Source organism: Pseudopodoces humilis, chromosome 22, assembly GCF_049639895.1.
Source record: "Pseudopodoces humilis isolate 2021_Gansu_Grassland_sample_001 chromosome 22, ASM4963989v1, whole genome shotgun sequence".
In the NCBI taxonomy this organism is placed as follows: domain Eukaryota; kingdom Metazoa; phylum Chordata; class Aves; order Passeriformes; family Paridae; genus Pseudopodoces; species Pseudopodoces humilis.
The window spans coordinates 9,776,592-9,901,943 of NC_142221.1; the positions used below are offsets into that span (position 1 = coordinate 9,776,592).

The 125,352-nt window shown below is 50.1% G+C and overlaps 1 protein-coding gene across 19 annotated transcripts; it reads left to right on the plus strand.

Annotated features, from left to right (window-relative positions):
• The first annotated feature begins 469 nt into the window (after nt 1-469).
• ZNF618 (zinc finger protein 618) lies at nt 470-118,269 on the plus strand. 19 transcript variants are annotated; one of them, XM_088065724.1, is made up of 18 exons: nt 470-567; nt 50,210-50,253; nt 63,231-63,487; nt 67,490-67,585; nt 70,600-70,677; nt 75,597-75,635; nt 82,704-82,787; nt 86,758-86,847; nt 88,149-88,184; nt 88,926-89,003; nt 89,990-90,079; nt 90,964-91,179; nt 93,061-93,144; nt 94,197-94,253; nt 100,001-100,045; nt 103,571-103,648; nt 108,783-108,884; nt 109,609-118,269. In XM_088065724.1, the coding sequence occupies exons 1-18, from the start codon at nt 526-528 to the stop codon at nt 111,120-111,122; spliced, it is 3,030 nt and encodes a 1,009-aa protein (XP_087921850.1). In that variant the 5' UTR covers nt 470-525; the 3' UTR covers nt 111,123-118,269. The 19 variants fall into 19 exon arrangements, with proteins under 19 accessions (XP_087921850.1, XP_087921851.1, XP_087921852.1 ...); XM_088065725.1 differs by having other exon boundaries at nt 93,064-93,144; XM_088065726.1 differs by having other exon boundaries at nt 90,991-91,179.
• The last annotated feature ends 7,083 nt before the right edge of the window (nt 118,270-125,352 follow it).

A 125,352-nucleotide genomic window follows, 5' to 3' on the forward strand; every position in this document is an offset into this window, starting at 1 on the left:
CCCGGACACCGCGGGGCCGGCCCCCGGGGGCGCCGCTCCGCGGAGCGGCCCCGGGGCCCCGAGCGCCCCGCGCCCGCCGGGCCGGGCCGGGCTGAGCGGTGCCGGCCGCGGGGGCGGAGGGCAGCGCGGGGCCGGCCGGGCTGGCGGCGGGGCTCCCGCGCCGGGCCAGACTCAGCCCCTTTCTCCCGGCGCCGCCGGCTGCGAGCGCGCTGCGGCTGGAGCTGCCCCCAGAGCGGCTCGTGATGGCGGCGGCGCGGGCTCGGCAGCGGGAGGCGCCCGCCCAGCCCTGCGCGCCGCGCCGCTAGGGGCAGCGCCCGTGCCCGCGGCGCCCGCCCCGGCCCATGCCCCGGGGGGAAGGGGGGCTGCAGCAGCCCGGCGAGCCGCCCACCCGCGCAGCGGGGGCATCGCCCCCACTCGCCGCTCCTGGGAGGGCGGAAAGGAGGCAGCGGCGGCGGCGGCGCCGGCTTTGTGCGCGGCGGGCGGATCGCAGGCCGCGGCGGCGCGGGGCTCGCCGGCCCCAGCCCCATGAACCAGCCGGACGGCTCCGCTCCGGCGGCGGCAGCGCAGGTACGGCCGGCCGGGCGGCGTGTCCCCGGGGGGAGGCGGAGGGAGCGGGGAGGAAGGGAACGGAAGAAGGGAAGGGAAGGGAAGGGAAGGAGGGAGGGCGGCAGCCGCAGCCGCCCCGTCGCGGAGCCCCGGCGGCGCTTTGGCGCAGTGCGCGGGGGCAGCGCCGGCGGCGGCTCCCGGAGCCCGCGGGGCCGGAGCCCGCTCGGAGCGGGCGGAAAACAAAGCGGAGCTCAGCAGCCATGTCGGGATCGAGCCGCCCCTCGGCCCGGCCCGGCCCCGCACCCCGGCCCGGCCCCGCCGCGCTCCGCGCCCCGCGCCCTTTCCCGAGCCTTTTCCTTTTTCTTTTCCTTATTTTTCATTTTTTTTTTTTTTAATTTTTTTTTTTTTCCTCCTTCTCTTAATTTTTCCTCCGGAACGCTCTTTTTTTTTTTTTTTTTTTTTTTTTTCCTCTCTCCCCCCCCATTTTTTTCCATTAAAACGACGCCACCTAGAGGAGACTATTTCGTAAATAAAAAAAAAAAAAAAAAAGAAAAAAAATTAAAATTGAAAAAAAGAAAAAAAGAAGGAAATCTTCTGCTATTTCTAATTTTTTTTTCCTAGAAAGTTGGGGCCGGATCCCCCTTGTTGGGGTTCCTCCGGCAGCTCCCGCAGCGCCCCGCAAATTTCGTGTGTGTCCCTTTGGAGCCAAAGCTCAGCTCATGGAAATGAAAATTAAACAGGAATTTGAATGAATTCAGGTTTTTCTCCCCTCCACCCCCATTTTCTGGAGAAAAACGGAGCCTGGGAGCAGCAGAGTGCTGGGAAAGGAAAGTGAGTCAAGTTTTTGGTGGGCCCCCCCGGGTGAGCCGCAGGGAGGGATTAGTTTGGGAAAGTGGGAGAATTGCTGTTCCGGAGCAATTAGGAATTGGGCTTCATTGTAATTTTGAACTTGTGCAGCAAGCTCTGCCAAAACTCAGGCTTTATTTCTTTCCCTTTTTGCTGCAGTGCTTAAAGTTATTTGGTTTGAAATGAGGAGTTTTGCAGGAAAATGAAGAACCCAGAAAATTTGCTGTGGACACACCCAAATTTTTTTTTTTTTTTTTTTTTTTGTGATTTTGGATTTCATGCAGAACTGCTGTTAAACAATGAGGTTCTAAACGCAGTCCAAGAAAACACGAGGACAAGCAAAATTAAGAGTCGAATGTCAGTTTTATTTTAGAATTTCTTGGCTTTTTGGATGGTTTCTCCTGGCATAATTAAAACAGTTTCCAGCATTTAATTTCCTACTTCTTTTGTAAAGAAGAAAATTTCCATACTATGGTTTTTAGGTGTTTTTTCTCTTTCTTTTTCTTAAACACACTGTAATAACTCCAGGTTCTATGGCTCACATAAATCTAATATTTACACAGGTTCATTATAAGGTCCGCCATGATATTATGAATATGCATAATTAACAATATTGTGAAAAAACAATTGCAGATTTAGTGATTTTCATTTTTTTTTTTTTTCAAACTGAAGTGCCTTTAAAGGGCTGAGCCATGATATTTTTCACAATTTCAAAATCTTTTTTCTCCTTGACTGTTAAAGCCTTGCTGGAGTTTGAATTGAAATTTTTTTTTTTTTTGATAATTATTTTTGGTGGGTTTTAAATTTATTTTTTTTGTTTGTTTGTTTTAAATGCTGTCCTGTCTCTATTATTTTGCTGTTACAGAGTGCCTGTGAGTTCTGGACTGTGCACACACTGGTTTATTATTGTAGGGTTGCCCTTGAATACTGGGGTCTTGGTATTGATCTTTTTAAAAATAAATAACAAAAGAGCACTGAAACATGCATTGTTTCAAGAAAAAAGCAATCTAGGAGAGCTACATGGCCTTTCCACCCAAAAGTGGGGGAGGGAGAGGAAGGGAAAGATTAGGTCAACATTGAGTTTTACCAACCTTGACACAGTATCCTCTCTAAAATGGGGACAAAATAGCAAGATGGCTGGCTCCACAGCTGCAGCACTTGGGATTTTTGATTTTTATTTTTTTATTTTTTTTTCTTTTTTGGAAAAAAAAAGCATTTTTAAATTTTAAACTCCAAATTGAGTTTCTGGAGCTGCCGGGCACCCACCAGCAAATGCTGAAATCTGGGCGCTGCACAAAATAAAATTAAATTTCAAACCAGAATGAATTTTTAATTTGGAATCTCAAAGCCCTGAAAAGTTTTTTTTTTTTTTTATTTTAAATTTTTTCGTGGTTTTTTTTTTTTATTTTCCTTTTGGTTTTGATTTTCCGTTCTCTGTAACTTGATATTTGCTGGAAATCAGAAAGGAGTGGCTGCTGAATTCAGGGTTTGGGGGCTGTTTTCACTTTTCTCCCCTTTATTTGTTTCATGTTTTGAGTTTTTCAAAGGGGGGGGAAATGGAAGAAATTTGCAAAGCAGGATAACTCTTGGGTGGAGGAAGAAATACTCTGAAATGTCAAGTCTGTATTTTTATTTTTGCACTTATTTGCCCCCAGCCCCCCCGAAAGGGACCCACCCTCTTCCTGAATCCCTTTTTTAGCAAATAATGGAGCGGGAGGCCGGCAGTGGTGCAGTTAGAGCACATCTGGGGAAAAATCACACACAATGCTCCAAATTGGATTAAACAATCCTGGAGAATATTTTATTCATGCTTTCATCCAGGAAGCTGTAACGTGCTGCCTTTTCCATATTCTTCCCCTCCAAGAATTCCCTTCCCTGAGTTGCACCCCAGAACTTTTACAATGACGTGGTTACACCCCAAGAAACTGTTTACATGTCATTTTTGGAATATTTTTTTAAGGTTTCATGGATTTTTTTCTGGTGTGAATCAGACCTTTTGATGCCCTGCCAGACACCCGGAGATCCGGGGAGCAACCGCGCTGATTTGGGATTTGGGATTTGGGATTTGGGGCTGGGGGGACACACGGACGGGTGCTGTGTTTTAATTGGGATTAATGACCAAGCCTCGTTTCTCGGTCACGTTTGGCGGTGATGCTGTTCAAGTTTCTCCTGAGCTGGAGGAGTTGAGGCTGGGGAGGGGGAGCTGGAGCTGTTCTGGGGACCCTGGGGGCTCTGGGGTGCTGTGCTCGGGATGCTCCGGGAGCTGGGACCTTTCCCATCCTCAACTCCCTGGGGAGCAGCAGCTTCCCAGCAGCGGCTCCTGCTGCTGGGGGCTGCAGTGGGTCTGGATCTCACCTTCCTGCCTGTCCTTCCCGCACAAACCTGCTCCTGCCTGGAAAAGATTTCATCATTTTTCATTGCAGTTCTGCCTTCAGGGGCATTTTCTTTTTTTTTCTTTTTTTTTTTCTTTTTTTTTTTTTTTTTTCTTTTTTCTCTTCTGGAAAGTTGATCAATATTTTATCCTTTTCAAAATTGCTGTTGGCAGCCTGGAAGGGGAAGGGGAGGGAGGGAGCTCAGCTGAGTGATACCAACAGATTTCTTGTGACATAACTGAAATGTATTTTTTAAAAACGAAAAATTTCCAGGACCTCATTTTCAGTGACATATTTTCATCCCAGAATGAAAACAGACATAATATTATTAAAGTAGTAGATAATATTTATACAAATGTCATATAAAACCTTGAGAGGTTATTGCATGACTCCAGGATAATTTAAATATATATCACTGCCATAATGCAACGCTGGGAATAGTTCAGTTCACGGGTGCTGTCACGTGGCCCCGGTGATGCACAGTCAAGTTTGCAATTATGCAAGTGCAGGAGTGAAATTAGAGTGGAATTAGTGTTCTAAAAATTAGATTAACTTAATTTTAATTTTTTTGGAAGGGGGGAGGGGAGAGGGTTGAAACCTGCTCTAAGGATTATGCTGATACAGGTTCAGGATTTCTGCCCACTGGGCCAGGCCAGGCTCAGGCTGCACATCAGGGCAAGGTTCTTCCCCCAGAGGCTGCTGGCACTGCCCAGGCTCCCCAGGGAATGGGCACGGCCCCGAGGCTGCCAGAGCTCCAGGGATGCCCAGGGTGGGATGTTGGGGGGTCTGGGCAGGGCTGGGAGCTGGGCTGGGTGATCCTGGGGGTCATTTCCAGCTTGGGATGTTCTGTGGATCAATAATTCCTTGGATGCTGTGCCTGCTCAAGGATTTTGACCTTCCCACCGTGGCATGGCAGGACTCGGTACGAGGTCCTGGGTGCTGCTCCTGTGGTGCCCTTGGCACAGCCCCGTGGCACAGCCCAGCCCCATGGCACAGCACAGCCCCATGGCACAGCCCCATGGCACAGCCCCATGGCACAGCCCAGCCCCATGGCACAGCCCAGCCCCATGGCACAGCCCCATGGCACAGCACAGCCCCATGGCACAGCACAGCCCCATGGCACAGCCCAGCCCCATGGCACAGCCCCATGGCACAGCACAGCCCCATGGCACAGCCCCATGGCACAGCACAGCCCCATGGCACAGCCCCATGGCACAGCCCCATGGCACAGCACAGCCCCATGGCACAGCACAGCCCCATGGCAAAGCACAGCCCCATGGCACAGCACAGCCCCATGGCACAGCACAGCCCCATGGCACAGCACAGCCCCATGGCAAAGCACAGCCCCATGGCACAGCACAGCCCCATGGCACAGCCCCATGGCACAGCCCCATGGCACAGCACAGCCCCATGGCACAGCCCCATGGCACAGCCCCATGGCACAGCCCAGCCCCATGGCACAGCCCAGCCCCATGGCACAGCACAGCCCCATGGCACAGCACAGCCCCATGGCACAGGTCCTGCAGGGCCACACTGACTCAGGGTGGGTGGCAGTGTTGGGTCCCTGGCACTGCCCACGGAGCCTCTGGTGGCCCCAAGTTCAGCATCCTGAGCTTGAGCAGCTCCCCTTGGCTCAGGTTTGGGGATGTGCCAGCCCAGGGCTGCTGGGGGTGCGGGTGTGCAGGAGGTGTGGCACACCCAGGGCTTTGCTGTGTCCCCACGGGTGCCACGCTGGGCTCTGTGCTCGCTCCTCCACGCCTGGATCCCTGCAGGAGATTCTTTATGTGTTGGGAGCTGTAAGACAAGACAAGGACAGGGGTGGTCCTGCAGACCTGGGGGGCCACCCCAAACTGGGAGCTGTGTCCGAGGTTTGCCAGGTCAGGCGCTGTTTGTACATAATGTACCACGTGGGGCCTGGGCAGGGGCTGCCAGTGCTGCTGGAGGCTGGTTTTGGTGAGGGACGTGGGGAAATGGCCCCAGGAAATATTTATTTTTGACATTTCTGAGCATCCAGCATTGTGCATATTTGGAATTTCACATTTACGGATTCCGTTTGGCCGTACCGTGTTTTCTGGGGAAGAAGTTTCTAATTTTTAAAGGTCTTTTATGGATTAATTGCTAGTCATCTGCCTCCTTTTTGCTTTTGTTTGGTTCCTTGAATGTCTCTTGATTATTTTGTACTATGTGATGCCAATTTAGTGGTTAACTAGTATGCAAACTACATCTGGACGTGTTGACTTTGCATTAACAATCATTGATTTGTCTGGAGCAAGGGAATAGAAATGAATGCTGCTGTTTGCCATGGATAGTATATGAAAAATAACCATTTGCAATGTGCCTTTCATCAGGGACACGGGGCTCTGGTGCAGCTTGGCACAGTGGCACAGTGGCTCTGCCTCCCGTGTGAGGGCTGAATGTTATTCCCAGGGGTGGGAAAAGGTGCAGGAGCAGCTCCTGGTGACCTTGGTTAGCTCAGCTCTGGTGACAGGGGGGTAAAGTTGTCACAGAAAGGGACATATGCTATAATATGTCATATTATATGTTATTTTATATGTTATAATACAGAATATGTAACATACAGTCTACACCACAAGCTTTTTGCTTGGGAACAGAACAGGGAGGATGCAGAATTTAATAATCAAAAGTAGCAAGCAGAAGGTTGGAGTTACAGCCAGAGTGGTCCTTTGGTGGAGGTTTGACATTCAGACCTTGAGTCCATTGGATCCACTCCTCCCTGGAGCTTTTCTGCTGCCTCCTGCCGAGGGCTGTCACTGCTGGCAGTGGGGCTGTGCTGGGCTGTGATGCTCTGTGGCAGTGTTGGGCATCCTTTGGGCTGCAGTCAGCAGTGAGGGTTCTTCCTACACGTGCCATGGTGCTGGAACATCTGTGTCAGACCCCAAATGATGGGCACAGGTCATCTCCTGAAATGTAGAGTTTGTTCTCCAGCACTGCTGAGTGTGTAAATGCACAGGGAGGTGCTGGGCAAGCTGCATGGTGGCTCTCTGAGTTACTTGGCTTTCACTTCTTGGATTCTCCCAAGGCGAGCAGTGGCAGAATAAAGAGATGAAATAAAGAAAATTCTCCCCTGTGTTCTTTGGAAGTGCAAAGGAGCTTCATATTCTGGGTGGGGCATTTGGGGGAGGATGCGGCACGGAGGGCACGAGCAGTGTGGCAGTGCTGAGAGATGAGGATCCATCCCCTCAGTTAAAGCTGTCTGCACCCACGGAGAGGAGTTCTCGTGCCGTGTGTTCTCCAGTTTTTTGGCAGCTGGCTGGCAGTTAGCTCTGGTTCACTGCAGGGGCTGCAGGGGTTTGTGCCAGCACGCTGGGAGCTCTCACTCCAGCTGGGATGGAGCTGCCTGGGGCAGCCCGGGGAGCAGAGGCAGGGTGGGGAACACAGGGCATGTTCTGCCTCCCCCTGATGGGGTCAGACCTGCTGCACCCCCTGCCTGTGTCCCTCTGGGTGTCCCTGTGTCCCCTGGGTGTCCCTGTGCCCTCTGGGTGTCCCTGTGTCCCTCTGGGTGTCCCTGTGTCCTCTGGGTGTCCCTGTGCCCCTCTGGGTGTCCCTGTGCCCTCTGGGTGTCCCTGTGCCCCTCTGGGTGTCCCTGTGTCCCTCTGGGTGTCCCTGTGCCCCTCTGGGTGTCCCTGTGCCCTCTGGGTGTCCCTGTGCCCCCCTCGGTGTGCCTGTGTTCCTCTGGGTGTGCCTGTGTCCCTCTGGGTGTCCCTGTGTCCTCTGGGTGTGCCTGTGTCCCCTGAGTGTCCCTGTGTGCTCTGGGTGTGCCTGTGCCCCTCTGGGTGTCCCTGTGTCCCTCTGGGTGTGTCTGTGCCCCTCTGGGTGTCCCTGTGCCCCTCTGGGTGTGTCTGTGCCCCTCTGGGTGTCCCTGTGCCCCTCTGGGTGTGTCAGTGCCCCTCTGGGTGTCCCTGTGTCCTCTGGGTGTCCCTGTGCCCCTCTGGGTGTCCCTGTGTCCCTCTGGGTGTCCCTGTGTCCCTCTGGGTGTGCCTGTGTCCCTCTGGGTGTCCCTGTGCCCCTCTGGGTGTGTCAGTGCCCCTCTGGGTGTCCCTGTGCCCCTCTGGGTGTGCCTGTGCCCCTCTGGGTGTCCCTGTGCCCCTCTGGGTGTCCCTGTGCCTGGCACGGGGCTGTCCCCATGGGAAGGGCTGGGGGTGGCCAGGCCTTGTGCTTTTGGGTGCTGGGAGCAGTGTCACCAATCCCTCTAGAACAGCTTTCCTTGGGAGTCCCTCCCTTTATTTCCCTCACCTGTATTTCCAAGTGTGTGTGCTTGGGAAGGTTTTGCTGCTTTGCTGTACCTGCAAAGATTTAATTATATAGACAAGGCTCTCCTTGCTTGTGATTCCCAACACTCCTGCTTGTTTCACATCTATATTTGGCTGGTGTAATGTGGAAAATAAGGCTGGAAGTGGAGAAGTAGATACTGGAGAATTTGCCTGCACTGATAAGGGGCTGAGAAAGGGAAACATGAATGTCAGAGTGTGGAGCAGAGAGGAGCTGCTGGAGCCTTGAGGAGCTGCCACAGGGATTTGAGGGATGTGGATCTGGATGTGCCTGAGACACTCCTGGATGCTGGATTCTCTTGTGTCCCTCCTGTGCTTGGGCTGGGAACACAGGAGCTCTGTGCTGTTTCCTGCCCTGGTTTACAAATCAGGGACGTTCTCACACAAGGTTTGATCCCTCAGCAAGTGATGGAAGTGAGAGCAGCCGGGTTTCTCACCCCTTCCCACTGGAGGGGCCAAATGTGCTCACATGGTGTCCTGGTGGCACCACGGTGTCTCCAGGCTCTTCAGGGTTTAATATTTGTTGTGATTTCATTTTACTAGGTACACACAGGCGGCAGGAATTTTCTGGAAGTTAATTTTTTGCTCTGTGTGGGTGTAGGTATCCTTTCCTGCCTGGAAATAGCAGCAGAAGTCAGTTTGCAGAAGTTGGGTGTGCTTGCGTTGAAGGACCGTCATTTACTGCTTCCAGTGTGTTGAGAACAATTTTAGTGCAAGTATTTAATTGCTTTAGACCTATTTTTAGAAGTATTAAACCTCAGTTTTCAAAACTGCAACCAAAGCCAGCAGCTCTGCTGGTGTGGGAGAGCCAGGAGGGGAACCTGGAGGAAAACCTGTGGGCTGGCCCCAGTGGGAGCAGGGCAGGGCTAGGGGTGCTGCAGAGCCTTTGGGGTGCACACCTGACGTTGAGTTGTCTGTATTTTGGTGAGATTTTGGGTTTTTTGTTACTATTCTATTTACTCGGCTACACGAGGAGAGAAAGAATGAATGAATGAAAGGCAGATTTGTACAATTCCTGGTGCTGAGGCTGATGGATGCAGTTTGGAGCCGAGCTGGGAGCGTCCCAGGGAACATCCCTACCGTGCAGGCAGCCTCGGTGGGGCTCAACACCCACAAACAGCTCCTGCTTCTCTGGCTGCAAATCTGACACACATGTGCCTTACTCTGTGGGCTGCAGATCCTGAGCTTTCACTGGCCTTTGTGAGAGATTTCTGATTTTGAGGGCGGGAAGAGAGAGTTGGAAGAGCACAGGGTAATTATTGGCTGGGAATAAAGTACCTTTTGGAATTTGTGCATGCATTTTGGAAACATCTGTAGGAGAGATGGCTGGATTGGGATCAGGCTGCTGGCAGAGGGGATGGGGTTAGTGGGATTTCTCTTTGCAGTCAGGGGATGCTGCTGAAGGTGCAGTGACACCAGGGGACAGGCTGGGACCTGGCGCTTGGTGGCCCTGGGGTTGCTGTGGGGGCTGTAGGAGCTGGACTCCACCAGGGAAGGAATTAATGAATGACCACCAGGAAGGTTGCCCTGGGGTGTGTTTTGACTTGGCTTCAGGACATCTCTGTTTATCATTAATACTACTGGGGTCACTGGGTATTAACTCCAAGGGAGGGATATTTTTACCTTCTTATTTGTCTTTATTTTAGAGGCCTTCACATTTGGCTGCTTGGTGATAAGAGCAGTTGGAATTGGCGTTTCTGCTCGCTGGGGTTTGTTGGGATGTGCCAGAGACAGAGCCTGGGAGGGCTCTGGGAGAGGAATAAAGGATGTGAACATATCCAGAGTGTCCTGGTGCAGATCCATCCCTGGATCCACATTGTATTCCCCATTGAGCTCTGGCAGATGCCAGAGGGATGGAGGAGACTCCATTGGAACATTGACTGCAGCTCAGGGCAAGGTTCTTCCCCCAGAGGCTGCTGGCACTGCCCAGGCTCCCCAGGGAATGGGCACGGCCCCGAGGCTGCCAGAGCTCCAGGGATGCCCAGGCTGGGATGTTGGGGGGTCTGGGCAGGGCTGGCTGATCCTGGGGATTTCTTCCACATGTGGATATTCTCTGTGATCCCCATGGAGGGAATAGCAGTGCCCTTTGTAAATGGGAAAAAACCTCAAAACCGAGGTCCCTTTCCCTGAAATCTTGCATTTATTTAACTTTGGGGGCTTTGATTTTTTTGGGTTTGGGTTTTTCGGTTTTTGGTTGTTTTTTTTTCCCTATGTAATCTGATTTGGTTCAGCTGCCAGAAAGTAGATTTGCTGAGAGTGCTGCTTTGGGTTCCTGATAAGGTGGAGGAGATAAATCCCACGTTGTGGCTGTTTGTTTGTGTGAGTGAATATTTGTTTGTGCTTCCTTCCTTTGACAGGGAGCTCCTTGGCCATCCTCCTGCAGCATAAACACTGCTGCTGATTGGAGTTCATTAGGTGAGATTTAAAATGTATAAAATGAAATGTTCCTGTCTGCTTTAAGCAGACATATGTCTACAGTTTGCAAATTAACCTAATTAAATATATATGTAGAAATTTATGATATTCAGCTCCTAGCACAAGGTATGCAATTAGCATCCTTGCCAGCAAGGAATTTTCCATTTCTGCCTTGACTTTCCCTCATAGGAGATGTGGTTTGGGGCTTTTTATTCTTATTTTTTTTATTTTTAATCTTCAATCTTTAATTTTTGTTCTGCTTTGGAATTCACTTAGGGACGAGTCCTGTGGAGATTTAGGTTTGTGGTTAAATTTCCCTACGAGCAGCTTTGACTGAAGTCAGTGAAACATTCCCTAATTCCTGGGGTCCAGCCTGTCCCTTGGCCTCTGCAGGACAGGAGTTTGTTTTGTTAGGAGAATATAATGAGTAAAATAGCGTTCTGGAGGAAAAATTGCATTTGAATATTTACATTTTTCAAGGCTCTTCCTTCCTCCCACCCAAAAATAGCAAAAAAAAAACCAAAAAAAAGATCTGTCTCCTTTTGATTGATGTAATTTTCAGGTGTTTGGCCAATGTTGTTTCCAAAACACCCCAAACTGTCCCTGGGGCAGGAGGGCCCTCACCCAGAACAACAAATCCATTAAAACAACCTCTCATTTAGCAATATTCAGGCATCAGGAATACTACTTTTAGTTCCTTTTCTGCCAAAGTGTTGGGTTGGGTTATTTTTTAATGTTTAAAGTTTGATCACATTAGAATAGTTTTTTATATAAATAATCATTTGGTCTATTTTGCATATCAATAGCTGACTCCATTTTCTTCACAAAAAGCCTTTTTTCCCCATAAACATCCCCCCTGTTCCAGCCCAGAAGGTACTCTTTATTAGCCAAACCAAGCAAGTCATGACGTTCCCAGCTCAGCTATTTTAATGATCCCACAAACCCAAAAAAGCAGGAGGAAATTTTTCAGAAGCAAACTGCAGAAACTTTTCTTTTCTTTTTTTTTTTTTTTTTTTTGGGACATCATAAGTTTTCAACTTTTTTTAACCAGTTTTTTTTGTTACATTTTTCCAAGCTTCAGGGTGCAAATGCAAAGGATTTGTGACTGTTCTTTCTTCCTGGAGATTATTTAGGGGTGTCAGAGGTGACCCAGCACTGGGTGGAGGAGCTGAGGGCTCAGCAAACATGGCTAATTCCCAATTTCTGTGCAAGAACTATTGATAATTCTGCATGGGCAAGGTGAGCTGTTGGATCAGAACCACCTTCCCCCCTTGGGCAGCTCTACAAGTCTGTCCTTCTGGATTTTCCTCTGACTTTGCTGCTGTTCCCCATCTCTGTTTCAGGGCAGAGGGAATTCTGCTCTCAGCTCTGTCCCTTTGCAGGGGCTCTCTGCTCTCCCAGGCTGAGGTCCTGGGTGTCTCCTGCCCTCCCTGGGTGTTTCTGTGCCCTCTCCTCCACAGGGGATGCCTTTTCAAAGTCCATCAGCAGCTCTGATGCCCAGTTCCCCATCACCAGCTGTTGTGGGGTGACCAGCTCCATGAATGAGAAGGAAATGCTGATGCAGGCTGGCTTTGTGCTTTTCCTTGTGAGCCTGCAGCCTTGCCAGCTGTCCCATGCCTGTGTCCTGTGTAGCTGCAGCTGTGGGATGTGTGATTCACTGTCAGAGCTCTATTTTCCACTGCTTCAGGTGTTTCTTTCTCACCTCAGTGCTGCGCCCACCCCTCGGAGGCTCCTCCAGTCTTGTCCCGGGATGTGCTGCAGCCCTTTGGGATGTGGATTTTCTGTAGGCTGGCATTACCCACCGCCAAGGCAATCATTTGGATAATTGCAGCATCTGCAATTTATTTAGGCAAATAGGGGACTGAAAAATATTTGCTTTCGCTCGCTCGTGGGGTTTATTTTTAGGGTTTAGCTCTGGGCTTTGGGAAGCAAAGTGGAGCCATCCTGTGTGTCCCTTCTCCCTGAGGTGCTGCTCTTTGGGGCTGTTCCCTGTCCATGGCACGGGAGGTTTCCTGCCTGGATCACCCTTCTTGCTGCCTCGTTTTGTTTTGCAGCCTCTCTGCAGGTGGATCCCCGGGGCTGGGGCTGCAGCTTTATGCACATTTGTGTCTCCTCTGGTCCATCAGAGGCTGGAGAGGTGTCCCTGTGTCTCCTGCCTTGCCTTGCTGGATGCTGCTGCCTCGTTCAGGCACCTCCATGTGGTTCAGGGGCTGCTTTCCCCACGGTTCCCATCCCCAAAGCCCTCCTGGAGCAGATGTCTGCGGGACCCCACTGTGATAACGAACCATTCCTGCCCTTTATTTTCCGTCTCTTAATCAGTGGTTAATCAATGAGGTGACTTCTTACTTCATCCTGTGCATATGAAAGTGCTGGGAGTGCACTTGCCACAAGAGCCTTGGCACAGACAACTCTTTTGGAAGCTTTTGGCAGTGTGGGTGCACCATGCCCTGCTGTACCTGCAGCTGGTCCCTGCCAGCTCACAACCCAGTCACTTATGGCAGCAGAATTCCCCCTGCTGTTCCTTTTTAATCCGTGGGAGCACTGACTTCTAATTGATCTGAGCTTTTTTTTAAAAAAAAAATCAGTAATTTTTTAAACTAGTAATTTTTCTGCCACAAAAAATGAAATTCTGTAGCTCCTTGCAGCCCTTTGAGATGTTCAGTGTTTGCTGGTTCACAGGTGGATAGCAGTGGTTTTTGGGGGGTGATTTTAATAGCTTAATGCCTTTCAGACTTTTGGGTGGATACTGTTGGGCCCTGGAGATTTTTAGGTTTTTTACTGTTAATTTTGCTGTAATTTTGCTAGGCAGGAGTGCAGCTTTTCCTGGTGACCCCACAGTTTGAGGCAGGTGCTCAGCTCATTCCTCAGGAAGTGCTGAGCCCCATCACAAATGAGTGCAAAGAAGTTGAATTTTTATCCTATAGTTTTATCTTCCTTCAGTGCTTGATTTATACCAGAATCTGGCAGATTTATGGTGCTTTCTTCTTTGATTATTAAGTTTTTTTTCCTTCAGTGACCTGTTTCTCAAAATCTTTTTCTGGATTGACTTTTTTATGGCTTAAAGTGTGGCTTCCTTGAGTTCACATTCTCCTAATTTGGATTTCTGCCTGGGACAGTGGGAGGTGTCCCTGCCATGGCTGGGGGGCACTGGGTGGGATTTAAGGTCTTTTCCACCCCAAACCAGTCTGGGAATCCCTGCTGTGCCGTGTCTGGGGACACAGTGTGGGGACAGGAGTTCTGTGGGGGACCTTGAGCATCATTTCTGCATCAAACTGCCTTTCACATCTGCAAGTCTCTGTTGGAATTATCTGAATTCTCCTCTGAAATTGTGTTTCCTGCCTTGACAGAGACCTGCAGCCTCTCTGGTATTCCTTGGAAGTTTGGGCATCCCTCTGTGCTCTGCCTTTCTGGGATGGGCTCCCAGTGCAGCAGAGTTCTCTGCTACCTCCTGTAGTAATAATAATAATAATAATAATAATAATAATAATAATCTTTTTTCATTTATTGGGCTGCATTTATTGTTTCTCTGTCAGCACAGCTCCATCATTCCTATGTAATTTGGGGATGGATTGCAATGCCTTCAGTCTTTTGTCTCCTACCTGAAATTTTATGAAGCTCTTCAGTACATTTATGACCTCATCAATAGAAAATGCATCACTTACTCTGGATGTTTCTGTAACTTTGATTTTCTCAGGCTGCAGTTTGAATAGGTTTTATATGCTGGCATCTGTTTTCACTTTGGTTTTGCCAGTGGCTGGCTTTCTCAGAGGGGTGCAGTGCTCCCACCCTGCAGCCTGGGTACAGCTGGGGCGGGTGGGATTTCACAAAAAGGTTCTGAGTTTCACTTTTTAAACCTCTGCTGTCCTCTGTGCCGTTTGCAGGCACTTTTGAGCAAAGTGTGGTCTCAGCTATGAAGTGAGAGGCAGAGTTTGGGGTTAGAACTGGTCTCCATGTGGGGTGCAGCTGGTGTAGGGCAGGACCCTGAGCCCCCCTCTCCTGCAGGCTGAGCTCCTGTGAGCAGGGTAGCACCGTGCTGGTGAGAGTTAAAACAGAATAAAAGGAAAAAAAGGGAATATTAAGAGGAAGAGATGACAGTTATCCTTGAGTTAGGAGTTATCAAGTGCAGAAAATGGATAAAGGAAGTTAAAAACAGAAGGGGAAAAAAAACCTGTGACTGTCAATGCAAGGAACAGTAAAAAGTATTTGTATTAGGAACAAAAGAAATTCTAATAATGGTTTGTGTAGACTTATCACAGCTGAGGAGAGGTAAAATGCATAATAAAGCAGAAAAACTAGACATGTTTAATAAATATTGCTGTTCCCTATTTGTAGGGAAGAGGAATGATCCGCTCTCAGCCCATGTGCACAGGAGCTGCCAGGGCCAGCCTCAGCCAGAGCAGGGCAGGGCTTTCAGCTCATCCTTGGGCTGATGTTCCCTGCTGGCTCTGCCCCTTGGGCTTCTGCCTGTCTGCCTGTCTGCCTGTCTGTCTGCCTGTCTGTCTGCCTGTCTGTCTGTCTGTCTTTCCTGCTGGCAGATTCAGACAAGAGAACATTCTGGGGATTTGCTGGGTGCTGCTGTACTGCCTTAGCCTGGGCAGCGTGGGGAGGAGCTGGAATGCCAGACTGGGTTTGTTCTCCAGCAGAAGGGATGAGGGAGCGTGTCCTGTGCTGGCAAAACTCCTCATTTTGTGTCAGCCCCCAAAATCCCTGTGGCAGCACGAGCTGCTGTGAGCCAGGCTGGAACAGTGCCCAGAGTGACCACAGGAATTGGCTCTGGGGAGGGCAGGAGAGGAGGGACTGCACACACGGATTTGGGTCATGGAGCTGTCTCCATCGGTGGACTTGGATATGGATCCTGGGATTGTGCACCTGGAGGGATGGAGCTGCACCTGGAGGGATGGGAGTGCACCTGGAGGGATGGAACTGCACCTGGGGGGATGGAACTGCACCTGGAGGGATGGAACTGCACCTGGGGGGATGGGAGTGCACCTGGAGGGATGGAGCTGTACCTGGGGGGATGGGAGTGCACCTGGGGGGATGGAGCTGCACCTGGAGGGATGGGAGTGCACCTGGAGGGATGGAGCTGCACCTGGAGGGATGGAGCTGCACCTGGGGGGATGGAGCTGTACCTGGGGGGATGGAGCTGTACCTGGGGGGATGGAGCTGCACCTGGAGGGATGGAACTGCACCTGGAGGGATGGAACTGCACCTGGGGGGATGGAGCTGCACCTGGGGGGATGGGAGTGCACCTGGAGGGATGGAACTGCACCTGGAGGGATGGGAGTGCACCTGGGGGGATGGGAGTGCACCTGGGGGGATGGAGCTGTACCTGGAGGGATGGAGCTGTACCTGGTGGGATGGAGCTGCACCTGGAGGGATGGAGCTGCACCTGGAGGGATGGAACTGCACCTGGAGGGATGGGAGTGCACCTGGGGGGATGGAGCTGCACCTGGAGGGATGGGAGTGCACATGGAGGGATGGAGCTGCACCTGGGGGGATGGAACTGCACCTGGTTTGGTATGGGGAGCCCAGAGAGGAGCAGAAATGCCAAATCAGGGTTTGGGGTGGGAAAGGGACATTGAAATGCTGCAGGGTGAGCAGTGACACTGAGTCTGGGAGTTGTGCAGAGCCAGAAGCTGTGGGAGAACAGCTCTTCTGTTGCCTGTGCTTTAATCCATTATCCCCATTTTCACTTCCCTCATTTCCTCAAGAGATGTTGAGAAGTTGGAGAAGACACAGAACATGTGAGCGAAGCAGTTTGAGGAGTCAAAGGAAAAGCTCATTAATGTTCGTTCTTAAGCATTTGGGGTTGTATTTTGGGAAACTCTCTGCCAAAAAATCCTCACTTGTTGATTTTTATCTTCATGGAGCCAGTTCTCCATGGGTTTAAAAAGCAGAAAATTAAAAAAGCAGGTAGCAGAGCCCTTGGCTTTAGCAAAGTGCATTAAACAATACCTGGAAGCGGGACCCAAACACTGAGATGGCAAAATGAAGACGCAAAAAATATTTTTAAAAGTAGGAGGTGGAAATTTTGAGCAGCAGGGCAGATTGGCTGTTAGAACAAGCTACCAAGGGGAGCTGTGGGTGCAGAGTGCTGGGTGCTGCTGCTTGTTCTCTGTGTGTGGAGTGCTCCAGGGCTCAGAGCTGTGAGCTGCTGGAAAGAATGGCCATTCTGTGGCTTCACAAAAGATCTCACTTTCTGTCTCTGCTTTGGTGTCCTGTTTCCCAGTGTCTGAGAGCAGATGGTTGGGGAAGGATTATAAGGAACAGAGGAAATATTGAGTCAGCTTCCCTTTAATTTACTCTAGCTTCCACCTAATGGACCCGAAATTATTTTCACTTCCAAACCCTACAGGATGCTCCAAACCCTCCAGACCATCACCCACACCCTGGTGCAAGCCCTTGCTTAAAGTCAAAATACTTCCAGGTGGCTTTTTCCCCACTAGGAGAGATGTAACTAAAGAAATTCATATATAATCTCCTGTAACATTGAGCACAAAAGGATATTTGTTTATTTTTTGAGGCAGGAAATGATAATGAATAAGGTAGTTAGGGAACACATGGGACTCAGTCATTAAATAATCTGCTTTATATTCCTAATGCAAAAGCAATGGGCTGAGCAGCAGAGAGAAGAGTGCTTAGAGCAATAGAGAAGAATGTGGATTTTTATGGAAGCACTTGTGGTCTAGAGGAGACTCCATTCCCTCTCCCAAGAGGAAACCTGTTGTGGAAAAGGGAACCTATTGTAGAAAACCTCTTGTAGACAAAATGGGAGGTATTTACAAACTGCTGCAGAGATCAGAGAGGAAATTTCCCCTGGTTGACTCTGAAATCAGGCAAAAAAAGCAGCAACTGAGCTGAGGTGGCTGAGTGAAGATGTAAACAGTATTAGGAGCAGTAAGCAGTAGGCTTTTAAAAAGTATAAACAGTCTGGTAAGGAGGAGGATAGGAAGATCTATTAAAATAAGCAGAAGGCAGTTAAAAGGATAATTAGGAAGGCAAAAAGAAATAGAGAAGATCTAATTGCTAAGAATATTTTGACTTCAAAGAGTTCTTTAGATATATTGAGAGCAGACAGAAGCTGGCAGAGGAAAGTTGCCCGCTGAAGACGATGCCAGGGGTTGGGGCAGAGCTGGGAAGAGCTTTGTCAGTGAGCTGTTGGATACCTGTGGCTCCAGTGGGTGCAGGGCCCAGCTCGTGTCCTGTGCTGGGAGCTCTGAACAGCAAAGGCAGCTGCAGAACACTTGGGCTGTTTCTGGGGATGCTGGATTTAAACCAAGCTTTGTGCGGTTTGCTGGGACCTTGAAGTCTTCGTGTTGCATGGCAAAAATGCCTCGTTGCTTCACTCACCTGTGAACGTGGGGGTGACCCTGAGCCACAGCCAGGCCTGAAGCTTTTTCTGATGGCCTTTATGGCTGTCAGGTTGGAGAAGAGCTCTCACATGAAGGTACCTTTTCCAGAAGAAAACTTTTGACCAGTCACCACTTTTTCAACCAGAGCAGAGCTCTGGGTGCCCCGTCCAGTCATTTCTGGAACACCTCCAGGGGTGGGGACTCTACCACTTGCCTGGGCTGCCCATTCCTGCTTGACAGCCCTTTCCATGAGGAAATTTGTCCTGCTGTCCACCCTGAGCCTCCCTTGGCCCAGCCTGAGGCCGTTCCCTCTCCTCCTGTCCCTGTTCCTGGGAGCAGAGCCTGATCCCGGCTGTCCCCTCCTGCCAGGGACTTGTGCAGAGCCAGAAATTCCCCCTGAGCCTCCTTTTCTCCAGGCTGAGCCCCTTCCCAGCTCCCTCAGCCTCTCCTGGGGCTCCAGCCCTTTCCCAGCTCTCTTCCCTTCCCTGGAATTGCTCCAGCCCCTCAAGGTCCTTGATGTGAGGAACCCAGAACTGGGAACTGGACTCGTGGTGTGGCCTCACAAGTGCAGAACACAGAGGGACAAATCCCTTTCCAAGTTCAGCAGGCGCTAAATCAGAAGGAAAGATAATGCCACAACTAAAACACATTCTGGCTGGAAGTTCTTGTGCATAAAATCCTGGGGACAATTTATGCAGTTTCTCACTAAGCTCACCCAATTTAGATTTTCCTGCTTTGATCAGAGTTGCTTTTCTCAGCAAGCTGCCCTTGCAGAGAGCTGGAGTGTTACGGACTCCTTTGTATGTGTAATTAAAAACAGTCTTGTATCTTGATATCCCACTGTGGTTTGCATTTCCTTTGGAAAAATGGGTTGACTTTACCAGGCTGGGAAAACTGGGGATTCTTCTGGTGGTTGATGCAGGGGCAGATGGGCTCCTGTCCACCTGCTTACCCTGGTTTGGAGAGAAGGATCAGCAATGCCAGGAGATCTTGTTTTGTTCTGGTTTTTGTGTTTGTAAGGATGGATTCCGTGTGTTCCCACGCTAGATCAGTTGTCACAGCCCGGGGCAGGAACACTTCCTCTTGGTTCCACCTTGGTGGCTCCTTGGTGGCTGCTCACTGACATCTCTGGAGTTTGAATCCGTGCTCTTCACCCAGCTGCCAGCACAGTGTGGATTTCCACAAGTTAGGGAGGAAATGAGCAGTGGAGCAGTGTCCCTGTTTGTGTGGCTGTGCAGGGATGACATGGACAGTGTCCCTGTTTGTGTGGCTGTGCAGGGATGACATGGACAGTGTCCCTGTTTGTGTGGCTGTGCAGGGATGACATGGACAGTGTCCCTGTTTGTGTGGCTGTGCAGGGATGACATGGACAGTGTCCCCAGAGTGTCCCTGTGCAGGGATGACATGGACAGTGTCCCCAGAGTGTCCCTGTGCAGGGATGACATGGACAGTGTCCCCAGAGTGTCCCTGTGCAGGGATGACATGGACAGTGTCCCTGTGCAGGGATGACATGGACAGTGTCCCCAGAGTGTCCCTGTGCAGGGATGACATGGACAGTGTCCCTGTTGTGTCCCTGTGCAGGGATGACATGGACAGTGTCCCTGTTGTGTCCCTGTGCAGGGATGACATGGACAGTGTCCCTGTTGTGTCCCTGTGCAGGGATGACATGGACAGTGTCCCTGTTGTGTCCCTGTGCAGGGATGACATGGACAGTGTCCCTGTTTGTGTGGCTGTGCAGGGATGACATGGACAGTGTCCCTGTTGTGTCCCTGTGCAGGGATGACATGGACAGTGTCCCTGTTGTGTCCCTGTGCAGGGATGACATGGACAGTGTCCCCAGAGTGTCCCTGTGCAGGGATGACATGGACAGTGTCCCTGTTGTGTCCCTGTGCAGGGATGACATGGACAGTGTCCCTGTTGTGTCCCTGTGCAGGGATGACATGGACAGTGTCCCCAGAGTGTCCCTGTGCAGGGATGACATGGACAGTGTCCCCAGAGTGTCCCTGTGCAGGGTTGCTCCCGGGGAGCTGTGGTTGCAGGGGCAGCACCTTGCCCATGGAGCCCGTGGTTTCCGTGTCAGCGAGCGCCGTGTGCCTGGTGGCACATCCTCACTGGAGGCCTGGCTGGGAATGTGACCAGCTCCATTGTTCCCAGATTAGGGCTTGTCCCTTGAAGCATCACAGCAGTCACACGGGGTGTTTCAGCCCCACAGCCCTGCCAGCTCCGTCGGCCTGAGCGAAGTGTCCGGCTGTGCCCAGCACTCTCTGCACAGCCCCACACTCCCTGCCCTTACCCCAGAGGGGCCCTCCTGGCTGTTCCTGCACAGCCCTTGCTTTCCCTGCAGGCAGCGAAGCAGCAAAACCCTTCCTTGGCAGGGATGAGATCGTGGGGTGGGAGAGCAGCAGCCCCTGGATTCACACCTTGGGGCTCAGTGGAACTCAGACCTCGTTAACCTGTTCCATGATGGCAGCAGGATGGTCTTCTTTAAGCTGTGACGTTTCTGATGGAGTGGAGAAATGTCTTAATTATTGAATACTTAAGTTTTCAAATGGGATTTGAGAGGTTTCATACTGAATATTATTAGCCCAGATAAGGAGTTACAGTCTTAGGAGTGAAAAAGCTCCTTGCATAAAGAAAGATCTTGGGAGTGATATGGGGCAAGTTCCAGCAGGTCCAGGTGGATGTTTTCCATGTGCCCATGCTGTTTTAATATTAAACCTCTCTATTTTCACCTGCATTAAGTGCTAATGAGAGCAGGGTGTCTGCGGGACTGAATGGGAAATAAAGCGAGATGAGCACACCACGTCTGTTGTTGTGCTCTGCTTTTCTCTCCCCTCAAATCTGGTGTCCTCCAACTTTATATTTCATCCAACCAAACTGTGATCAGAGGAAGATGGCAACTTGATTCACGGGGAGAAAAGTTAAATTAAAGTTCAAAACCAATATGTGGGGGATATTTGTGCAAAGGTAATGTAGATCTTGAGAAGAAGCTTTTGTCCATCAGGAGATTGAACTGGCAGCAAAAGAAGTTGCTGAAAAAGAGGTCTATGGAGTCCTGGACAAAGAGGAGATCAAAGCAAGAAGTGCTGGTGGAGGGAAGGGTTTGCTGATGAGATGGAGCTGCTCTCAGCTCCCAGCTTCTCTGTCCCCACAGGCTGTGGTTGGGTGGCTTCAGCCCAAATGTCAGTGAAGGGAGAAGGAAAAGGGTGGCTGAACGGAGCTCAATGAGCCTTTGGGAGCATGGCAGGTGGGAATGGGATGCAGGACACTGTCAGGACTCATTGCACTCAGGACTCAGGAGTTCCATTGCTCTGGAAGATGTGTCCCTGGAGCTCAGGTCCTGGCGGAGAGGTGCTTGTGTAGACCTGGTGCCTGTAGAAGTGGTTGTGGATGAGATTAAGATGTTTCCCAAGGTGCCTTCCATGAATTGTTCTGTCACTCCTGTTTTTTTGGAGAGAGATTTTCCAGCAGTCCTGTCCTTCAGATTTAGTTTGTGGTGCTGCTGGTTTTGATCTGTCTCAGTTGTGGGATTATAGTGAAACGTTATTTCCAAAAATAAATTCTGTCCTTTGAACTTTGAGAAATTCATCCTTTTTCTTCACTGGTTCTTCCTTGAAAGGATAGTTTGGAGCCTTTAAAGGCTGTGTAAATGCATTTTTCAGCAAAATTCTCACTCCGGTGAGCCTTCACTGGTTGATGTGGTCGCATCAGCTCTGCCGAGAGCAGGCGCGGGACCCACGGCCGCGCTCAGGTGCGCTGCTGGACGTGACGTGTGCCTGGCAGGGAGTGCTGGCCACCACCAGCAGCTGCTGCATCCCCTCACACCCTCCTGCCGTGCTCCTGGCCACGCTCTTGTGTCTCTTGGCACCCAGCGGCAGCACCGTGGCTTTGGCCGGCGCTGCAGCCTCGTTCCCCACTTGGCCGGAGCGCTGCAGATGCGGTGTCAGACTCCCAGATCCAGCCCAGCGACTCCTTGGCTGGGCGTCCTCTGTGGCTGCCTGCACGTTCAGAGGCATCCAGGATTTCCTTCAAAAATAGCTGTGTGCTTTTTATGAGGAGGATTTTCCGAGCGCAGTCTGGAGGCAGAGCAGCACGTTACAGTCTGGAGTTTGCCGGCAGTGTTACTGGAAAGCTGGAGGTGTGAACTCCCTCAGCCCTCGTTTGTTGGATGTTAACGACACTGAGAGGCATCCCGGGGAAGGGAGGAGTGGGTGGCAAGCAGAGCCTGAAGGATGGGAAAGGGAGCCTGGCCAAGAACACGCTGCTGCCAGAAGACCAAAGTGCTGGTCCTCTGCCTTCTGTCTGTGGTCATGCTGCTGATCTCACGGGCTCGTGTTTGCTGGAGCCTTCTGGGGGTTGATTGATGTCCCTAACCTTGGAAAAGCACATGAAAAAAAAAGGAAAAAAGCAGGGCTTTGTGCCAGGCTGGTGAGAAACTCGGTTTGTGGAGGGGAGCAGCGAGTGGGGAGCAGGAAAGAGGAAGAGGAGCAGGATGGGTATGAGCAGGGAGGCAGCACATGGTGCCATCAGACCACTGCAGCCACTCAGGGGCTCACCTCTCCTGGGCTGTGAGATGTGCTCTCCCACAGGGGAGAAAGGGGCTCTTCTGATCTCAGCCCCAGCAAAGGGAATGATGCTTTCCTGCAGGCCAGCACTGCATGTCTGACTGCAGCCAGGAGCAGAGCTCAGCGTGTGGAGCCACCCAGAGCCCTCCTGAGCCCCTGGGGTCCCAGCTCTGAGCCTGGGGGGATGCTGCTGGCACTCTCCTGGTGGCAACCAGAAACCATCCTCAGTCAGTGCCTGCACTTTGTGTGCATCCTTTAGCCATCAACATGCACAGGGATAGTTCCCATCTCTTCCTTGTGCTCAGGGATGAGAAATGAGAAGCTGGAAAAAGAAATGGGTCTGGTTGACAAAGTGGAGATCAATCAAAGGTTGGATTTGATCTCGGAGATCTTTTCCAGCCGAAATGGTTCTGTGGTCCAGGTGAGGGTGTGGTGGCTGTCCATGGGACCTGGCCTGGGCAGCAGCTGAGCAGTGGGGCAGGGAATGCAGGCAGGGAATGCAGGCAGGGAATTCAGGCAGGGAATTCAGGCAGGGAATTCAGGCAGGGAATGCAGGCAGGGAATGCAGGCAGGGAATGCAGGCAGGGAATGCAGGCAGGGAATGCAGGCAGGACAGGAGGAATCCAGCCCCAAGCAGCTGCTGTTTATTTGGGAAAGGAAATCCTCCAGCTCGGGTTGTGCTCTCTAGGAGCGTGTCCTGTATGGCTGAAGGAAACTGAGGGAGAGCTTGGGCTTTTGGGAACGGTGCCGTGAGTGGTTTGAAGCTGCACTTGAAGTTTTATTTGACTGGAAAGCATTTAGGAAGTGATTTTGAATCCATTTGGTTGATTCACTGCTATTCCTGCAGTAGGATGCAGAGCAGTGATTCTGTAATTAATTTAATTACATGCTTATTCAATCTTTCCTAAACTAGTAAAATTTCAGAATGTTTTTGAATTCAATGAAATGTGATTTTTCAGGGCCAGGAGGAAGGGAAGGCGGGGAAATTTCAAGTTCTGTTTTCTCCCTTGGTTGGTGTTCCAGCACTGTCTCCCCACCACTGCAGCGCTGGTGAACTCCCAGCCTTATTTTGGTTATTTACCAAATCCCTGCTCTGCTCAGTGCTTTCCTGCTGAAATGGAACCTTTGAAAGAAGCTTCACGAATAAAATCATAAAAAGCCTTTTCTTGTTCTTTCCCCCACCTCCTCCATCTTTGCTGGTACCTAATGTTCATTTCTCTTGCTGCTTTTATTGCCTTTGAATTTGGCCAAAACAATTTATTATGTAATTGGGCTAATGAGTTCCAACCCACTCTCCATCTTTCCCTCACAGCACAGCGAGCAGCTAATCTCTTCCCAGTTTACCTTTCTCCCCTTTTGGCTTGTTAATTTAAAAGTGTCATTTCCAAATCTGCCACTCCTCCTCGCTAAGGCTCATTTTTATTTATTTTTAAACTCTGTAGAAGGCCTTGAATGAGTAACCGAATATCTCCTGGGCTCTGGAATTTAACAGTCTTTGCCCTTTGTTCAGCTGGGTCAATGCATGAATTCACAAGTTACTAAATTAAAAAGGAGAAAAAAAAAAAGGCAAATGTCTGATTGTGGATTGGATTTAGATATTTTTCCCTGAAGAAATGAAATACAAAGAGGAACTAGTGTTTGCAAATAGTTTACAAAGTAGCAATTTATTTTAAAATCTTGTACCAAGGCCAATTTTTAAGACGGCACCAAGCACTGAACTGTTCTTTTTCTGAAGGGAAAGTGGTCAAATGCAACTTTCTGTGTTTAACTCAAAAATGTCAATCTCCTTACAGCATAAACACAGGTAGAGTAGACAGAGGTTTGGTGGGCAGAGGTTATAGTTGGAGCACAGAATTACCACAGTGTCAAGATGGTTTCCTGAATTTTTCGTGCCTGAAGAAGAAGATCCTGTCAGGCTGCCGTGTAAGATTTGGTGTGAGGCAGCAGAGCCTGGCTGCACACAGGTCCTGTTTGTGACAGCCCCCTCCTGCCTGAACAGACCTCCTTTACATTTTTTCTCACTGTGTCTTTATAAAAAAATGTTTTAAAAGAGTGAAGTTTCCATTCCAGAAAGAATGGGGGGCAGCAGTGCTGGCTGGGGGAACGGGGCTGGGTTAGAGCAGCTGAGGGCTGGAGCTTTATCCCTGCCTTGGGAACCATTCCCTGGTAATCCGGGCAGGATTGGGATTGCTCGGGCTCCTCGCTGCTCCTTACAAACCTTGGAATGCTTTTCCATGCCTGGGGATGCTGAGCTGAGCTTCCCTGGGAGGCAGGGAAGGAGCCCAGGCCTCCCGTAGGGCCCTGCCACGGTGGGCTCAGCAGTGCTGGGAATTCTCCAGTTCCAAAAACCAGCACTCCCAATTTCTCCAGTTCCCACTTCCAAAAACCAGCACTCCCAATTTCTCCAGTTCCCAGTTCCAAAAACCAGCATTCCCAATTTCTCCAGTTCCAAAAACCAGCACTCCCAATTTCTCCAGTTCCAAAAACCAGCACTCCCAATTTCTCCAGTTCCAAAAACCAGCACTCCCAATTTCTCCAGTTCCAAAAACCAGCATTCCCAATTTCTCCAGTTCCAAAAACCAGCATTCCCAATTTCTCCAGTTCCCACTTCCAAAAACCAGCATTCCCAATTTCTCCAGTTCCCAGTTCCAAAAACCAGCACTCCCAGTTCAGCGAGAGCTCACAGGCTTTGTGGTTTTGGGGCTTTTCTCTGGTTGTGCTGTGGCAGTGCTGGGTGGCTGAGCTCTGGGTGGGAGCCCCAGCAGGGCTGGTTCCTGCTCTGCAGCTTGGCAATCTCTTCCAAATTCGTGGGAGACACTTCAGCCTCCTCCCCCTGACCTCTGAGTCAGTTCTGAAACATTGCTTCCTCTGCTCTGGCCGCTTCAGGAGGTGACTTCCATCCTTCCTCCTCCTCCTCCTCCTCCTCCTCCTCGTCTCTCCGTGTTCTGGAGCTCTGAGAGGAGGATTTCCAGGGTGTCAGCTCCCTGGTGACCCTGGTGGCCCGATGAGCCCAGATGAACCCAGTATGACTTGAGGACAGATGGATTTGCCATGAGAGATGGTTCCACCCCAAATTTTAGCTTCTTTCTGCCCTCTGGAGCAATGGCAGTTGGTATTTGGCAGTATGTGGCAAGAAGACTTAAAATCTGGATTCTTTATAAACTGAAATGCATTTTAGTGTATTAAAATTGGCAGCTGTTCCAAAATTGGGTGACTTTGGCCATTGTCTCCCTCAGCTTTGCCTTTGATAACTTTTTTGCATTCTAAATGATAAATGCAACTGGAGACCTTAAATGACCTTAATTTCCCCAAATTGGATGCGTCGTGCCCAGTGTGACAGACTCAGAGTTAAAATTAATATAAATTTTGTAAATCAGTAGACTGACCTTTTGGTGAACTGGAAAGAAATGTCAAATTTCTGTTTCCTCCCCCCTCCTCCTGTAATCAGCAGTCTGTAATGAATGAATTATTCCTAATTTCAAGATTGTAGCTCAAAAGGGCACTCAAATGGCTGAAATCCCATAAGAAAGACTGACCTTTTGGTTGTCTCTGATGAAAATTCAAGATTTTCCCTGAATTTAGCAGTCTGTAATGGACTGCATGAGATGTTACTGCAGCTTGCAGGAGCAGCTCCTCATTTATTTTCTTAATATATTTCTATTAACACTGCATGATCCCCCAGAGCACCTTCAGTGCCTCACAGGAGCATTCAAGGTGTAGTTAAGATGCGGTGCCAAGACTTCTCTACAGGTACAAAGCAACTGTGAAATAAATGATTCCCCTCCTGCTCCAGGAGGAATTGATTATTTGTCATCCCCTGCATTTCCCTGGCTGCTCTGAGTCTCTGCTGCAGTTTTGGTGATGCTGGGACGTGCAGGAAGCTCCACAGGACTTGGAGGTGTACAAGGAGCAATAAATCTGTGTTCCCCACAAGATATTGCCAATGATTGTGGGTCTGAATTTGCTCAGGAGCTGCTGGACAGAGTTCTGGGTTTGGAAAAGGTGTTTATCCAATGTGGATTAGCACAGGGCCAGCACATGAGGGTTTAAATGCTTCTTGCAATGGGATTTTTTCATGGAATCATAGAATTATTCTGCCTCCAGCTCTGGGGTCCTCAGCACAAGGCCTGGAGCTGCTGGAGCGAGTCCAGAGGAGGCCACGGAGCTGCTCCAAGGGCTGGAGCCAGGCTGGGAGAACAGTCTGGGAATAGTCTCTGGAAGTCTCTGAAGGTTTGGTTCAGGAGCATTGCTCAGCTCACCTTCCCAGGCATCCCAAGGATTTGGGTGCCACAAAGCTTTGGGTTTGTTTTTCAGAATACTCTCCCCTCTCACAGGGTAACCCCCAGAACTGAGGAATCCCCCAGCAGTGCAGAGAGGCAGCAGAGCTTCAGCCTTTGGAATGGGTTTGGTGGGATTGCTTCATGTGAGAGCCTGGTCTTATGTTTTATGTTTATGGAACAGTAAAAAAGCAGCAATGATAAATTCATGAAAGACATTTCTGCCAACAGCAGCCAAGCACAAAGACAGCCCCTCTCTGCTGTGCAGCCCCTCAGTGGCTCAGCGGAGGATGGAGATGATTCTGGAGATGTTGCACTTCGGCTTTTCCTGGTTTTATTCACTCCTCTAACTCTCCTATGGAGCCAAGGTCTGAGCCTGCTCAGCTTTCCTCGTGTAGGCTCTCTCAGACAGGAGTGGATCAGCTGCTTTCCATTTTTCCAAGGGCTGGGTCCTGCATGAAGCCAAGTGATAAACACAGGATGCAGGAGCCAGAGCGTTTCACACTCGGTGTGTGAGGACTGATGGGTCTGGAGCCAGGCCAGGACTGCTGCCAGACACCCTGAACCTTCTACCTGTGCCACGGAGCAGTGATGGTGCTCTCTGTTCTGAGAAAGGGCTCTTTTCTTCCAGGAGCTGCTGGAGCAGTCAGAGGGGTGTTTTCCATTCCAGTGTGGCTGTGCAGCTCCCCTGGCTCTGCTCACAGCCTCTGGAGAGCAGTGCTGGGCTTGGGATGAGCCCACACCTCCCTCTGTACCCAGGAGGGTGTGACAGGGGCTGGTGCTGTGTCCACAGCTGGACCCAGCAGCTTCCACTCTGTACAGGGCGTCTCCAGTCACCTCAGTCATGGGAGGAAGGTTGGTTACAAATTCACTCATAAAATCCTAGATGGGTTTGGGTTGGAAGAGACCTTAAAGCTCATCTCAGTCCGTTCCTCTGCCATGGGCAGGGACATCTTTCATTATCCCAGGTGATCTTACAGGTCCAACCTCACTGATTGTGTTCAATATTCTAACTTAAATACATAAAAATGCAGCTTGGAGTAAGTGTTTGTGTCTGAAAATAAGTTTGTGGGTAAGATGTTGAAGAGTGAAGGTCTTAGGGCATTTTTAGTTGTCCTTCAAATCAGTTTATTCTGTTTGGTGTGTTCTGCACTTCATTAAAAAGCAGGTTAATGCTCATTCAGAGTCTTCAGCAGTGTCCATTTAGCTCAAAGCTGTGGAGGATGGCCAGAGAAAAAGGAATCATGTATCCACCAAGCACAGGGGCATTGAGACTTAAGCTGTGCCCAGATTTTATGTTTCCCCCACACTGCTGGGAACTGCAGCATTCCTGGTTATTTGCTGCAGTCACACGAGTGTCATTCTGTATAAACACTCCCTGGGTAGTGGGAGCTGCCACCTGCATCCCTCCATCCTGGAATAACCTTCCCAGCTTTGCAAAGCAATCAAATGACCCTGTTTTCCTTTAATCATAATTGCAGTGGCAGTAAGTGGTTTGGAGAGCCCTTAACATTGTTCCTTTCAGTGGCCAGGTTGTCTCTATCTGCTTTTTGATGTTTTGACTATCCAGAAGAGCCTGGGGGTGACCCTTGGCACTTAGATATCCTCTCCAAAACAAAGGAATGACTTGTGAATAAAAAGCAAGACTGAAATTCACGAGATAAGTGTCTGGCTCTCACAAAATCTTCCTCAGTGGCTCTGGGCAGGTTATATAATCTGCCTTAGATATTCCAGCTCAAGAAATGAAGAGAAATTTCTTACCAGCTCACATGAAAATTGTCAATACTAACTGGTGTTGGGAGACACCAGGATGTTTTAGACATTTTGGCTGATGTTTCTCATAGCTTTGAGTGCTGACAATGACTGAGGGAGGTTTATTTGAGCCTCTGGAGCCCTTTTGCCATAGGAGCTCTCATCCTTTGCCTTGTCCTTCTGCTGTTTAGAGCCAGGAAAACATCACCGTGTCAGCTTCAGGATGGTTTTGTCCTGTCAGGGGTTTTGTGTGCTGGAGATCAGGCAGTGCCCTCACAGGGGATTTGGTGTGCCTGGAGATCGATTGCTGTGGCCATTTCCAGGTCAGAGCTCAGGTACCCTGCAATAAACTCTGCACACCTTGAGTGTTTTATCCTCAATCTGTGGCTGAACTCCTTTAGTGCTGCCAGGCTCCCATCTCTCCCAGATGGTGAATTTTCTCCCAAACTAGCAATAAATAATACTAACAGTAATAATAAAAAGTTGCTTCTGTTTTATGTTTTGAGCACTGACAATAGCCTTTGGAAAAGTCCGGTGCTCCTTGCCGGGGAGGTCGCCATGGCTACTGTCCATGCTGCTTTAACAGCCCTGCTGGCTAATGCAGCACAAACACATTTGGCTTTTCCTTCTGCCTGTAATGAATAGCAAACTGCTGTGTATTCATTACGGGAAGCAACTTGCAGAGGTTAAGTGTTTGATTTCTGGAGCTGCCATTGAGGGCAGTCATCAAAAATAAATTGGGCAGCCAAGGAGGAAAAGGGGTTTATAAGACATAAAGTGGGAAGAAAATAATTGCTACCTCGTTCCTCGTTTCTTTTGTTGGGTTTTGCAGCTGTAAGTCAGGATCTCTGGGTCCAAGCTATGCAGATTTTTGTTAGATGTGATCAGATTTGCTGGAGAACGAGCTTTGTTTTTGACAGGAACCCATCTGACTAATTCAGCAAAAAGAAACAGGCTCTTGGGCTGCAGTCACCCAGGCCAGGCAGGACGGAGGAGAACAGGGCTGAGCTCAGCAGTGAGTCCAGACAAGGCTCTGCCACCTGCCCAGCCCCTGAGGAGCGAGGGGTGCACGTCACATCCCTGCTGGAGGACGTGAGGAGCCTCTTCCCTCCCCGTCCTGGGGGAATTCATTGCACATCAAATGGAAACAGCACAAAATAAAGATGTGACTGTGGGGTCAGCACACTGAACAGCCTCATCATCCTCAGGGAGCACCCCAGGCCTCCTCCATGGCCTCTCAGGACTCCCGTTGGTCTCCAGAGAAATGTCTTCCAGCCCTTTTGTCCAGGATAATGTCCTTGGCTTGGGCTTTGGCTGTTTCCTACTTGCACACTTTGGCTGCTTAAAAATGCATCTTGTTTGAATGAATCCAGCACAGCCATCGATCCAGATGGCATTGTATTAGTGACCTGTCCTCTTTAATTATCTGCAACTAATTTTTAATTTTATGTTCTCCACAAACATGACTGGGAATGATTTTCTAGCTGCTTGTAAATCAGTGATAGATATTGAATCCTTTCAATGATTTCTCTTGGAAAAATTAGGATTCTCTCATTACAGTTGGTTTTCAAAATTTATCAGATGGCTGTTTTTTAATCCACTTAGTATGTGTTTACATTGATTTCTATTTTAGGACTGATTTTTTATTTTTTAATTTATTTTTTGACTCAACATCTTGTGCAATAGTAAGCCATGCAAAAATCTAAGTCTCTTATGCTAAAGCAGTTATCTTTCTCCACCAAACCCATAAATCTTATCAGGAAATAACTCCAAGTCTGTTTGACAAGGCTGCTTTTCTTTCTTCTTTGCCATATAAAGACATCCAGGCTGAATTTCCTGCTGCACCATTTTCATCTGGCTTTGCACAGGAGTTCACACTGCAGAAGGATTCATTAGAAACCTTTCCCCGTGTTTGTATGTGTGAGGTGGGTGTTGTACCTGCCAGTGGTGTCACCGTGGTGTCACTGTGATGTCACCGTGATGTCACTGTGATGTCACTGTGGTGTCACCGTGGTGTCACCGTGATGTCACTGTGGTGTCACCATGGTGTCACTGTGATGTCACTGTGATGTCACTGTGGTGTCACCATGGTGTCACTGTGATGTCACTGTGGTGTCACCGTGATGTCACTGTGGTGTCACCGTGCTGTCACCGTGATGTCACTGTGATGTCACTGTGGTGTCACCGTGATGTCACTGTGGTGTCACCGTGATGTCACTGTGATGTCACCATGGTGTCACCGTAGTGTCACTGTGGTGTCACTGTGATGTCACTGTGATGTCACCGTGCTGTCACCGTGATGTCACTGTGGTGTCACCATGGTGTCACTGTGATGTCACTGTGGTGTCACTGTGGTGTCACTGTGATGTCACCGTGGTGTCACTATGGTGTCACCGTGATGTCACTGTGATGTCATTGTGATGTCATTGTGATGTCACTGTGCTGTCACCATGCTGTCACCGTGCTGTCACTGTGCTGTCACCGTGCTGTCACTGTGGTGTCACACAGATAGATAGCACTGGGGGCTCTGGTGGGAGGCGCTCAGGAAGGTGCTGGTGCTCTGGATTCCCAGTGTCTGGAAGGAGCTTGACACCAGTGGAGGAGCCCAGGAGGGATCTGGGCTGCCCCATCCCCTGCAGACCTGATGGAGACCAGCACACACGCTGCGACTGTTGCTTTTACCTGAGTCCTGAACAATACTTTGCCCTATTCAATTTTTACTTCACTAAAATGAATATCATGGACTTCTTAATAGTCATAGGAGCATAAAAATCTCAGTGTATCACAATTCATCATCCTTTAAAAATTGAATTTCTGTTGAATTATGCTTTGCTGCTGTAGTGCTGGGGAGAAGCTCTTATTATTCATAACTATAAATACAGCGATGTCGAGATTTAACTGGTGCCTGAAGGCTTTCTGCTGCACTTTCATATTGACAAAGCAAACACTCTTATGGATTGCTTGGAGTTTATGGGGCCAGAGGCAGCTGAGCCCTTCCCCACTGCTGGGAGCAGAGTCCAGCAATGCCCCTCTCTCAGTGGGCACTTTGGGGTCACTTCAGGATGGAGATAAAAGACCAGCAAAAAAAGGAAATGAAAGAAAGACACGAATGCCCAGTTGGGGTGGGTGAGGAAAAGCCAGCTGGTTTGGTCAGGGTGCTGGAGGACAGGCTTGAGGAGCAGCACGAGCTTGGAGGGAGTGCTTGGGTTTGGAGAGCAGCTCCCACGGGGTGAAGGACAAGGCACAGGAGGTGAGGAATGAGATGAATCCTCCAGAAACTGCCTGAATGGTCTGGGCCTGCAACTGGAACTAAATGAAAGAGTTTTTATTTGCCCTTCGTAGCTCTCACATCCTCCTCTTTGTGGGCATCAGTGAACACTTGAATGTTCCTCCTTGTCCCAGCTGAACATTTAAATAGACATTGGCTCCATCGTGTGATGGCTGATGGGGACAGCCCCGCCTGGGTAGGAGTTTGCTCAAGTTTATGTTTTGCTTTTTGAGCATCTATTTTGGGCCTGAAACATGGAAAAGTCCCATAATTTGGTGCTCAGCTGAGCCCAAGCTCGAGGCCTTCATAGAGATTTAACACAAAAGAGAAGGGAGTTAATCTTTTACAGGAAATAATTAACATATGGAAACAATTCTTAAAAATGGGATTGGGTAAATTTGGTCTCTAGGGACAAGGTGGGAAAGATTCTGACTGGATTTGGAAGGAATTTTTTTGTGTGTGGTTATAATTAGAAATTTACACACAGCAAAAGAAGTCTTGCTGTTGGATGTTGGCTATCATGGCCTTTATGTTGTTTGGAGTTTTTTCTTGGTTTATGAACTCTTTTCTTTAAATAGCACTTGAGCCTTGCAGAAGTTTGGCAGTGGCATGTTTAACTTTTGACTTAGTTTGGCTGTTCAATATTTTCATTATGAAATAACTCTGATGCATTTTTATTTTTAAAAACAAAATTTAATAATCTCTTGGGAACTGAAATTTTGTATTTGGGAAATTGCAAAGCCTCCATTTTGGGCTTTGTTCCACTGAAAGCAAGACAACAAAATTGGGGATTTCATGGTAGTTGTATTTTCTACTGCATTTCAGAACTGGTTTCTGTGCAGGCGTGCAGAGTGATGATGAAAAGTTCTAAAAATGAGATACCTGAGTCCAGGGCTGGAGCCAGGCTGGGAGAGCTGGGGGTGCTCCCCTGGAGAGGAGAAGGCTCCAGGAGAGCTCAGAGCCCCTGGCAGGGCCCAGAGGGGTTCCAGGAGAGCTGGAGAGGGACTGGGGACAAGGGATGGAGGGACAGGACACAGGGAATGGCTCCCAGTGCCAGAGGGCAGGGCTGGATGGGATCTTGGGCAGGAATTGTTCCCTGGCAGGGTGGGCAGGCCCTGGCACAGGGTGCCCAGAGCAGCTGGGGCTGCCCCTGGATCCCTGGCAGTGCCCAAGGCCAGGCTGGACAGGGCTGGGAGCAGCTGGGACAGTGGGAGGTGTCCCTGCCATGGCTGGGGTGGCTCTGGATGATGTTTAATGTCTCTTCCAAACCAAAGCAGTCTGTGATTCCCTGATGTTTTTTAGTAGAAGACAAGGGGTTTCTGACCTTCCAGTCTTGGAGTACTCTGGAGCTGTGGGGTGCAAATACCAGTGCAGAGGAAGGACGAGTTGATGAGTGAATCCTTAATGAAAGGGGAGATGCAGCTTGGTGTCCTGTGAGCTGGGCAGGTGCCCAGGGATCCATGGATGGGGAATGCTCCTGTCCCTGGGGGTGGGCACAGGGACAGTCACCAGGGCAGGGATCCATGGATGGGGAATGCTCCTGTCCCTGGGGGTGGGCACAGGGACAGTCACCAGGGCAGGGATCCGGCTGTGGCAGCGCTCACCTCTCGTCTCCAGCACAGCTTTGAAATCCAGGAGAGGGAGATGTTTGTGCCTGGGTTTTTCCATGGGAATGGGCCCTTTATCAGTAAATCAGAGCCTCTCCGGGGTGCTGAGCACTGCAGGCTCCTTAAGGCTGTTCTTTCACCTGATTTTGGCAAGGCAGGTGGGTGCTGGTTAATGATTGCCTGGGACTGCTCCTGGCTGGGCTCAGGAGATGCCTGAGTGAGCACAGAGCTGGACCTGGGTGAGGAACCACGTCCTGCAGCTCATCCCAGCACAGAGAGCAGCGCCCTGGGACTGACCCACCTCCAGCAGAGCCCTGCTCCTCCCAGCAGATCCAGTCTGAACGGGGCAGGAACTGGAGGAACTGGGGAGCTGAGCCCAGCTGGTGGAGCCTGGGGGGGCACAGCAGCAGCTGGATGAAGGAGAAGGCCTGGATGCTTTAACCTGTAGGATTTCATTGAAAGCCAGGCTTTACTCCTTGCACATCTGCTTCTCACAGGGGAGAGAAACTCCAGCTCAGAGGCCCAGGACTCCGAGCAGATGTTTTTTATTTATTAAATAAATCGGTCGTTGCTAAAAGATGCTTATAATGATTTATTTCTTATCTATCTACGACCTCTGTGATGCTCTGGGAGGGTGCAGGAGGCTGAGGTGGGGACCAGGGCAGCTCAGGCACGTTCCCATGCAGGACCCCAACCCCAGCAGCACCTTTAGGTGACAGCCCCAAAGTCACTTTTATTTTTATCACTTTGCCAACGAGCCAGTTATTCCAGCAATGCCTGGCTGCTGCTCCTGCCTGCCCAGCCAGCTCCATGTCCGTGTTTAATGATTGCAGACTTTAGTGCTGCTTAAATAGTGCTCAACAAGGAAACGGGGAAAAACCACACTGGGATAATCTAAGGAAAACAAGGATTATAAAAACAGCTTGGAGGTGCTGGCTGCTGGGAGCAAAACCTATTTTGTGGGTTTGTTGCTGCACCTTTGCTTGGGAAAAAAACCTGAAATTGGAGCAGTTGTTGAGTCGTTTTCTCAGCAGATGGGCTGCTCCACGTTCACCCGTCTGGAAAGCAATTATGGTGCTTGGCCCAGTCTCCATTTGCACTTCTATTAGCACAGGCTTAACTATTGCTGCCATGGGAAGGAGGATGCTCTGTGGATTAGTTCCTCTTGGAAACCAAAAAACCAAAAAACCAAAACAAAATCAAGCCCATGATGCACCACAAAGATGATTCTTGTTAAAAAAAAAAAAAAAAAAGGAAAAAATTTGATGCTGTTTTGGTGGCATTTTGATTCAAAATGTTTCAAAAACTGCTGGAAGGTCACCTTTATATCAGGTTATTGGTGGCAATGCAAGAGGAAGTTTAAAATAATATAATGATGGGTGTTGCTGGCTCCACAGCCTTTTTTACAGCATTGTCTGCCATGGGGAGTTCTCCTTGTGTAGGTCAAGAAATTCACTGTTAATGGGTTATGTTGAATTCTTTCATTCTAAGGAAGGACACAATTCATGACATTGGCAAGAGCTGCTGGAAAAAGATCCACTCTTGGCACGTTCAGGGGTCCCCAAAGCTGGCCTGGACCTGGATGGGACAAGGGAAGGGCCCTGGGCAGGGACAGGGACAGGGCCCTCTTCTCCCCCATCAGGCAGAGCAGGGTTTCTCCCTCACCCTGCACTCCTGTCTCAGGTGTCAGCGGTGGAATCCACATGTGGATGGCTCAGTACATGGATATTCCACAGGGCTGGAGCTCCCACTCACTTATTTTAGTGTGTTTGCTAAAACATTAATGGGAGCCACCTGAAAAAGCTTTTAGTGCAAGTCTTTATGAGCTTGAGGTATTCCTGTTCTAGCTGTGAGTTCCTGCTCCATCTCTGGGTTCCTGTTCCACCTCTGGGTTCCTGTTCCATCTCTGGGTTCCTGTTCCATCTCTGGGTTCCTGCTCCATCTCTGGGTTCCTGTTCCATCTCTGGGTTCCTGCTCCATCTCTGGGTTCCTGCTCCATCTCTGGGTTCCTGTTCCACCTCTGGGTTCCTGTCCGATCTCTGGGTTCCTGTTCCATCTCTGGGTTCCTGTTCCAGCCCCAGGTTCCTGTTCCAGCCCCAGGTTCCTGTTCCATCTCTGGGTTCCTGTTCCATCTCTGGGTTCCTGCTCCATCTCTGGGTTCCTGTTCCACCTCTGGGTTCCTGTCCCATCTCTGGGTTCCTGTTCCATCTCTGGGTTCCTGTTCCACCTCTGGGTTCCTGTCCCATCTCTGGGTTCCTGTCCCATCTCTGGGTTCCTGTTCCATCTCTGGGTTCCTGTTCCAGCCCCAGGTTCCTGTTCCATCTCTGGGTTCCTGTTCCACCTCTGGGTTCCTGCTCCATCTCTGGGTTCCTGTTCCATCTCTGGGTTCCTGCTCCACCTCTGGGTTCCTGTTCCATCTCTGGGTTCCTGTTCCATCTCTGGGTTCCTGCTCCATCTCTGGGTTCCTGCTCCATCTCTGGGCTCCTGTTCCAGCCTTGGGTGCTCAGTGAGGCTGCAGAGCTGTCAGCTCCTGCTCTGTTTTGGGTCTAATGAATCTCCTGGTGTGTTCCCACCCCGGAGCAGGAGCTGACAGCCATTTTACTGGTCATTAATAGCACCACTTAATCTCCCAACAAAACTTTTCCTGTGATATTGCTGTAAAACAAAGCAGAACAAAACAACCTTTTTTCCATCAGTATCTCCATTGCACCACCCCCTCCCAAACAAACACAAAAATCCTGATTCCTCCTCTCCTCTCACAAACAATGACTCATTCAGATTTTTTTTTCTGACTTTTTTTTCCTGTTTTTTTTTTTTAAAATTATTTTCATTTTGGCCTGTGCCTCAGTGGGGTGGCTCTGGCAGCAGCAGCAGCAGCAGTGAGGATTGCCCAGCTTCAACCACCCCAGCCTCTGAGTCTTCCTAACTCTGCCAAAACTTTTTAAAGTCTTTGGACTGAAATTTTCCAGGCCAGGTGTCTGCCTAAGGGGGAAATTTGTTTGGAGAAGGCACAGCAAAAACTCTCACTGGCCTGGCTGATGAGTGGGGGCAGAGCAAGGAGGGTTTGCCCACAGAGAGCCCAAAAATTGGTGGGGATGGGGAGGAACCCGGCTTTTCTGAGCCCTTGGAGGGGACTTTTTACATTTCCCTGATCTTCAGGAATTGTGGCTTTGAGTCCTTCCCTTCTAAATGTGGATAAAAGTCCCAGGGGTTTGGGGCTGGCACCATCACCCTGCTCTTTGCTTTAGGGAAGGAGGAGAACCATGGTTGGGTGTCAAGTGGGAAACTGGGAGAACTTTTTGTATTTCAGGGGTGTGGCAGTGAGGAAAAACACCCTGATCCAGCTGAGTTACCTCAGGAGTTCCTGAGGTGTGGATGCTCAGGAGGCTGAGCAGAGCCCAGACTCAGGGAGCAAGGAAAGTACAAATTTGGGAGGGGAAAAAAACCCAACCAGAAAAAAAGAGAGAAAATAATAATAATTTCTAGGAAATATTCTAAAAATTCTAAGTAAAAAAAACCTGGGGGACCTGACAGAGCCCAGCCAAGTCAGTCTGGCTGCTGGAATTTATTTTCCCCCCCCCCTTATTTTAATTTTTATCTAACTCAGATGGAATGGTGGGCACATTGAGGTTCCCATGGAAGGAGTGGTACGTGTTCACCAGCTCTGGGCAGGCTGCTGCCACCTCAGGGCTGCTGGTGTGTCATACAGGGTAACTTCCACCCAAATTTTTTGGCAGTTTCTGACTTTCTGATTTTACAGCAGTGTCAATTTTTTAGTGTTGGTTTTAATGTAAATCCTGCATAAGGTTCTGTTTCCAGGATGGGTTTTTAATCCTGGAGTTATCTCATGGTGCTGACCGTGGTCCATCAGACTCCCTGGGATTTGTGAGCTCTCGGTTGATGCTTCCCCCTTGTTTACTTTCTCTGCTTTATCTGCTCATTTCCAGATTCTTTCACGTTTTTCCTTTCAACCTAATACCTTAATTCTGGTGCTTTATTAATCTATCTAATTATGTTGAGTTCAAGTTGTTTGAAATCCACTTATGTTGGTATAGGAAGTACTTAGTGTATTAATCAAACGATGCAAGGTGGCTTCTCCTCTGAAGTCCTTAATTTGTGCTATACATATTCCTGCTAATAACACCCAACTTTGTAACAATGCATGTTTCCTCTGTGTTTCCAAGGAGACCCTGAAATACATTAATTCTCTGATTTTTTTTCAAGTACACCAATAATTTATCTGGGATTGTGAGATGTTCCCTTGTGTGGACACATCAAACACCAGCAGCCTCCGAAATCCCAGCAATGATCTTTGTGAAGGGCTGGCAGAAGGGCTGGAGTGAAACAGCTGCTTATCACAGGAACTAGTTCTCTTAAAGATTTCAAATATATTTATATTTAGTAGAAATATTTTTATTATATGTGTTATATGTTGTATAATAATATATAATATTATTTAATAATTTATTTATTATTTTATTATAATAATGTATAATATTATTTAATAAATATAATATATTTGAAATAGCACACTGGATATTTAATATTTATATAATATAATAAACACAGAAAAAAAAAATCTTAGAGATGTCAAAATGTTATTTAAATCAGCTTTTAGGAGGCAGCTAAAGGAGAGGACCCTGGGAAGGCTCTTGTTTTGGGTGGGAAGCATCTCTTTAGTGCTCAGCATTTTGTTTCTCCTCCTGGAGGAACAGGACCTTGCTGGTGCTGGCTTTTGCTGCATGACTACATCGGAGCAAACGCTGTGGATGAAGCTTTGCTCCATCTCTGCAGGGCCAGAACGCTGTTTCCCACCTGTATTTATTGGATTTTCGTGCCTGTTTTCCCTTGTTGGCTCATACAGGCAGTGAAAGCTTGGAAAAGGGTGATAGTGGGGGTTTCCCCCAAATTTTGTGTCCCCTGTACACCCCAGTTCTGTGGTGAGCACTGGGCAGGGGAAAGGTCATCCAAAACCTGCAGAAACCAAGTTTGTGAGTCACAGTGGAGGCTGCAGGTGTGGGATGTGGCTCTGGTTGGAGCTGTGCACGATGCAGAGCAGCAGAAGCAGGGACAGGAGGGTGGCACCGAGGTAATTGTAGGTCTGACAAGCCCTGCTGCTGCTGAGCTTCAATCTCTAGGGTTCTGTTGGGGGAGACCAGAGGTGCTCAAGGAACAGCATCTCAGTTGCTGGGACATCAGAGACAGCACCAGCCACGGTGGCTCCGTGGGAATCCAGGAGAAGCTGCAGAAATTGGAGGCATTTAGGGCACCCAAGAGATTTTGGCTGATGCCTTCAGTCTCTCCACATCCAGAGCCATGCAGTGCCTTTGGGATCAGCAGGGGGACCACTGACAGCACGGGGGTGCTGCTCCAGCCTCTGGAAGTGCCCTGCTCTGCCCTGCTCCGCTCTGCAGACCTTGTCCTGTGCTTGTTTTCTGGCATAAAAGTCATTTCTGCCCAGATCCGAAAGCAGGGCTGTGCAGGAGCTGTGGCTCGTAGGGACCGTGAGCATCCCTGTGCCTGCAGACACCCATGGCTTTTCCAGACAGCCCTGACCAGAGTCAGCCTTGGGCACCCATTGTTTTCTCCCATTTTGTGCTCCTCTGCCTGTGGAAGTGGTTGTTTGGTCCCTGGGTGATTTGGGAGCAGGAGCTCTCCCAGCTGGGCCGGTCCTGCAGCATCAGGCACGTTCCAGATGCCAACCCCTGTCCTGGCCCTAAGTGTGTCACTCCAAGAAAAGCATTAAGGTTTCAAACTGAGGGAGGGCTGCTTTTTTTGTGTGTGTGTGGTGGTTGATGTTTAATTAGGTCAAATTCTCCAAAATTAGACTGCTGGAGAAGGAATGGGCCAGCAATTGCATTTTGACAGAACCTTATGACAGAAACTGATGGGGGCTGATTCCACCTCCTCCCCCCTCATGCTCCATCCCATGCCCCAAACTCACTTTTCCCCAGAAGAGGTTCCTTTTAAAAATTGTATCCATTAATATCCCAACTTCCTTTTTCCCCCCCTTTTCAAATCTTGCATTAAACCCCTGTAGATTCTGCTTTAAGTAGGCAATTAAGCTAACAACATAATTATATCCCTTAATGCTCATTTTAACCGGTTTAGAGAAGAAACAAAAGGGGAAAGCAGCTTCAAGTATATGGAAATAAAAGCTCTGTTGTAAAGATATTTTTGATACTCGTGATAATTTGTGCAGAGTGCAGAGTTGGCCCATTAGAGGCTGCAGGGAAACCTGGAGGTCACATTTAAGAGCCTCACGGGCACTGTGGGGTTTTGCCTTCTGAATGTCCTTTTTCTGAGCCCTACAAATTTTGGGGGCATCCCAGGAGACTCCAGAGTGTGTCCACTTGATATTGTAACACATTGGCTGGGTAGCTGTGGCCTGATAGGATTTTCTGGTTTTTATTACCTCTGCAATTCCTCAGCAGAGAGCGATGGTGATGCTGCGTGTGCGAGCGGAGCGAGCATCGGAGGGGAATTATTGCAGAGGGGAATTATTGCAGAGGGGAATTATTGCAGAGGGGAATTATTGCAGAGGGGAGTTATTGCAGAGGGGAGTTATTGCAGAGGGGAGTTATTGCAGAGGGGCTGTGCCAGGGCTGGGGGGTTCCTGTGCTGGGCACTGGGCAGGAGAGCTGCTCTGGTTTTGTGCAGAGCACACAGCAGCTACAGAAGTCTGGCTGCAAGGCAGCGAGTTCTGTGAAGCCCCTGTGAGCCTGGAGCCAAGGAGCTGCTTTGGCCTCTGCTGGGGCAGTCAAACTCCTGGCTGGAGTTTGATTTTAACTGAGGGGAGCTGGTGAAAGGCTCAGGGAGCAGCACAGGCCCAGAGAACTGTGGACTCTCCTTTGCAGAATGGAATGGAATGGGATGGAATAGAATAGAATAGAATAGAATAGAATAGAATAGAATAGAATAGAATAGAATAGAATAGAATAGAATAATAGAATAATAGAATACCTTTCAAGCCCATCTCATTCCAGCCCCCTGCAGTGAGCAGGGCCACCTTCCCCAGTCCCAGGCTGCTCCACAGGCTGCTGTCCAGAGTTTCTCTGGGGGCATCTGGAGGAGGGAACACCCCTGGCCTGGTGTCTGTTCATCCCAAGGGTCACTCTGGGTGTGGCTTCACTGCTAATCCAGCCCTGTCCAGCCTGTGCTGCCTGACCCCAGATCCCATTTGGGCATTAATGGTGGCCTTGGGGATTTCTGTCTCATCCTTTGACGTGACCCTGGGCTGCACCAGAATTCTGGGGAGCCAACTGCACTTTCTGGCTTTTCTTCCTCAGCTGCTGGCCCGCAGATGGGCAGAGGGCTCATGGTGCTGCCTGCAAAATTCAACCCCAAAAGGGATCCTGGAGGAACATTTGGACCTTTTTTGCATCACGTTGAAGGTTTTCCAAGGCAAATCTGTCCACTATGCAGGGCTGTGCAAATAATTGATATTCTTGGTTTTCTTGAAGCTCTGAAAAATTGAAAAATTCCTTTTCAGACTGAGCCAGAAGAAAAATTGATTGATTTGAATTTTTTTTTGTTGCCCAGGAAATAAGGAATATCTTTTTGGGTTTCATAGGCTTGAGTGAAACAGAATCTGGGGCTTGTAAGTGCTTCATTTAGATTTTGAGCACATCTTACAGTTCTTGCTTTAAAAAATAAATAGGATATATTTTGCCTGTATGAATCAGAAAATTTTAAATGTCAGGGACTGTGTCACTTCCAGTTTTTGAAAATGAGTGTCATACTCTGCTGTGTGAATGGTGCAGCAGAAATTATACCAATCCATGCCATGATCTCACTGTAGCTCCGCTTTGGGCTGGAAATAATTTCCAAGCAGCTCTGTGCCCTGATTTGTTTCAGCTCCAGGAATGATGGAGAGTGGAAGGTCACCCTGCTTGGTCCCACTGATGTTTGTCCCCCACAAACTGCTTGAAAAAGCCTTTCCTTAGCCCAAACAATTGCTCAGAGGTGAAGATTTGGCAGTGAGAAAGTGCAGGTGGATGGTCCCTGGTGACATCCTGCTCTTGGCAGTGCCATCCCTGGCTGGAGGGGTCTGGGGGTCCCATCCCTCTGCCCTGGGCAGTGTTTGGGGTGTCTGGGCAGAGGGAGATGATGCTGCAGCTTCCACAGCTGAAATGGACCAGGAAATGTTGTTTTCCCTCTTCACTCTCCAAACCACCATCGTTCTTGGGAAGCCAGCAAAGCCACTCTCCCCTGGGGACACCAGCTTGGCCTTACTGGGGTTTTTTGGGTTTTTTTATTTAGATTTCTCTTTCTGTTTTTTTTTTTTTTCCAAAACTTTTTTTAAATCTTGGAGGTTTGTTTGTTTATTTATTGATTTAGATCTGCTTGGGAAGCCAATCTGGTGGTATTTATAGGATTTGTGGTTGGCTGATGGGAGTTATTTTGCAAGCAGAATTTCTAAGAATTCTACTTTCAGACTGCTTTTTCCCCAACTTCATTTCCTCCCCTTCTTTTTTTTTTCTCTTTTTACTATTTTTTCCTTGCTTTTTTCTTATTTTTTTGGTTTTTGAGGGAGCCAGGGAGACTAAACTCTTTCTGAATTCCCCCCTGTAATTACTGCTCTTTTTAAAGTTTGAAGAAATTACCCAGCTTTGTGTGCCTTCCCCCTTTCTTACTTTCAGACCAATGTGGTTTGACTTTTTTTTCCCCTTTCCAAAGTAAAATTACCACCATTTCATGCTATTTTAACAAACCAACCATCCAAAACTGGGAGAGAAGGTGAAGTCCCGCAGTTACCCACCCAATGGAGAATGTTTTAGTTCCAGCCTCACAGCCTGTCTATAAATGCTACGTGGGATTATTTTAAAATGAGGATAAAATTTATATTTTTCAAGGATAAAATTTATGTTTTTCAAATGCAAAGCCTTTCCCACAAGCATTGGAAGGAGGCCTCGTGTGCCAGCCTTCGAGGGGAGCCTTGGCCGAGGCTGGACCTCCTCATGGAGCTGTTCCTAACACCATCTCACTGCAATATTTATCAAATGATGCAATTTTTTTTTTCTATTCTGATCAAATTTTCTGCCTTGAATTGTATTTTTCAAGTGTTTAAATTTTCATTGCTCATCTCAGATGAAAGCTGAACGCTGGCAGCACGCTGTGTCTCTGCAGTGCGCTTTGCTACGGAGGGACCCAAAATGTTCAAAATTTACCAGCAAAAGAGATCAAACCAAGGCCAAAATGTGGAGCTGTGCCCAGGGCCCCCACGGCTGCCCCTGGCACAGGGCTGAGCTGGGAGCTGGAGCAGCTCCCTGGGGATGCTCCACAGCCTCTGCAGCTTTCCAGGGCAGAGATGTCCCAAGCAGCGCTGTCCCCAGGCTGCTCTGAGACCGCCACGCTGGGCCAGGACACGTCCCAGCACAGCACTGCCTGCCTCTGAGCACCAGCTGGGCCTGGCCCTAGCTTCTCCTCGGGGCTTTAGCTTCTCCTCTGGGCTTTAGCTTCTCCTCTGGGCTTTAGCTTCTCCTCTTGGTTTAGGTTTCCCTTTTGGCTTGGTGTCCATCCTCAGAGATCTGTCCCGTGTCTGTGCTGCTGGAAGCACCAGTGGCACTCTGAGGTTCCATGGGCAGAGGGGATTTTTCTCTACAAGCAGCTTGGCTGGTTTGTTCTCAGGGTCCTTTGTAAGGCTCAGGGAGTGGGATTGGAGCCTCTACAAGAGCTCGAGGTCCAGGTGGGCCTGGCTGTGCTGGGCCGTGCTGCTGGCAGAACTTGTCCTGCTCCCACGGGTGTCATCTGCTCTGGGTTGGGTCCTCCTTGCACGGCTGCTGGGGTTTGGCCATTCCTCCATGGGAGCTCCAGGGTTCTCCTGCCTGGGCTGAACCTCAGGGAAACCCCCCGAGCTCTTCCTGGGGGTTTCACCTCTGCCATCCCAGCCCTGCCCGTGGGGGCTCACACAGGCTCAGCCTGGCTGGAGCTGCTCCTGCAGGAGAAGGGGCTCCTCGGGCTGTCTGCCAGCAGCTGAGCTGTGCTGAGAGAATAATCGAATCCTTGGATTGGGAGGGACCTTAGGGATCATCTCCTGCAGGGACACCTTGCACTATCCAGCCCCAGCTGCTCTGCCCACCCTGCCAGGGAACAATTCCTGCCCAAGATCCCATCCAGCCCTGCCCTCTGGCACTGGGAGCCATTCCCTGGCTCCTGTCCCTCCATCCCTTGTCCCCAGTCCCTCTCCAGCTCTCCTGGAGCCCCTTCAGGCCCTGCCAGGGGCTCTGAGGTTTCCCTGGATCCTTCTCCAGGTGAGCTCCCCAGCTCTGCCAGCCGCAGGCCCCGAGGTGGGCACAGTGCTCAGGAGGATGAAGGAGAATCGCTCTGGCCTCGCTGCTGGGATGAGCTCAGGACAGCAGAGCCCGTGCCCAGAGCTGCCAGCCCGCTCTGCTTGGGCTCCCCCAAAACCCAAATTCCAGGTGTTCCCAGCCATCCCTCCAGGCTGGAGCAGGGGAAGGTCCCTGTGTGCAGCTCGGCTCTCACAGCCCTGACACATCTTCCACGGGGGTGCTGAACTCCCAAAGAAAATGTGTTGAGCAACACTGGGATTCCCTGGATAAATAAATCCTATTTTAATTTCCCCCCCACCCCCCCATGTGTGTTCGTAGCTTGTTAGATATGTTTGTTTTATCAACTTGGAAAAGTGCCTGTAATGGGATTTTTTAAAAAAATTGATTTCCTGAGAGTTTCCTGTGAAATTGGAAGCCTGGAATAAACGGGTGGATTTCTGAAATGCTATCGCAGGGCTCCTTCTCCCCTTTTTTCTCCCCCCAAGTAAAAAATAACAATACCTTCCTCCCCCCCAAGGTTCCATTCCATATACATTTATTCTTTAAAAATATTTCCAGCTGTTTCTTTTGCTGGGAAACTCATACCATCTGTAAACAACTGCTCAATGCACATAATTCTGTTGTTTTGCCCGGTCACTCCTATTTTCCAGCTTTTATAATATGAGAGTTCAGAGTAATCAGTAATGCCTTTTCTCCTCTTCACCCTCAATTTGATTATTTTTCTCATAAAAAACAGAGTGAGGAGAGCACTGAGCAACAGGAGATGGAAAAAATATTTTGATTACTTTTCGGTTGCTTATAATCAAGGAGTAACTCTTTAAATCCAGACCAGTTTGCTGCATTGATTTATTCGTCATTTTAATTTCATGACTGTTTCAGGGAAAAACAAAAGTACACGAGGTTGAAGCTTTTTAATACCGGTTTGAACATTTGTAGTTTTAGGTTAAAATTTATTTAATGTTCCCTTTCTTTGGTTACTTCTGCTGGCATGTGCTGCTTGAATCTCCCTGGGCTGCCAGGGGAGAGAAATTGAAATTCAGAGCATGAATTCTGCCAGTACTTTCAGCAAGTTCATAAAATTACTCATATGACTATTCCCTTGGCTCAGAGGCAGCTGCTGCCAGCCCTGGAAGCTTTCTGGGGCTCCCTGGGAGTGGGTGACAGGGACACCTGGGACCTGCCCCTGTCACTGCCTGAGCCTCAGCACCCACCCAGACCACGGCCATCGGGGGGGATTCTTCCCTGCCCCTCTGATTTTGGTGTTTCCCCCCAAATTTCAGCCCCGTGTGTGCCTTTTCCAGCAGAAATTCGACCTTTGCTGTTTAAAACTCTTCAGAAGAACTTTTAATTGTGGCTGACAGGGGTGGCTCAGCAGTGAGGTGGATGCAGGCAGCACACCCAGGGTAGAAAACAAAGCTTATAGAACAGGAAGATAACGAACAGTAGACAAGAATTAAACCCAGTGAAACTGAACGAGAAGAATTTCTAGACTTTAATTGGGATTTTTGATTTAATTTGTGATTTTTAATTGTGATTTTGATTGTGATTTTGATTACTTACCTACAGTTTTAACCTCCACGGCAGGAAGGGGAAGCAGCCAGGGCCTGGCCAAGCTGGGTGATGCTGTTCCCATCCAGAAACTGCTGGCATTGGTTTTATGCTCAGCAGCCATTTATCTGCATGGGGTAGGGGTGGATGCTCCGTGACCTCGTGGATCTTGCTCTGCTCAGATGTCAGAGGCACCACGTGGGGAATGCTGGCTCCCTGTGTCCCCTCTGTCTGTCAGCACAGGGGTGCTGGGGACACATCACGTCCCTGTAGGTCACAGTCCCATCAGAGCCTTCCCATGGATGAACTTCCCTGGAGATCTCAGCATTGGAGCTCCTCTTCCTGCAGCTTGGCCTCGGTGCTGGGCATGGCCAGGACTAAAGGGCACCCTGGTGGCACTGAGCTGGTTCTGGAGCTGGTTCTGGAGCTGTGCTGGAGCCCAGCTGTGCTCTCTGCTCACTCAGGGACAGTCCCTGGCTGTTTGGGATGTTCCTGTCCCAGCTGGCTCTGGCAGCAGAGCCTCTGCCTGAAACCAGGGTCTGTCCTTTGCCTCTGCTGAACAGGGAACAAGCACTGCCTTTTCCCAGGGCCAGGCTGAGGCTGAGTACAAGGGCGAGATTCCCTGGCTGTTCCCAAGGAATTCTTGGGAATTCCACCCACCATCCCCACCCTGGGTGTTGCCCGTGCCAGGATGGGAAGAGGTTTGCAGACCCCACAGTGGATTCTGGGGGTTGGGGAACCCTCACTCCGAGGCTTGGCTCAGCTGTGGGACTGGGCAGATGCCTCAGGGGAAGCTCCCATTTCCTCCTTGCAGATACTGGTTTGTTTTTATTATTATTATTATTATTTTGGTTGTTCCTTGAGGAGAAGCTGCAGCTGAGGAAATAGGCAGTGCATTCCTCCAGCCCCAGGAACTGCCTTGTGCCTGAGTGGAAAATTCATCCCTTTTGGAGGCTGCCCTGGTGGATTGGCAAGGGCAGAGGATGAGGAGGAGCAGCCTCAGGCAGGGGAGATCTTTGTCCTTCCCTCAGGGGATGCCCTGGCTCTGGGAACCAGAGGAAGCAGCCTTAAATGGCACCAGGGAAGGTGTGGGTTTGATATTAGGAGCTAGGATAGGGTGGTGAGGCAGGGAAGAGCTGCCCAGGGCAGTGGTGGAGTCACCAGCCCTGGAAATGTCCCGGTGTGGATGTGGCACTTGGGGACAGGGCTTGGTGCTGGCCTTGGCACTGCTGGGGAATGGTGGGACTTGATCTCAGAGGGCCTTTCCATCCTCAGTGATTCACAGAATGTGTGGAGCACAGCTCTGCTTGGATCACTCATGGACTCAGCTTTCTTCCTTCTCTCAAAATCCCCAGCACCCGCTGCTGGCTGGAGCAAAACTCCAGACTAAAAAGGGGCACGGGCACATTTATGGGTCCTTGTGCTCTGCAGATGTTTTGGTGTGATGTGGAGCTGCTCTGCTGTTTTTCCCCTCCCATTTAATAAAAGCTAAATAGGAAACTGCCAGTGTCTTGCCCTTTGTTTAAAGAAAAAAGGAAAAAAGAAAGCACTTCCTGCATTTTCTGTGGCTCTGAAGTTAATAACCCCAGACAGCACAGGTAGCAGGCCTGCAGTTATTTTTATGGCACATTCCTGGGTCAGAGCTGTTTTCAGTTGCTTCTCCCTTTGCCAAATTTTAATTACTTGGGGTGAAATTTTCTATGCCGTGTGCTGCTGGCTCTTTCCAAAATGGAATGTGTGGTTTGTGTTTGGACAAAAATTCCTCAGCTGTCTGTGGGAAGGCGTTTGGGGAAAGCAGGGTGGGGGTTTGGGGTTTTTATTTTGCCTTTTTTTTTCCTCAGGTAAACAAAGAACTCTGCCCCTTTCCCTGTGGAGAGGGAAGGTGCTGTGAGAGGAGCTGGGTGAGCGGGCTCTGCTCCTCCTGTGACCCCCAGGCAGAATTAGAGACCTCTCCCTTTGGGATGGGGTTCAGAGGCAATCACAGGGGGTGGCTGTGCTGAGTAAATCAATAAATACATGGATTTAAGCCCTTTTCCCCCTGGGGAGGGCTATGGCAGTGCTTTGAGGGTGTCCCCGTGCCCCCATCCCATCCATGGGAGCTGATCTCAGCGTGGATGCAAATCCAAGTGATTTGAATAATTGTTTCTAATCATAATTTAAGTGATCAGGCAGAAAGCCCGTGCTTAAATCGTCTGAAATCTCATTTCACATTTTTATTGCTTTTAGTTATTTTTTTGTTTTGCTGTAACTGTTAAAATGTTGGGGTTTTTTCCCAATATAGTGTAGCCCTCTAGATAAACATGGATTTCTCAGGTCAGTTCTACATCTGCTTGGACTCTATTTTTTGACACGTTACCCTGTTAGGAGATGTTGACTGATACATTTCTTATTTATCACATGATTTACTTTTTGCTTACAACTCGAATGGAGGAGCATATGGCCTGAAACCACATTCTGCTTGTGTGCATTTTCATTTAAAGGATATTTCTTAGCATTAGTTAAACAAAACTACCCTAAACACAACCAATATGTAGAAAAGCAACTTTAGGGAATAACATTTTGAATTGTAAATGATTTTATGGGGCAGATTGTGTGGCATTCTCCAGCCTGTTCCAGCACCTTGCCATGGCAGGGGTGGCACTGGATGAGATTTAAGATCCCTCCCACCCCAAACCAGTCTGGGATTCTGTGGATTTGTTTATTTCAGCATCCAGAAACATTTAAGGCAGTTTGATTTAATCTCATTCTGGCTTAGCTTGGTGTTTTTGTCTCCTGGATCATCTCCAGGAGCACCCTGGCTGTGTGAAACCATCCAGATAAGAGCCCTTACCTGTCCTGGTTCCCTCTTTTCTCATCGTTTCTCTCAGAATAAGGGAGCTCCCCAGCACTGGGGATTGTTGGGTGTCTGTGCAGAGCCAGGGGCTGGATCCCATCATCCTCATGGCTCACAATATCCTTCCAGCTCAGGATATTCCATGGTTCCATGACTCAGAGGGCGGTTTTCCCCTGGAATTCTCATGGCAGAAGCCTCACAAGGTCCCTGTGATCCGAGATGTGATCTTGGATTGTGTGAGCTTGGCTTGTGCACAGAACTCCTTGTGCAGACAGGAATTGTCAGGTTCCCCTCTCTGGGGGCTTTGGGGCTACAGTGACCCCCAGCACCCCCCAAGGTTTCTGCCCTGGCTCTGTATTAAATCTCCTTTTTCCCTTTTCCCCCTTTCTTTGTACACACAGATCTAATCTTGTAGAAAATGCCCCGAAGGTTTGAGCAATCTACCAGTTGCAGGAACCCATAAAGCTTTTTTTTTTTTTTTTTGCTTTTTTTTTTTCCATTGTGTAAGCATGACAAATCATTAATTTTTGATTGATTGCTTTGAATTATGGGTGCTCTGACATCCTTTCTGTAGCTGAACAGCTGTATAACAAATGAACATATCAGTGCTCACAAAAGATTGGAGATCTAACAGAAGCAATTACATTGTCAGCTCCTCCCTTCTGGCTTTTCCCAGGCAATGGAGAAAAGAAATTTTTTAACAGAAATTCCTCAAGTGGCTCACAATAATAATAATCATCATCATCATAATAAAAAAAATATCTTTTTGTAATTGAATTAGATTTTTATCTCTTCATTTCCAGTGGATTTCATATCCCTTCAGAAGCCAGGTTGTGTTTCTGCTTTGTGTAATTTGGAGAATCCCTTGGAAGAAAATTTTACATGAAGAATTAAAAAAATATAAAATCAAATTGCAATTTTTTTTTTTGGTTGCTATTCCTTTAAGATTTCAGAATTGCACCAGTGCACTAAATGTGACCTCCATAACTTTTAAATTAAGAATTTATGCTGGCTTGAAATTTATGAAATATTTCAGCATGAAAGAAAGCCTTTTTCCCTCAGGAAAATTGAGCAATAAATCACAGCACTCTCGATTTACTGCCCTACAGCCAGCCAAAGATAGGATTTTTTTTCCTTCCCCCCTTCGTTCTGAAAAAAAAAATAAAAAAAAAAAAATAAAAAAAATGTAATCATATAAGACAGCTTAGCTGCTATCCTCCCACTCTCTAGAATTTTTAATTTCAGCTGTTTCTGCTTGGATTTATTTCCAATATTCCTGCTCGGCTTTTCAATTTCCTCAGTTATTAAATTTTAATTCAGTGCATTAGCATTTAAATTAAAAAAGGGTTTATTTTATCGAAATCGTTGGCTGGCCCCCATCCTGCTGCACATGAATTGCCTGTTTCTGCCATTTGCACAAAATGTGAAATGCAGCTAATATCTTTTAACTTGTATTTGCACAAATTCAGAAATAAAATTTCTGGGATTGGAATAATATTGTCTTTCCAAGGAAGGCTCCCATCAGCGAGCCAGGGAAGGAGGTGAGAGGAGACCCTGCCCAGCCCTCCCAGGGCCTGGAGAGGCTAATTAGGGCAGGGGGTTAATGAGGGGAGGTGCTGGACTGCCCCTCCAGCCCGGAGCGGGGCCATTCCCACGCGGACATTTGGCCAGTTTGGCCATTCCTGATTTCCTGATCCCGGATCTGCCTGGTGGTGCCGTGGTTTGGCATCCAGGGATCACTGCTTCAGGCTTGGGTGGCACGGAGCGAGCGGAGGGGATGGGCCTGGGGGAGCCCCCAGGGTGGGGCTGGGGCTCAGACCCTGCCCAGGGTGTGAGCAGGGATGTGTGGAGCTCCTGAGATCCTGGAGCTCCTGAGGTGTGGAGCTCCTGAGAACCCAGAGTTCCTGGAGAACCTGGAGCTCCTGGGGAACCTAGAGTTCTGGAGTGTGGAGCTCCCAGAGAACCTGGAGTTCCTGGAGAACCTAGAGTTCTGGAGTGTGGAGCTCCCAGAGAACCTGGAGCTCCTGAGAACCTGGAGTTCCTGAGGTGTGGAGAACCTGAGAACCCAGAGTTCCTGGAGAACCTGGAGTTCCTGGAGTGTGGAGCTCCTGAGAACCTGGAGCTCCTGGGGAACCTGGAGTTCTGGAGTGTGGAGCTCCTGGAGTTTGGGTCTGGCCAGGGCAGGAGGGGCTGGAGAGCAGCCTGGTCTTTCTGAACCTAACCAGCTCTTTTGTTTTGGTCTCCTAGGCCGACGAGAGCAACAGCAGTGGGCGGAGGAGCTCTTCCAGCAGGTAGGGCTGGGCTGCAGTGGGTGGGATGTGGTGGGTGGGTGGGTGCAGCTCTGCTCTCCATCCTGACACGGGCTGGCCAAGGGTGGCTGCACAGGCAGGAGCTGCCAGAGCCCGCTGTCCACGCAGCCCTTTTTGGATGTAGCTGCAAAGATGGATGGGGGAGTGTGGCCTCGTCCTGGCCTTGGGGACTGGAAGCAGAGGTGGTTTGTGTGTGGTGTTGGGTGTTCCAGGGTGAGGCTCTTGGATGGAGATCTTGGGCTGTGCAGACCCTCCTGTCCTTCAGAAGGAGAGGACAGAGGTGTCCCCCACCCCAGCCCCCTGTGATCCCACTGAGGTGTCTCTGCTGCTGGCACTCTCGAGAGGGCCATGCTGAGCTGGGGCTGCCCTGGGCTGTGGCCTCCTGTCCCCTCCGGGGCCTCAAAAGCACAGTGAAAGTTTTATTCCTCAGCTAAAACTCGTCCTTGCATGTCCTGCACGTCCTGGTGAGATGTGGGAGCTGCTGTGGTCCCTGCCTGCCCTGCTGACCATGCACAGCCCCTGCTGCCTTCAGTGCTGCCACCACTGCTCCCTGCCCAGTGCCCCAGCTCTGCCAACGGCATTCCAGGGGGAAATTCCCACACTCCTGGCAGCTTTTTGTCCAGTTGGCACTGCCTGGCATTGAACATGTCTGGGCAGAGGGGAGCCCTGGGCATCTGCCACAGGGGAAACTTCTCTGTCTCACTTTGGGGGTGGCTCATGGGCCAGTGTCCAGGTGGGAGCTGACCCTTGGAGTGGCCATGTCACCTTTGGGGTGTCCCTCTCACCTCCTGGGGTGCCCTTGGGGCTGGACATCCTCCCAGAGTGAGTGATGGCCCTACAGGGCAGCCATGGAGCTCCTGGCCAGGTGGGAGAACTTCCCTCTGTTTTCCCTGTTCCTTTGGATGTCTACAGTGTGAGGCTGGGCATTGCTTTCTTCCTTGTGCAAAAGTGGAAACAAAACCCCCTTCATTTATCATTTACCTGAACAAAACACGGCCAAAGAAAGGAAAATGACCAAGTCCATTTAAAAATAATAAAACACAATCCAAATGTAATATTTCAAGAAAGCTCTGTCAGTGGTTGAAGGTGGAAATGTGGTTCTGACTGAATCTGTGAGGTCATCAGTGGATGGAGACACAGGATGGATGTTTCTCAAAGTCATTGCTGCTTGAAACCCTCACTAATTGCAAACTATTGAGGAAGCTTTCAACAATCAATTTGTAACAGTAAAGTATATAAGCAAAAATAACAGTATAATAATATAGTATCATGTAATTAAAATATAATATAGTATAGTATAATATAATATAGTATAGTATAATATAATATAGTATAGTATGATATCACATAATATATTATATGATATAATATAATGTAATATAATATAATATAATATAATATAATATAATATAATATAATATAATATAATATAATATAATATAATATAATATAATATGATATAATATGATATAATGTGATATAATGTGATATAATATGATATAATATAATATAATATAATATAATATAATATAATATAATATAATATAATATAATATAATATAATATAATATAATATAATATAATATAATTTGTCTGAATTTTATTTTCTGTAATATTTTTTTGCACAGTAGCAGGTTTGGTCTAAGGTGATGACTGTGGTAGTTGGTCAATCCTATTTTTCTTTTTTCCTGCAGTAAATTGGTTTAATGTGGTTTGAGCAAACACTGGAAGCTCTGAAGATGTGTGATCCCACCAGCCCAGCTGCAGGGGCCTGGTGCTGCCTCTGGAGGAGCCCAGGGTGTGCAGCTGGCAGCTCGTGGGGGCAGAGAGCACGGGCTCTTCTCCTCCCCATTAACCCAGGCTGCTGCAGTAATGGGAGATTTTAAAAGGTGAAGGGAACTCTTAGGAGCACAAACAGCCCCTTCCTTGAAGGCAGCCAGAAGAGAGGTGGCTGCTTGCCTTGGGGGAGATGACAACTAAGAGACAAGCTGACAAAGCTGTGCGTGTTTCTGAACGCTCCAGAAAAGGTAGATCAGAGGCTTCTCTCTTCCTTTTGCAAGGAAAAAAGAGACAGTCAACAAAATTAAAAAGCAGCAAATTAAAAGCCAATAAAAGGCAGGATGTTTTCCTGTGTGATGGGCAGCGATGTGATGGGAGTGTGACACCAGGAGTTCCGTGCTCAGAGGGGCTGGGAGGGCACTCAGCTGGAACACAGGGACAGGGGTGACGTGGGCTGGATTCACAATCCCACTGCCTTGGGATCATCCAGAGCCACCCCTGCCATGGCAGGGACACCTCCCACTGTCCCAGCTGCTCCCAGCCCTGTCCAGCCTGGCCTTGGGCACTGCCAGGGATCCAGGGGCAGCCCCAGCTGCTCTGGGCACCCTGTGCCAGGGCCTGCCCACCCTGCCAGGGAACAATTCCTGCCCAAGATCCCATCCAGCCCTGCCCTCTGGCACTGGGAGCCATTCCCTGGCTCCTGTCCCTCCATCCCTTGTCCCCAGTCCCTCTCCAGCTCTCCTGGAGCCCCTTCAGGCCCTGCCAGGGGCTCTGAGCTCTCCGTGGAGCTTCTCTTCTGCAGATGAACCCAGCCTGGCTGCAGAGCAGAGGGGCTCCAGCCCTGGGAGCAGCTCTGTGGCCTCCTCTGGACTCTCTCCAGCAGCTCCAGGTCTTGTGTTGGAGGCCTGGGCATGGTCTGGCCCCATCCTGTGGGTGAGCACATGGCAGGGGATCGGTTCCTGGCTGATGTCCACTGCAGACTTGCTTGAAGCTTCTCCTGAAGCCCTTCTGCCCGTGGTGGCTCAGGCCAGGTGTCCCTGTCGTGTGTGGCAGTCCCAGAGGGCTGGTGGGACAGGAGGGCAGTGAGGGAGCAGCACTGGGAGTCTCCAGGAGATTCTTGGAGCACTAACAACTTCCCAATAATTAATGTCAACGTTCAGATGGTGGGCTCTGGATCCTGACAAGAAATAATTGAAAAACCAAATGTGCAATTATGTCTGACAAGCAGCGTGTGCTTTTCTTGGTCACCAGAGCCTTGTGTAGTCATGTGTTAGACACGGTTTTATATAATTATTATTGTTTATGTGGCGGGTGTCAGAGGAAGGAGGAATTTCAGTTTCGAGTCCTCTGTTGGCTATTTATTTTAAAGTCATTAGATTTGTTTTCAGACTTAACTACACTTAATGTGCGAGACTCCTGCTGAATAAATCAGTCCCTGATATAGGAGCTGCATCTGTTTGTGGAGGGAACGGAGCCAGCTGGAAGCTCAGCCCCGTCTGCAGCAGGGCTGTCACCAGCCCGGAGCCCGCTCGCAGCGCAGATGTGGCTGTGGAGAAGCTGCTCCTGGAGCAAGGGAACACAGGTCCTGGGGGCTCAGAGCTGCTGGCCAGGGCAGGGCTGCCTCTCCTTCCCTGCAGCTCCCAGAAGGGCTCAGGGAGGTGCAGCTCCAGCAGAAGGGCTCAGGGAGGTGCAGCTCCAGCAGAAGGGCTCTGGGTGCTGGCCCAGGTGGGAGCAGAGCAGGAGTTGCCAGGCTGGAGGTTTCCCAGCTCTGACATGGTGTGGTTTTCCCACACAGTCCAGACCAAGCCGTGGTGCCTCAGGGGTGTTTCAGTCTGTGCCATAGAAGATGTGGCTTCCATGGAGTCACAGAATCCCTGAACTTGAAGGATCCACCAGCTCCTGGCCCTGCAGACACCCCAACAATCCCACTCTGCATCCCAGATGTGTCCAAACGCTCCTGGAGCTCTTGGGGCTGGGACCATTCCCTGGGGAGCCCTGGGAGGAGAAGCTGTTGGGAAGGGGTTGCAGCCACTTTGCTCCTTCTCAGTTCACCTTTCTCCAGCCTCCCTGGCAGCTCTTCCTCTCTCTTCCCCTCATTCTTTGCTCTTCGTGGACACGTCCTCCCCTGTCACCCAAGGGAGTGCCCTGGGATGGCACTGACTCTTCTCCAGGCTCCTCTTCCAGCTCTCCAGGTCCCCAGCACTGGGGAAGGACAGTTCCTGAGGCTGTGGTCCTCTGGAGCTTGGGACTGGGCTCTACACCCAGTGGAGGGACAGGCCTAGGGCTGGGTATTTCCACAAAGCAAAATGATTTGAAATGTCTCCCCTTTCTTTAAGAGGCAACCTGTGGGATTTTCAGTCACAGAGCACCAAGAAGCTTCCGACTTACCCCGCCTCAGACAAAGAAAACTCTTACTAATTAGGCAAGGAATTTAATAAGCCTTGGTGCCCGCTGAAGGGCTCTCACCAGCCATCTTCAAAAAGGAACAAACCAACCAACCAGCACAAAACCCCCAGATGTGCCCTCTGGATAGTTCAGTTCTGTCCCACAGCCAGCACAGCAGCTGTGGGGAACCCGGGCAGGGTCAAATGCCCAGGTACCAGGAGATGCCAGCACTCAGACACATCCCAGCTCCGAGGGACAGGAGTATTTTCTGTGTAAAGCACACCAGTTTGCCCAGTGCCAAAGTTCTGGAGAGCTTTGGATGGTGTGAGGTGGAGAAGTGTCCCTTTGTGGAGCCATGAAGAGACGTGGTAGCTCTGAAGCCTTCAGGAAAGCTGAGCTCCCAGGAAATCCTCAGCTCACCCCCTCACTCCTCGTGGTGCTTTGGAGACCCGTGGCCATTTCAGTCCTCACCCCCTCAGTCATCTCTTAGTCAAGGAACACAGAGCTCTTTCACTGATATAAATAAATCCTTAATCTATTCTCTTTGTTTTTCCCTGAATTTCTTTGTCTCTGTTGACATTTCCACGCTTGAAAATTTAAAGACGCTGGCAGCTATTCCGTTATCATCTTAAATTCAGTTTTTAACCTGCATCATTTGTGTGTCGCATTTTTTATCTGACTGAATTCTTTTGCTTTTGGCAAAGAGTGCGCGGTTGTTTTTTGTTGGATAAGCCAAATTTTTTTTTTTTATTTGGTTAGACTTTCCTCTTCAAACCATCCTCAAGATATTCCTAATAAGGACTGAAGGGAATTTGTTTTGCTAATACCTTAGGAATTCTTTGTGGCTCTTGCCTATTGTTCTGGTTTGTATTTTAATGTTGAATTTCCAGAGGAGAGGCAGGCTGATTGCTCCTGGAGTTTACCTTCTCTGAAGGATTCGAAGCTGCCGAGCGTCCCTTGAGGAATGAACGCACGATTAAATTCCTCTTGGACTTCCTGAAGCAGAGTTTGCTGTCAGGAAAGGTTGTGTGTTTCACTAGACCCAGATAGCTGGAAAAATTAAGTATTTTGCTTTGTTTGTTTGTTTTCCCTAGATTTCAGCACTGAGACCACACACACCACTGAGGGCTGCATTATGGATTTTGGGGTTTTTGCAAGCTGTTACCTCTGTTTTCAAGAGCTGGCTGCCCTCAGAGGCAGGGGCTGAACTTCCCTGAGGCATCTCTCTTCTACAAAACCTTCATGTCCTTTCAATTTATGAACTCCTTAATAATATTGGTATTTCTTGAGCTAATTTCTTTCAGGAAAACCTGAATGGCAGCTACTGTCACACTTCTGCTGCAGAAGGATGCGGCCCCGTGTTCTGATTTCAGTTTATTTTGGAGGGAGAAAGCAGAGGGTGTAAATGTGTCCCAGCTAGGGGCAGGGTTTGGGCTGCTGCTCCTGCCTCAGGGATTTTCTTTGTGTGCCCAGTCAGTTTGATGTCCCCATGTCCAACTGAATTGGAGTGAGGCTCTCAGAGCCTCCAGGAGCTGCAGCTTCATCCTTGGCCAGGGTAGGAGGGACCAGCGTGTTCAGGGTCGTGGATGCAAAGAGGGGACCCAGCAGCCTCGTGAAGAAACCCAAGCAAACACAAGAACACAGCTCGTGGGCCATGGACAGAACCGGCACAGAGACCACAGGAACACCTGGCACCTCGCAGGGACCTGGAAGTCTTTGGGTGCTGAGGTTCACAAGAGCGTGTTGCTCGTGGAAGACGCCCAGAAGCTCTGACCAGCTTTTGCTTTTTTCCTGCTCTTCAGCAGGTCTTCTCTCCTGCTGATGGAGGAGGCAGTTCCCATCCCCTAAAATAACATCAGGACAGGAGGGAGCAGGCTTTTCCTGCAGCCGTTCAGCAGTTCAGTGCGCACGTTGGGAATTCACAGTGCCATTGTGGAGGATTGTGAACGGAACCAAAACCTCCTGGGGAACACACGTGACCCTGAACCCCTCTGTGACCAAGTGAAAATGTGGGGTTCAGGCACGTGGAGCAGCACATTCTGTCACTGTGTGTGTCACTGTGTCACTGTGTCACTGTGTGTGTCACTTGTGTGTGTCACTGTGTCACTCTGTGTGTCACTGTGTGTCACTGTGTCACTGTGTCACTGTGTCACTGTGTGTGTCACTGTGTGTGTCACTCTGTGTGTGTCACTGTGTGTGTCACTGTGTCACTGTGTGTGTCACTGTGTCACTGTGTCACTGTGTGTGTCACTGTGTGTGTCACTGTGTCACTCTGTGTGTCACTGTGTGTCACTGTGTCACTGTGTGTGTCACTGTGTGTGTCACTGTGTCACTGTGTGTGTCACTGTGTCACTGTGTGTGTCACTGTGTGTGTCACTGTGTGTGTCACTGTGTGTCACTGTGTCATTGTGTGTGTCACTGTGTGTGTCACTGTGTGTGTCACTGTGTCACTCTGTGTGTCACTGTGTGTGTGTCACTGTGTGTGTCACTGTGTGTGTCACTGTGTCACTGTGTCACTGTGTGTGTCACTGTGTGTCACTCTGTGTGTCACTCTGTGTGTCACTGTGTGTGTCACTGTGTCACTGTGTGTGTCACTGTGTGTCACTGTGTGTGTCACTCTGTGTCACTGTGTGTGTCACTCTGTGTCACTGTGTCACTCTGTGTCACTCTGTGTGTCACTCTGTGTGTCACTGTGTGTGTCACTCTGTGTGTCACTGTGTCACTGTGTGTGTCACTCTGTGTGTCACTCTGTGTGTCACTGTGTCACTGTGTGTGTCACTCTGTGTGTCACTCTGTGTGTCACTGTGTCACTGTGTGTGTCACTCTGTGTGTCACTCTGTGTGTCACTCTGTGTGTCACTGTGTCACTGTGTGTGTCACTCTGTGTGTCACTCTGTGTGTCACTCTGTGTGTCACTGTGTCACTGTGTGTGTCACTCTGTGTGTCAGTCTGTGTGTCACTCTGTGTGTCACTGTGTCACTGTGTGTGTCACTCTGTGTGTCACTCTGTGTGTCACTGTGTCACTCTGTGTGTCAGTCTGTGTGTCACTGTGTCACTGTGTGTGTCACTCTGTGTGTCACTCTGTGTGTCACTCTGTGTGTCACTGTGTCACTGTGTGTGTCACTCTGTGTGTCACTCTGTGTGTCACTGTGTCACTGTGTGTGTCACTCTGTGTGTCACTGTGTGTGTCACTGTGTGTGTCACTGTGTCACTGTGTGTGTCACTCTGTGTGTCACTCTGTGTGTCACTGTGTCACTCTGTGTGTCACTGTGTGTGTCACTGTGTGTGTCACTGTGTCACTCTGTGTGTCACTCTGTGTGTCACTGTGTGTGTCACTCTGTGTGTCACTCTGTGTGTCACTCTGTGTCACTGTGTGTGTCACTCTGTGTGTCACTGTGTCACTGTGTGTGTCACTGTGTCACTCTGTGTGTCACTGTGTCACTGTGTGTGTCACTGTGTGTGTCACTCTGTGTGTCACTCTGTGTCACTCTGTGTGTCACTCTGTGTGTCACTGTGTCACTGTGTGTGTCACTCTGTGTGTCACTCTGTGTGTCACTCTGTGTGTCACCCTCAGTGCTGGTGGCACACTTGGCTGTCCTGCTTTGGTATCCACGCTCTGGAATGTGGACAGGCTCTCACATGGACCGAGTCAAGGATCCAAAGGGATATTTTAGTGTGCACACCTTGCACATCAGGGAAGTGTTTGCTTTGCTTCATTGGAGTGACAGCAGAGGGAGTTTCTCCTGTGGAGGGGAGATCTCTTTTCCAGCTAACAGCCAATGGAAGGCAGCAATCCACACTGGGAGCACAGTGCCTGTCCAAGAAAATAACCCCTCAGAGGAGGGACCTGAGATGGGGCAACACTGGGAAAACAGCTCCTGCTTTTCTGTCTTTTAACCCTGCACTTGAAAATCTTCTTGTCTGGTGATGTGTGCAGGAGATGCCCCCAGTGAAGGACATCAGGCACTTCCTCTGCTTCCTGACCTCCTCCACCTGCTCCTGGTGTAAGGCACAGGACCCAGCCCCCAGATGAGAGCCACGGGGAGGGGTGGGAAGGCCACCACAGCTGATTTATCAGACAAGCAGATTTTTGACTTACATCCTTCTTTTTCTGTCTCTGCTTTCATCATCTCCATGTAAAATGAGAGTTCATTTACATCTGTTCTGTCTATTCCACTTCCCATAGCTCCAGTCATGATAGGAACCTTCTGGTTCTTGTAAAACCATGGCAGATGTCTGTAAATTGAGCCCAGTTTCAACCTTCCCCATTTTTTGCTTCTTTTGCTTTCTGACAGCTGAGGCCTTTTGATTTAGCCTGGGATGAGCCAACTGCAGGTTGGTTTCCAGAAGACAAGTTGGGACATCCCATTGGCACTGGTGTCTTGCTGGCCTCTGCAGAGGTCCCCATGAGTGTTTGTGAGCTTACTGAGCCTCTTTGGTGCTGCACACCACAAGAGCCTTTCAAGGAGTGCCCAAAATGTGTTTCAGCTTTACCCTAACTGGGCACACCCTGTCCTCTGCCAAGGGGCGTCACCACGGAATCCCAGAATGGGCTGGGTTGGGTTGGGGGGACCTTGAAGACCCATTCCTGTTGGCCATCACTGATATCATCGAGGCACTAATGATCTCTGGGTTTTCCAGCTTGAGTATTGTTTAGAAAAAACCAAAGGATGCTCCACATTCGCTGCTGGGGCAGGAGAGCTGTGCCTAGGTGTTGGTTCAGAGTGCCACATCCTCCTCCACACGTGTTCCTTTTTCCTCTCCTTTTGAGGAGCTGATGTTGAAGACTGATACTTCACTGATCTCTTTCTTCCCCTCCCCAAAAACCCAGCAGGATGTGTGCTGTAAAAATAGCCTCATTAGAAGCCATCTGAGTACATATGCAATCACAGATGACTCAAAGGGAGCACGGAGCACGCATGTTTCTGTTGCTGTCTTCAGAGAATTACATGACAAATTATTCTTAGCTGGAAGAAATGTCCTTTTATAATTGGGTTTTTTTTCTCATTCTTTCAGAAGGGAGGAGTGTGTGTTTTTTAAGTAGCTTTTAGTCACTTTCATTATTTATGAGGATGCTACTCCAGATCAGAAACAGCAAACTGCAAGTGTGAGTTTCTTGTGGCTGCAGCAGCTGACAGGCCCCGTTTGCTTTCACTCATCGCTCTTCTGCTCACCACAGCCAGGGAGACCCTGCAGAGACCAGGACAGCTTCACTCCGCAGCCTCCAGCCTTCACCCCTGCTCCCCTGCTCCTGCCATGGACCTGTGTCACCGTGCAGAGGGGACTGGTGTGAGCACACAGCCTTTCCTTTCTGTCCTTCCCTTGGGAACAGCCCTGGCATTGCCCTCGTGTGGCTCCTTGCATCGATGCTGCTGATGCTTCACACCCAGAGCTCTTCTGGCTCATGTTCTTGTGCTACCTCGAGCTGTGCCAGAGCCTGCAGCCTCCACGAGCTGCCACAGCTGCAGGGCCAAGGAAGCTGTACCCAAATGGGTCCAGGAACCCACTTTTACCCCTGTCTTACCAGTTCCCCATGCTGAGGCTTCATTAAGGCCTTCTGCAGTCTCTTATGCCTTCACACACTTGTGTCTGACATGAAAGTGGCCGTAACGTCATCGGAAGATGAAAGTCTGATGATCAAAGCAGGCAGCAATGTTGAAATGAGCATTGTGAGATGGCAGAGCTGGTATTACAGTAATTGGCTGTGTGGCCTACTTAGTGAGAGCAGTGATACATGCAAGTGCAATGTTTGTTTGCCTCTTTCATGTTGGAAATCACAGAGTCTGTTCTGGGAAGTGAAACAGGACCTCACCTGTAGGAGTGAGCACTGTGTGATCCCGAGGCTCCTGCCTCCTCTCCTGGGCAAGGAAGAGCCTCTTGCATTGCCCACAGTTCAGTAAAGACAAGACATGGCACAGTGAAGGAGGTTGGTATTTCCCAGGAAGGGGCAAAGCCAAGGAGAAGTCAGATCCCTGCTGTGGAAGGAGGTTGGGTTTAAGCCAGCTGTGCCTGAGCTCGCTGCTCCTCCGTGGCCTGAGGGCTCTGAGCAGTTTTTGTCCTGTGCAAGCAGTGTCGTGTTTGGAGAACAGGAATATCCTCTTCCCAGGGAACATCAGCCCATGGATGTTTAAATGCAGTTGGACCTGCAGAGGGAGGTGCAGCTGACCCCTGGAAGTCACTGGACACTGAAGCTGCCTTGTTTCACCAGAAGGGTGGTGCCATGAGGCTGGGGACCGAGCTCAGAGCCGCCAGGGGAGGGTGGCTGGGAGACCTGGCGCTGGGAGGTGGCTCTGGCAGGTTCTCCCTTGGCTCCTGTCTCCACCAAGTGGAGGCTGTGACCATCACTGGTCCCAGTGTGTCCCCAGCAGTGTCTGCAGGGATCTGGAAGCTGGGGCAGATCTCTGTGTGGGCCTGCTGGGGACACTGGGGAGTCCTTCTGCTCCCAGCGCCCAGGACTGATACTGACCTTACCTGGCATCCCCAAAGCTTGGAGTCCTTTTCTCTCTGTGCCCTCACCCAAACCCGTGAGACCTGCTTGGAGCAAGTGCAGAACTGAAAATTCACTCCTGTTCTTGCTGATCCTCTTTCTGAGCCTTCCCAGTGGTTGTGCCTGAGCTCCAGAAGAGTTCCATGGGACAGGAGCAGCAGAACCAGGCCTGGCCATGGCACTGCTGAGGCCTGATGTCTTCCCTGTCCCTGTCCCTGTCCCTGTCCCTGTCCCTGTCCCTGTCCCTGTCCCTGTCCCTGTCCCTGTCCCTGTGTCTCAGGGAATTTCTGGAGAACAAGAATGTTCCAGATCTCCTGCTGCTTTATCTTCATCTCCAAGTGGATGTTCTTTGTGTATCAGAGGAGGCAAAATTCAGCACAGCCCTGGGCAAGTGCAACATCATGGTTGGCTTTGATCTTCCTCCACAGTCCTTGCTGAGGAAGGGAAGATTTTCCCATCTACCCTGGTGTTGCCTTTATCACTGTTTTGCATTTCACACCTTCTGGGTTTGATTGATCTGCAATCAATCCCACCCTGTTCTGATCCCTGAGTATCCTGTCCTCACTGAGATGGATGGGCCTGTGGCACACCCGATAATATTGTCATAAAGAATGTCCAACCACTGTTCTCAACCACATCTTCTCTGTCTCAATCCATCTTTCTTGCCTGTAAGAGCCCTGTATGATTTTGGGAGCACAGCATGGGGGAGTACGTGTGAAAAAGCAGGAAATGTGTGTGGGAAGGCAGGTCAAGGCTAATTCTCTGTGTTTAGGGGCTATTAATTGTACATTTCATTCTATAATGAGAATGAAGGGATGAATAATAAAATCTCTGGCAATAGGATGTGCCTGAGCCAGTTTGAAATGGTGACTCCATGTCCGTGTGGGAGGTTGGGCAGTAATTACTGAAGGATTGTTCTCAGTTCCTCTGCTCCCCTCGTCCCTGTCCTCCCAGGAGCTCCACACTTCCACCTCCAGCTGCACCACCCTGGTTCCTCTGTGAGCTCCACAACCTGTGTCAGAACCCACTGCAGGTGTTGGTTCTCTAACACTGTGATTCAGACTTTGTCCTGATGAACTTTATGATGTTCCAAGCAATGGGATTTTTTTCTCTATCACTGCTGCACGATCTAATGATCATCCATAAGTTCAGCCTATTTTTTATTTTATTTTCTTACTTCTGCCTAAAATGTTTTCAAACACCTTTGGCTGCTCCTAATGTTTACATGACTCTAAATATGTCACAGTGGTTTCTATTTCTGGGTAGTCTGAGCCATTATATATTTAGTTCTGATTTCTGAACAAACTGAACCAGCAATTATTTTACCTTTGTTTTTCGTGTAGGAGTGTATTAATAACCAGTATGAAAAAATAGGGGTCCATAAAGAGTGGTGCTAAAGGAGCTCCACTGGCTTATTCCCACATCCTTGTCTGGTGGTCTCACAAGCCCTTTGCCTTTTGCCACCACAGTGCCTGTCAATGTTGTTTTACACTTTGAGGTGTCCAGTTTCCTTTTCTTAAAGGGTTTTAAATATTTGTTTAGATTGTTTTCTCCCACAAATTCCCAGCTTTTCTTTCCCAGATGAAAACTATTTCTTAACCTGTTTCTGAGCACAGTGGTCCCCCTCTGCCTTTCCCCCTCCATTAGGCTTTGACTGTCATCCCCAGTCGTTGTATCTGTCCATAACATGGTAGTGTCTCTAAATATCCTCATCCTCCAGATGATCCCTTTGATCAGCACTGTGTATGTTCAATAAAGCCTCTGAATACCAGGGAATGTCAGGTTGCTTGAAGGGATAAAAGAGAGGATGCGATGGAGGGTGGAGATAGCTCCAAATTAAAAATGTCAGGGAATCATAGAATCGTTTAGGTTGGGAAAGATCTTGAAGGTCATCAAGTCAAACTTAATTCAGCAGTGCCAGGTCCAGCAGTGACCCATGTCCCCAAGTGGCACAGGAGAATAGGGCTTTGTGTGAATGGACTGGTGTTGGCAAAATGCCTGCAGTCAGAACTGCTGGAGCTGTGGCCTGCTGGCAACCAGGGCAAGTTCTGTGCTCTTCTTCAGGGGTCCAGTGTGTTTATGAGCATTACTGTTGTTTGTGATGATTAAGGTTATTTTCATTACTAACAATTCATTTTATTGCTTTTGTCTGGTTCAATTTTAATTACTTATCATGTATGGCAGACACACATTAATATGCTTCTTTTAAATAACCTGCATAAACCAGAGTAGGTTGAATTAGGTGCTGGTGATGACAGAAGGAGCACTTGGCACTGAGGATTCATGTTCTCCTCTCTTTCCCCCTTCAGGGAGTGTTTGAAGAGGAGCCCACGGAGCCCGAAAGCCGAGGGCTCCGACTCGGTGACATCTCAGTCCTCCCCCAGTGAAGAGGCTGGAATGATGACTGAGGTGAAAGTGAAGACAGAGGTACCAGATGACTACATCGAGGAGGTGATCTGGCAGGATGACACCAAAGATTCCAAGAAGAACATCAAGGATGGCCCGGGGGATGTGCCTGCGGAGATCTGCGTGGTCATCGGCGGCGTGCGCAACCAGCAGACGCTCGGTAAGGCACGAGGCACCGTTCCCTCAGGGCTGTGGGGACAGGATGAGACTCTGGAGAGCTGTGCCTGGACACTCAGCTCTCCTGGAGGGCCCAGAGCCAGGGTGAACATCAGCCTTGGGGTCCTGGCTCAGGATTATTGACCTTCTGTTGTCTGTTTGCATCTAGTTTCCCCTAAAGGCTCAGCCAAGATGGGAAAGAAAAAGCTCTTTATCTTCTTCTGGCATGTTCAGGGACTTGCCCATCAGTCACCTGCAGCACCTGGTGAGCCCAGGGCTGGGGGTGTGTTTGACACAGATGAGGAACTTGCAGAAGAAAGCCTGAGAAACAGCTGAGATGTTTTGAGGAAAGTTGTTCTGAGGAATGTGGATGCTTTCTGCAAATGAGTCTGGGCTCAAAAGCAGGTTTTACAGGTTGCTGTTTGTTTTCCTGATCACTCCTCAGCTGTGGGAGTACTTCTGACTCTGGGCTGCCTGTGGTGTGCCCTGTTCAAAACAGTGCTTCCTGTCCCCACCCCATCTCCTGCTGGGATGAGAAGAAGCTTTTTCTTTTTTCTGTGAACATCAAACTGTCCTCTCCTCCTGCTCCAGGGAAGGAGGCTTCCTGTGGGAACCTGTCAAGGCACCACTCCTGCACTGCCTCTGTTGTCCCTGGCCTGGAGCAGGTCCCTGCAGTGTCTCAGATCCAAAGGCACTTGCTAATAAAAAGAAGGAAGGGCAGTTGGACCAGGTTTCCTTTAAGGGACTCAGGAAGAAGCTGATTTGAGCTGCCCAGCATTGCTACTGGGGTTGGTTTGTCCTGCAGGGGGAGAGAAAAGAGGAATTGAGGTTGGATTTTCTCCTGGGTTTTGTTGATCATTGTCCACACTGCTGGAAAGAAACCTAGGACATGTCCTTAGCTAGTGATTGTCTCAGAAGCATCGTTGTTCTTCCTGTCCTTTCCACCACAGGACAGCCACTAAGGGTGGGAGGTCAGTGCTGTCTGTGCAGGTCTAGGGAAAGCCTAAGAAGTCAAACTATTTCTGACATGAAGATTTTACAATTTGGAAGAAATACTCTGTATTTTCAGAGTTTTTGTGCCTCTGCAGCTCTTGATCATTAGATGGGCAAAGCTGAAAAGCATCCCTGGTGTCCTGGGAGGGAGAGCTGGAGCTGTGACTGATGGGCAGCAGTGGCAGCTTCTCCAGCCACAGCCACCAGCCCTTGGTGAAAGTTCCCAGGGTGGGTGTTTGCCCCACAGGACCCCCTTCTCCCCACAGCTCCTCTGCTCTGCAGTTGGTGTCCTCTGGCACTGGTGGTTCCCAGCTGTGCAGTGGGGACGGGGCTTTTGCTCTTGGCTGATTTGGGTGGGCTGGAGGGGCCCATGAGGAGCAGCTGAGGGCACTGGGATTGTTCAGCTGGAGCAGACTGAGGGCAGAGCTCCCCGGGGGCTGCAGCTCCTCCCGAGGGGCAGCTCCGCTCTCTGCTCTGGGACAGGGACAGCAGGCAGGGAACGGCTGGAGCTGGGCCAGGCCAGGCTCAGGCTGCACATCAGGGCAAGGTTCTTCCCCCAGAGGCTGCTGGCACTGCCCAGGCTCCCCAGGGAATGGGCACGGCCCCGAGGCTGCCAGAGCTCCAGGGATGCCCAGGCTGGGATGTTGGGGGGTCTGGGCAGGGCTGGGAGCTGGGCTGGGTGATCCTGAGGGTCCCTTCAGTTCGGGTTATTCCATGGTTCTGTGATTCTGTTGTCCCTGTAGAGAGTGTTGGGAACAGCCTGGTGTGAGTGGGACACTCACAGTGTGTGGGCAGTGTGGGGAGAGGGACAGACTCATTGACCACGAGTGGTGGTTGAAAGCTGTACAAACTGGAGAGCTTGTCTGGAAGGGCCTTTTCCAGTGAAACACACATTGTATCAGTCATTGTAAAGCCTGGGCTTCTTTAAAGGCAGTTTTTTCTGGAGGTGATGTGGCTGGTGCAAATTCCTTTGTGAACAGAGCCCTGGAAGTGCCCCTGTCTGCCATGACCCTCATTTTTGGGGAGGGGGCTCTGAATAACAAAATAACAAGTCCTGTGTGGCCATCAGGTCCTGTGCTCTGTGGTGCCCTGAGAGCTGCTCCTTGTGTTTGCTGAGCTCTGGCACCTGCTCCCCTCTGTCCTCCCATGGAAATCACACCCTGTGCCCATCTCTGCACACACCAGGGTACCTCACACCAGGAATGTGCCTCTTCTGTCCCTACTCCACTGGCCATTCCAGCTGTCCCACTGGCCATTCCAGCTGTCCCACTGGCCATTCCAGCTGTCCCACTGGCCATCTCAGCTCCTCACTGGCCATTCCAGCTGCTGCACTGGAACAGCCTGAAAGTGTGACCTGCTGATGCTGCTGGTGCCTCCTGCCTCCAGAGCAAAGGCTTTGTGACTCTGCTGCTGCTCCCCAGCACTTCCAGGAGCTTTCCTTGCCCTGGGATCTGGGACTTGCCCTGAGTCTGGACTAATCACTTCCTCTGTGCAGCCAGACAAGGATTTGGTAGGATTTTATTCACCTTCAGTAGGGAAGCTGAGACTGGAGGTGTTGAAAATGGTTATTTTTATAGCAGTTCCTGATGAAGTGGTGAATCAGGAGTGAATGAACTCTGTGTGGAGTTGCCAACCCCCAGCCTGTCTCCTTTCAGGGGGTGCTGGGGACAGTTTGTTAAACGGGGGATGTGTCTGAGCCAGGACCACTCTGCTGAAGGCTCAGGGCACACGTGGCTCCAAGTGACAACTTCCCTGCAGGGCTCAGCCTTGGGACTCAGCTGAAATACACATTACAAGATTTATGTCTCTTTTCTGAGTCACACATCTGCTCTATTTGTATTTTTAGTTGTTACTTGGAGCAATTTATAACAGGGATTCCCAGCTCAGTTGCTGCTATTCCCTGGCAGTATTTACATCAAACCAGGCTTTGTGTCTTTGCCTCCTGTTTGCCTGCACCACGTCCTGTCTCTCCCAGCACTTGGGTCTATTCCAGACTGTGCCTCCATCCATGTGGAGCATCCCAAACCCTGTGGGGGTGGAAGGGGCTGTACTGGGTGGGATGGTTGGGGACAGTGGCCACAGTCCCCCAGCCAAAGAGCTGTTTGTGGGTTTGGACCATTTTCCTTTCAGTTGCTTTTCCACAAAAGAAATTTAAATTTCCAGTCCTGTGGGTTCCCTCTCTGGCATCCCAAGCAGAGGGAGGTTGGCTCTCACCTGGCTTCTGTCAGCTGCAGCTGCTGTGGATCCCCTGCTCACCCCAGAGCACCCCAGGTGTCCCAGCCCTGGGCACAGCTCAGAGGTGCCACATTTCCTGCTCTTCTTTCTTCTGGCAAGAGTCACACGCTGACCTGAGGCCAGGGTCACTTGAGGAGGCACAGCACATGGACACTCCTCAGGGCAGGGAAGTCAGGACAGAGGTACACAAGTCCCACCATGGAGCTGTTTGGAGAGGAGAGGAAAAGCAGTTGTGTTGTAATTTGGGAGAAAGAGGGGGAGACTGTCAGATGTGGATTGTTTCCTCCTGTTGGGAATAGCACCAGGTCAGGATTTGTGTCCTGGAGGACTGAGTTATCTGTGAGCTGATCAGAAGTTTGATACAAGACTCCTTAAGCTCTCAGTCTGCTCTCCCAATCTGGTGCTTTACAAGGAACATTTTGGAGAGGACTTTTCAAGTAATGCATTAAATCAGAAATGTTTCTGAGACAGAGTGAAGAGAGAATCCTGCTGCTGGGAGCCTCTCTGTCCATCTCCCATGCACACACTGGGTTCATGCTGAGGTTTCAGTTGCTGAGCTGCTCAGCATATGAAATTCAAGAGCACTTTGGATTCTCCCTGGTGAGGTAAAATAGTACTGCAGAAGCCTTAAGAAATTCTGTGAGACCTCTGACATCTTGTCAGGAAGCCACAGGGACAGATGGGTCTTGGAAATTTTTAATAGGCTTCAGCCATCATTATTCCTTGGAAATGCATCCACTTTAAGGGCTTTTTTCTGATTTCTTTTTGCACAATTTAGATGGAAAAGCAGTGGAACGTGGCTCTCCCGTTGGATATACACGAAATCGATATTCAGGGACCTGGATTTTTGACCATGCATTGAGATACACGTCCGGTATGTGATGGAAGGGTGTGAAAGTCTAACCAGGGCTCAGGGAGCAAAGGAAGCTCTGCAGTTCCAGCTGCGAGGCTCAGGAAAAGCCCAGCCCAACTGAGTGCACCAACTAACCCCAAACCTTCCCCATCTCCCCTCCTGCTACCACCAGCTGTGACCTGCATGACACCCTGAGTGGGCAGTGACCTCGCTGCTGGTGGCCAAGGCCACGTGGGCACGTTCTCTGCAAGGCCTGAACGCACAGCCATGTCCTTCATCCACCTTTCCTCCACTCTAACAGCACATTTGTTGGGGCAAGGCACCCCTCCTTTCTCTAAGGTTTAGAGGGGCTGTGGTGAGCACACAGCTGTGGCTCTGCCTCAGGTGTGTAACACACCTCCCTCCCTCCCTCCCTCCCCAACCCCCTGCGCTCCTGGGGCGCTGCTCTTCCCCCGTGGGCAGGGGGTGACTGCAGGTGTCCCCTCCAACCTTCCCTGGGTTGCACTTGAGACCTGGCAGCTGAGGACACCTGCACAAGAGCCCTGCCTGGGACACGTGGTCCCTGTCCTGCCTCAGCTCCTGCCCTGGTGTCCAGCACAGCCCCCATGAGGGCTGCAGCTTCTGCTGGGGTTCACAGTGCAGGAGGAAGGCACTGCACACTTACCTGGACAGCTGACCTTGCAGAACTTCTGCACAGCCAGTGCATTTATGTGCCATAGGCTGTCTCCAGAAGAAGTAGGAAATACAATAAAAATGGGGAAAAAGTTCAGCCAAGAGCCCCTCACTGTGTTTAACCTGTTTGTACCAACTCACAGAATGACAGAATGCTCTGGGCTGGAAGAGACCTGTTGTGGGCAAGACACCTCCCACTGTCCCAGGGTGATCCCAGCCCTGTCCAGCCTGGCCTTGGGCACTGCCAGGGATCCAGGGGCAGCCCCAGCTGCTCTGGGCACCCTGTGCCAGGGCCTGCCCACCCTGCCAGGGAACAATTCCTGCCCAAGATCCCATCCAGCCCTGCCCTCTGGCACTGGGAGCCATTCCCTGTGTCCTGTCCCTCCATCCCTTGTCCCCAGTCCCTCTCCAGCTCTCCTGGAGCCCCTTCAGGCACTGGCAGGGGCTCTGAGCTCTCCTGGAGCCTTCTCCTCTCCAGGTGAACTCTCCCAGGCTGGCTCCAGGGCAGAGGGGCTCCAGCCCTGTGATTAATTCAGTGGCCTCCTCTGGACACATTCCAACTCTTCCCAGTGCTCCATGTGCAGCCAGCTCTGTTGGGATGTGGGTGGGCATCAGTCACATCGTGCTGCTGCTTCAGCTGAACTCCAGCTGTGCTCAAGGCTCCTGTTTGCAGGGCCCAGGGGTGGTGAGTGCTCTCCTCTGCTGCTTTGGGGCTCCAGCTCCAAGAGTTTTCAGAAAGGAATTTTGGAGGTTGGTGGTGAAAATAATCAGTCCTTGAGCGTGGGGATGAGGGCTGGCAAGCGCTGCTGACCTGCTGATAGCCCAGGTTTCACTGAGGCAGCTTGTGTGCAGTGAGCACAGGTGGTGACTGTCCCACAGATGTGTATCCATATAAAATACAGTGAGCTGTGATAATAAAAATGCTCTGGAGCAGATCAGACACAGCCAAGTGCCTGTGCTATCAGAATATGTGAGGATTTTTTCAGCTGGCTACTCTGGTGTATCAGACTGTGGCGAATGGCCTCGTTCAGCATCAGTGACAAAGGAGCTCCCCAGCTCAGGAAACGGCCCCAAGTAGAGCTGTCAGTGATGGGCAGGGAATTCAGGGCTCTGACACTCTGGAGGGCAGCGTTTTCTTCCCAAGCTGTAAGAATGGGACATGGGGAGGGGAGAAAGGACTGTGGGCATAGTGTGTTCAGACAGCACCCTGGGCTTGTCCCTGGCAAGAGCTCACTTTGAGTAGCTCCAGGTGAGTATTGCTGTAAAATGCTGCTTGGGAATGTTTGTCTGGATGTGTGTCAATGGTTTTGTTCTCATTTGTGGCTCCTCCCTGAGTTTTGCTGTGTGGCATGGTCAGGAAAAGATTATTTCAAGGTTGTATGAGGAAAGGTGCATGGAAATTAAATTTTGCATTCATACCAAATTAATTCAGCCCTTTTTTCTCCCACCTCCTCTTCAGTCAAGTGATGCTCTCACCTTCCCAAAGAGCACCAAGGGGATTCCTTGTTGTTCCACAGCTCTGGTGGGCACTTAAGAAATGCAGTGCATTCTGCAAATAAGAGCCTGGAAAGTGAATTTATAGTCTGTGCAACAAAGTGAAGTAAGAAAAAAAGAGATTGAATCAACTCAAGTAACAAATCTAAGGAAATTTCTGTCTGCCTGTTCAATAACAGAAAAGTCTAAATTCATGGCATAACTTCATCATTACAAATGGTTCTCCCAGCTCTGTTCCTCTGGTTTCATTTCAAATGACTGCTTGCAGATGTGTGTTTTCTGGAATTAGAGACACAAATCGAGAGGAGAGACTACTGTGGTCATGTGCTTTTCCTTAAAAAGGGCAAAAGTTCTGTTTGTATCTATTTGGTTTCCACTGGGTAGATATTTACCAAATCTCTGTGGGTTTCTTGGGAAATTTGTACATTGTGCATTTCTTGAGAAATTTTGAAAACTCCTGGCCTCGAGATAACATATTGCCTTCTTTTTTCAGTTGAAAAGGATTTTTTCCCAGCTACTAGGAACTTACTGAAAAGTAATTCAAGGTTATTTCTGTCCATAGGAAACATTAGTCATTATTATAAAATTATAAGTCAGGCTATTTTGAGAGTGGCCCTTTCACGTTAGCAAAGTTAAAAAGATACGCTGAAAATGTAAGTTCAGGGTAATGTGCCAAGGAACCTTAAATAAGGCTGAAAGAAAGAATAGTGTCTGGGATAGTGATTTCCTGCATTTATCTCCATGAACTTTCCAAAAATTACTTTGCTGCCAAGTGCACCCTTTTGCCCGCAGTTTGTGGACCAGTGTGCAGGGAGGCTGTTTTTCCTGACCTCTCATGGTGATGTGTGCTTCTCTCTCTTGTTTTTCAGGGTCTTACGAGTGTGGAATATGTGGGAAGAAATACAAGTATTACAACTGTTTCCAGACCCATGTGCGAGCACACAGAGGTATCTCAGTCCTGCTGGAATCTGGGGAATCCTGGGATCACACAGGTTCAGGCCAGGCTCAGGATGCACATCAGGGCAAGGTTCTTCCCCCAGAGGCTGCTGGCACTGCCCAGGCTCCCCAGGGAATGGGCACGGCCCTGAGGCTGCCAGAGCTCCAGGGATGCCCAGGCTGGGATGTTGGGGGGTCTTGCAGGACCAGGAGTTGCACAGCTGGATGATCCTGGAGGGTCCCTTCCAGGATATTCTGATTTTATGTCTGTTTTCAGGAAGGTCATGAAGGTTGCTCTGCTGCTTCCCTGGTCATGAGTATTTCTTCTCTGGGGTGTCCCATTGAGAGAGGCCCAGTGAGAAACTTTGGGGCTGTCTCAGCTTTGTGGCTCTTTACTCCAGCAATATTTCTCCCCAGGTCAGGAGCAGCTCCTGTGTTCAGTTCACTGTGTGCAGCAGGAGCTCAGAGTTCTGCCTGGCAGGTCCCGGTGCCAGCAGTGTGGTGGCATCTCCCTGAGCTGCTCTGCACTCCTGCCCAGCTGTTCCATCCATCCCTGAGAAGTCATCCTGGCAGGATATAAATCAGATATGGGCATTGTGACTGGTGTATTTTTATGCTCAAATCAAAATGCTCCTTGAGCTGCCCCTGTGCCCCTGCTGTCAGCTGAGGTCACTTCCCAAATGCACTGTGTGCATGAAAGGTCTCCTGCTTGGAGTGGCTTGATCTGAGTTTTCTGTAAGACTGAACAATCCAATGTTGCTTAATTGCAGAAATGTGAAAGTTTGAGGTGGTTTATTCAATCAGTAGTTTGCAGGATCTGGAGCTCTGAAATACCAGAACAGCAGGGACTGGAAACCAGCTCCTCCTGAGCCCTTCTTTGGGTTTGTTTCCTGTCCTCTGAGGTGAGCACTGGAGTCACTGTGCTGTGACTGAGAGCACTCAGCATCTGCTGAGCTCCCCAGGTGTAACCAGTGGCTGAAAATCCAGAAATAATGAAGGCTAATATTAAGTTTTAAATGCTCAAACTCTCAGAAGTCAGCACATGCACAGCTGAGAAGTGAACATGCATCCTTAACTGCTCAGAGTTTGTCACAGTCTCATAACACGTCCTTAACTGCATGGTTGCATATTCCTTGTGTGCTGTTTAATACCACAGAACTGCTTCTGGACCTCTGGATACACAGAATTGTTTTTCCATGCTACTATTTCTTTTCTAAATACCAGCAAAATTCCTTGAAGTGCTTTAAATGTAGCTTAAAGTAGCTTCACCCTGCAGCTTACAGGGGCCTCTAGCCGTCCTTGCTTCGACCTGAGTTATTTCTGAGCTGCTTTTTGCATCCAGGGCAGAGGGAAGGCCTGTCACCCTCTGCTCGTGCAGCCAATCCATCCTTATCCACTGCTTGTTTTGCCCTGTGCAGAACTGAATGTCTTCTCATCCTTTGAGCTGTTCAGTTCCACATGAAGAGTTTCGCCCTGGCAACATCACATTTTTCTTTGCAATGAGCATTTTTTGGAGAAATTTTCTGGATTTTTTTATAGCTGCACCTGCCTCCACTGCAGCTCTCTGTGGCAGACAACCTGTGTTGGAGGTGACCCGTGTTCTTGAGGCTGATTTCTTTTCTTGTCTGCCTTCAGGAGCAGGGGAGTTTATATTATAAAACAGGGCATTTTCTTAGTTTATGGAGCCTTCCCTGCGGTGCTGAGCGTTGTCTGGAGAATTTCAGGGAGCGAGTGTTCTGGCAGTTTGCAGAAGGGCTGAGGCAGCTCTCTTCAGGACGTGCTGCCTTGCAGGGACAAGTTCCCATTCTGCTTTCCCCGAAAGCCGAGATCCAGGCACGGAAATATCTTGGCACGGAAATCCCCATGTAAGGGTTCTGTAAAGAACCAGAAACGTAGGTAAGAAATTTCCCCACTACGTTTCGTCGAAGAAGAAGAAAGGAAAAGGTTGTGTTCCTTCCCCTTTGCAAAACTCACAAATAAAATAAAAAAGAAACCCAACAAAAAGTTATGTTGTGGAGTTGAAAGGCTCCTTTGTGAGCTGCTGTGCAGCCCTGCAGGATCCCAGCTCCTTCCTCCTGCTGGAGCAGAGGGGCTGTGCATTCCTGGTGCCGATGGAAGGCTCTGTCCCAAACGTTGCCGCTTCGCCTACACGCAACCCAGGGCTTCAAAATGTTTTGCTTACGGTGCTTTTATTTTAGCTGTGTGGGGTTTTTCAGGTCATTAAAAGGTTTGGATTGCCTTCAGGAGTTAGTCAGCTAGAAAGTTCTGCTTTGTACAGTTGGGTCGTGTTTAAGCAACATGAGCAGCAAAGCATCTGCATGTTTTGAGTCAGGAAAATTATTTCACTTTCAGAGAACTCCAAAAAAAAAGGCTGAAATTGCTTTATTAGACTTTCAAACAGCAAATTTATAAACTTCTGGGCTGAGGCCAAGCAAGGGAGATTTGTACCCAAAGGAGAATTCTTCCAAAAGCAAAGGGAGAAAACAGCGAGGCTCGAGTTTAACCCTCGCAGGATATATCGCCTGTAGCGCAAGAATTGGTGGAAGTTCTCTGTTTCCAGATAAGCTTTTCTGGGCTGACTGATGATTTTGCTCAAGCTGTTTTTCATTATTATATATTTACATTACAAGTTGTTGCATTGCCTCCCTCCAGACCCATCAGCTCTCCCTGTCCTCCCCACAGGGCTGTGCCAGCCAAGGGCTGAGCTGCCCTCACCAGAACAGATCCTGGATGCTCTGAGTGGGCTTGGACTCTTCAGGCCAAGTTTCGAGTTTCACCAGTTGTTAAAAAACTTCTCAAAGCTTTTCAAGTTTCAGATGAATGTTTTCCAAGAATGGGTTCTGCTCAATTCAAAAAATATGAAAAGGAAGATGACTCATTCAAATGGTGAATATGGAAAAATGTTTTTTTCCAAAGTGCACATTTTTTGGAGTCTGAGTTAAAGTGATTCTGTCACTGAAAGGATTTTGAGGTGAGGAGTAGAAAACTAATTAGGGAATAACCATCCCTGAGGAGAGATGGTGTCCCTGAGCTGTAGAAAGTTTGGGTTCATTTGTTTTTTTACTGAAAACATCAGATGATTTTGGGGAGGTACTTTGCCCTCTGCCCTGCATCCCAAGATCCATTTTTCCAGTCTGTAACAGATACTCACATGAGATGCAGGAAGTTTCTTGGGACACAGGAGTTAACTGGCCCATTTTCCAGCTTCCCTGCCCACCTCCCTATTCTGACTGACTTTTGCAACTTTCTCAGAAATTTGTCTTTTGTTTCACAACTGTAATTACTTGGTCTGACCTCAAAGGTGATACAGAGTGGGCCGTAAGGGGATTTTTAGTTCGTAATTTTTTTTTAATTCATGAATACTTTAGTCTGTCTTGTGACTAAGAGTAACAACATTTCTTGAAACAGTTCAGAAATGGCTGTTCCTCAAATTTGGTGTGTTGCCTGAGTCTTGCCAAATTTGTCTAAAGTACTTTTTAAAGCTATTTAAATAGTGCATATCTTTTATGGTTTGTTTATGCCATTGCTTGTGAACACCAGGACAGCATTTTGCATAAATCTATTGTGCCATCGCTTCTTTTCCTTGAATGATGGGTGGGATTTAAACAAGTAGGAGCTGTGGAAAAATCCTGAGCTTTGCTGTCGAGGTTTTGCACCTGATACTGAGGGTTTCTGATCTGGCCCCTGAGTTTATGAAGTTGTGCCAAATTAATACCATTACCTAGAAAAATGATCTAATCAGGCAGGTTAATCAAGTAGAAATGTACAAATTCACAAACCTACAATCATTTATTTTTATTATTTTTAAGAAATAAGGAAATTAAATGCAAACAGTGCTCATTACTTAAAGCTGAAAATTTTAAATTCAAAATTGCTGTGCCATTCTGCAGCTGTGGTTTCCAGTGCAGTGCAAGCATCATTCCAAAAGACATATGGAATATTTTGCAACACAGTTACGTTATTAGATAATGTGACATACAGTATATGTGATTTAGGATGAATATGGAACACTTCAAACTGGTTTGGAAATCATAATTTTTTATGATCCTTGACTTGTAACTTTGGGGTTTGTTTTCCAGCTCACAGCTTTGCCTGTTGTATTCATTTAGGGCTTGAACATGGTCTCTGTTCTGTGCTTCTTGCAGTCCCACACATGATAGTGGAGGGAGCTTATTATTCTCTCTTCTTTTCACATCTGCCTTCAGTAAGACCAGGATGGAATCACCCTGGGATATTCTTGTGGCCCATCTCTTGTGGAGGCTTTGCCATCACTGCCTGTGGAGGGCAGGGTGTGCTGTTCACTGCTCGCTTTCCTGGCTTCACAGCACTTCCCTGTTCAAATGTGTGCACAGGCCATGGAATTAATCACAGGGCTGGAGCCAGGCTGGGAGAGCTGCGGGTGCTCCCCTGGACAGGAGAAGGATCCAGGGAAACCTCAGAGCCCCTGCCAGTGCCTGAAGGGGCTCCAGGAGAGCTGGAGAGGGACTGGGGACAAGGGATGGAGGGACAGGACACAGGGAATGGCTCCCAGTGCCAGAGGGCAGGGCTGGATGGGATCTTGGGCAGGAATTGTTCCCTGGCAGGGTGGGCAGGCCCTGGCACAGGGTGCCCAGAGCAGCTGGGGCTGCCCCTGGATCCCTGGCAGTGCCCAAGGCCAGGCTGGACGGGATTTGGATCACCCTGGGACAGTGGGAGGTGTCCCTGCCATGGCTGGGGTGGATGGGATGGGCTTTAAGGTCCTTTCCAGCCCAGACCATTGATATGACCGTGGGCAGCTGCGTTTTTACCACGAGCCCTTGCTGGCCATGTCCGGCCTGGCAGCCCCGGTGAGCCCCTCAGCAGCCCGCGAGGGGCCGGGCAGAGCGGGGAGAGGAGAGCGGAGGGGCGGAGGGGGCAGCGCGGATCTAATCGCAGCTCTTTCTCTTTGCAGACACCGAAGCTGCCTCAGGGGAAGGAGCCTCACAAGGCAGTAAGTACAGCGGGGCGCGAGGGGCCGGTGTGGCGGGCCGGGCCGGGGTCCCGCTCCCCGAGGGGGTCCCGCTCCCTGAGGGCCCCGGGCTGGGCAGGGCCGTACCGCACGCGGCCGGCAGGGGGCGGCCCCGCCGCGGAGATGGCGGCGGCGTGAGGCGACCTGAGGCGCCAGGGCAGAGCGGGCGGGCACGGTCGGGGTCGCTCCTCACGGCCTGGGGGATCTCTCACCGCACTCAGACTTTGTCGCTGTCCCCCCGCCGTGCCCCGGGAGCTCCCCGGTGAGCGCTGCGAGGGACCATGAGCTCCCCTTCGGTCGGGGAGGGCCAGGGCACTGCCGGCCTCTCTAGCGGCGTCCAGCCCCGGCTGGTTTTTAAAGCCTAAAGCTGCAGTTCGGGGTCTGTGCCCCGGGGAGGGAGAGGCAGAGCTGGCTCGGGGCAGCAGCAGATGGGGACAGACCCGGGGCCCCTGGGAGGGGTGAGAGGGAAGATGGAGCCAGGCTGTTCCCGGTGACAGAACAGAGATAATGGGCACGAAGTGGAGAGAACAGAGGTTGAGGCTGCTTGAAGGAAAAGCGCTCCCTCCTGCTGTCCCCAGAGAGGTGTCCTGCATCCTTGGGGCTTTACCTGACTAGCCTGGCTAAAGTCCCAAGTAACCAGGACTGAGCTCAGAGCAGACTCAGCTTTGGGCAGGTCAGACCAGAGATTTCCTGAGCTCTCTGCCCACCTGGGTTTTGCTGTGTGTTAGGTGAGAGCTGTGATTCCCACTGGAAAGGTAAGTTCCCAGCATTGGTGGTTGCAGACGGCAGCTTGGAAGCACCAAACTTACCCTGGGTGGGTACAGAAATGTTAGATAAATAGTAAAGAAAAATAAAAAGTACAGCCATACCACCTTTTCTGAACTCTTTCTTCACCGTGTTCTGCGATGGGTGAACAATTGGCATTAGCACAGGGGGGTCTTGGCTTTCTGTCTGCAAAAGGAAGCAGGACTGACTTCACTGCAGGTGGGGAATGGAGATCCTCAGCCCTGAGCTGAAACATCTCAGTAGCAAGCAGCCATCCCACATCAGTGTGAACTCACAGTGTACTGCTCACAGGGGGAGCTGGGCTCTGCAGCTAAGCCTTTCTCTGTTCTCTTGACAGAGTCCGGCGCTGTGCAGGGCATGGGAACTCCTTCCCAGGCTCCTGTCACCTCCTTTGATGTCTCTCTTGCAGTCTTTGCTCAGCTGCCTGTTGGTGTTTGACTTGCACTGAATCTTTCCAGGCTCTTCTCCTGGCTCTCTTGCTCTGAATTTTGCTGGCAGGCACTGCTATGTTCTGGGCTAGGCTGTGTGCATCCTGGGCTTGCTGTTTGGGTATTGGGTACTTTTGCCAGAGCTTGGGAACCACCTTGTGCAAAGAGAGATTATATTTTTTCCGTAAGTCAGCTTCTCCCCTTCCCACCTGTTGTGGGAACTTTTTTGGCTGGAAAAGATAAGGCAAAGTGAGGTGTGAAGAAAGAAAAAGACATGAGGGCTCACACCTTTGCAGTGTGGGCAGACTCAATGTTGTTGGAGTTATAGAAGGATTTCTGTGGATGTAAATGCCTCCTCTGTGGTGTCTGGGTCGTGGGGAGTGGGGGAGAAGGGAACATCATGGGCAGAAGTCTGGGAGAGAACAGCAAGAAGCAGCTGCTCCCTACACCAGGCTTCCAAGGAGTTGCTGTGGTGGCACTGGAGATGGAGCAGTAGGAGGGGCAGGAATTGCTTCCCTCTTCATGCAGGGTCCAGCCCTGTGCAAGAATTACTGACCCTCTTTTTGCCTGCCACACTCATATCCCAAAATAGTCTCATCTAGCTGGAGGAGATGGAGGCAAAACCAAGCCACCAGAAGGGGGAGATGGAGTAGGGAAAGGGGAAGGAGAATCCACCGTGGCCATGCCCTGCTGGACAGCTTGGACATGTCAGCTGTCCTGCAGAGTGGATGTGAGGCTGCTGGGGCTGTGCTGCTGTGCCTAAGTGCACATGGTTGTAATTTCCTGACAGAGTCATCTTCCTCTTCCCTCCTCGTGAAACAACTCAGCTCTCTTCTTTCCTCCCTTCTGAGGCTGGATTAAATCCCTGGCCTACCCTAGTTGCTTCTGCACATCTCTTCTCATTTTTCTACTCAATGGCTCCCTTGTTTCCTTGTCAGTCTGTTTGCTCCTCATATATTTTAGGAATTTTTTATTTATCTTTCCTTTTCTGCTATTTTGGCTTTGCCCGCTGCTGCACTGCTGTTCCTCTGTGACCCAGCCTGGCTGTTTACACCCTCTCTTTTACAGATGTCTGCATTGTTCCACTATTCCTCTGCTATTTCTGTCTCATTGGGAACCTCTACATTCGTGGTCTCTGCAGGCATGGTTTGCTGCCCTCTCCCAGAATTTCTCAGTATTTAAGGGATACAGGAGGATGTTGTTTTCTCTCCTGTGCTTCTCCATGGGGCATGGATTGCATCCATCCTGATCCTGTGGGTGAGGAGTCACTTGACCAGCAGTGGGCCCCTGGATTAGTTCACATAACTACATTATACTGCATTAGTTCACATCACAAACTGCAGGGTTTGAAAAGCTGATCAGATTTGCTCCATGATCACTTGCTGGAGACAGCTGTGGTCACCCAAGAAGTGCTGGTGGAGGCAGCCTTGTGTGCCAGGTGACATCTCAACTTGTGCCTGTGCAGAGCTCCTGGGCTGTGCTTCAGTCCCTGTGCTGGGCTCCCTGCAGCAACCAGCTCCGTTTTGGGAAGCAAAGTCTGGGTGTGAGAGCGAGCCTGGGCTGCGGGGAGGACGAGGGACTGTGCCTGCTGGCTGAGGCTGTGCTCAGATGTGCCCGTGCCTTTAGGTCAGAGGGGCTGTTAGGGGAAGGCCCGTTCTGGCTATTTTCCCCCTGGGAGGAAGGGAGCTGTGGGGCTAGCTGGGACTCAGCTGAGATCTGTTGTTTGTTCGCTGCCTGCCTAAAGAGGAGACAGTGGTGTTTACACTTTCCAACTGGGAAAGCACTTTGAAGACTCCCTTGAGGAAAAACTGTTGCATTTAGTTGGTTATTTTCAGCCTTTGGGGTTTATAGATGGTGGCTCTGGGGCTCCCTTTATTTTTTTGGACCCATTCTTGAAGAGCCACAGCTCTGTGGTGGTGAGGAGGGGATGTGCACACAGGGACATAGCTGTGAGCTTTGGGAGCTCCTTTTCTAGCCTTGGCTCAGGGTCCAAGACCAGAATTCCCACATGAGAGAGAAGAAAACAATGCAACCCACAGTGCTAATGTGTTAAAGAGACTTGGCTGACTGCTACCAACTTTAACTGGCAGGGATGAGGAAGAGAAGAGGGTGATTTTGAAAAAACTGTCTGTTTGATATATTTTCCTGGACAGGTGTGGGTAGTTTGACATCTGGGTCACTGACTGTTCCCAGAGAAGAGTCTGGAGGTCTTTTCTGAGATGCTCATATGTCTGTGTGGTTTTCTCCAGCCTCTGGGAAGTTCTCAGGGAAGGTGTTTGGGCTCTCATTCTCCATGGGAATTCCAGTCATGTTTAGGGGAGTTACAAACAGTCTCCTTCCTGCTGCTCACATTCCACAGGACATTCTTGGCACCCAGACAGGTCACTGAACAAACCCAGGGGCAAGGGGTGTTCCAGGGCCCTGTGGGACAGGGACACAGTGGCTCCTGTCACCTGAGCAGGTGTTTGCACTGTGCCAGGGTTCCAGTGTGCTCATTGGAATTTGTCAGCAGTGTCACCACACAGCCTGAGGAGCAGCTCAGGAGCAAATCCCAAGGAAGACAGGGATGCACAGCACCTGCTGCAGTGTCACAGGGTTCAAAAGAACTGCTTTTAAGGATAAATAGGGAGGCAAGAGGAGCCAAAATGATCTACAGAAGAAGTACTTCTGAAAATTTAATTACATATATATATATATGATATATATATGATATAAATACATCCTGAGTTTGCTTTCTTCTTCCCCATTTGTAGCTGCTCATACTTACTGTGTGTACTGGGTGCTGGGCTGAGACAGGACAGTTGGTGGGAGGGAGTCACTAATGTTCACTAAGGATGTTGTAGGCTGCAAACAGAACATTTTCCTTTCCAGTTTCTCTGCCAGATGCCCTCAAACTCATCACCTGGGCACAGGTGTACATCTGTGTGTGTCTCCACTGCAGTTGCAGTGAGGAAAAAAAGAAAATGGCATTATTTTTTTTTTCCAAAATGGAATATGCAGTAAATATTTCAGAAACCCATAAATAAAAATGATTGATCTGATCTTTTAAAAACATATTTCCCTTTGGGCTCTGACTAAGTGTGAGAAAGTTCAGCCTGAGAAGGAATTTATTTGGAAAAGCAGTGAAAGGTTAGAAGCAGGGATGTGGGCTGGAATATGCCTTGCAAATGTTAACTGTGGAGGCACAGTGCTAACGCCTTGCATGTGCAAAAACATTTGGAGGGTTGCAAATTTAAACCATGAAATTAATATAGTCAAAATTATGGTTTTCTTGCCCACACCTTACTCATAGAGGATATGGTGTTTGTAATGTTCTGACAGGGATGGGAAGATGTGGAGGTGGTTTGCTGGTGTTAATTTATGGTTGAGGAAGAACCTTTAGCATCTCTGTTTCTTGATTAATTTGCAACATAAATGTTTCCTTAAAGTAAATGTAACTTTTGATTTCTTTTCCTTTTCTGGGGGGTAGCAGAGCAAAGCTCAGGAAGTTGCTTTGTTGTGCTCAGTGACACCTTCCCCAGTGAGCAGTGAATGCTGTGCGTGTGCACACCCACGTGCAGCCACCACGGTGACCCATGAATCATTTACAACTGCCTGATTCATTTTCCCAGTGCTCTTATTTAATAATTCTTCTGCTCCTTGGGGAGAACTGTAAAAATGGATTTTGTTTTTCTAATGTGTTTGCATTTTAAGTTGGTAAAGTCTCTTTAGATTCCCATTTGCCAAACTAGGAGATGAATATGTTCATCTGCACATGTAAGTGACCAGTGGGCTGAGACCAAGGATGATAAATTTCAGTGCAGGAGGAGGAATTATGAAAAATAATAAGAGACTTAGTCCAGGTATTGGCATTGTGAAGAAATTTTGAGTTTAAAACTCGAGATGTTGGAGATACTTATCCCAAGATATGGGGGCGGTCAGGCTGCACATCAGGGCAAGGTTCTTCCCCCAGAGGCTGCTGGCACTGCCCAGGCTCCCCAGGGAATGGGCACGGCCCCGAGGCTGCCAGAGCTCCAGGGATGCCCAGGGTGGGATGCTGGGGGGTCTGGGCAGGGCTGGCTGATCCTGGGGGTCCCTTGTAACCCAGAATATTGTGTAATTCAGACCTGTCCTCTGTCTGTGGGTGAAATTGGGAGCAGTTCCTGGATATCCAGTGTGTTTCCATCCAAGTCCCAAAGACGTGTTCAGGAACAGGATACACTGGAGGGTTTGATGTTCTGCAAGTCCTGTGGTTCCATAGCTCTGGAGAGGAGCAGTGTCTCTCTAGGTAGTTTTAATCAGAGATTTTAGAAGAGGAGGCTTTCAAGTGGTCTATAACTCTGTGATCTTCAGATATCTTATACAGAAAATTGCTAATATGCAATTCTTTCTCAGATGCTGCCTGAATAGACTATGTTTACAGAAATCTGGATGTTAATACTTGGAAACAAATCTCTTACAGAGTTTCTAGGCAGGAAAATGATCAAGAAATATATTTATTTCAATTAAAAGAGGATAAGAATTTTAGTAATCCCAGACTGTTCTGGTCATCCCTCCGTTTGTCCTCAAGATGCCAGGGGAGTTTTAGTGAAGGCAGAAATACATCCCTGGTGTATCCAGTGAGGGATGATGCACTTTCCATCTTCCAGTGTGGGTTAGAATTCAGCAACAGAAGAGGTGTACAGCAGCTATGCCAGTGATTATTCCAAATTCTTCTCTCAACCTGACCTTTTTCTGTTCAGCTGCTTGTTGGCATCTCAGCAATGTTGAACCCAAATAGCAAACAAACCCAGTATTTTAAGTATTTTCATTCTCAGTAGCTTCCCTCCTAAGGATTTCATAACCAGAAAGGCAGAGGAGTACAGGGATCACCTTCCTGACGCATGGTTTCGATGTGTCCAAGTATCACAGAATTTATAGATATATATATAGATATATGTTTATAGATGCCTCTGGCCACTGACTTGAAAGCTTAAAAATTGCTGGGAGGTGAATTCAGCCCTGTAGCTCCTGAGTGCACCTGCAGCACTTCTCAGGGGCTGGAATGGCCCTGGAATCCTTCGTGGAGAAGGCAGGCCTGTGGCTCCATGCCCTCTCACCTGTCATTTGGCCCCTTGCCAGCTGGAAGGTGAGCCAGCACCTTGCACCAATTTTTGGGTCGTTTCAGGGGATTTGTCTGACCCTCTCTGTGAGGGCTTGGGATTATTCCTGTCTTGGATCCCAAGGACACCCTTGTGTGAAGCATGGGAAGCACAGTGTTAATCCAGCTGTTCCTCGATGTCTCCTGCGTTCCTGACAGAGGCCAAACATTTGTGGGAAGGAAGTAAATTATTGTGAACTGAGTGATCTTGGAATAGTTTGCCTACAGGGAAAATTTTTTCCTTACCCCCACTTCGTATCTGGCTTATGCCTTTGTGTGTGAGGGTTTCTGTCCATTCCAGAATTCTGGATTTTATTATTATTTAATCCTTACTAATGTAACTCTGGGTACTTTAATCCTCTTATGGGTTTGCTGCTGACTTTGGGCTCAGTCCTGCTCCCTTTTCAAGGAATTTTGCCATTAGACACCTTTAAGTAGAGTTCTGATGTAAATTGAAGCTGATTTTACTGGCAGCTCTGTCGCTGTCTGTGAAATAGCGCTGCAAAGCTGTAACCTGTGTGCAAGGCACAGTTCCAGTGGGGAGGAGAGGGAGGTCTGTGCTCCTGTGTGCAGCCCTGGCTCTGCCTCTCCTCACTGCCAGTCCAGAAGGAATCCTCCAAAGATGCCAAAGGCTCAGCTCAAAGGAATTGTCTGTGAGCCTGCGCGGGGAATGTCCTGCCAGCTTAGGAAGCCATAAATGTGTTCCTTTCCATCTAGGTGCCCCTCTGGCTGCGGAAAGGGAGAAGAAGCCTCTCTCCAGAGCTGTCTTTGTGCTGCCCTGGGTGGAATCCACAGAAACAAGTGAGGGTCCCAGATGTTTTGTTTTTTCCCTGATGTGTTTTAAGGAAGCAGTAGCTGCACTCTGGGTCTTCTGGGGAGGCTCCTCAGGTAGAGCGTGCCCTGGACACAGCTTGGAAAGGTGTTTCCCAGTGGGAAGCGTGCAGCATGTTCCTCAGAAAATGCCATCCTTTCCTGTTTCTTTGCATCAGGTGGATTAGTCATGGGGACTGGCTCTTCCTGAAGAGTGTTGGTGTTGCTCATGGTTCCTTCCAGTGAGGCAGATATCCCAGGAAAGGTGATGCTTTTTCCAGGTACTGCCACAGAGCCATTCCCCAGCTCCAGCCCTCTGTGCTTGTCACCAGCAGGACTTGAGCATCTGCCAGCAGATTTTCAGGAGACAAGGAGTGTGAAACCGAGAATCAGAGCATGTCATCGACTGTCCTGTGATCCACTGGGCAGAGCTGGAGGGATGATGCTGATCTGTTGTGGTCACTTAAGCCTTTCTGGGGTCAAAAACATCACAGCCTCAAATAGAGGGGTGACATAAATGTATTGCAGCTGTAAGAAATCCAACTCCCCCACTTTAAGAGCTGCTCCTGGACTTTATGTTTGGGAAACCTTGTTTGCCAAGGTGAATGAGGAATGTGGAATTGTCATAGAATGTATGATTTAGAATCTTAAGTCCTTATGTTGGGTGCTTCCTTTGCCATTCCCAAAGCTCCTGGTGCAAAGGAGCCACCCTGGTCATGGAGCAGTGCTGTCCAGACTGCCCTCTTCTAATTTTTGCTTTTATCCTGACTGGGACCTGCAGCACTTCTGGATGTTAGGAAGAATTCAGCAGGCTGATGTGATCTGTTAACATTCAGGAGTTTTGCCCTTCCACGTGTGGAGGCTGTCCCTGCTAGACAGCTGTTCCTGCAGTGCTCTGCAAGAGTGGATCAGTAGGATTCCAGGTATCTGCAGAGTGCCCCTTTCTGACAGAGCTCCTCTATCAAGTACCTTTTGTGCCTTCTGCCATCTGAAAGCTCAGTGTGAATTCTGGACCAGGTGAAAATTGTCCACTTGCAAGCAGAGGGGTCAAAACTTCTTTCAGGCCCTGTTTACTTATTTCTTGGGGTACTTGAAAAACCTGCCCATTTGCCATCTGTGTCAGTCATTTACAGCTGAGGAGCTGCCTTGTAATGAGGCTGTGCCTTGCCTTTTCTACTATTAGCAAGATGAGGTGTTCTGTTTTGGCCTGTGTATTGAGGATGAACTGTGAGCTGACTAAACAGCTGGTACTCACTAGACCTGTCTCTGGAATCCTGTTGGAAAGGCTCCTGGGCATGAAGGAGAATGATACTTGCTGGAGTCTGGGGTTTGACCAGACGTCTTTGGAGAGTTTTGAAGGTGTGTGTTTGCAGCAGGGTCATTGCTCAGCTGGCAGCAAGGATGTGAATACCAGTAAGGACCAGCCTGAACCCATGTGCTGGGGGACTGAGGGGTATCCTGCCCTGCCCTGCAGGTGTGGCTGTGCTTTGGGTGGAGCCCAGGGGGGTTTCTGCTCTGAAAGCAGTGTCTGCTGGGGTCAGCACTGCAGTGTGGGAGGGCTGTCAGCAGAGATGGCTTTATTGGGTGAGGAGGAGGAGGTCTGGCTCTTGAGAGCCTCAGCAGGGACTGTTGTTCAGAGAGGTAGAGCTTGGCTGCACATGGGCAGCTCTCTGTACCTTGTGAATTCTCTGTAAAGCTCCTGTCTCTGAGGCTGGGCACTCTTTGCTGGATGTTCTCTCCTACAGAGCCCAGGAGATCAGTGCCAAGCTGCACCAGCTGGAACAAATTCTTACTTCTCTCTAATCTTTGGAGATCCTGCTGCCTAACAGCACAAGCAAACCTGTTCTCTCAGGCTGTGCTGTTACACTTGTTCCATGTTCCCTGAGCTGCCCAGGGAAGAAGTGCCCACACTCAGCATGGGCTCTGCTGGGGACAGTAAGATCCCCCCTGTGACAGGGACCACAGGTAGCTGTGCCTGGCCCTGTGAAATGGTGTGTTAGTTAGTTTTCTGTTCTAATAATCTTATTTACTGAGCTCTTTTCTTCCAAAGTAAGGCCATAATAGTTTTGTTCTCTGAAAGTGCCTGGTCTTTGGGACTCCTTTGAAGAGTTAACCTTCAGTTGGTCCTGTAGAGCTCATTGCACTTCAGAAAGGAGGTTGGTTCCTTGGTTTGGGGAGACCCATCAAAGTGGCATTGCCTGCTGATGCCAAGTCAGGAGTTTCTCTGCTACTTTTCTTGCTAATTGACTGTGCTGATTGACTGGGGGGGTTTGCAACAGCCACACAGATACTCAGCAGCAATCATTAGATCCTCTTCATCGTGGGAGAGGGCCCAGGGCAGAGGGAGCCCCTCAGCACTGGTGTGTGACCACAGAAGGAGCCTGCACGAGATCACATCATGGAACAAACACAGTTAAATGTGACTTGCCAGTGCTTTTGCCACTGGAATGTTCTCACAGGTGTGTTCTGCTGCTCCTCTCCCTCGAGCCGTGCATTGTCTGTGCAGTGAGTCCCTTTCTCCTTGCTTGTCCAGCCTAGACTTCCAAAAACTCCTTAACTCCAGTTTAGCACTGCTGTGCTCTGATTAAGATACAAATATTTTTCAGTCACAGAGGTAAAGTTCAAGTGCCCAGCTCTTTAACACCATTTAGATTTGGCATTTTTCTCTGCTAGATCATCATAGCTTGTACAGTGACTCTGAATAAAGGGTGACAGTGATGCTGTATTTAGTGCTGAACCCCATGAGCTGCTGGACTGTGGTGAACCCAAGTGAGTCATTACACCATACCAATATATCCTAGCTTAAAACATGGAGTAATTTTAAAAGTAAAGTGACAGAGAAGTAAAATAAAAGCTTACTTAATGTGCACAGTCTGGTGTGTTTGAGCACAGCATGGAAGAGGTATAAACAAGGCTTTAACTTTGCAAACAGTAGGGATACATGGATCCAGCTACACTGCTGAATGCTTACTGAACGGCAGCTCCTCTGTGGAGCCCTGGGAGCTGTTGCCTGCCCTCCTTGCTGCTGCTGGCAAGGAAACTGATTTCAAGATCCTTTGTGGCTGTACTACTGATGTGTTTCACTGTGTTTGCCGTGGACTTTTTTATTTTTGCCGCTTTGCTACGGGGTGATAGCACCAAGGCATCAGCCTGGGGGTGTCTGACAGGAGGGGTGACTGCTCAGGGAGGGGGGAAGCACCCCACCAAGCTGACCAGGGAAGTTCTCCTCTTGCACTGATGTGATAGCTGAGCTAAAAACACTGATCCCCATCCAGAACAAACCACATTCATAAACACTTGGAGCTGTTTTGCATCTGTCTGCCCCACAGAGCTGTGGTGAAGGGCTGGTTGATGCTGGGATGAAGTGATGGGGTGTAGGGAACAAATGGATATGAAACCAAACTTCATCTATCCTCCCTTCACTGAGCTTCACCTTGCTGTCCTGTGTGCTTTGGATTGTTGGGTCTCCTGGGTTTGTTGGTTCTGACGGGATCCTGGGTGCAGTTGGGAACCAGCAAACAGCAGCAGTGAGGAGCAGGTGTGTGCTCACATCCAGGCCACGTTAGAGCTGGTGTATTACAGCTTTGGTTTCTATCAGCTCTTACACTGACTCTGTGTTTAGTTCTGCCCCTTTGTCCCCATCCTGACCAACACCTGCTTGTCCCTGAACTCGCTGAGCCCTGAACTTCTAAAGGAGGTGCCAGCAGGGCCTGCTGCCCTGCATCCTCATTGCTGTGAAGTGTGTGGGTCTGACCTGGAGAGCAGAGCTGTCTGAAGAGGAAATAAATCAGAATATGCCCCAAGCCATAGATGTGAGGCAGAGGTTGTCTGTGTGCCTTAGAGACCTGCCAGAGCACATGGGGTGTGTCAGTGCATGGGGGTGTCTGATTGAGCAGTGTGGTTGCAGTGCTTGCCTTTCACCTCAGAGTTTATAAACTGGTCTGTTTTCTTCTTCCTACAGACAATTTTAGGTACACGTGTGACATTTGTGGGAAAAAATATAAATACTATAGCTGCTTCCAAGAGCACAGAGACCTACATGCCGTGGATGGTGAGTAATGTTTTGACACCTGAACTAGGCTGAGAAGTCTTTGGGGAAGCAGGAGTGTGTGGCCTGTGGTGTGCAGGACGTGGCACTGCACGGGTCACCTGTCTTTGCTACTTTGGAGGCACTGCAGGAAGGAATTTGCTGTGTCTGATTCTCTCTGTGTGCATCAAACAACACCTGTGCTGGGACCTGGGGACCTTGCAGTGTGTCTGCAGTGAGGTTCATGGTTAGGATGGAGATCCTGGGACTGAGTGCCTCAAGGTAAATGGGCAGCCTGGTTATTTGCTGGGAAGAAGTTGGTTGCTTTTTGGTTTCTGAATTTACAGGTTTGTTCCCAACATACTTCTCTGTGAAATATTTCAGATTTCAGAGTTGGGAAATATTTCATTCTTGTTAATCACTGTGGTAGGGAACTGATGAAGTTGTCAGTGGCCCTTAAAGGCCAGTTTTTCCTCTGTGCCTGTAGATGTGGCTTAGGCTGGTGACACCTGGACAGAAGCAGACACCTATTGCCAGAAGCAGTGTTTCTTTATTGTGCACTGTGGGAAATTAAGAATTAACATGCTGGTTCGCCCCCTGCTTACTGAACATCTAAAGCTCCTCACCTTAGAGCCAGAGCCCACAGACACTCCAGACCTTCCCTGTGTGTGTTGCGAGCCTGTCAGTACTGCTCCTCACTTGGCCAAGGAGAGTTCTAGAAAGAGGCTGCTTGGAGAGCAGCAGGTTTCGAATGGCTGGACTGTCTCAGAAAAGCAAGTGGTTTTTCACAATACTGGTTGTCCAAAGAAATGGTTGTGTTTACCAGGAGTGTGTGGACCTCAGAACATGCTCTGAGGACAGCCAGTGTTCTCCTGCAGGGCACCACTGCCAGCTCCTTTCCTCCCGTGGGGAGCCAGGGATTAGTGGCACTGACAGTGACCGTGAGGGGAACGTGGCTGCTTCCATCAGAAATGTCTCAGGGAGCTCTTCCCAGGGCCTCAAGAGGGCTTGGAAATGGCTCCATGTGTGTGCAAGGACTGTCCCAGCTCGTCCCTGGGGCTGCTGTGCACCTGAACTTCACCTGGGGCCTTGTCAGGGTCAGAACAAAGGCCTTGAGCATCTGTGTGTATTAGGGCTGGGCATGCTCAACCAGGTCCTGAGAGGATGCTGCTGGGAAGAGGAGGGACTGGGGCACAAAGCCTGGTTTATTCAGTGGGGCTAACATGTGCTGCAGCAGTATGTGAAATGCAGGAGGAAAACAAGACCATTTAAGAGGATTTAATTTCTGTTTTGTTTCTTCCCCTCCTTCTTCTATTCTGTGTTAGTTTTTAGTGTGGAAGGGGCCCCAGAAAACCGGGCAGGTAAGCCGAGCTCCTTTGTGTGCTTTATTTCACAAACCTTTTCAAGCATTCAGTAGTTCAGATGCAGCAGGTTGATTCTGAACTCGTAAGAGTCAAAGGAGTTTTGTCAGGGATTGCAGTGGGACAGGGAGGATCCTCTCTCCCTCCCCAGTGTCTACAGCCAGTAGGTTGATGCCCAGCCCTAGCAGATACCAGGCTTTTGTTGCACATACACTTGGTCAGGCTTCAGACAATCAAAGAAGCAGGTGTTTCATGTCTTTGGTGATCTTGTAAATTGCTCAAGGCATAAACCAAATTCTTCTCCTCAGTGGGTTGGATTATGATTTGTTGCTAGCTGTGCTGTTAGCTGGTAGAAGTCCCAGGTTGGCATTTGTTAGGTGATGTGGCCTGCATTGCTGTGCCCACTGTCAGTCAGTACAGCAGCACTAGAGGGGAGATTCCCTGGAAGAAAATCGGGAAACACGGATCAGACTTTGCAATGTGTTCATTCAGTTTTTCTCTGCATTTTTTAAACATTAATTCCTACAAGGCCTGTTAGTGGGCTGGGAGCAGGGATAGTCCTGGGGCACCTGAGGAGGAGGGACAAGTCAGACAGAGGGGTCACTGGTTTATAATTCCTGTCTTCCAATCCTGTTCCAGATGGAAATGTGATTGCAGGGGCAGGAGCGTTCAGTGCCCATGCAGCTGGAGAAGGCAAAGCTGAGGTGTTGTCAGCTGTCCTCTGGTTCTGTTCTCTTGCAGACCCCTACGACCAGGCTGTCATTGCTGCCGACGAGGTGAAGGAGGAGGAGCCCGAACCCTTCCAGAAGATTGGGCCAAGTAAGAGTTGTTCTTGTTTCAAATAAAAAGGAAAGCTCAGAGGTTCACACCTGCCTTTGGCTGCAGTACCTCTAGAAAAAGGAGGAACAGTGCATTACACAGAGGGGTTGGGATTTGAGTGCTCACAGATATGTTCAGGCTCAAAGGAGCATCAAACACCGACAGCCCTGGCCCTAAGAACTGCAGCTTTGTGATGTGTTCTGCTCAAGAGCTCTGAAAAGAGAAGGGGAAAGGGAGTTCAGGGGAAAAACAATCTGGCAGGGATGAGAGAGGGCTTGAAGGTGCACTGAGAACTGGCAGGTGATCCATTCACACTGCCTTTGTGGTGGGTCCTCAAACAGAGAAGAGGGAAACGGAGAGAACACCAGGTTTTGCCAAACCATTTATCTGAACTTTCCATTTTGGAAACGATCGATTTTCTGTGGATTTTCCTTCGTCTTGCAGCTTGCTGTCAGTTCTATACTCCCAGCACTGGCAAGAGGAGGAGGTGTCAGTGTGCTGTTACACTCCTTTATTTCCAGTATCCCCAAAGCAGGAATGAGCACAGTTGCTCCAGAAAAGCCCCTTCTCCTGCAAGAGAACTCCACAATCCCAAATAAAAGTTCTCTAATACTTGACTGTTCATTTCCTGGTTTGACTGTTCCTGTTGTCCACACATCCCAGACTTTCTGTAACCAGAGGACAGAACTGTGTCATCTGTAATGCAGACTTTAGAACTGGATTCTCTCCCTTGTTTTTCACACTTACTTGCTGTAATTTTGGTGTAATCTTCTGCAGCTTGTTCAGTCCTACTGGGCCTTTTATGCATCCCTCTGTTTTGAACTGTTTCCTTTCTTGGGAATAGGATGTGTGGATTACAGGCCAGGCGAGTTCCAGATGCATGAGGAATGTTTGTGTCACCTGAGCAGTTTCTCTGTAAAAAGAACCCGGGGGTTGTGTGAGAGAGCTGCCCTCCTTCCTGACCTGTGCTCCTGTTCATTTCACAGAGACTGGCAATTACACCTGTGAGTTCTGTGGCAAGCAGTACAAGTACTACACTCCCTACCAAGAGCACGTGGCTCTGCATGCCCCCATCAGTGAGTATCTGCTGCAGCCTGGCACTGCCAGGGGCTGTGGGGAGCACCAGGCTGGCAGGAGAGACTTCACTCGTGGGGATCCTTCCACTGGAGCTGTGGGATTGCAGCGGGCAGGACATGGATCATGTGCTGAGCAGGGATCCCCTCACAGGGACACTGTTAGGCCTGGAATGTCTCTGAGCTCCTACCCCAGTCCATGGAATTCTACACGTGTTCCTTGTGGGGCTGATGGTTTAGGCTCTTGTTTAACTGAAGTGATGCACAACATTTTTATACTCCCCTAAATAATAACTGAATATACATGTTAGGGAAGAAACATCTTTCTTATGAGCTTCTGGGAAATCAAGTGAGTTAAAACTGGTTTCAAAATAATTTAAATGACTTCAGTAGCTTGCTACTAAATCACACTCAATAAATGATTTATTTCAGGGAGCTCAGGACAAGGCAGCTGTCAGCAAATTGCACAGCATTGTGGTCTGCACTCCCCACGTGGAGGGGAGGCTTCAACGAGCAGTTCAGTGTAATTCAGTGCAAAATTTCACTAAACACGTTGAGAGAAATTTTTGCTACTTTCTAAATTTGAATACTTTAAAAGTCTGCAGAGAAGTTCTTTGCAGCTGAACTTCCTTCTCCCTTCCCAGCACTGCCTGTGCTTTGCTGAGTGCCCAGGGTGTCCTGCCCCAAGGGTTAGAGGTGATGGAGAGGAGGGATGAGCTGAGCTCATCAGCCTACAGCTGGCAGGGGGCGATTCCACCCCAAAATCTCCTGGAATCGGGTTTTTAAGGGATTGTAATGAGGCACCCTTGGGTTTATGGGAACATGGTCCACCAGACTGTCACTGGTTTGGATCAGCAGCCCCAGCAGGCCTTGCTCTGGTTGTGCAGGCACTAGTTCTGAGTGTTCATATCCAGAGTTCTCTCGATCTCCACTCTTCGTGGCAGTGAAGACACAGACGAGCCAGTCCAGCAAAAAGTCTCCGGCGTCCATAAACCGCTGTTCCACCCTCCTGCACCGCACGCCCTCCGGGGTCCCGCCCGCCTCCCAATCCCAGATGTTCCGTGCTCCAAATTCCGCATCCCCAGGAAGCAAGGCCATCACAGGTACCCACTGCCTTTCAGCTTTCTCAACTGCTCAGTGTCCAGTCCTGCCCAGGACAGCCTTGTCCTGGCTTCAATCTGCTCCATCCATGACTGTCCCAGAGCTGCTCCAGAGGCAGTTGAGGGGATCAGATCCTTTATGATCTCTTCCCAGTGAGAAGTTGTGGTAAACAACTGGTAATCACGAGGTATAAAAGACCCTGTTTCAAATCCTGGTGTCACAAACTCAGAAGAGCTTCCTGATAAGGATTGGTGTAATGGCTTGTCAGGAATGGGGTTTTTTTGCTTGGCTTTCAGCACTGTTTGGAGTTTACTGTTTGTTTCCTTCAAGGTGATGTTTTCAGAGCTAGGCCTGTGCAATGGATTACAGGTGTTTTCCCAGTGCTCCATTCCCCACAGGAACCTCCAAGAAATAAACAGAAAAATCAGTATTACAGAACCATTACTGAGGAGTTAGAAAATGCAGGTTAGGACTGATCCTCTCATTGTCTCAAGTTCCTCCTTCCAAACAGGTTCAATCCTAAAAAAAAATAAATTTATTCTCAATATGAACATATGTTCTCAAAAATGTCATTTTTGAGAAATAATAATAAAAAAAAATGTTTGAGAAGCCTGCTCAGGATGTGGAAGGATCCACTGAGGGCTGGCTGGGCCAAAATCTATGGGCTGGGCTCTTCTTGCAGTTCAGGTCTCTGGTAGCCCCAAAGCCCTCGTGTGTGAGCCCTGGGAGCCTGCAGGGCCTCTGCAAAGTCCTGACAGCAGTTGTGGCCACTCCTGTGGTCTGCAGGAATAAAATCATGACCTGGCACCAATTTTCAGGAGTGCCCATGTCTCGTGAATGGAAGACTTGTGTCCCCAGGCCTGCCTGGCTGAGCACAGGCCAGGCCAGGCCGTGTCCACGGGAACCCCTCGGTGACAGTGGGCTCCAGAGCGGGAGTGCAGGGCAGGGCCTGCCCAGCACAGCCCACACACGTTGCTTTGGCCAGCTCCTTTTCTTTAATCTCTGGTTTATCCTTTGAGCCACTACAGCAGATCCATTGCCTGGACGTGTCCAGGGCGGTGGAGTGAGACAGGAGCTGACGGTGCTGTTGAGCTGGTGCTGAGGGGTTCCTGGAGCAGAGTGGAGGCCCCGGGCTGGGCTGTGCCCAGGACTCTGTGATGATGCTGAGGGGCTCTGGGGCCATGCCAAGGGCAGGAAGCAGCTGGCTCCACTGGAGGAACCGTCCCAGCAGGGTCACTGGGAGCTGCCCTGGGCTGTGGCTGGAACGTGCAGAGCAGTGCCTGCCTGGCCCTGGGGGCTCTGGGACCAGGGGCACTGTTGGGAAGCACAGAGCCAGAGGATCTTCCACAGCTTTTCCAGACATGGTGGGCAGGCCCCGAGACAGCCCTTCAGGCCTCTGCTTCGACATTTGCAGGAGAGTGTTCAGGAAGGGAATGCAGGTGATTGGGAAGCACGAGGAGAGCTGGCACAGTGCCTCTGCAGGTGACACTTCGGTGTGGTGCTGAGCACTGACTTCAGTCTCAGACTGCTCACCTCTGCTCACAGGCTTTAAGGGCTGCTTTTGCCTCAAGGAAGAGTAAGATAAGGGTTGGGTTTTTTTGCAGGGGAGGAAGCCATGAACTTTCTGGTTCAGTCAGGACTGGTGTTCATGGGCTCCCTAAGAGCCAATCCAGGCCACCTCAGCCAGAAGGCTTTCAAGAAAAATACCCACCTGTTATCCGTTCACTGAATCTGGCCCATTTGCCTCCAAAATGAGGTATTTGACCTTTCTGCTGTATTCAGGGTCTGTGATTATGTGGCACAGGAGCATGTCTTGCCTCCTGTCTGCCTGGTTCTGCATCCAGTGTTGACCAGTCACCATCCCTGCTTTGTTCTCCACTCAGCAGAAAGTGCTTTCAGCAGAAGAGTGGAAGGCAAAGTGCAAAACAACTTTGAAGAAACAAACAGCAATTCCCAGAACTCCAGTGGTAAGTGTGGTCACCCCTTCCTGCTGCTTCCACGTTCCTCTCCAAGCAGGATCCAGCTGTGCTCAGTGAATGTTGATGTGTTCTGGGATACCTTGTTTTAGCCCTCCTGGGGTAGTGCCTTATTCCAGCCCTGTCAAGCAGGGGATGTGGGAATCCTGCTGCCAAGGACCAGGTACTTGAGCATAGATTTTTCAGAGGGGAGCCAAGATGTGGAGAAAGGATGGATGGAGATCAGGCAATACTTGTGCTGTGTCTGTGTATCGGCGCAGTCCTGGTGGAGCAAAGACATTTGCAAGCAGCAGAAGTTCGAGGATTGTGGATAGAACAGCAGTTTGCAGGTTACAGTGATGCTGAGCCTATTTAAATGTCACTGTAACCAATGTCCAGCTGTTTGTGCAGTCACTTCCTGGAGGTTACAGTGGATCAGATGTGTGTGACACCAAAATACATGTGCTGGCAGGAATGAAAATCCCCTCCACTTGTGCAGTTTCCTTGCAGTGTTAAGTCCAAGTGGTAGAAACTGAACGTGACCTGTGGCCTAGACAATTTTGTTCAGGTCCACCACCTATAGAGTTTTCTGTGCAAGGTTTTTATCCTGCTTGTGTATTGCCCAGCCCTAGTGGGCCACTGCCATCCTTCGTGCTCCCTAATTGGAGCCAAAGTGTCAGACCAGATGAAACATCATTTTGACATCTTGCTGCAGAGATAAAGAACATGCCAACAGAAAATCCAGGCCTCCCTCCATTCCCCATCCAAGAGAAGCAGAATATTGTTGGTGTTGGCAATGTTCCTGGCTGGAATGGACAGGTAGGGATGGGATATCTCCCTGGAGCAGGTTACACAGTGTCTCCTGGGGCTTATATCTACCTCAGACGCAAGGAAGGGGCTTTCTGGAACCATGTTGAAAAGCAGGGATGTGGTGTTGGAAAACCCATGTGTGGTAGCAGAGTGGGTGATGGGGAATGGGGAAAAAAGTTGTTTGTTGCTAAAATGCTGTGTGTTGTGTTTTGGGGAACATTCCTGTACTAATCCATCATTCACCACAATTGCAGCTGGTCATTCGGGGACAGAAAAACCTAAAGAAAAGAGGTGTAAGCAGAACCCATCAGGTGAGCTTGTGTGTGTTTCAGGCCCTTAGTCCTGTTCCTGCTGGACAGTCAGGAGTCCTTGGGGCTGCCCAGGCCCTGCTCAGTGAGCCCAGCCTGGCTGTCAGACAGGCAGTGCAGTCACTGACTACCAGAGTTCCCAGCCTGGCTGGAGCCCTGGATGTGGCCCTGGCCTCTCAGCAGCTCATGTCTTGTCTTCTGTGGGTACTGTCAGTGTTTTGAAGGGTTTCAAAGCCTTTAAGTGCACATCTGTAAATGCCAGTACACCGCTTGGGGCCCTGACTCCTCTGGAGCCCTTGGAAAGCAGCAGCCTGAGGTTGTACCTATTTTATTCCTGTGCAGCCAACAAAGGAGGGACAGAAATATCTTCCTTCCTATCACACAGCTCATTCCTGAAGCCAAGAAAGCTGCATTGGGAATCTGCTGGCTGCTTTTGTCATGTTTCACAGGAGGGGAGATGAACCTGTCCAGGAAGCACTGACAAGAAACACACACAAACAGTGGCTGTACTGAACAGTCCGAAACTTCAGTTCTTTCTGAGCTATTAAACACTGACCCACTGTTGCTGTGACAGACTCTCCCTGCCATCTCCTTGTACGAGCTCACATCACACTCATCCTCCTCAGTCTGTTTCGTTCTGGACTGCAACATTTAAAGCACACGAGTGCAAGTTCACAGCAAAAAGCAAAACAAAGCCAGAAATTCTTACAGGCTGAGTAGCAAGTTCCATGTGATTTGTTCATCTTGTTTCCCTGTAAGGAGTGTTTCTGTCTGCACTACATGTAGTGTCAGTTTGTTTTAGTGGTTCAGTCAAGGACCTGGCAGGCTGCAGAGGAGTTGCAAGGTACTCACCTAAACCTTTGATTGAGCCAGGAAACCTGAGGAACTCAAGTGAACTGCCCAGGATTGGTTTGAGGGGAGTTGGGCTCTGGTTGGAAGCAGTTCCTTTCTGCATTAAGCAGCTGATGTGCTCCTCAAAGCCAGGCTGGTGCATGGAGATGTATAAACTTCTTCCCTTTTTCTTTCCTTTATCTGTCTTGCATCCACTTTTCTTCCCCAGCCCTGTTTTCCCCCTTTGGCTCCATTTTTGTGCTGCTTCCTCCATGTCCCATTCAGTGCTCTTTTCCAGCCCTTGCACCAAGCCATTTCTCCTTTTATCCCTTCCAGTTCTCAGGAGTCCCAATGCCAGCAGCCTGGGTGGGCATCACCAGTCACTGAGTGTCACTGGTGGTCAGAGAGGCCCTGGAGAGCTCTGTGTGCTCAGGTGTCCAGGCAGAGCTCTCTGTAGCTGTCTTCTGGAAGAGCTGACATGTCTTTGCCTCCCCGTTTTCCTTCTTCCCATGGCTGTGTCTCAGTGGGTGGGACAAACACGTTGTGGCTCCGTGTCACACGTGGGATGGGAGCTCTTGGGTGATTCTGGCACCCTTGGCTTGTCCTCCCTTGTGCTCCAGCCAGCAGATTTCCCCCAGGCAGGGAAGCAGGTGGTGGTAATGTGGTGAGGAATGACAGAAGGACAGACACTTCTGTCCTCCCACTCCCATCTGCTGTTTGCTTGTCACCAAACTGCTGCTGTAAGGAACAGCCACCAGGTTTGGGAGGTAAATGTAGGTCCCAGCTGAGCAGCCAAGAGCTGTGTGGCTTGGCCTTGTTAAATGCCTGATGGCTCTTGCTGTCTGTGGGTGTGAGTTTTGTGTCACAGGCTCGGATACAGAGATACCAAAGAGAGCAGCAGAAGTTTTTTAGGCCACCCAGCTGGGGACATTCTGCTTTTTCCCTGTGTCACCATCCTGACTGCAGTGGCACAGACCCCTTGGTGTCGGGAGGGAGCAGAGCAGGGAGGTCAGCAACTAAAACCACCTAAAATACCCAGAGTATGTGCAATGCTGTAGGGAGCCCTGAGTGGGAATTAGAATGGAACTGGAATGGAAAATGTTGGATTTGGGATGTCTCTTCTCTATGCACACAACCCCAGTCCTTGTCACAGTGAATGAAAAGGGGAGAAAAAAAGCTCTTTAGTTACAACATCTTCAAATATAGCCATCAAAGGGGAAATCTAATTGAAATTGTCAGTGTTTGTTGAAGTCTGAATTTTCTCAATGTTATGGGTGTGAAAGAGAACAGTTAAAATTATGTAGGGAATTGGGAAATATTTTGAACTTTCGAGGTTGATTTAAGCTGTATAAATATGTCTCAATTTCATTTGCTGCTTTAGGGAACTATTACTGTCAGAAGTTCCAGTGCAACAAATTTTAGCATTTAGAGTTTTTAAAATGTCAACACTTTTCATTCCTATTTACACAGGGAAGCTTTGCTTTCCAGCACAGTTTATTCCAGACTGGGGAGAGGGTCAATGGAAATGTCTTCTTTTTTTGAACCAGTTCGTGCCAAGCTGAGATGAGATTGAGACCAAAAAAATTTGATTTCCTACATTTCATTCAGAGTAAAAATTCTTGGAAAACCTGAGAATCTCCCGTTCTCAGGATTTAAAGGACACAGGACTAGATTTTAAACATGGATTTTCAGAAATCACAAGCTTTCTTCCCTGGTGTGGCCATACATCACCTTCTGCTCATCCAGCCATCACACAGCCCGTCTGGGGGGGTTTCTGCTGGAAATACAGCACTTTTAGCATGGCAGTTTTGGTGGGTGAGTGCAGCTTTAGTTTTTGGGGCGTAATAATTCTTGATTACTGCTTTCAATGTGACACTAGCACAGCCAGCCCTCGTGCCTCTGCCTCCTGAGGTGCACCCAGCTGCCTCGCAGGCTCAAGGTCAGCTCAAATCCAGCATCCATTAACATTCATCTGGTAATTCTCTTTCTCATCCGTGGTTGGTTTGTGACTGCTACAAGTCTGAGCCTATCAGGGGAACTTCTGGAGGGAAGCCCTGGAAGAATCTGCCACAGGCTTTGAGGAAGCCTGACTGCTTGGGATGAGACAAAAAGGCTTCCCCATGGTGCTGTGCAACACTAGCTAAAGGTACCTCATCCCCTGTAGGTCAGTGCCCTTTGCCTTGCCCCTGTGCCACCCCTGTGTCCCCAGACTGTCCCCCAGACTGTCATCCTCAACCTGAGACACTGCAGTGCTGATCTTTTGGTCGCTGGATCCCTTTGGTGGAGTTTACAATACACTTCACTGGAACACCATACAGTGAGCTTTCCCTTCTTCACTGACCTGTCCGTGGTGTGTGTGAGTTTTGGATGCAGTGACTGTCTCTGCCCACTGAGCAGCTCCTCAGGAGTGGTAGCAGCAGCACTCTGCATTTTCCACGCTGCTGCACGAGTCTCCATGGGGTGAGGAAAAGGGGAAGGGGGCTCGTTCTGTGAGCTCCCACTCTGTGCACAGCACAGGGAGTGCTGCTGATGGGGCAGCACAGTTGCACAAATAGACAGAGCTGCGTTTTCAAAGCAGCCTGAAGTGCTGTGCCCAGAAGGATCAGCAGCTGAGTGCAGTTCCCACCAGGGGAATGATAGTCACACAGGGAGAGGTTCAGTTAAGAAAGTGTCACTTTGCTTGCTTGCATAAATAAGTCACTGTGTCTGCTGGGCATTTGTGTGGAATTGAGGTTTCTAGGAATGAACTGTTTATTTCTGGTGCCACGTTCATTTAAGCTGTTCCACACTTCTCATGTTCAACAGGCAACTTGCAGACAGGAAGAGATATATCTGGGTTAAAATAACCACTCAGCAGCCAGTCTCTGTGAGAGATATCCTGCCAATTGCTCCAGAGCCTTGGGACACGGGGAGGAATCGAGGCAATCCATATGAAAGCACTGAGGCAAGGAGCACTCAGCAGGACTGGGACATGCAGCCAGGGATGGGGCTGAGGATTGCAGCCTGCAAGCACAGATACTGCAAGCACAGATACTGCAAGCACAGATACTGCAAGCACAGATACTGCAAGCACAGATACTGCAAGCACAGATACTGCAAGCACAGATACTGGGCTGGGGCTGGGCAGGGCATGGCCAGAGGAGTCCCTGAGAGAACAAAGTGTGAGCACAAAAACTTGAACTCTCATTTTGCCTGGAGAATCTGTGGAGGGAAAGATTACAAAGCCCCAGTGCAAGGTGACTTATCATTAATCAGTCAAACTCTGGCATTTCTATGATTATTGCCTGAATAGGTGGCTTTAGTGGAAGTGACTGTGCTGCAACAGGGACCTGACAATGCATGGATAAAAAATTGTCCAATTATAAATAGAAAGACCAGAAAAATCCTAAGAGTCTTCATTGACATCAAACAGTGTTGTATTGAGTATCTGAACTGCTGTTTCATACTGCCAGTGGTTTCCATGTCAGTAGGAGACCAAGCATAACGAGGACACTGTGTCAGCAGTTCTGGCTGGAGAGCAGCCAGAGGTGGTGCTGAGAATTCCTTGGGCTGTTTGAAGTGCTGTGTGCCACTCTCTGTGCCACACTGTGGGCTCTGTGCCTGCTCCAGATCAGATTCTCTGCTAGGGGGACAGTGAAGTTGGGGTTTGCCCCTCAAAAGCTCACGTGCAGCTGGGCTGCTGCAGGAGCCCAGGCATACAGAGAGAGGAGAGGGGTGCCTGGAGGAGCCTGCCCTGTTCAGCTGCTCCTCAGGGCCAGCTTAGGGAGCTGTTTCAGTGAAGATCTTGCCCCAGGTACAGAGCTCAGCAGCTGCAGGAGCACCTGGAGCACTGCTGGCTGATCACAATGTGTGCAGGGATCAGCAGCACTCCGGATGAGCTGATGTCTCCCATGCATCCCCTTTCCACAGCACTGTCCCGTCATGTCTTTGCCAAGCATCATCCATGCTTCCATGCTTTCATCTCCATTCCTTATGGGCTGGCCCTGCCATTTGGAGCCCTCTTCAGCAGCTCAGGTCCTCAGCACGTTGGGATGTTCAGCAGGAAGGCTCGCTGTGCTTGAGCCATGCAGTTCACGAGGGTGGTTTTCCTTCCAAGGAAACCAGGCCGGGTCTGTCAGAGAGCCCTGAGAGCCCCATGGATGTGCCAGCTCCCAGCCTTGGACCTGGGACCTTTCTGGCAATGCTCTGAGTCCATGACTGAATATTTAGCATTAATAATTAATGATTTCTGCCCCTCTGCAGGGGTCTGACCCTAGAGGACCTCACCTGGGAACTGTAGGGAGCCACACATGGTCCAAGGTGCTGGGATCAGCACTGGATCAGAGCCTTGTTCCAGGGCACTGGGGCTGGCTGCAAACAGCTCCTGGTTGCCCAAGGGGCAGCCAGCACCCAGTTTTCAGTCACACCTTACAGAAAGGCAAACCTGCAAGGTGTGCTGCATAGGAAATGTTCATTCTCAGCCTGAAGTAATTGCACTGCTTAGGAGCTCTCCTTTGGCATCCAGGGAAAGTGAAACACCCTGGTTTTCCCTCCCAGCTTTAGTTTAAAGAAGCTGCATGATGAAACTGGGAATTTGCATCTGGAGCACCAAAGAAAGCCTTTATAAAGTGTTTCTTGCCCTGTGGCTTTTCTTTGCTGGCCTCCACCCTTGTTTCCATTGCTGTAGCATTGGGTGTGTGCTGAGATCTCTGGACATTTTAAATTGGACAGGAAAGATGCAGAACCTTAGCCATGAGAAACTGAGCAAGGGAGAGAAAATGGACATGTTGGATTTTGTGGTAAATGGAGCTCCCATCCTGCCTTGCCCTGGATAAATCTGGAAGCGTGGAATAGGGATCAGATAGCAGATAGGCAGAGCTGTGTAGAATGCAGCGAGGTCTCTGCCAGTCTCAATATTTAAATCTCTTTCTTTTTTGCAGAAACCGCAAGTCCCCTGATTTCAAATCCTTTCCCGCTTTTACAAAGTAAGTGTGATGGATGTCTGTGGTGCAAAAGGCAGGGACTGCCCTCCTGCAGCCCTGCTGCCCTGCCTCCTGAGCAATTTTCATCAATAAATGCTTTTTTATTATGAGTCCAGGTGTCAAAGAATAAAATGCCTCACTTCTGTGGCTCTGGTGTTAGATTTAAATGTAACAGAAATCCTCCAGGAGGTTTCTGAGCAGTGTGGGGCTGAAATCACTTCATATTCAGTCTTCAGGGAGGTTTTTAGTGAGCATGTTCTGAGACCTAGATTTGAAAATGAACCCATATTTAGTTACATTTATGGACAGAAAGAACTTGTAATCAGGGCTCAGCTCAGTAAAGACGTGCACAGAGCCAGTTCCCTGTGGCCTGGGAGCACAGATTGGAAACAGGGGTGGGCAGGAGGGGAGAGACAGCAGGTCTGGGATGGTGCTGGTGGTCTCTGCTGGAGATTGTGCCCTGTGGCCTTGATGCTTTCAGCAGGTGGAGCTTCTTCCTTTGCCTTGCAGGGGGTTTGGTTCCTGGCATTGGGCTTTTGGGGTGATACTGTCACTGGTGATGCGGGCCAGCCCTGTGTGCTGCACCCTGAGCATGGCCAGGGTGGGAGGACAGGTGTTCTTCCTCCTCTTACAAACCTGAGAGAGAAACAAGGGCTTTATTCAGACCACGAGTTCATGCGGGAAGAGAAATCCACTTAATGCCAAGACATTTGACAAGGGTGGTGAATTTGGGACTCCCCTTTACCAAACATGCTCCAGAGCACCTTGTTACCTCTTACTGCCTGAGCTGGCTGGAAGTGACAGAAGTTCTGTTTTCAAGAAACTTCCACTGATTTTGGGTTGTGCTGCTGTTTTTGTAGGAGCCTGCTGCTGGTTCTCCTGCTTTGTCTCATGGGTTTGTGTCAAAGGGAAGGTGCAATTATGCTGTTAGTAAAGCTAAAGCCAATGGAAACATTGGGTGGAAATGCTGAGGAGTTTTTCTCACAGTTGTTTGCATTTGTTTTTCACCCAGATGTGGACAGAAGTGTTGAAATGTGGGTCTGTTCTGCTGAGGAAGGAGCAGCCTGGGGGCTGTCCCTGCTGAGCCAGGGTGACACCATGCTGGGTGTCTGTCACTGCACAAGCACCTCAGGGCGCTTGCTGTTGAAACTTTCTGTTAAAGCTCTCAACTCCTCTTCACTCCTGGCTTCAGACCAGGCTCTGCTATTTTCCCTGGCTTAGATGTGGCAGTGAGAGTTAGCATGGGAATTAGAGTGATTTATTTAACCTAAGCACAGGCACTGGTTTTCTTCTGCCTTGGCTCACACAGCTGCGGCCTTGCTCTGGGGCCTTGCTCACTGGGTAAAGTGCTAATAAAAGTGTCTAATTATAGCCTTGGGGAAAGCTGTTCTAAACTGTGCAACCAGCTGTGAGCGCTGGTTCTGCATGCCTCAGGACACTGAAGAGGTTTCAGCTGCTGCTGGTTGAAACCTGCTCTCAGAAAACCTCCCCGAGCACAGAGGGCACAGCTTCCCCTCCCAGCTGGGAGCAGGACACAGCACAAGGGGAGAGCTGGGGGTCCCTTTGCTGAGCTCAGCCCATCTGAAGGACAGCACATCCCTGGGGATGTGTAAACCAAGCCTTAGGAAGGAAGAGCTGGAATTCCCAGTGGGAAGGACAAGCAGAGGTCCTGCAGTGCTGGGGAGGGCTGTGCTCCCAGGAAGGAGAATGGGGCACAGCTGGGGCTCAGATGGGTGTGCAGAGCAGTTTGGACAACTTTTCCAGTTTAAGCTGCAAGAGAAATCAGAGAGGAGGATTTACTGGATTACCAGCCCAGGTGAACAGTTCTTTTCCAACAGTGACCTTTCCCTGGTTTGGGATACAGATTGCCTCTTTCTTCTCTCCACCTTCCAGATCCCTCTTCCTCTTCTAGCCCTGGCACATCCCACCCTCCTTCCAGGCCTGACTGTTCCCAGCTCTGCACTCTGGAGCATGAGGGGCTCAGGAGCTGAAAGCTCAGAAGGATGAGGGTTGAGAGAGCTCTGGGAAGTGAAGTGAGTTCATTCATTCCCACAGGGATCCTGCACATCCTCCCAAGCATCCCTTCCCTTGGTCCCAGGAAAGACTTTGGAACTGTTGGGTGAATTTAAATTTTATGGTTATTTTTAACATGGCTCATTTTTACTTGTGGAAACTTAGACTTCTGTATGCCTTTGTCTCAGAATTATTTAGAAAATGCTTTGGCGTTTTCAGAACGTGAAATTAACTTTGGAAAGTTGATGGTGATTTTGTTTCCAAAGTTGGACATTTCTGGAGTAGAACAGATGGGGCATCTTTTGGAATTGAGATGAAAATCAGCACAGTTTTTCTGAGAAGAAAAAATCTCCCTGGGATAGATTTCTCACAGGGTATAGGCATGGACATACGTGCTTCCCTGGGCTTTGGTTCTTCTGTCCTGGGTGCTGGTGCTTATTCATTGATACAGAATATGTTTTTCCCTTTGAACTTAGATCTAGACTTCTGAAATATTGTAGCAATAGACCCTGCTCCGTGTGTGTGCCAGGCATGTGTATCCAAAATTGTTCATGTGCCAAATGCGTTTGTCCATTCTGCTGCTCCAGGACAAATTGGCTCAGTGAGAGGTGGCAGTGCTGGTGTGGCTGCAGTGACAGAAGCAAACTGCAGTGCTCCCAAACTGCAGCACTCCGGTTTGAGATCACATCTGCTAACCAATGCACTCTACTGATACTGCTTAAACAGGCAAACAGGTGCTGTTACAGGTTAGCTCAGTGGAAAAAATGCACTTTCAACATAGAACAGGGCTAAATGTATCTTTCAGCTCCCAAGGGAGCTCTGCACCCAGCTCTTTCCTCACTCCAGCTCATCCATATTGCTCTGGCACATGGCTCTCCTGCTCTGCTCGCAGCCTTCAGGCACAGCTCTGGTTCCTGTGCTTCCTGCCCTCCACCTCTGCTTCCCTGGCATCCTGCTGCCCCCCAGCCCTGTGACACTCACCAGTCCCTGGTGTCACTGCACTTGGTGACAGCCACAAATCCCCAGCTGAGTCCCCCCATGGCACAGCTCCACCCCAGCCTCTGACCGCAGCGTTTGTTACAGCCCGGTGCTCCTTGTCTCAGGAAAGGCAGCAGACACTGGAGTTTGACAGAACTGGATGGAAAATCAATCCACCAGGCTTTGCTCACAGGCACTAAAGCAGCAGGGATCCGCTCCAGGCAGGCTGCAGCAGCCTGGGTGAGCAGCCCTGACCAGCGGGCAGCCTCCCAAAGAATCCCTCCCAAAGAATCCCTCCCGAAGAATCCCTCCCAAAGAATCACTCCCGAAGAATCCCTCCTGAAGAATCCCTGGTGCAGGTCCCCGAGATCCCCCAGGGCAGCAGCTGCTCCCCAGAGCGCTCTGCCCATCCCCTGGCAGTGAGGTGCAGCAGGAGGAGGTGCCCTGCCCCGCTCCCTGGGAGCCACTGAGGTATGCACCTGTGCTGCTTCCCTGCAGACTCTGTGTAATTCTTCTGAACTGATTTCTCCCAAACAGAGCCTTACACCTGTGGAGCTTGTGGAATCCAGTTCCAGTTTTATAACAATCTCCTGGAGCACATGCAGTCCCACGCAGGTAAGCTGGGCACTTGGACTCGCTGCAAGCAGAGAATTAAATTCTGTGCTGCTGCCTGGTGCTGACCCCGATGTGTGTCCACAGGGTTCTCAGTGCTCCCCATTCCCACAGCCCCAGTCATTTCACCTGCAACAAACACAGTCATCCCTCAAAGGCTGGAGCACACAGCTCTGGTAAATATTGCTCCTTTCTGCAGGGAGGGAATGTGCCGTGCTAGCTCAGAGTCCATCCCACTGCTCATTGCCTTTTTCCAGAGCTGTCCAGAGAATCCTCATTGCATAAGCTCCTGCAGCAGGTTAAATCCCCCCTCGTGCCAAAGGGGTGGCTCTCATGGAAGCAAACAAACAAAAAACGTTCGCAGGGCAGCAGAGCCTTTGCCCACACAAGTCCTGTCCTGTGCCTGTATCTCCTGGAGTTCTGCAAAGGACTGAAATGTGTTCTTGAAAGAAGAATTTCCATTTCAGCAGCTGTGTTCAGTTCCCTCCCAGCTACCTACAAATGAGAATTCTTAGGAGTGATTCCAGTGCTTTGTTTCTAAGTCACTGTTTTTGTTTCCTGTCTTGATACATAAGAGATGATTTTAAAATTTCAAAGCAAACCTGTTTCAAAGACAGCACTCAACATAACTTCTATATTCAAAAATGTAGAAACAGAATTAATTTTATATTGGCAGATTTTTTGTCCTATGTTTTTTTCCTCTTGAATAAATATTCAAGTGAACTACCACAGTTTTAAGAACAATTAAATCCCCTTTGACAGATCTGTGTTCTCCAACAAACAGCTGCTCTGTTGAGATGCAGATGCAGTGCAGGCCCTGAGGAAAGCAGCACAGGAGGACAAGAGTCTTGAGGAAAAGCATATTTTCCTTTCTGTAACAATAATGTTAATCAAAGTTCTTATCTTGCTCTCTGTTTTACCTTTAGTCCTAATTTTACTAGTGTCACTTGAGTTCTTCATCCATGAGGTTCCTCAATTCCATTTCAGTTCCTGTTGGCAAATCTTAGTGCAGGCTCTGTGTGTTATTCAGCAGCTCCTTTATTTATCATCTGTGTGATGTTAGAGACTCTGAGAGTGCTTTGTTAGCAGAGGTGTGAGTTTGTGTTTCTGTTAGAGCTCTGGGGTTCCTGTGGAGTAATGGCACATCATAATAACGAGGAGCTGTGCTCAGGGCAGGGCTGCCCTCACTCCCTGGCCTTGCTGGTTGTCCGTGCCAGTTTCTGCTGCCTCTGTGTCCTGCCCATCCTGTTCTTGCTCTGGGCTCTGTGAATTGCAGCATTTTGAGTTACAGCTCTGGTGACACTGAGCACAGCAGCTGAGGGGACAAGGGCAGCTCACTGGCAGGGTTGAGCTGTTGAAAGTTTTAAGCTAGTGCTACCTACAGCTTCCTCCTTGTTTCTTCTTTACAAAGGACCTGTGGTGGTGGTGCTGAGGGCTCCCTGGCAGGGTGGGCAGGCCCTGGCACAGGGTGCCCAGAGCAGCTGGGGCTGCCCCTGGATCCCTGGCAGTGCCCAAGGCCAGGCTGGACAGGGCTGGGAGCAGCTGGGACAGTGGGAGGTGTCCCTGCCATGGCAGGGGTGGCACTGGATAAGTTTAAGGTCCCTTCCAAGCCAAAGCAGTGGGTTGCTTTGGCCACAGAACAGGGCTGGAGGGAGCAGTGTCTGTGACTGGGCTCCTGTCACATCAGAGCTCTGTGAATGGCTGAATCCCCTCTGCCCAGCTCAGGATTACTCTTGGTAAATTCTGTTTTCTCATTGCTCCCTGCTCTGTTTGCAAGTCCCTTCCTTCTGCTGGCTGCCTCCTCCTGAAGTCTCCCCGCTGCAGTGACAGGGTGGCCGTGGCTCTCTGCAGGTGCCAGCGAGGTTGTGCCCTGTGAAAGCCACTGTCCCCTCCTGTGGCCTCTCTGGGATGGTGCTTGGCAGCCCTGTGCTCACCCCTGTGCCCTTCTCCCCGTGTGCAGCTGGGAGAGCGGGCGGCGTTCTGAGGGCAAGAGCCGAAGGAGGCAGGAGAGGTGCGGGCAGCGTTGGTGGGTGTCCAGCTCTGGGAGCTGAGTGCCACTGAAGGGACAGGGCCTGCAGGTGCCCTGGCTGCACTTGTTGCCTTCAGGCTGATGGGAGGTTGTAGTGAGGTGAGGGTCGGTCTCCCTTCCCAGGGAACAGCAAGGGCGAGAGGAAACGGCCTCAGGTTGTTCCAGGGGAGGTTTAGGTTCAAAGGGTTCTCAGGACCCTGAGCCCAGGACAGGGGTGGAGTCACCATCCCTGGAAGTGCTCAGAGAACAAGTGGATGTGGCACTTGGGGACATGGCTTAGTGGTGAATGTGGTGCTGGGCTGGGCTGGTGGTTGGACTGGATGAGCTTAGAGGTCTTTTCCAACCTAAAGGAGTCTGTGATTCTGGGATTTCCATATCCAAGAAACAGCATTGCCCCAACTCTGAAGTCTGGGAGTGCAGGGACCTGGCAGTGGTCAGCAGAACTGGTGGCACAGGATGCACGGGCTGGGGACACAGGCATGGCAGTGGTCTATCCCTGCTCAGGGAATGTTTTATTATGGGCATGGAGAGAGCCAAGAAGCCTGTATGGGTCAGATGCTCCCTCAGTTCATGTGTTCAGCAGCCCAGTTTGTTTTGTCCTGTCTAATGCAAAGGGCTGATCTCTTCCAGTGGCTGGGCTGCCTCCCTGGGCCCTTCTCACCAAGGACAGAGGCCAGGGAATGGAATGTGCTGCTGGCCTCCAGAGCTAAATCAGGGATGTACTGGCTCTCGATTCATTCAGAGGGCTGAGCCTGGAGGCTGGAAGGTAATAAGGAGAGATTATAGTTTCATAAAGCAGCTACACAGTGAGAAGAAGCAATTAGAATGTAAATTGGGAGCTGAAAGGCAGAAACAGAACAGCAGAACACCAGGAAGAGGAATTTGTTCTGTAATTACACTGAAGAATATACAGCTTTGACTCCCTTTAGAGTACTTGGTTCAGGTCGAGTGCTGACATATAATGCCCTTCCTACAATCTAGGCCTAAAAAACCAAAAGGAGGACTAGGCTGAACCTGAATTAAAGGATTGGAGGCATGAAGGAAAATTAAGAACCGTGATCTGTGTAGTTCACAGGCTGCCTGATAAGGAATATGAGGCTGAAATGTACAAATCTCATTAATGCCATGCTGAATGCCAGCAGATATTTGTGTATAATAAATCCCCTATTATTAGGAAATAAATAAAAGAGTTTTGGTGAGAAAATACAGATGGTTTCTCCCCCTACCCATCCCTCACCAAGACAAGGAGGGTCTGAACCATGAGCAAAGTTAGTAGGCAACATCCAGCATTTTCCTTTGCCCACCCACAGACGTTTGGAGTTGAGGACAGTGATGACATCGGCTCGAGAGCGATCGGTCTGGCAGATGCTGGAGGCAAGGTGATGTGTCACACCTGGTCACTGGTGCTCTCTGAGGCACCTCATGCTCCTCACATCTCTGCACACCTGCAAAGACCAACCTGTGGCTGCAGTGTGAGCATGGCAGCACTCCTGGGCATTGCTGGGAGTCCCACAGGCTGTCCTGGGCTGTGTCCTGTTGTGTCCTGGGTTGCTCTGAGGTGTTGTCCCAGCCTGTGCCAGTGCCCACGGGTGACTGAGCAGCCTGGGCCTGTTGATGGGCAGGTCTGCAGTGCCTGGCAGTGAAGGACAGAGCTGCTCACACTGGAGAGGAGCTCTGGAGCTCCATCACACCCCTGCTTGTCTCCCTGCTCTCCCAGGTTGCTGGCACATGTGGAGGAGAGCAGCTCTGCCCTGTCCTGTGTGTCCTGCTGCCCCCCAGAGCAGCCTGGCAGAGCTGGGGGTGCCTCAAGGCACTGCTCCAACTCGTGCTCCTCTGCTCAGAGCACAGGGCAGGGTCACTGTACTCTGTGCTGGTGTCCCCAGGCTTCAGGGGCTGCCACCTGAGCTGGCCAGTCTGCACTCCCTGTAAAATCATTGGAGAGCCAGTGACTCCAGGTGAGTTCAGGCCACGGTGGTTCTTACTCTAGGAGAGGATCTGCTTCTGCCTGGGTGAATGAGCTGCAGCCCTGAATGTAAAGGGAGCCCTAAAGGGCCACCTCAAAGAGAGGTGTGTCTGACAGGAGCCCAGAATTAGCTGTGGTGAGTCCAGCTGTGATGAGCAAGTGCCTGTTCTGTCTTCTTTGGTTCTATTTCCATCCTCCTGCTCAGCCTGGTTATCAGTCTGTCCATCTTCCTGCTTCCTCTTCCAGCCCATTTCATTGTGCACCATTCCTCCACAGCCTGTTTCACAGCACCATTTCATAATGAAACATTCTTAGAACTAGAGAATTTCCTCAGGAGGGTGGGGAGAAATTCTTGGGGCACAGGAGAGGAAAACATAGATACAATACAGACTTGTATACTCCACCTTGCTTGCATTTTCTTGTCAGATCCCATCAGACTGGCAGCTAAAAATGTTTAGCCCAGTTATATACACAGAAATGGGAGCACGAACACAAAGGATTCGGGGGCACTTGGTGTCTGCAGCCTCAGGGTGGGATGGTCTTTGGTCCACACTCCAGAAACTTTGGCTTTCTGTTTGCAGCCTGAGACATCAGTGGGAGCCCCAGAGGAGATGGGCCCTCGCTCTTCACGGGGAAGAAACCAGCCCTGAAGGTTGCAGACCCTTAAATGCAGAGGAGCTGAGCACAGCTTGAAAACCAAAGTGCTTCCCAGAGAGAACAGGGCAGCTCCCTGCAGTGCAGGGAGGGCCAGGGAGGGAACAGAAGGATCAGTGTCTGTTCCTCCTCATTTCAGAAGCAAAGGAATGGCCCAAGTTAGGATGAGCTTCCATTCCTCCTGGTGTGCAGCTTCAGCTCCTCAGGAGACATTCCTCAGGGTGTGCTGATGGCATCAACATCCCTGGTGCACAGAAAGACAGGTGGCACATTTCAGCCACATTTTGGGAAGTGATAGGGTGTGAGTCCAAAGACAGTTCCAAGGCCTCTGAGGGTGCTGTGCCAGCTCTCTGAAATCTGCCTAAAAGCCGCAGAGAGTGTGGTGGGTTGTTGTCCCCTTAGTTAAAGGAGCCCTGCATAAATGTGGAGCAGTCTTTGTGCTTTGAGCATTGTTTTGTGCATTTAACCCGTCCCTGTCTCTTGACTCACAGCTGACAATGAGAACAACGTTGCCTCCAGCCAGCCCAGGTCACCTCTCCCCGTGGTTGAAGAAAAGTGGAAACCACAGCTCCAAAGAAATAACGCCAACAACAGTACGTAGCAGCTTCTCACTTTGTCCTCACCAAACACTGTTTGATTTCATCCTTAATTCATGTCCTGCCTGGCAGAGCACAGCACCCCTTCCCACTACAGGGGTGCAACAAAGAAAGGGTGGTTGGAAAGGTTTGTGAGGAGGATGCATTTGGTAACTCCTGGAATAAGGTAACTTCTGATCCAAGATCAGACTTCCTGGCCTGGAGTTAAAAAACGAATCCACTAAAAACCTAATTGTGGTGTGACACAGGCACAGGGTGCCCAGAGCAGCTGGGGCTGCCCCTGGATCCCTGGCAGTGCCCAAGGCCAGGCTGGACAGGGCTTGGAGCAGCCTGGGATAGTGGGAGGTGTCCCTGCCATGGCTGGGGTGGCACTGGATGGGTTTTAATGTCCCTTCCAGCCCAAAAAAGTCTGGGATTCTGTGATTTGATGTCCATCTTTCCATCTGGGCTGAGCTGGAGCTGTGACTATCACCACACCAGGGACAGGACACAGATCTGCTCCCTGCTGAGCAAAAGCAGGGCCTGTCTCTGCGTTCATAACAGTTCCTCTGTCCAGAAACCTTGGGGGAACAAATCCAAGGCTGGAGTTGGCTCTTCCATCATCTGGGCACGTTCCAGCTCTTTGGGGGTCTCTGAGCATTGTTTTGTGCTTGCCCCCGCTCTCCCCTGCTGCCGTGATGCTGATCTGGCCCTTTCTGATCCCGCTCGTGTCTCCCTGCAGCGTCGGCGAGCGGCTCGGTGGGGAACAGCGCGATCCCGGAGAAGGAGCGGCAGAACATCGCCGAGAGGCTGCTGCGGGTGATGTGCACCGACCTCGGGGCGCTCAGCGTGCTCAGCGGCAAGGAGTTCATCAAGCTGGCACAGACACTGGTGGATAGCGGGGCTCGCTACGGTGCCTTCTCCGTCACCGAGATCCTGGGCAACTTCAACACCCTGGCTCTGAAGCACCTGCCTCGGATGTACAACCAGGTGAAGGTGAAGGTCACCTGCGCCCTGGGCAGCAACGCCTGCCTCGGCATCGGGGTCACCTGCCACTCGCAGAGCGTGGGCCCCGACTCCTGCTACATCCTCACCGCCTACCAGGTGGAAGGCAACCACATCAAGAGCTACGTCCTGGGCATCAAGGGCATAGACATTCGAGACAACGGTGATTTTATCCACCACTGGGTGCAGAACGTGCTGTCGGAGTTTGTGATGTCAGAGATCAGGACGGTGTACGTGACAGACTGCAAGGTCAACTCGTCGGCGTTCTCCAAGGCGGGCATGTGCCTGCGCTGCTCGGCCTGTGCCTTGAACTCGGTGGTGCAGAGCGTGCTCAACAAGAGAACACTACAGGCTCGCAACATGCACGAGGTGATCGAGCTCCTGAATGTCTGTGAAGACCTGGCAGGGTCCACCGGCCTCTCGAAGGAGACCTTTGGCTCCCTAGAGGAGACCTCCCCACCGCCCTGCTGGAACTCGGTCACCGACTCCCTGCTGCTCGTCCACGAGCGCTACGAGCAGATCTGCGAGTTCTACAGCAGGGCCAAGAAGATGAACCTCATCCAAAACCTGAACAAACACCTGCTCAGCAACCTGGCAGCCATCCTGGCGCCGGTGAAACAGGCCGTGATCGAGCTGAGCAACGAGAGCCGGCCCACGCTGCAGCTGGTGCTGCCCACCTACGTCAAACTGGAGAAACTCTTCACTTCCAAAGCCAACGATGCTGGCGTGGTCAGCAAACTCTGTCACCTCTTCTTGGAGGCGCTGAAGGAGAACTTCAAAGTTCACTCAGCACACAAGGTAGCCATGATCTTGGACCCTCAGCAGAAGCTGCGGCCCGTCCCGCCCTACCAGCACGAAGAGATCATCGGCAAGGTCTGTGAGCTGATCAATGAGGTGAAAGAGTCCTGGGCAGAAGAAACAGAATTTGAACCTTCAACCAAGAAGCCTCGTGCAGCAGGGGAGGCCACAGCAGCTCAGGAAGAAGATTGGTTCGGGAAAAATGAAGTCTATGATTATTTGCAAGAACCTCTCTTCCAGGCCACCCCTGACCTGTTTCAGTACTGGTCGTGTGTTACCCAAAAGCATACAAAACTAGCCAAGCTGGCCTTTTGGCTCTTAGCAGTGCCTGCTGTGGGTGCCAGGAGCGAATGTGTAAATATGTGTGAGCAGGCGCTCTTGATCAAAAGGAGGCGGCTACTCAGTCCAGAAGACATGAACAAACTCATGTTTTTGAAGTCCAACATGCTTTAAGACTGTCTTTTAATTAAAACAAAACTTTAAAACACTGTTCCAAACAAAGAAAAAGAAATTTAAGTTCTAAACACTGTGGACCTCATTATGAATGCCCCTGGAAACCAAGTGCTTTTTTATATATATATAAAAATATAAATATATATAAAATTAAGTTTGAAAGGAAAGCTGAGCACGGGAGAGAGACAGCCCTCTGCCAGGAACGTGCTCCTTTCCATAGATAGTGTGTGGACTTGACAGACTTTCTAATGTTTTCAAGTGGGCAGACGAATGGGAGGCTGATGTTCTAAAGTCTTCAGGCAGCTGAGATCTAAAGTGACTTGAAGTTTCTTTTGTTTCTCCTCCACCCCACCTTTCCTCTTGTCCCCTGGGCCATCTTGCCATGGATAATCAGACTCCATTGACCAGACCAGTTCTGCGCTGGACTTTGCTCCTTTGAATAACTGTACACCTTGAGGGCACTTGGCTGCAGCCTTCTAGGCACAGTGCAGGAATCAGAGCAGCTGTGTTCCACCAACACCGCTATCTTTAGAAATCAGGAAGGGAGGCTTTAAGGTTTTTGATCTTTAATTTTATTTTTAACCTTTCCATATCCTTTTTTTTTTCCAAAAACCAAAAGTTACTCCTTTGTCTGTACTCCCAGTTTTGAGTTTGACATGGCAGCAAGTGATTATAAGTTTGATTTCAAACTAAGAGAAGTGGTTCATGGCAGAAACTGTCAGTAGTTGTTACATTTCTTGGCTTTATTTTTTTTTTTTTACTGCAGAACTTCTTTTCTGAACTCCCGGTGTTAATTATCTTTTCTGTGAATTTTGTGCATCAGGTGATCTCCAACTCGTTCTAGAGTAGCCCATTTGCAGTGGGAACCACAGCAGTTGTTTATGTGGCAAAGCCTAGAAACCAGGAAAAGCAAATGGTGACAGCACAGGTGGCTGTGGGCCGCCAGTGAGCTTGCCAGGTCTGCCAGAGAACCCTTGTACCTAAAGTTTTTTGTTAAAAAGTGTCTCGGTGACACTCAAACCACCCTTCCCAAGGCCAAGGACAAACCAAGGTGTATGATTTTTCAGAGGAACAAAGCTCACCAATTTTGTCAAACTGGGGTTTGAAGGAAGCTTAGAGAAGTGCATGGGCTCAAAGATCCTTCTGAATGTAAGTGCTCCTGATTGAGTGCAAAGAATATCTTCCCATTTTTGTTTGGAATGGTTTCCTCTAGTGGCACGAATGTCTTTTTGATACCTACAGTGCATTACACTACTTGTTCTGTTGCTGACCTGTTCTGGCCAGGAAGGCCACGGGCCCCAAAACGTCCACACGTAACTGGCTCACCCCAAATGCAATTGGAGATCCCCATAACCCCAAACCACCTCGGTCACTCTGCTGTCCCCAAGGCCAGGGCTCCTGCAGCCACAGCTCCTGGGCTGCTGGACAGGCTCTGCTGGGTTTGGTGCCTCTTGGACAAGTCCCAATCTCTGGTGCCAAACTCTGCATTTTTCACCGCTGGGACTTGTCTCCCAGAGGAAAACTGAAGCAAATTCTTGTTTGTTCAGCAGTCTGTCCTGCTTCCAGGAGCTCTGGAGCTGCAGTCCCGTGCCGTGGGAGGGTCGGGAGGAGGGACTGGCCCTGCTGGGAGCAGGCTGGAGCCCTTCAGCAGCACGGGGAGTTTGCTGCTGGCTGGCAGTGCGGGGCCCTCTCTGAAGTGCTGCTGTTGACCAGATGTTAAACCAGATGTTAAACCAGATGTTAAACCAGGATCCCACCTGCTCAGCTCTGGCTGTAAGAGAAGTTGCAAGTTCCAAGACATGAGAAGTAGCAAACCCAATCTCTCAGGCTTCGTGTGCAGATGCCTTGAACCTCACGGGCACTCCCTGACACCTGCACTGCCACAGGACTCAGGGGCACAGTTTGCACGCTGGACCTTTCCCCACACCAGGCTCAAGAGGACAGGCCTTGGCACCAGCTGTCCTGCCCTTTCCAGCCCTTTCAGCCTTCCATTGCCTTGAGGCTGGTGTTTGGGTTGACCTCTCAGCACTGTTACTGCCATCAGGCCAAAACCATTGTCTCCTAAAATGTTAAATTTTTGCCTAAAGCACACAGCCTGCCACATGAACGGGAGCTGCCAAGGCAGAGGCTCTTGGACTGCTGGCTTATCTGGCAGTGGCTGATGGAGGGGCTGCTTGTAGGTCCAGCTTTCCTTCTTGCTGGTTTTGTTTTCTCCTGTACAAACCCCATCACACCCAGACTAAAATGAACCCTGAGTGAGTGAGACGTGTGCCAGGCCCACGGACAGCAGGAAAACTTGACTGGTGCCCAAACAGAGGGTACCACACGGCTCAGCTGATGGCACAGGGATCAGCATTGGCAGCTCCTTCTCCTAACAGCACATTACACTTTTTGTGTGGTTCACCTGAGACCCTGAGAGCTCTTTGATGCTCAGGGGAACATGCAAAGCCCTTGCCTTCCTTTGGAAAGACAGCTCCAGCCCCCAGCCCTCCTTTGCTAGATGATTTCTGTGGAATTTGCCAACTTGGGCTCATGTTGTCTGTGTGAAGCATCGAGGGTGGGAAGTGGGCAAGACAGAGTTAGCACAGCTGTAAATCCCTGGAATTGAGAAAGGGACAAACTGCAGGGATTTGTGGCCAGCAGTGGGCAGGACTGGTGCAGACTGAGGGCATGCAGGCAGGAAGGCCACAGCCATCCCTACCTCCCGTCCCACCTCCCCTTTCCCTTCTCACACTGTGGGCTTGGCACCAGAGCTGAGGTTTTCTTGTGGTGCTGACCAAAGAGAGGGATGGACTGGCCCTCTCCCCCATCCCAAAAACTGCCCCTCTGAGGCCACTTTGGTTGTAGTTGCACTAATGATGGGTGTTAAACGGTGATGTCGGGTGGATGAGATTCTGCCAAAGACTTAAAAGCTCAGCAGCTGGAAAAGCAAGAGAAAACCTGAAGGCCTAAAATGGAGCATTCTCAGAGGTGGTGAGGAGAGGGGCTGCTTGGGGAGCCCCTTCTCCAGAGACTCAGTGGAGGAAGGTGCAGCTTTTCCAGACTCTTGCATGAGGAGTTTTGTGCTGGGTCTGCTCCAGGCTCTCTCTGGGTCACTTAGGCCTCAGGAAAAGCAGAGAAGCACATCTGTAGCACATGAATTTACCTTAAATGCCAAGCTTTTATTCCTCTTCCTACTTCCTTCTTCAAGGCTTGAATTCACATTCTAGGGAGCAAAACTACTTCACCAAGGTCTGAAATTTGGAAGCTCTTATTTGCCAGGTTGCTCCAGCCCGAGCTGCTCTGTTCCTGCTCCGTGGTGCCTCGGGGGTGCAGAACCTCGGGGTGTTGTAAGGAGCTCTGCTGGTCCTGGCGTGGGACACTGCCCTGAGAGGCTCCGAGTTTGGCCAGGGCTGTCGTGAGGTTCTGCTCCCTTTGAGCTGGGAGGAGAGGTCCTCAGAACTGGGGTCATCCTCTGCTGGGTCATGTTGGGAATTTGCCTTCTGCTTGTTAGTTTCCTTTAATCTCCCTTGTGAAATGTGTCGGGATGCAGGAATGGTGTGTGGCCTCCAGGCACCCACCTGGAACTGCTGCTGACTGTGCCTGACCTCGCAGACTTCTCTTCCTGCCTTCACAGGGAGCTCTGGGAGCGTTCTGACCTTTAGGTGGGGAGCAAGCACCACCAGGTGAACTCAGAGAGAGAGAGGAGCCTGTCTGAACATCCTTGTTTCTGAAGAGCATTGCACAGAGGCAGAACTTTTCAGGAGGTCGTTCCTGTGTGGGTGCAGCAGCCAGGTCAGGAAGGATTTGTCTCCTGTGTCTCTCAGTGAGCAGTGGCTGTGTTTGACTTGCACCTGGGTGGAGTTGAGGTGGAGGTGAACTTGCTGTCCAAGCTCTCTGTCTGTGCTAAGGAAGCTGCTTTGGCTGAGTTTGAACTGGTGCAATCTGCAGAACTTTCTGTGAAAGCCGACTGAGGGCTCAGGTTTTGTCTAACTCAGTTGTTTGTTCATTGCTGGTTAAGCCAGTTTAACTTTGAGCTGAACTGCTCTAAGCATCCACACAAACCACCTGCACTGGTTTATCTGTGCTTGCTGGGCAGAGGTGATGCCCAGCAGCAACTCAGGGAGTCATGGCCCTTATGTGAATTTTGCAAATGAATTTGCAGCAGATGCTCTCAGAACTTGGGAATGACTGAAAATGGTGGGGAGACACTTCTGGAAATGACTTGGGCTCTGAATGGTGGCATTGGAGTGTTCAGTGAGATGGCTCAGGTGGGTGGGTGCTTTTTTCTCCAAGTGTCTGCAATAACCCAGGAGATTTAGCATGGGAAGGAATTAACAGAAATGTTTGTGTTGGGTGCTGAGTCTGCTCAGAGGAGCCAGTTCCACTGTGGCCATGGTGAGTTCCCTGCTGCTCCCACCGTGCCCTGGGTGTTTCTAGGCAGCACCACGTTACTGATGAATCAAAAGACACTGAAAGAGCAGCCAGGGAGGTGCTGCAAGGCTTGGCTGCTGCTTTGTGCTGAGGAAAGGCTTGGATCTCTGTTTGCACCTCCTGGCCGAGGGAGAGGCAGGAGCTCCTGTGAGCATTCACACAGGAAGGGACAAGCTGCTCCCTAGGGACTAATTAGGAGTCATGGGAGAAAAATAAAAAAGATACTAAAGGCAGATTCTGGGAAGCCTCTTCAGGCAGGAGACCTCTGTTCCTCTGTGAGGGAGTGTTTTGAGTCATGGAAGACAAGGCTGCAGAGTGGAGCTCACTCCATGAGACATGAGGCTGGACCTTGCCAAGAGAAAAGGACCTGGGTGTAGGGGTGGGACGTGCCAGGCTCCTGCCCAGACCCCTCCTGGAGGTTTCACAGAGCCTTTTTCTCCCACTCAGCAGCAGCACCAAGCCCTTGCCAGCTCTCAGTGCTCCATCACTTGGTTCCACCAAGGAGGGAGGTGTCAGAGGAGAAGCCACCAGTGGAGGAGCAAATGTGCTGTCAGATGAGTGAGGGACAGTGTTCAATGTCTTGCTGCTTCTGGAGCTTTTCCTGTGCTACAGCAGGATCTCAGATCTGTGGGATCCCTTGGGAATGCCCAGGACCGTGAGCTGAGCCCCTGCCCCGTGTCAGACCCGACGCTGTCGCTCTGTAGCAATAAGAACTCCCTGTTCCCTGTGTGGGACCTGTCCCCTCACCACTGTCACCTCCTGGGGCTCCTGGAAGTGTCCCTGAGCAAACCCTGGGGCCCAGCTGGGCTGTGTGTGGGACAGGCCTGGGGAATTCTGCTGATGCTAGGCCAGAAATGGTGAACCAATGACAGTGGGTTGCCCTGAAATTTAATCTTATCTATTGAATGTTTGGGGGTTGCTGTTTAATTTCGGGTTTAGTTTGGCTGCTCAGCTGAGGACTTGTTCCTGTTAGGAGTCCTTTATTTGTAACGCAACAGGAGTTTTGCTCACATAGATGATGGTGTTTTCATAGACCCTGAGGGGTTCCTCATCTGTAGCAGCTGGGTTGGAACTTTTGGCTCCTGAAACAAGGAATGATGACTGGCAGGATCTTCTGTAGCATCTCCGACAGTGGGACCCAGATGAGCAGCTCAGCCTTAATGATGGGAATATTATAGGGTGGAGTTGATGAGCACAGGCACGTCCAACCCTTGCTTTTTACAACCAAAGTTCCTTAAAAAGACACTTCCAGCCTCACTGGGCTTGAATCCTTGTTCTCACCTCCTGGGGGTTCTCGTGGCAGTCCCTGCTGTGGCTGTGGATAGGCTGGGATTGTATTTTCGAGTGGGCTGGGGGCTGGGAGAGAGGGTGACCTTCCCCCCAAGGAAGGAGACGTGTTCCAAAAGGAGCAACAGCTTTAGGAGCCGTTTTCCATGGTCCCTTGAAACTCACTGGTACTTTAATTCTCCTTTTTTTTCACTCTTGGAAGGAAGGCTGGTGGTGGGTGACGTGCCCAGTGGTGACAGGTGACAGCCCAGGCTGTCAGTGGGGGGAACACTCTGCCCAGGCCGTGAGGATTGTGGTCCACGCCGTAGCCAGTGTCATGGTGACAAGCAAACACCAGGAGCTCCTTGTTGCAGCCAGTCTGAAAAGAGAAGCTGTTCCTCGCTCGTACGTTCCATTTCCCAAACCTCCTCCTGGGAGCTGAATTCTTGTTTCATCAAGCAAAGGATTTAATGTTCTCCTGGCCCTCCTGGCCCTCCCTGCCCTCAGTAACTCGTGTGCATTTCCTTCCTTTCTGTAGATGCAGATGTTCTAGGCAATACCACAGAGCACCCGCGCTGCGAGTGCCACCATGTCATCTTAAAAAATACAAAAAAAATATACAAAAAATATACAAAAAATATCTTTTTTAGGCCAGAGTTTTCTACAGGTATTAATGAATATTTTTCTTAATCCTTATAAGTTTTATGTGTTTAATATTTCTTAATACCGGTAGCATTAATTTATACTTTTGTAGCAACACAATATTTTTATAAACCGCCACCGCTGGCTTTGTCTTCATAACGGGAAACGTGCGGGCAGCTGGCCCCGCGCTGTACCATGTACTGTATTTAAAAGGTTATCTAATGTCACACTTGCTGTGTTAATAAACAAAACAAAACCTGTTTGAAGTCTCATGTATTGTTGGTGTGGATCAAATGACTCACTAGAGAGCAATATTGCACGGGGTTGAGTTGCTGATTTTCATTGTGATATGCGAACACTTGAGGCCAACTCAAGTTCTGAGGTTTTTGGGTTTTGTTTTTTTTTTTTGTTTTGTTTTGTTTTAGGATTTTGTTTTGGTTTTGTTTTGGGTTTTTTTTTCAGCTAAATGAATTCAGTGCTGTTTGAAACTTAGACTGACGTCAAATGAAAAGGATTATTAAAGAAAAAAAAATATCAAGGTGTTTAAATGTTGCTGTTTTTACAAGTCTGTTGCTGTCTGAATGGAAATATTCCACGAGAGAGGAGGAATAGTTCCACTTAGCTTCCAAAGGGGCCGAGCACTCCAGGCCAGAGCTCGGTTATTTGGAAATACCTTAGAGACGTGTTTCTGCAACATTCTTTTCAGAATTGATGCCAAGGCAGAAGACAAACTGTAACTGTAAGAAAGCATCCGTTGCTTGAGGATTTTCATGTCAGTGTTGTATTTATGGTTTTACAATAAAACAACCTTTAGGGAAAAAAAAAATGTGTCTGGGGTTTTCTATATTTTTCTGTATTTTCTGTATTTGTGACCTCGTGACTGGGACACTCCCAGTGCTGCTGTGCTGTTGGGAGGGGGGAAAACGCCCATGGGAATGCCCTGGATCTCAGCTGTGGTGTCTGATGGATCCCACAGAATCGTGGAATGGTTTGGAGGGGACATCCAGTGCCACCCCAGCCATGGCAGGGACACCTCCCACTGTCCCAGGTGCTCCCAGGACCTCCCCACCCTGCCAGGAACAATTCCTGCCCAAAATCCCATCCAGCCCTGCCCTCTGGCAGTTCACAGCCGCATGAGCTCCCCATCCCGGGGGCACTCAGAGCATTTCCCGGAGTATCCCGTGTCCCACACTCCCCTGCCAGGGCCAGCAGCTGCTCCCGTCTCTCTGGAGAAGTTTTTGTGCAGCAAAAAGCCCCGAGCCCCTCGGTTTGGGGGGCTCAGCCCCAGCAGGAGGCTCAGCCCAGCTCGGGGTGTCGGTGCTGGGCAGTGCCAGCTGTGCCCAGAGGTGCCAGCTGTGCCCAGAGGTGCCAGCTGTGCCCAGAGGTGCCAGCTGCAGCTGCACATCCCGCTGGGATCGCTCTCGACCAGGGGAGCAGCTCCGGGCTCGGTGCAATTCATGCAGAGGAACATTTTCCATCCTCCCCCGGGCTGCCCATCCCGGGATCAGGAGCCTCGGGAAGGGCTCTCCGTGCTCGGCCCCTCCTGGGAGGGCAGCGCCGCCTCCCCCGTGGGGAACACACGGGAAAATCCGCTAAAAACAGACCCGAGGGGTTCCCTCCTCCCCAGGGGAACATCGGAGGCACGGCTGGAACAGGGATGCTCCGGAGGAGGGATTTAACCACGAGATGGCACCAGGCTGCTGCCGGAGCCGGGCGGGGACAGAGGGGACAGAGGGGACAGCGGGACAGAGGGGATGGAAGGGACAGAAGGGATGGCAGGGACAGAAGGGATAGAAGGGACAGAGGGGACAGAGGGGACAGAGGGGATGGCAGGGACAGAGGGGATGGCAGGGACAGAAGGGATAGAAGGGACAGAAGGGATAGAAGGGACAGAGGGGACAGAGGGGACAGAGGGGATGGCAGGGACAGAAGGGATAGAAGGGTCAGAGGGGACGAGGCAAAGGGAATCCCCAGCTCCAGGCTGGATTGCTTTTCTCCATTGCTGGGGCTGATCCCTGGTGCTCCCTGGAGGAAGCTGAGGTTTACCCCACTGGGATCCACCTCTCCCTCCCCGGCCCCAGGGCAGCCCCACGTTAGCTGAGCCCTGACTGGATCAAACAGGGCCAGGCTGCAGCCATGGGACTGCACAGCTCTGCCCCAGCCAGCTGTGCTCCTGCCACATCTGGATGGCTCCACAGCCTAACCCCGATCAGTGCTCCCCCTCGGGGGCACAAGAGCTCCTGGCAGCTGTTCACAGGTTGGACACCAAGGCAAAGGCCAGGTTCGCCCTTCCATGCCTCGGGTGATGCACATCTGCATTCAGAGCTCGTTCCTTGAGAGCTCTGATTGTTACAGGGGCTGCTGCCACTTGAAGCTCGGGTAGTGACAAATGGGGGACGCTAAACTTTGGGAGCCAAGCTCAGCACACATTCTCCAGATGCTGATAACAAGTGACACAGTGTGGGCTCTCCCTCCCAAAACCACTTTCCTTGATTGGAGTGGTCTGGGCCAAGAAAAGGAACCCCTGGAAACCTTCCCAGCCTTCAAGCCTGGGAAGGATTATTTCTGATGTGTGGCAGAAATGAGCTGTTGTACGCCAGTACCTGGAGATCTCTCCTTTCCCAGAACCCTGGTGTCCCTCAGCCTTTCTGGGAGGCTCTCCCACATCTGCTGCAGGCATGGGGCAGTGGAGGCACCAGGATCCACCTCCCCCTGCCCCAGTGACAGGTGATTTACTCTGAAGCATCAGCGTTTTCTTCTGTCTCTGACCCATGTCTCCACCTGAGCTGAGTTTCAGGACAAAAGGGGAAGGCAGGGAAAGAGTTTCTGCCTGTGGGGGTGGTGTGGGCTCATCAGGAGCAGCTCTGGATAGGTCAGAGCAGAGCCCTTGTAGCCTGGGGGGTCCCAGCCATGTGTGCCAGGAGCAGCTCTTATTAATTTATTATAATTTTACTCTAGGGAGGTCCCACCTCTAGAGCTTTTCTTCATAAAGGAGCCTGGAGCTCTTCTGCCTTGCAGATTGGAAGTGAGCAGTGCCTATGGCCAAATCCTTGCTGGGCTGCCCAAAAAACTCACCCAGAACTCCTGAGTGCTGCTTTTGCCTCCAGCCTCTGCACCCTGGAGCCACCAGAGCCACAGGAGAGGCTGGTCTTTGCTCTGGCTTGTGCATCAAATCTGATGTCTCTCCACTTGGGAGGGCAGTACTCTGCCCTAGGATATACTGAGAAATGTTGCAGGTGAGTATCAGAGCACTAAGAGCCACAAGTTTTCCTCATTTTAATTTTTATTTATCATTTCCCCATTTAATTAGTTTATTTCTTTTATGGAAAACAAATAGCAATGGCAGCAAGAATAGCACAGGGGACTTAGAGAGCCCCAGGGCCACTGGGCAGTTCCAGCTCTTGCTGGGAACGCAGAGCCTGTGAACCCCTGCAGGAGAAGCTTTGCAAACCTCTCTGTGTCTGTCAGGCCCACAGCAGAGTCTGCACATGGCACAGACCCACAGCAGAGCTGTTCCTTCTGCTTGGAAAGACATCTGAGCCTTCCTCCACTTGCTCTGCATCTGCTCACTGTTCCACCAGACAAATGCATGTGAGGAATAATTAGCATTAATGCTTTTGTAGGCACGATCTAAGTGGATAAGAAAAAGCAAAGCCCATGGAGAACAATAATAATTTCTATTAGAGGAGCTGATACAGCTGCAAAAAGGTGGAGGAGCTTTCAGGTATAAAAGCCCTTCTTCAAGAATAATTAGGAATGTAATTGGGAACATCAGAAAAACACAGAATCATAAAACAGTTGGGGTTGGGAAGGAGTTTTAGAGCCCATCTAGTCCACGCCATGAGCAGGAACATCTTCAGCTGGGTCAGGTTGCTCAGAGCCAGGTCCCATCTGACCTGCACAGCTGGCCCATGCAAGGTGGGGTGATCCCCTCACCCTGCAGAGAGGGGACACCAAGGGCAGGGACATCAGAGTCCAGCAGTGACACAACCAGAGCAGAGCTGAAGTGCTGACATTCAGGAGTGACTTCACCCATCATTGCTGGTCACCACCTGGCCAGGCTGTGGCTCAGTCCAACACTTTCCTTTCAAGCTCAGATCTGACCCCTTTTCCAAGTCTGAAGGAATTTGAGTGGGCAGAGCTCAGGCAGGAGGGAGGGAGGACAGAAGGACTAATGAGAGATGAGGGGAGCCTTCCATTGCAGGAACCTTCAGGAAAGGAGAGGAGATAAAAGCAGAGCTTTCTCCAAAGCTGGTGCTGTCTCATCATGTTTTTACTTGGGATTTTTTTAGGCTGGTTTCATAATAGAACTTGTGTAATCAATCTTTCTTTCTGTCCTCAGCAACAAGATTTTGATCTCCTATCAACCATCAGTCACACATGACAGGAAGGCAGGGATCTCAAGGGACAGGTTTGTCACCACATTCCCATGTTTTGGGTGCTTCTGAGCCGTCACCCACCCCTGATCTGTTCTGGTGATGCTGGAGCCCATCCAGGCTTCCCCCTCCAGGCAGTGCAGCCCCGAGGCTGGTGCCACTCAGCTCCTGCCCCTCCGCAGCACCACTGCCCCAGCCTGGGCTCCCTCTCTCTCTCAGCTCCTCCCAAGGCCGTGCGCAGCTCGTTTATCACATTTGGTGCCTTTGAAAGCCACATCTGGCTGGCTGGAAAGCCACAATCAGCTTTCTGTCCTTGCAGGCTCAGGAGTATTCAGGGGGAGCTGCACAGACTGGAGAGCCCCTGGAGCTCTGCAAAGACACGAACATCTCCCCGCAGCAGGACGAGGTGCTGAGCACTGAGGTGCCCCAGGCATTGTCCCCTGCAAGGGGACAGATCCACTTCTGGCTGGGCAGGGCTGGGGTGCCAGGGATGCTCTGGGCACCTGCTGACTCCTGTGAGGGGACAGGAGGCTGGGGCACACACCCAGAGGAGGTGTCTGCTGCCTCCTCCCAAAGGTGGGAACTCCTGCCTGTTTCTGCACCCACCACTGTGAAAGCAATGTCCTGGATTTGTCTCTGGAAGGATTGCAACTTCCAGAGCACCTCATTTGTCACTGACCCCTTTTTCCTTCCCCTGTTTCAGCTTCCCTGCAGCTCCAAGAGGTTGGAAATGCCCAGAGATTTCTCTCTTCCCTTGGCTGGGCACATCCACGGCACCTCTGCCCAACAGTGGCAGCGCCTGAGCTCTGCTGGGGACAGACAGACAGACAGACACCTGGAGAAGCTCCTGTTGCCTCTTTTCTGGGGAGTTTGGCCCCTCCAGCCCCTCAAACGGTGGGATGGTTTCTGCTTGAGCAGGTGCTGCACAGGCACCAACCACAACTCCTTGCAGTGGACTAGATGGAGATTGTTGCTGCATCCCAGAGCTCCCAGAGAGTCCCTGGAGAGTGAGGGGGACATTCCTGGCAGCCCCACCCCTCTGGGGAGTGGCGACAGCCAGGCTGAGCGTGGTGGGGACACCAGGGGCTGCAGGGGGCTGACGGTCCCCACGTGCTCCATCTCCATCACCACATCCCCTGGGCCAGGCTCCAGCCTCCTGTGAGGTGGAGGTGCAGGAAATCCCCAAGCACAGATCAGTCTCTCTGAGGTGTTTTCCAGCCCCTGCTGTGCGGCAGCCCCAGGGGACTGGCAGTCCCTGAGACCCCATCTCTTGGGACACGATGTGCAGGAAGCTGAAGCTCAGCTTCTGGCTGGATTTCCAGCAGAAAATTGGAATGTCATCAAAATGAAATTTTCCCTACAGTGCATTTCAAACATGCAGATCCTGGTTTTCCCTTGGAAAATGTTCTCAGTTGAACTTCCCACCCTCCTACTGCACATCTGACTGTGTTTCTGCACATTCAGTTCCCCTGATTGCACGGGAGGTGCTTTGGGGTTTCTCACCATCTTTGCCTCTGGACGTTGATGTTCCACGTCCCATCCTCTTACCCCTCACCCCACACCCCGGTGTCCTGAGGCCAGATGAGCTGTGTGCACCTTGTCTGAGCTGCCCCATCCCAGCTCCAGCGTGCAGGCAGAGCTCTGCCAGTGTCTCTGCACATGGCAGGAGCTGCAGCATCACTGGCGAGGGGACACCTCACCCACACCCCTGCCATGCTCGTGCCCAGGATCACCCTGCACTGATGGCTCCCAGGAGCCCAGGTCAGCCCTTGGCCGCTGTCACCGTGTGCAGGGAAGGCAGAGAGCATCCCTGGCTGCCAGGATCAGCTGGTGGATGTGGCCGCGCTCCCCACACCCACAGCTCCCGCCTGGGGACACCCTGCACTCTCCTTCTGCCTTCGGAGGATCAAAGAGCCTGAGGACACAGCAAGGGGACACTCGTGCAGTGACAACATCTGTGCTGGCTGAGCCTGGCTGCGGGGCGCTCTCATCCGAGCTGCTCCCGGGGCCGGCACAGCGGGGATGGGCGGGCACGGCCTGACAGGGAAGCGTTTTTCACATCTCCACAACTGTACCAGCAACAAGAGTCTCTGGAGATAAGAAATGAATGGAGGCACAGAGGGAAGAGCCTGCCTCCGAAGCATGGTCATCCCAGACTCCTGGGCAACGCAGGAGGGACTCAAAAGCTGCACTCCTCCCTGCAGGGAACTCCAGGTAACGAGAGGGAAAGAGCTCTTGCACTCCAAATAACATTTCAAAGCCTGCCCTTTTCCTTTGTCCTCTCTGCCAAGCCACCTGCTGTGGCCAGGTCTTGACTTTGGTATTTTACTGCCATCACTCCCACCAGGATCCAGGTCTGTACAGCCCACTCCAGAACAGCTTCTGCCCACACAGCCTACTGCAGGTGCAGCTGCAGGGCAGAGGAAGGGATGAAACCAGCTCTGTGCAGAATGAGGGTGGGGATGCAACTCTCTTTGGCTTTCACCCTTTGTCCCTCCAAGACAAACCCACACCCTGTGAATCCAGCAAGGGCCTCGGCTCCATGCGTGGAGGAGTGGGAACGACACGGTGACACCGAAAAGGATTCAGCTTGACTGGAGTCTGTTCCAAGAGCACAGCAGGGTTGGTGTGGAGCTCCATGCCAAGCACTGCAAGAGTTAATGCGAGGTGGGGCCATTTTCCTTCTCCCACGCAGCACATCTCGACCTCCATGGGTTTCAGTGGCTCCCCAAATCGTGGCCTGCAGCTTCCTGAGAGGGTCTCAGAGCTGGAGGGGCTGCAGAGCCCGCAGAGCCCTGGCACTCTGCAGCGTTACACAACGGCCATTTTGCTCCTGCAGCTCCTTCCGAGTGCATGTGGGCAATGTGGGACACAGGCAAAATGGTTTCCATGGCAACTCGCACTTCAGAGATGCCAGTGAGAAAATTTGCGTTGGGGGAAAATATTCTGCTTCAACTCACGTTGCAAAGGAGGGACAGAGGTGGGCTGCAGCAGCACCCCAAAAATGGAGGTGTAAAAATATCCTGGAGGTTTTGGCTCTGCAGTGCTCAGTGTTCCCTGCCCAGCTGGCCCTGGCCCTGTCCCGTGCAGTGACAGAGCAGCAGCCTCTCCCTACCTCGTTTTTCTCCAAAAGGGCCAAAGTGGCAGCTCTGGGGAGCAATGTGCTGTTCTGGCTGCCTCACCCCTCCGGCCCTCAAAGGGGACAGATGCAGTCCAGGAGGGAAACCCAGACTCTTTCTGCCATGGAGCTGGGCTGCCCTCCAGATGTTGGCCACTGGCTGCTGTGCCTCCGTTTCCTTAAGGGAAACTAATGGTAGCCCAACAACAGGTAGGTGATGAGAGCCCCAAGAAATCTCCTCAGCAGAGAAATCTTAAGGTCATATCCCAGAGTAATTTGGAGAATTTATTGGAGGGAAATGGCTGATTTCCCTGTGAGATAATGTCTGGAAGAGTGGTGGCTCTGTCTGCAGGGACAGAGGGAAGCCAAGGAGCCAGGCTAAGCTTCTGCTGAACATCAGGAGCTGTTCTGGTCA

Excerpts from the sequence above, each read along its gene's own strand:
- ZNF618 (XM_088065724.1), top strand. The coding sequence starts at position 526 with ATGAACCAGCCGGACGGCTCCGCTCCGGCGGCGGCAGCGCAG. Across the intron at positions 63,488-67,489 it reads GCGCAACCAGCAGACGCTCG|ATGGAAAAGCAGTGGAACGT; the intron begins GTAAGGCACGAG and ends TGCACAATTTAG. Across the intron at positions 70,678-75,596 it reads CCATGTGCGAGCACACAGAG|ACACCGAAGCTGCCTCAGGG; the intron begins GTATCTCAGTCC and ends TTCTCTTTGCAG.